Source organism: Schistocerca gregaria, chromosome 2 (assembly GCF_023897955.1).
Source record: "Schistocerca gregaria isolate iqSchGreg1 chromosome 2, iqSchGreg1.2, whole genome shotgun sequence".
NCBI classification, from domain to species: domain Eukaryota; kingdom Metazoa; phylum Arthropoda; class Insecta; order Orthoptera; family Acrididae; genus Schistocerca; species Schistocerca gregaria.
The window spans coordinates 638,036,365-638,180,543 of NC_064921.1; the positions used below are offsets into that span (position 1 = coordinate 638,036,365).

The 144,179-nt window shown below is 41.0% G+C and overlaps 1 protein-coding gene across 2 annotated transcripts; it reads left to right on the plus strand.

Moving 5' to 3' along the window:
• The first annotated feature begins 11,527 nt into the window (after window positions 1-11,527).
• On the plus strand, window positions 11,528-119,608 carry LOC126334677 (uncharacterized). Of its 2 annotated transcripts, XM_049997149.1 has the most exons (6): window positions 11,538-11,784; window positions 44,308-44,490; window positions 76,759-76,899; window positions 77,177-77,301; window positions 112,357-112,641; window positions 118,181-119,608. In XM_049997149.1, exons 1-6 carry the CDS (start codon window positions 11,653-11,655, stop codon window positions 118,404-118,406), a joined length of 1,092 nt encoding a protein of 363 aa, XP_049853106.1. In that variant the 5' UTR covers window positions 11,538-11,652; the 3' UTR covers window positions 118,407-119,608. The 2 variants fall into 2 exon arrangements, with proteins under 2 accessions (XP_049853107.1, XP_049853106.1); XM_049997150.1 differs by lacking the exon at window positions 44,308-44,490 and having other exon boundaries at window positions 11,528-11,784; window positions 118,181-119,563.
• Window positions 119,609-144,179: the final 24,571 nt, after the last annotated feature.

Consider the following 144,179-nt stretch of genomic DNA (forward strand, 5'->3'; position numbering starts at 1 on the left):
TTGGTAATTTTCACATCTGTCAACACCTGCTTTCTTTGGGATTGGAATTATTATATTCTTCTTGAAGTCTGAGGGTATTTCGCCTGTTTCATATATCTTGCTCACCAGATGGTAGAGTTTTGTCAGGACTGTCTCTCCCAAGGCCGTCAGTAGTTCCAATGGAATGTTGTCTACTCCCGTGGCCTTGTTTCGACTCAGATCTTCCAGTGGTCTGTCAAATTCTTCACGCAATATCATATCTCCCATTTCAGCTTCATCTACATCCTCTTCCATTTCCATAATATTGTCCTCAAGTACATCGCCCTTGTATAGACCCTCTATATACTCCTTCCACCTTTCTGCTTTCCCTTCTTTGCTTAGAACTGGGTTTCCATCTGAGATCTTGATGTTCATACAAGTGGTTCTCTTATCTCCAAAGGTCTCTTTAATTTTCCTGTAGGCAGTATCTATCTTACCCCTAGTGAGATAAGCCTCTACATCCTTACATTTGTCCTCTAGCCATCCCTGCTTAGCCATTTTGCACTTCCTGTCGATCTCATTTTTGAGACGTCTGTATTCCTTTTTGCCTGCTTCATTTACTGCATTTTTATATTTTCTCCTTTCATCAATTAAATTCAATATTTCTTCTGTTACCCAAGGATTTCTACTAGCCCTCGTCTTTTTACCTACTTGATCCTCTGCTGCCTTCACTACTTCATCCCTCAAAGCTACCCATTCTTCTTCTACTGTATTTCTTTCCCCCATTCCTGTCAATTGTTCCCTTATGCTCGCCCTGAAACTCTGTACAACCTCTGGTTCTTTCAGTTTATCCATGTCCCATCTCCTTAATTTCCCACATTTTTGTAGTTTCTTCAGTTTTAATCTACAGGTCATAACCAATAGATTGTGGTCAGAGTCCACATCTGCCCCTGGAAATGTCTTACAATTTAAAACCTGGTTTCTAAATCTCTGTTTTACCATTATATAATCTATCTGATACATTTTAGTATCTCCAGGGTTCTTCCATGTATACAATATTCTTTTATGATTCTTAAACCAAGTGTTAGCTATGATTAAGTTGTGCTCTGTGCAAAATTCTACCAAGCGGCTTCCTCTTTCATTTCTTAGCCCCAATCCATATCCACCTACTCCGTTTCCTTCTCTCCCTTTTCCTACACTCGAATTCCAGTCACCCATGGCTATTAAATTTTTATCTCCCTTCACTATCTGAATAATTTCTTTTATTTCACCATACATTTCTTCAATTTCTTCGTCATCTGCAGAGCCAGTTGGCATATAAACTTGTGCTACTGTAGTAGGTGTGGGATTCGTATCTGTCTTGGCCACAATAATGCGTTCACTATGCTGTTTGTGGTAGCTTACCCTCATTCCTATTTCCCTATTCATTATTAAACCTACTACTGCATTATCCCTATTTGATTTTGTGTTTATAACCCTGTAGTCACCTGACCAAAAGTCTTGTTCCTCCTGCCACCGAACTTCAGTAATTCCCACTATATCTAATTTTAACCTATCAATTTCCCTTTTTAAATTTTCTAACCCACCTGCCCGATTAAGGGATCTGACATTCCACGCTCCGATCCGTAGAACACCAGTTTTCTTTCTCCTGATAGCGACATCCTCTTGAGTAGTCTCCGCCCGGAGATCCGAAAGGGGGACTATTTTACCTCCTGAATATTTTACCCAAGAGGACACCATCATCATTTAATCATACAGCAAAGCTGCATGCCCTCGGGCAAAAATAGAGCTGTAGTTTCCCTTGCTTTCAGCCGTTCGCAGTACCAGCACAGCAAGGCCGTTTTGGTTATTGTTACAAGGCCAGATCAGTCAATCATCCAGACTGTTGCCCCTGCAACTACTGAAAAGGCTGCTGCCCCTCTTCAGGAACCACACATTTGTCTGGCCTCTCAACAGATACCCCTCCGTTGTGGTTGCACCTACGGTACGGCTATCTGTATCACAGAGACACGCAAGCCTCCCCACCAACAGCAAAGTCCATGGTTCATGGGGGGGGGCTTCTGTTCTATCTTCTTCATTTCTTCCCAGAGTCTTTCCCTGTCAACTGAGTCATATGCTTTTTCTATGTCTATAAAATCATTATCACCCTTTTGTTATACTCCCAACTTTTTTCCATCAGTTGACGGTTAGAAAATATCAGGTCGATCGTGCTTCTTCCTTTCCTAAACCCATGCTGTTCTTCACTCAGCTCCTTTCCTCTCTTTTCACTTATTCGATTCAGTAAAATTCTTTCAAAAATCTTGGCTCTATGACTCATAAGGGTTATTCCTCTGTAGTTTTTACAAAGTGTTTTATTGCCTTTCTTGAAGATGGGAACAATGTCTCCTGTTCTCCAGTCGTCAGGTATTGTACTATTTCTCCGCACGATTGATAGTACTCTACACAGCCACTGCATTCCCACTGGACCTGCTGCTCTTATCATGTCCACTGATACTTCAGCAGGTCCTGGGGCTTTCCCCCCATTCATCTTCTTCGCAGCTTTTTCCATTTCTTCCCGTGTAATTTGTCCTAATTCTACTTCCCAACTTCTCTCAATTTCTCCATTATTTGTTGTTTCTTCATGTACCTGCTCCTAAGCGTTTAACAGCTTCTTAAAATGTTATTTCCAGAGATGTTTTATATTTCCTGGATCTTCAACAATGGTACCGTCCTCTGTTTCCATCTTTACTGGTACTTCAGTCTTTCTTATAGCTCTTCACATCTTCTTCAAGTTTTTTTCTTTGCTGTTTCCACTATTTCTTTGCACTTCTTCTTTTCCTCTATATATCTTTTATGGTCTTCGTCATTTTTAGTTTTCCACCACTTTCTCCATGCTCCATTTTTTCTTCTAACTTCTTGGATTGTGGTATCATGCCACCAATTTCTCTGTCTTATTTTTTCCTTTCCAGGTTTTCTACCACATACTTTTAGCGCTGCTTCGACTAAAGTGTCTTTGAATAAACTCCATTCTTTTTCTACATCGCAGAAAACTTCTTTTGGAGATTTTTGTGTGATTAATTCTCTGTACTTCTCAGCACATTCACTCTCCTTCAGTGTCCAATCCCGTATCCTCATCACTTTCTTCTGTTTTCTATTTTTCACTCACTATTCATTTTCCATTGTCCCACCAGTAATCTATGGTCTCCATCTGCACTCACACTTGGAATTACCTTCACGTTTGCTACTTTCTCTCCCCATTCCCTATCTACTAGAATATAATGAATTACACTCTTGGTTCTTCCATCCCAACTGTATCTGGTGATAACATGACTTTCTCTCTTCATAAACCAGCTGTTTGCTATTTTCATTCCATTCCTCTGGCACAAATCCAGGAGTCTTTCACCTTCTTCATTTCTGCCTCCATATCTAAAACATCCCAATACTTGCTCAAATCCCTTTCTGTCTTTGCCTACCTGTGCATTAAAATCTCCCATCACTATATTAGCACTCTCTATACGGTTTTCTAACACATTTTCGAAGTCCATCTTCTCTTCTTCGCTACATACCACCTGAGGTGCATAAATCTGGATTACTTTTAGTGTTTCTTTTTGGAATCTCAGGTCAATTCTTTTAAAATTGCAAACAGAAATGAGAGCGAGTGCCTATCTGCAGATACCGTTGTCATTATTGTGTAACTTTGCGTCGTGTCACTGATGGATTCAAATGTCTCTAAGCACTATGGGACTTAACATCTGAGCTCATCAGTTCGCAAGACTTAGAACTACTTAAACCTAACTGACCTAAGGACATCACACACATCCATGCTCCAGGCAGGATTCGAACCTGCGACCGTAGCAGCATCGCAGTTTCGGACTGAAGCGCCTAGAACCGCTCGGCCACAGCGGCCGGCTCACTGATCGATTGCAGAACTGCGTCGACATCTTTTATTCATTTTCTGGCAAGTGATTGACAGGCCGTGATTTCTAAATTAAAAGCGCTCTAATCCGTTTGTACTCGTTCTCTCTGCCGTCTATTTCCATAATAGCTCTGATGTTAGCGACAAACTCTTCACATGCAGTAAGTATGGATGTCCCGTTACCAAGCTTATTAGTTGTAGCCGCGGCACAGTAACATACTTTTTCTTGACAGCGTGCACCCACCCAATAAATGCCTTAAACATTTTTAGTCCCACCTCCATTGCGGCTTGGCGTCTCGTTTCTGTATATTAACTTTATGGATTGTCACATTTTTTCCTAAATGCGTTATTAAATTTAATTAGGCAGATTGTGTTCACCTTGGAGAGCTACCGATCTAGGTGACGCAGTAGGTAGCACACCACTCGCATTCGGGAGGACGACGGTTCAAACCCGCGGTCCGGCCATGATGAATTAGGTTTTCTGTGATTTCCCTAAATAGCTTCACGTAAATACCGGGATGATTCCTCTGAAAGGGCACGGCCGACTTTCCCATCCTTCCGTAATCCGATGGGACCGATGACCTCGCTGTTTCGTCCCCTCTCCTGAATCAATCAACCAACCAACCAACCTTGGAGAGCTTTTATTGGTGCGTAGCCCTGTTTGCAAGATTTTTACTCCAAATGTACAGATCCCTTTTTTGTTTTAGTGATTTACAGTTCCTCTCGACGGTCCTGAAAAAGGCGCCAGCTCGTTTTTACGGACAAGAGCGAACTGGTATCCCACGACGGTACATGTCCAAAGCAGGCATCATTATACTTACGTCCTTGTTTTCACATCCCTTGCCATTGTACTAATAATGCTGTTCGGCGAATGTGGCTGTGGTGAAAGAGCAGCCTCTTTATCTTTATCGTTATCGTCGCCCTCTTGTAAATAAGCAGGTAACATGGTCCAATATTTTGCTCTATATCTAGCACGTCTTCCTTCGTGCAGTTGTGTACGATTTCCGCAATGAAATTGAAACGTATAAAAAATAACTCAAAATGAGCCCCGTAAGCTTTCTTTTGCCTTGTATAAAAATTTGTCGAACAGCCGCATATCAAGATGCTTACCAGTAAAGACTTTCAGCTCTCTTTCTTTGACGTTTAAACGTCGCAATTCCACCATTATTCCGTACCACTCCTGAGATGCCGCACTATCGCTTGTTGGTTCACTTACATTACGAATATAAACCTCTTACTCGCTCTGTGCAGTACAGCACTTCGTGCACGGGCATTAAGTGGGCTATCGAGCGACAAACATGCTATGCGTGCAAGTGCGTAAAAGCAGTACTATCAGTAAGTCATAACTACGTACTAACACAATAATGGCCCAAATTTTCGCGCGGGATCATTTCCTGGGGCTGACGTCTTACACGTATGTTTCTTTCTCCTTGAAATTTGAGGCCGTGTTGGGGATATATCCTTATAATGGGGGAAGGAGAGGGGAGGAGGCAGGAATTGGGATACGGGTGGGATGGGAAAGAAAGAGTCTATAAGTGACAACAATTATGTATGCCGGCACGTATTTTTGAATCACTATATTTGCTTTTTAAGTTACGTTGGGCGAGGTAAAGAAAATCACATGTTGCCCGTAGTGATCAGGAGAGCAGACCAGATACGTTGTGAAGTGGGCTCGCTAAGCAAGTTTTTTGAGAAAGTTTTAGGTATATCGAGGATTTCCGAAAGTGTTCGCTCAGTTTTAAGAGGCTGGGGACTTAATTAACTGGTTCTTGCAAAAGGAGTAGAGGAAAAGGCAGTATTTATGCGGAGTTTGAGGCGAAGTGGATGTGCGCAAAAGTATGATGGAGAAGGGTTTTTTGGGTTTGACGTCGCCATGGTAATTAGGAGTACCTTAAAGTGGTTAGAGATTTGAAATCAACTGCGAATTATGACGTCTGATTTAATCAGAAATTGTATTAAAATGTTGGTCTTTTGTCAGAACACCATTTATGCCTTGTATAAGAAGAAAAAGAAACTCCTACTAGCAGACGTCGGAACTCAACAAAGGTAGAATCGTGACCTATTGAGACGACAGTTTATCGTTCCGCGATATTTCTGTCGTGTCAGATGGAGTCCCATGAATACCACGCAGATATGGAATCTATGAACTCAGAAGGACAATACCAGCTCTCAGCGGCTCCATGTAACTAGCGCGCGAAGGACACGCATGATGTTTTCTTGGCAGGCCTGGATTGAACAACAGCATCACGTGTCTTCGATTACGAAATCGTTTTGCTTGGCGCAAGACAAGTATCAGTACGGAGAGCGCGACAAGGTCTGGATCGATGCGCACAATGCCAACATAGACAACACTACCAAGTCCTGGTCCTACGAACAGTACGTACCTACAATATCACGATAGACGTATCCGTGTGCGCATGAGGGCGGGGGGGGGGGGGGGGAGCCTCCAAGGAAATCGAATGTGGCCAGACTGAATTCGTTCTCCTCGTTTGGGTCCAGAATCTGGCGTTTATTCTCGTTTGGGCCCAGGACATGGAGTGACGGAATGGGGTTGCCAATGGTTACACAACACGACCATCTCTGACACGCATAGCCAGTATTTTGGACAGCAGGTGTTTCATTTCTGACGTTTTAAGGCCTGTGGCTGTTCCCCGTCTTCGACATCATAACGCAAGATCGCTTGTTGCCCGTGCAATACTGACCTACTTCGATACAAAGAATATTCCACTGTTGCATTCCAATACGTTCTTCAGATCTCTCACTCACTCGCCAGCCGTTACGTTTGATGAACTCGGGCATAGAGCTGAAGCAGCATGGAATGACGTAACCGCATCTCCATCCAAGCCCAGCTCGCCACAATGCCTAACCGGGCTGTAGCCATCTTTGCTGCCAGAGGCGGCAGCTTTGTGTACTAAATTCGCGTCATGTATCACCCAAATGATCTATAAATTTAATCGGGTAGTTTTCCTACTATACTTTGCACCCACTATAAGTGAGGTTATGACACCCACGCTAATGGTTTGATACTGATTTGGAATAGAACATCGAATCCGAAGTGAAAGTATTACATGGAAGTAGTCAGGTGCTGTCATAACTTGATCGTTATTGTGCGGTTTACTTCGCCCTGTAACGATCGGCAGAAGTAAAGAATTTACAAAATGATACTGAAACAAGCTAGTCAAATTTTGGCCCGAAATGATGACTTAATTTTGATTCTGTTGGGAAATTACTGTAAATGAACGGTCGCCAACTCACTTAGTGTGAGCAAACTCAACTAAACCTCTTGCCTTCGAAATTAAATTACGTTACTATTGTACCATGTTTGCAGGCGTGGACAGTCGCAATGGCACTGACTCGCGCTCATTATCAAAACACAAAGATCACTCAGAAAAATGTCAGTCATGGATAAAAGCAAACTTGCTACTACTTCATGAAATTAACTACTAGTTCTTTGCACTACCAGTTACGTAACAACTGAACTGCTTTTCTTCCTATAATGCCAGCTACTATTAAACTGTTTTGCAAAAGGAAAACTTTTCGAAAATAATAATTTTAGTATTTGAATTGACTATTCTACAATAAAAACATGTTTTTAAAATGATTACAGCGTTCACTACTTTGACATATTGTTACGTAATTTACGTCTCAGACAAAATTGTCTGAACATGAAATATTGTTAACTATACTGCTTTGTCAGACTATTTGTCAATAATCAGCACTGAATTAGCAAGTCCAAAAAAACTGTTTTGTTCGCTTTCATTTAAACTATTAATCAGTCCGATATACTTCACACTTCTTGTCGTTTACTTTCAGTTCATCACTGACACACTCGATTAATTATGGATACGGAGAGGATCTTGTCGGGTAGTTGTTACTGAGGATTACACACCTTAACACACATAATTTGCTAAAGTATTTGTTATTGGACGATTCGCAACTAACACTGGCAAGCCTTTTACAATTCTAAATGATAAACTGGTCGGGTCTTACTTCATAGCGGTTCAGTTGATGCTGCGAGGTCCATTGTACACTGAAGAACCAAAGAAAATGGTACACCTGTCTAATGTCGTATAGGCCCCCGCGAGCACGCAGAAGTGCCGCAACACGACGTGGCATGTACTCAACTAATGTCTGAAGTAGTGCTGGAGGGAATTGACACCACGAAACCTGCAGGGCTGTCAATAACCCGTAAGCACGTTGCAAGGCATTCCAGATATGCTCAGTAATGTTCATGTCTGTGGAATTTGGCGACCAGCGAAACTGTTTAAACTCAGAAGAGCGTTCTTGAAGCCACTCTGTGGCAATTCTGGACGTGTGGGGTGTCATGTTATCGTGCTGGAATTGTTCAAGTCCGTCTGAATGCACACAATGGACATGTATGGATGCAGGTGGTACGTCTCACATGTCAGAGTGGTATCTAGACGTATCAGGGGTCCCATATCACGCCAGCTGCATACGTCCCACAGAATTACAAAGCCTTTGCCTGCTTGAAAAATTCCCTGCTGATATGCAGGGTCCATGGATTCATGAGATCCTCTCCAAAACTGTACAAGTTAATCCTCTCGACTCAATTTGAAACGAAACTCGTCCGACCGGGCAACATGTTTCCAGTCGTCAACAGTCCAGTGTCGGTGTTGAAGGGCCCTGGCGAGGCGTAAAGTTTTGTGTTGTGCATTCATCAAGAGTGAGTGGGCCTTTGGCTCCGAAAGCCAATTTCGATGATGTTTCATCGAATGGTTCACACGCTGACACTTGTCGATGGCCCAGCATTGAAACCTGCTGCAATTTGCAGAAGGGTTGCGCTTATGTCACGTTGAACAATCCTCTTAAGTCGTCGTTGATCCTGTTCTTGCAGGATCTTTTTTCGGCCGCAGCGATGTCGGAGATTTGATGTTTTACCGGTTTCCTTATATTCACGGTACACTCGTGAAATAGTCGTACGGGAAAATCCCCCTTCATCGGTACCTGGGAGATGCTGTGCCCCTTCGCTTGTGCATCGACTATAACATCACGTTCAAACTCACTTAAATCTTGATAACCTGTCATTGTAGCAGCAGTAAACGATCTGACAACTGCGCCAGACACTTTTTGTCTTATATAGGCGTTGCCGACCGGAGCGCCGTCCGTATTATGCCTGTTTACGTTTATCTGTATTTTAATATTCATGCCTATACCAGTTTCTTTGGCGCTTCAGTGTACTACGACTATGTACGGCCACAGGCTCTTCACCCCCCCCCCCCCCCCCACCCTCTCTTCTTAAACACTGGTGAATGTTGTTGATGCTTTGCGCTGTGCCCAATTACTTCTCCACATTAAGCTTGGCCATACCGGTACGTGGGTACTTGCTGTGAAACAACTGTTGCATCCTCTAGCAGCAGAATTCCTCCTTTGCGTCCGAGCCGCTCGCTCCCTTCTAACCGACTCTCTTTACCATTTGACAGACACTGCCCGTTCGCGCCGCGCTCCTGCACCCAGCTACAGCACAACACAATTACCTTTTTTTGGTTTACATAACGATATTCCCTGACTATGCCAGTGCGTCTACTACAAAGTCTTTACATTTTCTTTCATTTGTTATTTTGCGCACAAGAAATAATTAAAACCTAATATACCTCATTTATATATGGGCACTGTGTCCTTGTGTTACAGATTGACGACAACTAATGATATTTTCAGCGTGGATGCACTCTTCGTTCGACCTCTTGCGGGCATCAGGTGTGGTTGCGAACAACGAGTATTATGGACAGGGGGCGCTACGTATGTAGAGTACGACATTTGCCAATTGGGTTGGACGGGAAGCGTGCTCGGATAGCCACAGTGGTTCAGGCGACCGCTCCCGATAAGCGGGAAATCCGGTTTCGAGACTCGGTGTAGCGTAAATTTTCACTGGATTTTTTTTAATTCGCGATTGCAGATGATGTTGGAAATTCTCTTTCGTCTGGTGAAATTTTGTTGTTTACTGTTCTTCCTGATGTTGCAGTTTTAATGGCCAGCAGTGTACATTCATTTCTAGTGAACATATTTTCGTAAGAGGAGTTAACGTCTACTTTCACGGCACTTTCTTCTACAGTTGATCGGTAGTGTAGTCGCCGAACAAATGAATTCTACCTCTAGACTACATCAAACAACTAAAAACGTTGAAAATGAACGAGATATTTATTTTTCTCTAGTATTGTTACCACATACCCTTATTCGCTACATCTGTAACTTTACACAAAATTACAAGGTTGGTAGACACTATACAAACGATTTTTGTGTACAGAAATGTTAGGTAAAGAAGCACATGCTTTGCGCCTCACCATAATTTGTGAATTAGTTTGGTTGAAGTCTACCGGAGGCTAGCACACAGCTGTATACGTGATTTATTTATATTCTTCAGTATTTGGATCCACTTTACGCTTATTCTCAGAAGAAAAGAGTCCAAATATTATGTATGCCTACTGTTTATATTCGTATATATGAAGCTTGCTGTAGATGTGGTGAGGTTAAATATACGTACTGAATGTGGTGTATTTGCTTTAAATCGTAGATGTAAACCTATTTTGTCTGTGTCGTTTGTGTCGCCAACAACCGAGAAAAATTTCCAGATTTAGTCCCGCTGGTGAGAGTTTCATTTTGAATACTACAGGGGTGGAGTTTGAAAACTGAGCAAAGCCAGTGTAGAAATGAAATAGAGTGGGTCCGGCTCTGAGCTTTGATAGAGAAGCTGGTAAGGGCGGAACAAACAAGGTACACTTGATGATTCTGCAAAAGAAAAAGCCAAGCAGTGTCAGTTCCATTGAACGTGAGGATGATGCAACTGGCGCATGTCGGTCCATTCACTGACGTGGAAAGCGGACATTTAGAAAATACCAGGCCTTTGACCAAACAGTCAAAACTTGATCTATTTTCCTTCAATATGATACCAAGGCTACATATGTAAGCCGTATAAATAAATTAGTACGAATTTTCAAAGTAGTCAAGTCCTTTTTAATACACCGTATACTTTGAGATCATCACAATTTAAGAATTTTCTTCCGGTGTAACACAATGCCAGCTAACAGAATAAAAATCTGTATTCATTTTACGCAAGAGTCATTCCGCCAAGCTCGCCGGTATGTATATGATGTATACCGCGTATTTTTGACTGTACTTGTTTTCACGGGACATGGGTTTTAAATGCTGCAGAAGCAAAATTCCTCGAAACTTCCAGGCAGAAAATAGGGAGGTCATAAAACTTATTGCATTCTAGTAACAGTAGGTTGCATGACGTTGCACCTTTCGTGTGGGTGTGTGTGTAGAACATTAAAAAATAGTCCTTTTTACGAAAAACTAGGAAGCACTGTGGAAAAGATGGGCATTGGTAGTGATGTTCCCTATCCTTGAGAAAGACCTTAAAGGTCTCTGTATCATCCTCTCTTCAAACAGCTTCAGACGCAAAATCCCTCGAAACCACCAGGCAGTAAGTAGCGAGTACATTCTAGTAACCATAGGTTGCATGACATTACACCTCTTGTATCGGTGTGTTCGTAGAACATAAAAAATAGTCATTTTTACGTAAAACAAGGGAGCACTGGGAAAAATATCAGCGTAGTGATGTTCCCCACCCTTAAAACAGACCTTAAAGGTCACTGTGTCTTCACGTATCATACTCCGATCAAAGAATACTCTCTAGACAACAATACATGTCAAGGTAAGGCGGAGTATCATCTTTGGATACTAAACTACAGCGCGTCGCATGCTTCATCTGTTATTAGATGCTCATTGAAAGTTTATTCAGTGTAATCTGAGTAACAACAGACGTTCCACATACTTTCGGCATGCCGGGATCGTCTAGCATAGATTTACTGAAAAGTATTACGAAAGATCAAACAGACATTGGCAGGCCAGTTCGACCCAGAAGTGTGTACACGGCGTACCCATATGTCGACGCAGGAGAAAACCGCACCCAGGTAAAGAATAATTTTATCTGCTCCTATTAAAATGAATACTCATAAGCAGAGACAAGAAAAAAACATTAACTTCTTTGATCCCCCGTTGTGTTATTTTGTCGCATATATATATTTATAACCTAATTACTACAGTCTCACGCAATCCATCTTTCCTGTTCGTATCTCTCGCGAATGAATTGGAAAGAAAGAGGGGAAAAAACACAAGACGGAAGAGGAAACCACGTTTATTCATTGCAGTAGATCAGTACTGGCATTTTACGGCCTTCCGTGGAATTTTAATGTAACAGACCTGCTATATGCTTTCTAAAGTAGTTTTACTTCTAGGTACAGTGATCGAATCAAGATTTCTCCATTTTCTTTATTAATTTTTGAACAAATGCTCTAGATAGTCCTCTCCCACAGATATACGGTACAGATTTTCGGTTGAAAAAAAAAAAAAAAAAAGAAACAGAAGTTTTTGAACTCCTACATCTGCTGATTCTTTCCTATTATTCCTCGTAAGGATAATAGGATAGAGTGTATTAAGAAATTATTTCTTTAATCGCTGTTATGATTAGTTATTTTACGATTGATCGATTTCTTGTGATAATAGCTACCATAATTAGTAAAACATCAGTGACAAAAATATTTAGTTCTACTGTACGTCTAATTTAACCATGGCACTTTAAGCAAATATCTACGGAGATGAAATATACTTTTCAAATTTTCTAATCGTTTGTCGAATAATTATTTTGATTAGCGTAGGCTATGCGTATCTGATGTACAAGTTCCGTTTGTGAACGTTCCTAAAGATGACCGCAAGAGTTCTGCATTATAATACTCTCTCAACGGAAAGGGTGATTTTCGAAAGATGAAACTTGTAGATATATTGATCCAATCAAGATTTCTTCATCTTCTTTATTTATATTCGAGAAAATATTATAGATAACCGCCTCTCACAGATATAGGTATGATTTTCGGTTGAGAAAAACAGTAGAAGTTTTTGAATTACTACATCTGCTGATTCTTTTACAATAATTCTCATTATGATAATGAGATGGAAATTATGTCTTTAATCGATGTCATAAAAATTTATTTCACGATTGCTCGAATCCGTCTCATAACAGCTACCATAAGTGGCTGAGCGCGCATTGGAACAAGCTAAAAGATGATCACAAGAGTTCTGCGTTGTAATGCTCGCTCAGCAGACAGCCTAATATCAAAAAGTGTTGTTTGATTGTATTTGCGGAATTCTGTCATGTATAATTGGTAATTTCAACGAACTAATTTTTAGTGCTTATTCTGCAGCTAAAGCAGGCTTCGTTGTCGCTGATATATCTCATGTTTCACCTAACAAGCATTAGCTAACCATAAACAAGTCCCGAAAGAAATGGAACGTATAATACGAATTAGTGAGAACAACAATTCAAAGAGACGCCAGATGTAACTATGATGTCAGATTGAAGTACGGCAAGTTGCTGAGCTTGTCCATTGGAACAGTTCGGTACGGGCTATGTTCTGCAGAGTCTATGTGCCTAAAAATTATCGATTCACTCTGTTTTTCCCTCGAAACCACCAGGCAGTAAGTAGCGAGTATATTCTAGTAACCATAGGTTGCATGACATTACACCTCTTGTATCGTTGTGTTCGTAGAACATAAAAAATAGTCATTTTTACGTAAAACATGGGAGCACTGGGAAAAATATCAGCGTAGTGATGTTCCCCACCCTTGAAACAGACCTTAAAGGTCAAAGAACGAAGAAGATCACGACCAGATTACTATGCAACAGCTGTAAATTAGAGCGTCCGGTTATGAAAGTAAGTAACTGTGCTAAGTAATCACGAGACGGTTTGAGGTTTTTAACTCACTAGTTTATTCTAGCTTTTTATGCAGTACAGGGATGTGTTGGTGGTAATAATAGTGGTAGTAGTAGTAGTAGCTTTGTTCAGCTTTCGGTCACTTGTGCAAACATGTCATATTATAATCAAAGAACAAAAAGACAACGTAATTCATTCCTACAGGCAATCACGTATTCACACTTCTAGTTCGTTTGACGAGGTTGGAACAGGTAGTGAGCAACGCTGACCATGTAGAAGGAACCATCTCGTGATTTGCCTGAAGTAGTTTAGGGAAACCACAGAAGATCTAAGTCAGAATGGTCGGATGAAGACTGGAACCTCCATCCTTCCAAATACAAAGCCAGTCTGTTTAAAACACCGCTACTTCATTCGTTTATCCCTAGTGTGCAGTATTGTTTTGGAAAAAAAATATTTTGGTAATGAGACACCTAGTGCTACACTGTTCATTCGTTTCTCACTGTCAATGACCGTGTGCACCATATAGACACGATTTCATAATTTAACACTGTGCATATTGCCAGTTGACAGCAGAATCATTGCGACAATGTTTGATTTCTGTTTTGTGTATCGCAGCTTCTCATTAGCTTGCTTGAAAAACTGAGTCACTGTCCCAACACAATGGCTGAGATGTAAGCTCGGAAAGACGATAAAGTGTTAGTATTATATATTACAGAGCTTTGAGAGTTAGGTTTTTTTTTGTAAAAAAATATAATTACAGTGCGAACGAGTAATCTGAAATGACAGAGGTTTTTTTATTATTACTGTTTAAGGTTGAAAAAGCAAACAAAACGTACTTTTTGATTGCCTTTTTATGTAAGTTTGTTTAGTAATCTCTTTATTTTCCTTGCGAAAAGTGTTGTATATATTAGTCCTTGATAGAAAATGCCGTTTTGTGATCTGTATTTGTTCCTTCTTGGTAAAAGTAAATTGCTTAAATTTTTGTATGCAAAACTTGCTGGTGAATTTATTCACATTGTGTGATTAAGATTCCTAACTTTTTAAACAGATTTTTATATAATGAGTTCGATTACTATTTTTTTAATTCTGTTTCTCTGTGACTTTAAAACTATGGTAATGTTTTGTACGTTTGTTCATCATAAAATAATTCTTTAGCTAATAACTGAGTATAGATATGAATAGTATCTAATTAAAAAACATAGGTTGTTACACACTATAACAGTCAACAGTCTCGTGTGCCCAATGGCCTGGTACAATTTTTTCAATTGGAAGCTACTTTGGCGACATGCGTGACCTTAATATACACCAGCAATCATATTGTGGCAGTGGGGACACTGGTTCCCACAAGTACACCGAAGTTATGCTGTCGTGCTTGGTTATAATTTGGATGGGTGGCCGTCTGGGTCTGCCTAGCGCTGTTGGCAAGTGGGGTGCATTAGCCTTTGTGAGACGAATTGAGGAGCTACTTGACTGAGAAATAGCCGCTCCGATCCCGAAAACTGACAACGGCCGTGAGAGGAGTGTGCTGGCCACATGCGGCTCTATATGCGCATCAAGTGAGGCCTGTCGCTGAGGACGACGCTGCCGTCGGTCGGTACCATTGGGCCTTCCGAGGCCTGTTCGGAAGGAGTAGTTTTTGATCGTACCGGGGAAAAGTTGAACGTCGAAACGGAAACACGTATCGTTCTTGGCAATCGTTAGGACGTGACGGCTAGGTTAAAGGCAGACTGAATCGGGTTTCGCGGCCTTTCGGTTTCCATGCGATTACTTTACAACCATACCAACAGGTCCAACAATGTTACCCGCTGATGACAGGACTCTTTAACTGTGTAGTAAATGCTGCTGATATTATGTTCGCACTTTATTGCGAATCAGTATTCATTCCTAGAAATTTAGTATTTGTTGCGTGGTTTTAGAAGTAACATCTATATTTAATAGCAGTGTTTCTCGAAAATACAATAAACTGGTCTACAAGAGAAAGAAGATACTGTAGTTGTATGATCGTCTTGGGTAGGACATATGAAATGAAACAAAATGGATAATCATCATCTCTCACTCATGCTGTTCTTTAAAAACTAGGAAGCATAAGAAGGCATACAGACATTTTACTGCCGACCCGCTTCAAAATGTTGTAGGACAAGCAGTGAAGAGAAAATTTCTAGTTACGTGCAAGAATAATTTGGCCAAAAATGACCAGTTAATAGGGATCGTGCTTAATGTAGCTGACAATTTTTCTTGAGATGTATAATGAGCACCAGTAATATATGCCGTAAATATTACAGAAAACAAAACCTGGAATTAACATGCTGCCGATTGCTTTGTCTCTGAAATGATGTAGATGGCAACGTAATGTCTCCTTACAGCAAGTTTTCAAAAATGTTATCATCCATATCAGGTATACTCCTGTGTCATATACGACGTATCGATCGACAGGACACGTTTCTTTCCGTTACATCACTAATTATGCGAGGGTCAGTTTACATGTATTTCAGACAAATAGTACTCTACAACTGTCCCACCAACAGAAATCAGAGGAAGTAATGTTAAAACTAAATTTCTTGCTTCCATTGCTGAAACTGAAGATAATTAAAAATGGATTATGGTAATAGTGCAGTTGAAGAATGACAGGAAACCAGTGTACCTCCATGTTCAGTAGAAAACTGACAAAATGGTACTGTAAGGAGAGAATAGGAGCCCTTAACAGATCATTTCTCTGCGTAAGGTCAGTGTAACTGACTGAAGTACAACCACGCCTTTTCTGGCATAGTTCTTCGTATATTCACTGTGATTTAGGACAACGAGAAGGGGTGGAAACTAACTGCCATCTTGACACCTCCAGAGACAACAAAGTGCTTTTAAGCTTGGCAGAGTGCAAGAAATGTACACCAGACTACTTTTTTTAAAGTTTATTTTCTTCAGCTTTAAGACCGTATCGGTATTTCATCATTGTATATGCGGATGAATCTAACCAGTAGAACAGACTCGGTTGTTCAGCCTTCTTCCTTGATAGAATCTTCAGAGTTTGCGTCCCGCAACAAATAAAAAATTTTGATTCCGCGATACAAGGCTTCCTGGGGGCACTAGCGCAGGTGAGGCGCCATCACAGCAGAAAGTTTGTCATCTAACTGCCCTGTGTCCTCTCAATATCTTGCAATCAGTACACTTTATCCAGTGGAAAAATGATTCAGACTGTCCAAAATGCATACAACAATCCAAAACCGGGGACATGTTGAGAGATGAGGAAATGATGCAACTGACAAAGAAGCCACGAAAGTATGTAATTGAACCGTTACGACTAAGTGTTCGATCCCTCAATACGCTATCATCTCATTTTCGGACAGAAAAACGAGTGCTTGGAAATGGTAAACAACAAACTGCGGTCAATAAAATCGATAACCCAAGCTTGGCGGGTCCAAGCCAGCCATACGGATGGAAGCAAGTTATGTTCATCGGGTTAAGGATAGGACAGCGTCTATTAACATAATTTTCTAAATATGAAGTGGCATACCACTTCCGATAAACATATTTTAACGAACGACATGTGTTTCGTATGCTGACATGACCACCTTAGGTGGAAAGCACCCTAGCTTGACAATGGAAACTGGTAATACGCACTCTATAATTTTGTGGAGTGTCAGGTGTCCTACCTAAAGTACTAAAAATAGAAAAAGCAATGAGTTCTGTGTGGATGGCTTGGCCAATGTTTTTTGTTTAAGAAGTCAGGCATCTGTACAACGGGCAGTTTTTCATTAGGATGTTTTTCCAAACGATTAAAGGATTTTAACACATATGAACCACATATTTGTATCAATATAGCTAGACTGTCTGAAGAAATCTGCTACTGTTAGATAGTTACTTGTTTCACAGATCATACTCAGGATGTGGAACATATCACCAGAATAAATACAGAAAAAAATATTACAGTGGCTTTTTTTTCTAAAATGACTAATTCTTTCTATTCAAGAATTCTTCTATTATATACGACGAGTTTTAAAAGGAGAAACATCTTTAATCTGCATCCGAAAACACTTCTGCTATCTGTCAGACATTTTATTCCATGAGTAGATAATGAAAGAGTTCTATAGCCGCACATTTTACCCCTTTTTGTGCCGTGGATTCATTAAAGAATAATGCAGATGTTATACTTGTGAATATCTCTGTTGCTCTCAAACGCAAACGAGTTGATGACAAATTTCAAAGTGAATAAATGTATTGTGAGGCTGTGATTAATATTCCCAGCTGCTAAAGAGATGCCTACCAAAATGTACATCTGTGAACTCAAAGCAGTTCTAATTACTTTCTTTCGTACAATGAATACTTTTCTGCTTAAGCGAGAAATTAGCCCAGCATTTTATTCCATAAGACGACACTAAATGAAAATATGCAAAATTGACTCATATCTATATCCTCAAAGTTGGTAAATATGTGTGATCTTGAGTAATCATCGCAGTAATTTCACTTGTGAGAAAAGACATTACACAAACAGTGAGATGTCTTAGTTTACATCCTATAAGACCGCTGATGACCATACTGATGAGTGTCCTTAAATCTAACATCATCAACATCATTTCATTATTCTTGCGAGTGTTCAGCGTACGACGGCTTATTGTCGTTGCTGTGGTCTTCAGTCCGAAAAACGGTTTGATGCTAATTTATTTTATGCAAGCCTCGTCTCCGAATAACTACTGCAACATACATCTATTTGAACCTTCTTACTGTATTCATACCTTTGCCTCCCTCTACTATTTTTATCCTCCACATTTCCCTCCAGTAACAAATTGACATTTCTTTGATGCTTCAGAATGTGTCCTATCCACCTGTCCCTTCTCTTAGTAAAATTGTGCCATAAATTTCTTTTCTCCCCTATTCAATTCAGCAATTCCTCAGTAGTTACGCGATCTACCCATCTAACCCTTAGCGTTCTTCTATAGCACCACATTTCAGCAGTGTATTCTCTTCTTGTCCGAAATGTTTATTCTCCACTTTTCACTTCCAGACAAATACCTTTAGAAAGATTTCCTTACACTTAAATTTATATTCTCTGTTAACAAATTCCTCGTGTTCAGAAATGCTTTTCCTTTCTGTAGCAACTCTATACTTTACATTCTGTCTGCTTCGGCCACCACCTTATTTTGCTGTTCATATATCAAAACTTACCTTCTGTCTTCAATGTCTCGTTTCCTAATACGATTTCATCAGAATTACCTGACTGGACTCGACTATATTCCATCATCCTTGTTTTATTTCTGTTGACGTCCATCTTTGATGTTGATTTTACATTTTCTTTTCAAGACACTACCCATTCCGTTCAGCTGCTTTTCCAAGATATTTTCTGTCTCTTACAGAATAACAGTACCATCGGCAAACCTCAAAGTTTCCATATCGTCTCCCTGAACTGTACGAAGCGAGCTGTATGACCAGTGGCCCTGTCATTTCGTAACACAGCTTCTCCAGTGGGGAACAAATATTTTACTTTGGGATGGACTTGATGACCAAAATGGTCAGATAATCCTTGGCATTAATTGGACCTTTCAGAGTAACTATTGGGTCCTGGGAATACCTCAATGTGGCTGTCCAAATCGTCACAGAACCCTCGCCATGTTTCACTCTTGGCAGCAAGTAGTCTGCTTCATAGGCTTGGGACGGCGCTCGCCAGACTTAAACTCAACTAAAAGCTGGTACCAAAGTGAAACAAAATTCACCCGACCAAATGACATTCTTCCGTTGCTCCACAGTCCAGATTTTATGTTTTCGGCACCCCGTTTTACTGCTACGAGCATTTGCATCATTGATGAGTGCATTTGGATGTCCAGCTCGCCCTGCAATTCAGTGCTTATGGAGCTCCCTTGGTGTTGTTCTGATGCTGACAGGGTTCGCAAGTGTGACATTCAGTTCTGCAGTGACTTCTGCAGCTTCGCCCTCTTATTTCTCAATGACCGTTTGCCACTGTCACTCAGAACACACTTTCGTCGGTGTTGTAACTCAGCTGACGATTTTATTGTATGCAGCACAAATCTTCGACACGCTGCCTCTTGACACAACAAACACTTACGGAAGCACCCACCATACAAGCATCAACAATTTACCCACTTTCGAATTCTCTTAGCTCCGACATAAAGCACCCTTTTGGCCACGACTGACACTTGCAACGTATCCATGACATTCCACAGGTGCCGTTCTTGGACAAATACAGGGCGTTTATAAATGAATCTCGGGGTTTTAACGCTTTATAATATTTATTACATTAAACTTACTGTTATAAATGATATGTCAAATGAAAGAGCAACTCAAACAGTTTTACCAAGAACCTTATAAATGTTCAATGTGAGCACCATTTGTCACAGGGCACACATCAAGTCTATAGCCGAGCGCTGGATAGGCCGCAAGGGGCCCAATGACAGGGCTTGCTTTGCATGGCCTCCACATACACCCGACCAAACGCCACGCGATTTTTTCCTTAGGAGCTTCATCAAGGATCGTGTGTACGTCCCTGCGCCACCAACAGACATCCCTGAATTAAGAAGCCGGATTGAAGCAGCTGTTGCTGCAATCACTGAAGACACTATTATCAACGTTTGGGAAGAACTCAGCTATAGACCTGATGTGTACCGTGCGACAAATGGTGCTCACTTTGAACATTTATAAGGTTCTTGGTAAAAATGTTTGCGTTGCTCTTTCATTTGACATACCATTTTCAACTATAATATAATAAATATTATAAAGCGTTAAAACTACGATATGCGTTCATAAACACCCTACACAACAGAGCGACCTGTAGACTTGGTCAGCATCTACGTTTATGTTCAAGCATTCATTTCTCGCGGTGTTTCCATATTTTTGCCCAACACTGTAAGTCGTAGAGTGAGTATTGTCACGCGTGTTTCCTACATTTCTATGGGAGCCAAACTAATCTTCACCGATATCAGCTTCTACCAGTTTTTCCATTCATCTGCAAATAATTCTCTCAGCAATTGGCAACCATAAACGGACAGACCGATAATATTCATATCTCTCAGCACCTGCTCTCTTTGAATAAGTAAATTCTTCCCGAAGTCTGAGGATATACTGCCTGTCTCATACAACTTGTACACCAGTTGTAATAGTTTGATCACGGCTGGCTCTCCAAAGTATATAATTAGTTTTGAGGAAATGTCATCTGCTCAACTGTTTTGACTTACATCTTTCAGTGCTCTGTAAAATGCTTCTTGTAGTATCAAATCTCGCACTCATATTCAACTAGTTCCTCTTCTCTTTCCACAATATTGTCATCAAGTTCATTTCCTTTTCAGAACCCTTCTATAGCAGGTGTAGAAGTATGAAACCGGAATTTCTTTGCAAAAATTACACGTCTGTATTTTAAAACTGAGAAACAATATTTTATTTAAAATAATCTCCATTGCTATATACACATTTCTCCCACACTTCCGGCAGGCTATGAAAACCATACCAAAAAAGCAATTCTTCTGTTGAAGCGAACCAGTCAGGGAGCCATTTTCGTACATTTTCATACGAATTGAAGCGTGTCCCAGTGATGCAAACAGATGATAACTGGACGGAGCCAAGTCTTGAGAGTAAGCCGCATGCCCTAGTATTTCCCAACCGAACGCCTCAATCGTTTCCCTGACCCGTTTTGCTGTGTGTGATGGGATGTTATCATGGAGTAATGTGACGTTGTGTTGCCTTTTTCCATATTCCGGTCGTTTTTCACTTGATGCTCGATTTAAATCGATCATTTTCTGTTTAGTAGCGATCAGTGTTAACTGTTTCACCAGGTTTTAGCAGCTTATAATAGATGACACCCTTCTGATCCCACGACACAAGGCGATTTGGTCTTGCAGTGGATGCGATAGTTTGCCTGGATTCACACATTCACTATTCGATGGAGAAACACTTTCTTTTGTATCTGGTGAGCAGCGTTTCACAAGTGGTCTTTTGATTTGCTTGCTATCTTTCATTCAGTTCATGCGGAACCCATTTTCCCACTTTCTGCGCCTTTCGCATAGCTTTCAACCGAAGAGAAACGGCTTTTTGCGACACATTCAATAGTTCCGCTAGTTTCTGTTGAGCTTGAGTATCATCTTCAACCAATAAGGCCTGCAATTCGTTGCCTTCGACCTTTTTCGATGATTTCCCGTACTCGTCGTTTCTCACGTCAAAGTCAACTCTTTCGAAGTTTTTGAGCCACTCGAAACACTGTGTTTTCCCAAGAGCATGTTCGCCGAAAGCTCCGACCAGCATTCGATGCTATCAAAACTGGTTCAAATGGCTCTGAGCACTATGGGACTCAACATCAGTCCCTAGAACTTAGAACTACTTAAACCTAACTAACCTAAGGACATGACACACATCCATGCCCGAGGCAGGATTCGAACCTGCGACCGCAGCAGTCGCGCGGTTCCGGACTGCGCGCCTAGAACCGCGAGACCACCGCGGCCGGCTCGATGCTATCCTGCAGCAGTTTTCTTAATGATAACAGAAAACCAATGCTGCCCGCAAATCGTAGTTCGAGGGCACAAAACTCGACATGTTAACAGGTTTGAAACAGATACCGATGTATGGAGCTTGGTTTACTGTGTGTTGACATTCGTCAACAGCCTTTACAGGAGGATGCCGGTTCAAACACGTGTCTGGCCACCCTGATTTAGGTTTCCCGTGATTTCCCTAAATCGCTTAAGGCAAATGCTGGGATGGTTCCTGCGACAGAGCATGGCCGATTTTCTTCCCTATCCTTCCCTAATCCGAGCTTGTACTCCATCTCTAATGACCTCGTTGTCGACGGGACGTTAAACACTAATCTCTTCCTCTGTTACAGGAGGCAGATGGCGCTGCAGACGTGGCCCTACAACTGACGGCTAGTACCAAGTATATGGAAATTCCGCTTTCATACATCTACATCTGATATATCCCTTCCATCTTCTAGTTTCCCCATCTTTGCTTATTACTGGCTTCCATCTGATTTCTTAATATCCATACAAATTGCGGCTCTTTTCTCTTAAAGAGTCTCTTTAATCTTGCTGTAGGCGGTACCTATCTTTCCCGTAGATAAGCATGCTTCCACAGCGTTGCATTTGTCTTCTACCCATTCCTGCGTAGGCATTTTGCATTTTCTGTCAATTTCATTTTATAGATGTCTGTATTCCCTTTGGCCTGCTTTATTTGCTGCATTTTCATATTTTCTCCTTTAGTCATTTAAATTCGATATATCCTGTGTTATGCAAGGATTTCAGCTAGGCTTTGTTTTGCTAATTTTATTCTTCGCTGCCTTCACTATCTCATCTCTTAAAACTACCAATTTGTCTTCCACTGTATTTCTTAGCCTGTTTCAATCAAATGTTGACTAATGCTTCCTCTGAAACTCTGAGTAATCTCCGGTTCTTTCAACTTACCCATGTCCTGTCTCCTTAATTTCCTACCTTTTTGTAGTTTCTTCAGATTTAACTTACAGTTCCTAACCAATAAATTATCGTCGTAGTCCACATCTGCCCGTGGAAACTTCTTACAGTTTAAGGTATGGTTTCAAAATCTCTGCTTTACATGATTAAAGCAGTCTGAAATCTTCCAGGGTCCCCAAGCCTTTTGGCGTACACAGCCATCGTCATGATTCTTAAATCAAATGTTAACAATGGCTAAATGATGCTCTGTGTAAAATTTTACCAGGCGGCGTCCTTTTTTTATTATTTCGCCCTAATCCTGCATTACGATTATTTGATTTTGTATTTATAACCCTGTACTCACTTGACCAGACATCTACGTTTATACCTTCCTCTACACGGCTACTCTGCACCCTCGCATTTGAGTGACAGGAAGAGTGTTCATCGAACCACCTTCACAATCATTCTCTGTTATTTCACTCTCGAACAGCGCGCGGAAAAAACTAACACCTCTATGTTTCCGTGTGAGCTCTGATTACCCTTATTTTGTTATGCTGGTTGTTTCTCCGTATTTAGGTCGACGTCGTCAAAACATTTTTGCATTCGGTGGAGAAAGTTGCTGACTGAAATTTTGTGAGAAGATCCCGTGGCAACGAGAAATGCTGCATCATATTTCTCAATAATACAAAACGCGCCGCCCTTCTTTGAACTTTCTCGGTGTACTGCGCTAATCCTATATGGTACGGATCCCACATCGTGCAGGCAGTCTCTTTAGTAGATCTGTTGCATCTGCTAAGTGTTCAGCCAATAACTTGCAGCCTTTGGTTCTCCGTCCCCACAATATTTTCTAAGTGATGACTTTCTCAGTTACTACCAACTGTGACCTCTCTGACAGGAAATCACGAATACAGTCGCGTAACTGAGAGGATATTCAGTAAGCACGCAATTTGATTACAATCCACTTGTGAGGTAAGGTGTCAAAAGCCTTCTGGAAATTTAGAAATACGGAACCAATTTTAAATCCTTTGTCGATGGAATCCGTGTTGACTGTGTGTCAATAGAACGTTTTCTTCGAGGAAATTCATAGCGTCCGAAGACAATATACACTCCTGGAAATTGAAATAAGAACACCGTGAATTCATTGACCCAGAAAGGGGAAACTTTATTGACACATTCCTGGGGTCAGATACATCACATGATCACACTGACAGAACCACAGGCACATAGACACAGGCAACAGAGCATGCACAATGTCGGCACTAGTACAGTGTATATCCACCTTTCGCAGCAATGCAGGCTGTAATTCTTCCATGGAGACGATCGTAGAGATGCTGGATGTAGTCCTGTGCAACGGCTTGTCATGCCATTTCCACCTGGCGCCTCAGTTGGACCAACGTTCATGCTGGACGTGCAGACCGCGTGAGACGACGCTTCATCCAGTCCCAAACATGCTCAATGGGGGACAGATCCGGAGATCTTGCTGGCCAGGGTAGTTGACTTACACCTTCTAGAGCACGTTGGGTGGCACGGGATACATGCGGACGTGCATTGTCCTGTTGGAACAGCAAGTTCCCTTGCCGGTCTAGGAATGGTAGAACGATGGGTTCGATGACGGTTTGGATGTACCGTGCATTATCCAGTGTCCCCTCGACGATCACCAGAGGTGTACGGCCAGTGTAGGAGATCGCTCCCCACACCATGATGCCGGGTGTTGGCCCTGTGTGCGTCGGTCGTATGCAGTCCAGATTGTGGCGCTCACCTGCACGGCGCCAAACACGCATACGACCATCATTGGCACCAAGGCAGAAGCGACTCTCATCGCTGAAGACGACACATCTCCATTCGTCCCTCCATTCACGCCTGTCGCGACACCACTGGAGGCGGGTTGCAAGATGTTGGGGCGTGAGCGGAAGACGGCCTAACGGTGTGCGGGACCGTAGCCCAGCTTCATGGAGACGGTTGCGAATGGTCCTCGCCGATACCCCAGGAGCAACAGTGTCCCTAATTTGCTGGGAAGTGGCGGTGCGGTCCCCTACGGCACTGCGTAGGATCCTACGGTCTTGGCGTGCATCCGTGCGTCGCTGCGGTCCGGTCCCAGGTCGACGGGCACGTGCACCTTCCGCCGACCACTGGCGGCAACATCGATGTACTGTGGAGACCTCACGCCCCACGTGTTGAGCAATTCGGCTGCACGTCCACCCGGCCTCCCGCATGCCCACTATACGCCCTCGCTCAAAGTCCGTCAACTGCACATACGGTTCACGTCCAAGCTGTCGCGGAATGCTACCAGTGTTAAAGACTGCAATGGAGCTCCGTATGCCACGGCAAACTGGCTGACACTGACGGCGGCGGCGCACAAATGCTGCGCAGCTAGCGCCATTCGACGGCCAACACTGCGGTTCCTGGTGTGTCCGCTGTGCCGCGCGTGTGATCATTGCTTGTACAGCCCTCTCGCAGTGTCCGGAGCAAGTATGGTGGGTCTGACACACCGGTGTCAATGTGTTCTTTTTTCCATTTCCAGGAGTGTATATTCCAAAATCCTACTGCATGTCGCCGTTAATAATATGGGCCTGTAATTTAGCGGGTTACTCGTATTGCCTTTCTTGAATATTGGTGTGACCTGTGCAGCTTTGCAGTCATTGGTTACGGATCTATAGTCGAGCGAGCGGTTGTATATGATCGTTAAAGACGGAACTATTGCTTCAACATACTCTGAAAGGAACCTAATTGGTATACAGTCTTGATTGGAAGACTATCTTTTCTTAAGTGATTTAAGTTACTTCAGTACTCCGAGGATATTTGCTTGTAAGTTATTCATGTTGGTAGCTGTTCTTGATTAGAATTCTGGAATATTTACTTCCTCTATATTGATGAAAGAATTTCGGAAGGCTGCGTTTACTAACTTTGCTTTAGCAGCACTATCGTCGATAGTATTTCCATTGCTATCGCCCAGAGAAGGCATCGATTGTGTCTTGCCGCTACCGTACTTTTACATGCGACCAGAATCTCTTTAGCTTTTTTCCAGGTTTCGAGACAAAGTTTCAGAAGCTTTCTTCTTGCTGCCACCGCACTTCATTAATTTCCCCTATATATAACTTCAACCTGCCCATTTACTTTTTAAATTCCCACTGCAGAATGTCAGTTTTGTTTCTCCTGTTGACGATATTTTCCTGAGTTGTCCGTGCCTGCGCATAAAAATGAGAGAGTAGTTTATCTCCGAAATATTTTAGCCAAGAGGACGTCATCATCATTTAACCTTACACAAGAACTGTATGTGCTTGATAAAGATAACTACATCTGTAATTTCCCCTTGCTTTCAGCCGTTTGCAGTAGCCTGCCAGCACAACAAGTGCATGTTGACCAACTTCACAGAGTCAGATCAGTCAGTCATGAAGGTTGTTTTTCCAGCTCCTAATGACAAGGCTGCTGCCCTTCTTCAGTTATGACATGTCTGTCTGACCTCTCATCAGATATGTCTGTCTGACCTCTCATCAGATACCACTCAGTTGCCGTAGCATATACCCCTAGCACAGCTATCTGTATCGTTGAGGCACTCTAGTAGACTTCTCCGGCAAGGTCCATGGTTCATGGGGTGAGAGGGAGGTAGGGCGGTTACGACGACTTATTGCTCAACTTGTACATTGTAAGACATTTGGAATTTTAAGATCTTTGAATCTTTAAAAGTAGTATTATGACACTGTCATAAGCCACCGATATAACTAAAAATAAAACAGTTTGGTATCCGTTTGTTAAGTCGTTCAGTCAGTGTCTGTAGACAGTATTGTCAAATTTCCAGTTATGCATTTGGACTTTGATCTTACAAGAGGCTGCTTATATTAGGCTTGTCTGCCTCTTTCTGGAATATTAGTGTGCGGTGTGGAATCCACACCAGGTAGAATTGATGGAGGACATCGAAAAGGTTCCAAGAATGGCATCTCAGTTTGAATCATCGCGAAATACGGGAGAGCGCAACTGATATGATACACGAATTGGGATGGCAATCATTAGAACAAAAGCGTTTTTCTTTGTTGCTGGGAGTTCTGATGAAATGTCATCACAAACTTTCTCCACGGAGTGTGGAAATATTTTGTTGGTGAACACCTACATAGGGAGAAATGATAGTCATAATAAAATAAGAGAAATCTGCTCTCACGGAAAGAGGTAAGTGTTCGTTTTTACCGCGCTCTGTGCGAGAATGGAACGGTGGAGAAATAGTTTGAAGGTGGTTCGACGAACCCTCTGACAGGCAATTAATTGTGAATTTCAGAACAATAACGTAGATGTACACGTAGTATTTGGCTGCGTTAGATGCAGCGTTCTAGGAGTCATGTTAACGTACTGTACATTAAAAAAGTTTTAGCCATGCAAGGCAAAAGTGTCATTGTCACCTGACTGGAATATTTTTTTAAATTTTATTTGGAAACTAGTACAGTTATTTGTATCGCAGTCTTCTGGCTCGCTTCCCTCTGTCCAGGCAGCGTTGGAAACCTCAACCAAAATACCCTCAGCATTAAATAACATACTAGCAAGCCGGTGCCGTGTCAGATGGCATCTTCATATTTTATTGAGACGCTTGTTAATAAATTCACGAGAAAGGCTGTAGATAGATACGTCTCTGATGGTTCGTGCCCTGTAGATACTCATTTTATGTGGAACTGCCGTCAAGGACATTATGTCAGCAATTTCTTCGATCCAGTTATGGAATGCCCTGGAAGACATGGTGTTTTTCTTCAGCGAGTTATCTGTAGACGAAACATGATTAAAATGGCAGTTGCTTTCTAGTAAAAGTTGTATAATTTCCCCTCTTGCTGTGCTTTTTTATGCAACCGGAACTTCATATTTCTCTTCATGATCATTACAAAACAGTCGTGGTTTTACTACGGCTTTAGATCCTGTCTGGTCCTTGTGAGAGTTTTCTGTGTGTGCTGAACCCGATTCAGTTATGCGATTTAAAAATATAGTTTTCTTTCGAAGGCTGCCCACTCAGTGTAAAATTTAGCTCGGAATCTGTCATTCTGTTATACATGTGCAAAAACCGTTTTCTTAACACTCCATTTATTGGCTGCATTGAGATCCGTAGCTGACTTTCGTGAAATTTATTCATTTATCGTATGGCATTACAAAACTACTACATGTCAACATTTAAACAAAGTTCTCCAATGTAAAATAACACAAATAACGATAGCTATACATGGATATCAAGGTATTTTGTGTATTCTATCACACCATTCCTTGCAGTCAGAAAATCTCCGAAAGGACGCCTGTAGCCACGTGCGGGACATGTTGATACGACATGAGCAATTGTCAGTCGTTCCACACCACGGTCACAAAATGATGATGATGATTTCCCCCACTATTAGTGTCTCCACATTTTCCATGGTCCGTTCGGATGCGATTCAGGGTAGACCAAATTGCCCGAGGTTGGCCAAATTCAGGGTGTTTCTTCTGGATGCACGCCTGGTTCAGGAATTGTGGAAGCCAATTTTGTTGCCAGCAGAGTTTCCATTCATCGGGGGTATTGATTTCGTTACCCATGAGAGCCCTGCATGTATTGAGAATGGGAGGTCTTGATCTTAACATTCCTCGCTCCACAGGAAATACATTGTTCAGTATTGGAAGGTCGGTGTTATAAGCAGTGGTTCAAGATAGGTAACCGGTATGTGGAAGTAGATCGTATTGACCCACTAACAATGTGCGTGGCTTCTTTAAGTTGTACGTCTATCATTTTTACGTGTGGACTATTAAGCTAGGGAAGGCGTGCAGTACTTTGCTGTTGAGTATACCACCCCGAGTGCTGACACTCTAATACTGTCTGCTGACGATCCGTAACGAGTGCCACAGACTTTATGGAGTATGCTGTTTTTGCTTTTTGAGCGTAGCAGATGTTCGTGTCAAGTGCTCCTTAAAAGAAAGTGCCCTTCCTGACGTGAACCCAAGTTATTTTCGATGCTTGTTACGATGAAGTTTGTCTCCCTCAAAATAAGACATCAAGGGCACTGTATGGGAATCTACTCGGCAGATGAAAATATGCAACTTCTGTTTTATTTGAATTTGGTTGTAAACTTTACTTACGGAAATATTGGGTTAACATGTCCAGATCAGAAGATAGGACTTCTTCAGTTGTTTCAACTGTGTTGGAGAAATGTCAGATAAACATATAAATCAAGAAAAGAGCAAGGACGGATCCCTGTGGTAAGGAATTATTCAGTACTTTTGGACAGTTAGCGTCTTTTCCTGTAGTTACTGTAAATGTCATTCTAACTAACGTGTTGTCAATTAATTTCCTTGTCTGCCTAGATGGAAGAAGCTGTAATAATTTATAAATGAGTCAGTGCCTCCAAACTGTATCATATGCTGCACTTAGATCAACGAAAGCAACGGCTGTATTCTTGCTTCGTTTGGTATCCTGCTTCAATAAATGTCGTTAAAGATAAGACTTGAACAGTGCATCTCCGTTCTGGTCGGAACTCCGCTTGGTTAACAGGAATGTTCTGAAAGATTACTGGACTAATCCGATTGTTTAGAATTCTTTCAAGGAACGTATAAATAGTCTCAGTAGTGCGATCAGGCGATAGTTCTTAGGCTGGCCTGATGTTTTGCTGGGCGTGAGTACTGCTATGATTTTTGATTGCTTCATTTTTTTTTGGGAATGAACTAGATGTCATAATGTCAGAGAAGATATCCGCCGTCCATCTTTTTGCATAGTACCCCCTTACGAAGAAAAAATTCTGGATGGATTCCATCCTTTCCCGTTGCTTTTCCGGGATTTAGATTTTTAAGAACAGCAGAAATTTCAGATACAGGAAAGTTCTTGAGAACTCAGAATGTCCATTAGTGTTCTTTTTGAGCAATGTAAATCTGCGTCGGATGAATCTTGTATGAATTTTTATACCTTGGTGCTCTAGATGTGGACAGGAAACGTTACGCAGTCCTATTAGCTGATATATGAGTGTTGTCCCTTACTTTAATTAAGTTTCCACTCAACTTGATAATGACAGTGCTTCTCTATTTGATGTTTGGAGACTGAGTGACTCAACAGTCTCTATCCAACTCGCATTTCTGGCTGTATCGAAGTTATGAAGTAGGTTATCCGCTATTTCCGGCCACCGCTTATTAGAAATTCATCATCTTCTCATTAATTTCATTCCAACCTTGATTATATTGCTTCTGATAGCCCATAAGGATTGCCTTCTTTGCTGCACTGATCATAGCTCCAACAAGTCTCTCGTAGTTTTTGGGAGAAGTTAATGAAGGCATTTGTGCAGATTTTTAGCAGATACATCCCACTTTGCTTTTACACAGTTCCATGTAGGTCGTGGAAAGGACGATACGCGTGGGATTCTTGTCCTTGTTTTAGTCAAGACTGGTTAGTAACAAATACGAAACGAAAGCATAGATCGTGGTTATACTCCTATCTCCAAGCTGCTGGTATAAACGTTCCTTTATCCTTTCATCTTTGCATCAGACACCAAATATAAGCTACTGTCTTCTGCCCAGTTTACAACAGTTTCACCACTATCGTCAGTTTCCTTATTCTTCCTTTGATTATGGCGACGTTTAATATCTGAGATATAAGGCGAGGTGTTGTCAATCGGAGACGCCCTGTGAAGGGACGTTTGTACATGTTAATTACTGTTAGTTCTCCAGTTTTTATTGTAGTTTCGTGGATGTCACTGAAATCAGATACGGACCATAGATATGCATTCTTGCCTGATCGTCGTACGTATGTTGTCACTCTATAAGTTCTCTCCTAGTAAGGCAAAGCCATGAATTTTTCCTCTCTGATTCATTTGATCGTCATTTCCAGTGTAAGCTTCTTGAACAGCAATAGCATCAATATTATATTTTGATAAACTCTTCTTTAAGACTTTACGTTTTGATTTACTTATGCCTTCAGTATTGATTTAACAGATCTCGATAACAGGTACAGAGTGTATACGTGGAGTTTCCTGAGAAGAACCGTGCGAGTCCATGTCTTGTGACAAATTCATTTTAACCAGAAGATCTTTGAAATTATCTGGCTGCCTCTGCTTCTTGGCTGCAGATATTTGCCTTGAAGTGTCTGTTCCTTAGCACCACCCAGAGGACGCCTGTGACTTACAGAATGTTACAAACACGAATAATCAGCGTCCCCCTCTTTTGTGAAAGGGAAATTTCACAGAAGCGAAAGTCCTATCATGATAATAACGAAGCGATCGCGTCCCATTGAGCAATGGTAGCTGGTGCCTAAAATGAATTAGGTGGTTCACTGCTTTTACTGCATTATGCAATTTACCTTCCCAAATAATTTAATTTTGTAAATTATTTAAAATATTTCTGTTGCTCTAAAATTACCTTAAAATGAGCCTGATATCTTTCATGGGATTGAATCTTCTTAGAGGTATATTTATAGAGGAAGTACATCTTCCTTTCCTTTTTGTGGAGTGTGTATCCATGACGCTCTCGTTGAAATCTGAAAACCTGTGGATCAATTGTTTTTCAGCAGATAGCTTGGCAAGAGCAGACAGCCTATCTTCATCCATGGTACTTCTAAGAAACGTTCTGGTCCTCGACAAAGTGGAGAAATATCTCCCTGCTTCACACGTTGTCACTGCGATAGGAGCTACTAACTCCAACAATTTCATAACGTGCGCAAAAGGTTCTTTCAGGTTATTTTCAGTTAAAAAGTTCAGAAGAGCTATTGCACTTTCAGTTCTTGAAAATCATTTCGACAATAGATGATTTGTAGTACTGTTTTTAATTTTGCTTTATTTAAAAATGGAAAGGATTGCATAATAGCGAAAAAAATTTCTTCAGGAAATTTATTTTTCAGTCAAGAGGGGGCCAAGAAAATTTGACGCTGATAAGTGGCTGGAGAATTCTTCTCTGTTTGCCCTGCTGAATTATTATGTCACACGCTTTCTTTGGTTTTACGTTCCTTGTTGTATTCATGTTCTCGCATCTTCTTTTTGCTACACTTGGTTCTTTCTCGATTATGATAGTATCAACCTATTTTTCAAAATTCATTTTCGAATGATGCTATTGCTTGCTTTACTGAGACAGCTGTAATTGGCTGTACAATATATCCAAGTGGGGCATTATTCTATAAAATACCTCTAGCCGAAAGGAAAAGTTTGGCTATTGCAGTTTCAGACTAAAACCAAATGCTTTACTCACAGTTGTCGCCTAGTTGCTGGTGTCTTCAGTGTGTAGAAGACATTGTGGAACGGCCGCTTTATTCTCATAAAGTGTAAGGCCTGTTCTCGAGTTAAAGTTTCATCTTGTGCCTGATCCATGAGGGACACTTCGTTTCACAATTGCATCTACTACTGCCCCTCTTTGAGGTGAATGCGAGAAGACCAGTGATACCTCTGCATTAGTATTGCAAAACAGTTTTACTTGTGTATTTTTACTTCTAGCTCGGACAAGACTTACGCTCAGTTAGTGTGTATAACAAGGCACATAAGACCGAAGTGATACAACTTCTCTTACAATTGTTTGGACCCCAGCATGTTGGTCGCGCATGACGCCAGCACCATCATAGCTTTGAGATGTTATTTTTCTCTTCCGTTCTCGGACAACGTCGGCGAGAACATTTTTAATGGAAGCTGCTAAGGAGGTAGCATCGTTACCAGATGGATATAAAAATGCCCAAAATATTTCAACAGGTTCTCCAGTAGATAACAGATAAGGAAATACTACAACCAACTGATATTTAAAAGATACATCAGAAGTTTCATTTTCTATCACAAACGTAAAATCTGCCTTAGCTATTTCAGCATTAAATTTCTAGTGACACACACGTAACATAACGTCCTAGTAAACTATTTTATATCCCTGAATGTACTCTTAAAGACTGTAGCATTGTTCATGTTGCACTTGTACAACCGTATATAAAGCTGAAGTGAATTTTTCAGCCGTCTGAATATTCCAAGATTGTTAGTTTCTGCTTTTTCATCATAGCCACTTACGGCAAGTTCAAACTCATTGCATTTAATACACTCAGTTACTTTGGAAAGAGCACAGCGATTTTTCCTCATATTGGCATTGTGTTTTCTATATTCTGCCTCAAAGCTGAGTTAAGCTGTCCCCTAATTTCTGTTTCTCCGAGGGCTGATAAATCTTAACAAGCATTCTTATGTGCAATAGATTCCTCGTGTTTCTTAACCGCCTGTGTTAGATGACTTGGGTCTGACACGCCAATGCGTGCTTAGCTAGTATCTTTACCCTTAACAAACAGGGAAAACAAAATAGTTTATTTGTAGAAATGCACCCACGAATCCAAGTATATCTTTTATATATATTTAAATCCAAAGCTACGTTTCCTCTTGCCCCTCCTTGACAAAGGGACACCCATAAGCTTACTCACAGAGGTTCAGAAGAGAAACTGAACCTCGACTGTGCGTAGGCAATTCAATGGCACGAATGCGACTTAAAAGTTTTTCATGCGACAAGAATACTTGGGAAATGCGGACAACAATCATCTAATACTACAGATAGCCGAAGAACGATTGATTAAATACACTCCTGGAAACTGAAATAAGAACACCGTGAATTCATTGTCCCAGGAAGGGGAAACTTTATTGACACATTCCTGGGGTCAGATACATCACATGATCACACTGACAGAACCACAGGCACGTAGACACAGGCAACAGAGCATGCACAATGTCGGCACTAGTACAGTGTATATCCACCTTTCGCAGCAATGCAGGCTGTAATTCTCCCATGGAGACGATCGTAGAGATGCTGGATGTAGTCCTGTGGAACGGCTTGCCATGCCATTTCCACCTGGCGCCTCAGTTGGACCAGCGTTCGTGCTGGACGTGCAGACCGCGTGAGATGACGCTTCATCCAGTCCCAAACATGCTCAATGGGGGACAGATCCGGAGATCTTGCTGGCCAGGGTAGTTGACATACACCTTCTAGAGCACGTTGGGTGGCACGGGATTCATGCGGACGTGCATTGTCCTGTTGGAACAGCAAGTTCCCTTGCCGGTCTAGGAATGGTAGAACGATGGGTTCGATGACGATTTGGATGTACCGTGCATTATTCAGTGTCCCCTCGACGATCACCAGAGGTGTACGGCCAGTGTAGGAGATCGCTCCCCACACCATGATGCCGGGTGTTGGCCCTGTGTGCCTCGGTCGTATGCAGTCCTGATTGTGGCGCTCACCTGCACGACGCCAAACACGCATACGACCATCATTGGCACCAAGGCAGAAGCGACTCTCATCGCTGAAGACGACACGTCTCCATTCGTCCCTCCATTCACGCCTGTCGCGACACCACTGGAGGCGGGCTGCACGATGTTGGGGCGTGAGCGGAAGACGCCCTAACGGTGTGCGGGACCGTAGCCCAGCTTCATGGAGACGGTTGCGAATGGTCCTCGCCGATACCCCAGGAGCAACAGTGTCCCTAATTTGCTGGGAAGTGGCGGTGCGGTCCCCTACGGCACTGCGTAGGATCCTACGGTCTTGGCGTGCATCCGTGCGTCGCTGCGGTCCGGTCCCAGGTCGACGGGCACGTGCACCTTCCGCCGACCACTGGCGACAACATCGATGTACTGTGGAGACCTCACGCCCCACGTGTTGAGCAATTCGGCGGTACGTCCACCCGGCCTCCCGCATGCCCACTATACGCCCTCGCTCAAAGCCCGTCAACTGCACATACGGTTCACGTCCACGCTGTCGCGGCATGCTACCAGTGTTAAAGACTGCGATGGAGCTCCGTATGCCACGGCAAACTGGCTGACACTGACGGCGACGGTGCACAAATGCTGCGCAGCTAGCGCCATTCGACGGCCAACACCGCGGTTCCTGGTGTGTCCGCTGTGCCGTGCGTGTGATAATTGCTTGTACAGCCCTCTCGCAGTGTCCGGAGCAAGTATGGTGGGTCTGACACACCGGTGTCAATGTGTTCTTTTTTCCATTTCCAGGAGTGTAGATACATTTATAATTTGCACAATCAACTATTTTCTGGAGGTTCACTGAACACACAAGGACGCGCCTCCACTGAGTATGGAAGTGTTTTCTCAGAGTAGAGTATCGAATCCTATAGAATATTTTCTCTGATGATAAGTGTAATTTTGTAGATGCATAATTTAAAACCAAACAATGAATTAACTCATTCTAATATCTACTCCCAAAACCTTTCACCATAGACTATCTGATCAAAAGCTTCTAGGCACCCCTAATGCCGAACTGACCACAAGAAAGCCTTGAGAACTTTACCTGCTATCATGTGTAGAACCAGTAGTGAAGTACGGAGGAGATGGTATTAGTATGAGGGTGTTCCTCGCGGTTAGGATGTGATCCCCCGATCGCACTTAAGAAAACGCAAAATGCGGAAAGATATGAACACATTTTACAGCTTTGTGCGCTGCATACAATAGAGGAACAGTTCAGAGATGATGACGATTGTACGAGCATATGACGATGCATCCTATCATAACGCAGCCTATGTGAGGCAGTTTATGGACAATAACATATCTGAAAATGACTGGAATGTCCAGAGTCCTGACCTAACCTAACGGAACACCTTTGGGATGGGTTAAAATGTCGTCTTTACTCCAGACTTCAGCATCCAACATCACATCCTTCTCTGGCTTCTGCTCCTGAGGAGAAATGTGCTTCCATTCGTCCACAGAAATTCAGACACCTCAATGAAAGTGTCCCCAGCAGAGTTCAAGCTGTCATAAAGGCGAAGGGTAGAAACACCCCAAATTAGTGTCCACTAATAGATGTCCAAATACTTTTAATCAGTTACATAAAATCTATTACACACATTAAAATTTCCGCAAAACATATATGATGCTACCAGTTGCTGTATGAATGTATTCTTGTACATAAATAGCAGTTTTTGGTGACCGATTGGGAGACTATGTATTGACCTGGAGCTTTTATTCTGTTACCGCCTGATCATCCCAAATATACTACTACCTGTATACGTTGCTTTACATTACTGACCGGTAGAGCGGCTCAACCTTTCCTAATATCCCTGTCCTTACAATAAACATAATATTATTCCTATAAAATTAGTAAAGTTCTGAGTTTGTACCAAATTTCAGTTTGCGACGAATGCTACTTTGCTCAGCCATTGTTCACGATGTGGAACCTACTCGTCTGCAGCAACAGATTTGACATTCTGTGGCAGCTAAGGTCCATTACTGAAATATAGCGCGTTTGGTACCTTTTGATTATGAGGCCTCTAGTTAATATTTTCTTAGGATGGTTATCCGAGCCTGTCTTAAGTGTTGCCACAATTCAGGGAATATACAGATTCTTAAATTTCCTCCTGAAGGATCCTGTTTGAAGCTTCCGTGCGCCAGCGAACTGAGCGGGTGTGAAATTGGTGCTAATTGCTGACTGGCATCTGAGAGGGACAAAAATTAGCCTAGAAGCTTGGATGTTATTGTTAGTCGATTCATACTCGTTGGTAAAGGGTAGTCCATGGTCACTTGGTTCAAATGGCTCTGAGCACTATGGGTCTTAACACCTGAGGCCTTCAGTCCCCTAGAACTTAGAACTACTTAAACCTAACTAACCTAAGGACATCACACACATCCATGCCCGAGGCAGGATTCGAACCTGCGACCGTAGCGGTCGCGCAGTTCCAGACTGAAGCTGCTAGAACCGCTCGGCCACAGCGGCCGGCCATTCTGTGGGAGCTAAGGTCCATTGCTGAAATACAGCGCATTTGTTACCTTTTGATTATGAGGCCTCTAGTTAATATTTTCTTTTGATGGTTATCTGAGCCTGTCTCAGTATTGCCACAGATCAGGGAATATAAAGATTCTTAAAAATCCTCCTGAAGGATTCTGTTTGAAGCTTTCGCGCCAGCGAACTGAGCGAGTATGAAATTGGTGCTAATTGCTGACTGACATCTGAGAGGGACAAAAATTGGCCTAGAAGTTTAGATTTTGTTGGTCGATTCGTACTTATTGGTAAAGGATAGTTTATGGTCACTGCGGTGCTCTCTGATTAGCTGTAGGAGCCTACTGATGGACAGTGGGCTGTTATGTGTAGTGAATATCATGGGTAAGAATTCACGCACATTGTGAAATTCAGGCGAAATTTGTTGGTAATAAGACCCGGTACCATGTCCATCGTAATGGGGTCACTGTCGGGGTATAGACAGGGATGAGTGATCACGATTTCATGATAGCCACGACGGTTACAGAGTCCATAAATTTATGTTTGAATGAGCAAATAGGCAACTGTTAGCATTTGATGTAGACAGTGAATTTACGTCATTTAGTTCCTACGTGATGGGCGTAGAGAAATTATGGTTAAAGTTTAAACTGACTGTGGATGCTGGAGGACTGTGTGTTGAGTAATTGGATTAAGGATAGAAAAGCCCAAAAATAACAATAAAATCGGAAAATGCAGAGGCAACAGATATTGTTGTTTTCTTGATTCTAAAACGAATGCAGAAAGGTCTACTTGCAGAAGATAATGGAAATTAGTGCTCCTATAAAAAGATCGCTGCGCGATGCATACAACTCCCATCCACATACTTTCGCAAAAGATCTTACTGAGAGTTGTAGAAAATTCGGGCCCTATGTAAAATCACAAAGCGGATCGAAGGCTTCTTTTCAGTCACTCGTAAACTATTCTGGTGTCACAGGAAAAGGAGAGCTGAGGTTTTAAATCCCCTGCTTGAAAATCATTCACGCAGGAGGATCGCACAGACGTATCATCCTTTGACCACCACATTAACTCCCGTATGGAGAACGTAGAAAAAGGCATCACAAGCTTTGAAAAGTAGCTGAAACAGGTGAAGAAAAAACAAGTCGCCAGGTCCAGATGAAATGCCAATTTGGTTTTACAGAGATAACTCTCCGGCATTGGCTGCATACTTGGCTTTGGCTTATTGTCGATCAGTCACCCAGCGGGAAAAAAGAAAAGGCGCAAGTGACTCACATATACAAGAAAAGTACAAGAACTGACCTGCAAAATTACAGACTAATATCTTTAAAATCGGTTTGCTAGAGAATGATTGAGCATACTCGAATATAATAAATTTCCTTGAGGGAGAGGAGTGTTAGTCCACAAAGCATCACGGTTTTATAAAGCATCGCAGTTGCGAAACTTAGTCTGCCCTTTTCTCATACTGTATCCTGCGAACCGTAGATGAAGGGCAACAGGTGAATTCTATATTTCCACATTTTTGAAAGGCGTTTGACCCAGTGTCATAATACAGATTGTTAACGAAGGTGTGAACATGCGGAAATAGGTTCTCAGATATGCGAGCGGCTCGAAGAATTGTTAAGTAATAGAAGCCAGTACGTTGTCCTGGACGGCGAGCTTTCATTAGAGACAAGGGTATCATCAGGAGTGTCCCAGAGAAATGTAATAGAACCGCTCTTGTTCTCTGCATATATAAACTATCTGATGGTAGGATGAGCAGCAAATGCGACTGCTTGCCGATGATGCTGTAGTGTACAGGAAAGCGTTGTCTTTCAGTGACTATGGGAGAATACAAGACGACCAGGATAGAATTTCATTTGGTATGGCGACTGGCAGCTTACTCTAAATGCTGGAAAATGTGAAATAATGAAACTGAGTAGTTAGAACCATTCTGTAGTGTTTGAATACAGTGTTAGTAGAGTGCTGCTTGACACATATATAAAATATCTAGGCATAACGTTGCAAAGCGACATAGGATGGAAAGTTCATGTAAGGTCAGTTGGATGGAAGGCGACTAGTCGAGTTCGGTTTATTAGGGGGAATTCTAGGAAGCTGTAGCTGAGCTATAAAGGAGACCACATACAGAAGCAACCCATTCTTGAGTGTTGCTTGTGTTTGTGTTCCTCAGCAGGTAACAATTCAGAGACGCTTTGCTAGATTTGTCATCGGCAGGCCGCGCAAATGCTCCGTGAGTTCAAATGAGAATCCCTGGAGGGGAGATGTTCTTTTCGCGAAACACTGTTGAAGAAGCTTAGACGAACCAGCATTGACGACAGAGTGCAAAACGATTCTATATCACTAACATACATTTTGCATTGGGAGCGCCAAGACAAGAGATACTAGAACTCGTACAGAAGCATACAGACACCTGTTTATCCATCGCTGCATTTGCCAATTGAACAGAAGAAGGAATGATAGCAGTGGAACAGAGTACTTCTGCCATGGTGGTTTGTGGAATATGTACGAGGGTCATTTAATAATTAGAGACAAATTGCTCTGGAGAAAAAGTCGTTTATTTTTACAAAACAATACTTTTTCTGCTATTCAACATAATCCCCTTGAACATTTATGCACTTGTTCCATGGGCTACAAGCTTTTTTATTCTGTCTGCAAAGAATTCTTTATCTTGATGTTTCAACGAATTTCCCACAAACTTTTTCACGTCCTCGTTGTCGTGGAACCTCTTCCCATGTAAAGCCTCCATCAGTGCACCAAACAAATGGAAGTCACTAGGTGCTAAATCAGAACTGTAAGGGGGATGAGGCAGCACTTCCCAGCCCATTTTTTCGATGGTTTCACAGGTTTGTTGAGCAATATAAGGATTTGCGTTGTCTTGCTGGAGAATGACACCTCTCCTCTGGGATCCACAACATCTCTCTCTCATGGCTGGCTTCACCTTGTTTAAAAGGAAATCTGAGTAGTATTTGATGTTCATTCAACGCTGCTCTTCGAGATAATCACAAAAAGCTGCACCTTTAGCATTCCAAAACATGGTCAACATGACTTTTACTGCTGATGCGAGGTTATAATTTTTTCTTGACTGGTAAGTTGGTGTCCTTCCGCTCCATGCTTTGTCTTTTTGATTCTGTCTCATAATAGTGAACCCAAGTTTCACCACGCGTTAAAATTTTGTTGCGGAAGTGCTCACCTTCTCTTTCATAACTTTCCCTTAGCTCTGTGCACACTCTCAACCTTGTTCCCTTGTGTAGCCGTGTAAACTCCTTTGGGAGCCATCTTGCACATGTTTTGTGGTACTTCAGCTTGTCACAGATAATGTTATGAACTGTACCCCTGTAATAACTTGTACCTTTCAACTGTCATTTCCACAGTCACATGGCAGTCGTCACGAATGATGTCATCAGTTCGACTTTCAAGTAAGTGAGTTGAAACTGCAACTGGTCGGCCAAAATGGCGTTTTATTCAGTCAGTGAGTCGCGACTATTTTTGAACTCCTCTGCCCACTTGTAAAAATTTGCGCGATTCATAAAACCTTCACCATAAGCTTCAGACATTCTACAGTATATATTCACTGGTTTCTGGCCTTCGGCAAGTGAAAAACGAAAACAGGACGTTGTCCAACTAATGTGGATGTTTCAAGTGGACTCGCCATCTTGAAATGTATTTTTGACGTTATAAGCATAACAATGTTGATACATCAACTGATCAGGGTTCATCCCAGTGATGCCAACTTAAATCAATGAAACTACCAAACTTGCCCTAGTAACTGTTTTTTCTCTGGACCAATTAGTCTCTTTAATTATTGAATGACACTCGTATGTAGATGAAGATGTAAATGTTTAAATTTTAGGCGGCGATGTCCGCGTACGGTGTGACACTTCAATTGTGTCCCATATTCAGTGCTGAGCTAGAGCATGAAAGGTGACTAGTCGATCAGCGACAACCGTAGCTTTCTCATGTTCAGCTCTATAAACGAAATCACCAAACGTAGAAGCCACTGCTCGCCTGCCGAATTCTCACGCCCCGTACTGTCCTGTTGTCGCTGAAAATCGTTCAGACCAAACATTTAAGCAAACTTGGTGTGCATATCTATGCCATCGTACCAAGTGCCTCTTCACAGTCTGCAAAAACCGTAACTCCTTGTTTGATTCAAGTCTGCAACACCCGTCTGTCAACTACACTGCTGGAAATGGAAAAAAAAGAACACATTGACACTGGTGTGCCAGACCCATCATACTTGCTCCGGACACTGCGAGAGGGCTGTACAAGCAATGATCACACGCGCGGCACAGCGGACACACCAGGAACCGCGGTGTTGGCCGTCGAATGGCGCTAGCTGCGCAGCATTTGTGCACCGCCGCCGTCAGTGTCAGCCAGTTTGCCGTGGCATACGGAGCTCCATCACAGTCTTTAACACTGGTAGCATGCCGCGACAGCGTGGACGTGAACCGTATGTGCAGTTGACGGACTTTGAGCGAGGGCGTATAGTGGGCATGCGGGAGGCCGGGTGGACGTACCGCCGAATTGCTCAAGACGTGGGGCGTGAGGTCTCCACAGTACATCGATGTTCTTCCCAGTGGTCGGCGGAAGGTGCACGTGCCCGTCGACCTGGGACCGAACGGCAGCGACGCACGGATGCACGCCAAGACCGTAGGGTCCTACGCAGTGCCGTAGGGGGCCGCGCCGCCACTTCCCAGCAAATTAGGGACACTGTTGCTCCTGGGGTATCGGCGAGGACCATTCGCAACCGTCTCCATGAAGCTGGGCTACGGTCCCGCACACCGTTAGGGCGTCTTCCGCTCACGCCCCAACATCGTGCAGCCCGCCTCCAGTGGTGTCGCGACAGGCGTGAATGGAGGGACGAATGGAGATGTGTCGTCTTCAGCGATGAGAGTCGCTTCTGCCTTGGTGCCAATGATGGTCGTATGCGTGTTTGGCGCCGTGCGCCACAATCAGGACTGCATATGACCGAGGTACACAGGGCCAACACCCGGCATCATGGTGTGGGGAGCGATCTCCTACACTGGCCGTACACCTCTGGTGATCGTCGAGGGGACACTGAATAATGCACGGTACATCCAAACCGTCATCGAACCCATCGTTCTACCATTCCTAGACCGGCAAGGGAACTTGCTGTTCCAACAGGACAATGCCGGTCCGCATGTATCACGTGCCACCCAACATTCTCTAGAAGGTGTAAGTCAACTACCCTGGCCAGCAAGATCTCCGGATCTGTCCCCCATTGAGCATGTTTGGGACTGGATGAAGCGTCGTCTCACGCGGTCTGCACGTCCAGCACGAACGCTGGTCCAACTGAGGCGCCAGGTGGAAATGGCATGGCAAGCCGTTCCACAGGACTACATCCAGCATCTCTACGATCGTCTCCATGGGAGAATAGCAGCCTGCATTGCTGCGAAAGGTGGATATACACTGTACTAGTGCCGACATTGTGCATGCTCTGTTGCCTGTGTCTATGTGCCTGTGGTTCTGTCAGTGTGATCATGTGATGTATCTGACCCCAGGAATGTGTCAATAAAGTTTCCCCTTCCTGGGACAATGAATTCACGGTGTTCTTATTTCAATTTCCAGGAGTGTATAATGGTGCGAAATCAGCATACTCCAACGCATAGTAATAAAGTGCACAAAATAACTGCACAGTAGCGGAGGGGACAATAGTAGTGATGGGGGGTCCTTTGCGAACGGCCACCGTGTGACAGTGGAGACGCAGTTCAACAGCTGAAGTATAAGCACACATGTATCTTGCATAAATTGTAAGCTTCATCTAGCGCGTCTACAAATGATCGTATTAAAATGCTATGAAGACCAATGCTTCGACGAATATAGATGTTCAAAGTCGATAGTTATTGATAGTGCACAGAAAAAAAATAGTTGCATAAACAAAGGATTGACCGAAGCAAAGCAATTCTAAGGACTGCCTGGAGAAAATCTTATAAAACGAAAAGGGGGTGAAAATGTAGTGTATCTGCCAATGTTGCTTATAGCTGCCGATCTTGCTTTCTACGATACTGACAGCGTAAAATGAAGAAAATGTGCCATGTGAAAGCTATATGCCAGTTCCCTGGCAACATGTTCATCAATATTACATATACAGTGTGATTCAGCTGTCCCTGCTGATGGGTTTTATGCAACCCGCAACACTTTCAAATCCACGTGACAGATTTCCACATTCTCTCGCTCGTTATGTGCAAGCTATTAGTCCTACAGAAAAATGAATATGCCTTTTTTTGTATGAGATTTAATGTAGCTAAAGTCTGTACACTAGAGTCATAGTTTTTGAATTATTAAAGAAAAACATGAAAGTGACCTTAAACGCGTTTTTCTTGAATAACTCGACAATCATGGCCTCCAGGTAAAATCTGTCTCAGAACAAAATTTTACCACAATACATTTCTTACAGAAACGTCCTCCTCATTTTTTCTGTAGGAGTAATAGTTTGTGCATAGTGAGTAAGAGAATACAAGAACACTGCGATCGTTTTTGAAGTCGTTGCATGTTATGTAAAACAGCGGTAGCGGCAGCTGAAACACTCCAGATACAAAATTTTCTTCGCCTTCTTCCACAATTTCACAAGTACTTGTAGCTATATTTGTTCCCCTGCCCCCTTTCCTTTTTTTCTTTTCTTTGTTGTGTGACTGGAGTAAATTAAAAGTACCGTACTATGCTTGTAAAATTTTAAAGATGTATAAATATTTGCAACCATCGCCATCACAGTTTTTAATGAAGTTTTTGCTTCTTCATTTGCCCTTTCCGATATACTGTAGTTTCCACTGTTTATTGAAAATTGATATGAGTTTTCACTATCTTGACTTGTGTGAAGCTGTTAAAAATGTTCTAAAGCTTTAAGCAGACGAATAAGGGATGTGCATGTGTGTCGCCCCTGGGTAATTTGGTTGCATTCCTCTGTATCGTAATACAGGTGATTCAAAAAGAAAGAACAGATATCAGTTGTTTCTTACCGACAAACCATAAAAGTTAGAAATACAGTGCACATGTCACTGAACAGAAGAAGGTTCCAAGTTTTATGTTTGCATAGACTCTATACCATACACTCAAAGTCAGCACCATGCGTTGCTCGAGAAACATTGAAACGATAGTCCATTTAATCCACACATGAATCAACAGGTATCTGGTGATTGAATCGACAGCTTCAACAAATCAATTGAGGCTCTTGAAGAGTAGCTGCCTAGGCGGAACAAAGATTCTGTCTTTTTATGTCCTGTACCTAGTGATATGCGTAATGTGTTTTTATCTTTTGTAGTTTGTAATAAACGATTGAAATCTGTTCTTTCTTTTTGAAACACCTAGTACCTAAAAGCCGATCTCCTTACACATAAAATTACGGCAAGCATGTTAATGAACAAAGGTATCCCCAATATGCCAACTTTTGACCTTTCAACTTCCTAAGACTACGTATTACGTTTATAAGAAATGATGTATGTTTTGATTATTACCTGCCAATCCATGTTTAAGGTATACATACTAGTAAAGTTATTTTACTTGAACACACTGACGACCCTTATAGTTAGGAGATATTCCGTGTTATGGTAGTTAGACATGTGAATTAATCACGAATACCACGTGAAAAACTTCTGGCAATGTAAATAAGGCAGCAAGATGTTATAAAAGAGTAGTTCACTATACTGTTGTAGTCTGCCAAAACTGAATGCACATACTGGATGTGCTTTAAAATTATGCTTGAACACAGCGGTTTGCAGATCAACACAAGGTGTACGACATCCTACCGCCATCTGAGCAATGGATGCCATCGCCAAGCACAAGTCCGCCTATCACGATCAGCCATTTAGCTTTGGCTCAGCTATGGCGCCAACAAGCCAGGAATGCGAAACGTCTGCAGCCGTCATGTTATCTCAGCGACCAAGGATATATGGTGAGACATTTGCACCGGGTGCTAGGACCTATCCCTGTAGCATACTTCACGTAATTTTATCTTTTTGCTAGAATATTCATTGAGTAATTTCAGACATTCACCTTATGTCCAGAATGAAATTTTCACTCTCCAGGAGAGTATGCACTAATATTAATCTTTCTAACTGATTAAAGCTGTGTGCCAGACCGAGACTCGAACTTGAGACCATTTTTTTTTTTCAGAATTCTTGGTAAATATGCGATATTTCTTGACTTCTCTGTGCAAAATTTTAATAGTTCTGTAGAATTTCGTGAAAAATATTATGATCACAACTTTGAATAGCGAATGGCTGTTATACATTAGAAAGCAGATCATTTTAAGCTTTTGCAGATGCTCGTAGGTCTTAAAGTATACACAAATTAATCAGTTTTTGTAAGACAGGATGAATCGAAAAGCTGAGATTGCCTCTATCATCGATCACTTTATATTCTTCCAACCTGAGAAGATGTTTCAGTTCCAGTAGAGCGTAGATGGTTGTTATGGTTCATAAAAAGACTAAACAAATATAATCACACTGTTCAAATGAGCGTGAGTAGTGTTGTTGCAAATACTCCTCACATCCTTTTAATAACACTATTTGTCCTGACCATGGCTTTTTTATTGATTTTACTATCCGACTGCCGTGAGCTGCCTGGGTATGTATTTATTCTAGTTCTATTAATCCATCCCCTCATCACTCCCTCTGTCCACATCCTTCTGTCCCCTCTCTCTGACCACCCCCTCAAAAATTTGGTTCAAATGGCTCTGAGCACTATGGGACGTAACTTCTGAGGTCATCAGTCCTCTAGAACTTATAACTACTTAAATATGACTAACCTAAGGACATCACACACATCCATGCCTGAGGCAGGATTCGAACCTCCGACTGTAGCGGTCACGCGGTTCCAGACTGTAGCGCTTAGAACCGCTTGGCCACCCCGGCCGGCTGACCGCCCCCTCATCCCATCAATATCTATCCCCCTTCTCCTCTCACTGCTCTCTGTCCACCTCCTCCTGCCTCTCTCTCTGTCCATCTGCTACTCCCCACCTCTCTCTGTCCATCTCCTCATCTTCCTTTGTCCATCTGTTCCTTCCCTTTCTGTCCATCTGCCGCCCTCCAAGTCTATTTTCTCCTGCCCCCTCGTCACTCCTTCTAAGGCTATCTTCTCATGTCCCTCAGTCTCCTCTTCACACTAAGTACATCACCAAACTCCTGAGTCCTTCCTCTTTCTATACATCTCCTCCCCCTCTCTGTTTATCCTTTCCTTCCCCCATCCCTCTGTCAATCTCCTCTTCCCCCCCTATCCCTCTGTCAATCTCCTCTTCCTCTCCCCTCTCTCTCTGTCAATCTCCTCTTCCTCTTCCTCTCTCTGTCTATCTCCTCCCTCCTCCTCCTGTCAATCTCCTCCTCCCTCTCTCTCAGTCCATCTCCTCTCCTGTCTCTGTCCACCTCCTCCTCTTGCCTTTCGCTATCCATTTTCCCCTTCCCCTCTGTCTGTCTGTCCATCTCCTTCTCTCCATAATTATGTCCAGCACCTTCTCCCCCCTCCCCTCTCTCTCTCTCTCTCTCTCTGTCCCTCTCTTCCTCACCCCTTCTCTCTCCACATTATCATCACCCCCATCCAGTTGCTGGTTCTTACCCCACAATATTTCTTTCTGCAGAGTAAGTAGTATGATCACTGAGTTTGGTTGAAATCAGTCCAGGGATTTACTAGGAGTTTTTTACCTGCAGCTTTCCCCATGTACACATGTCGCATACTTTTTTAACAAATAAACTGCCATTTGGCTGTGTATTACTGTATTTGTCTCCTGCACTATCAAGATTTCCAAGGCAGCTGCTTTGGATTACTTAAACAGATATGACATGTTAATGGTCTAAGAACTTTTAGCATTGTACTCGATAATGGCATAAAAGCTGAAATCTAGACAAAAGTTAATCAAGAGCTGAAAATCCCTTTATGAGCCAGGCTATAACTTTTGTGCTCAGTGGACTGGATACCACAAATAATTTACAACCATAGCTATGTATCCTAAAGTGTAGAATTACAAAGGGATAAATGTGGTATGAATGGAACATGTTAACAAAAACAAGCTTTGGACGAACACATTGCTTTATTCAATTAAAACACTGACTGTGATGATCTGAATATGAAAGAATATTGACTTTACAAATGTCCCTTATGACAATTCTACCAAGTAAAGTTATTAGTGTTCAGTGTTATTGGAACAAACAAGAAACTATGGCCGTTAGATGCAGCTGACTTCTTAAAAATTACTCAAGAACTTTTGTCTAAACAAAAGTAGTGATATAGTTGGCCTGATAGCTATTTAGACACTCATGCAGCATTATTGGACCTGAGACTAATGATCACAGTGACTTGAGAAAATGCAAACCAAGAGTTCTCCTATGATGCCAGTGCTGCTAATTGTGCCCATCATAATTAATCAGTATGAGACGTGAAGAACACCATCATCGTGGATGTGATTCTGCGGGTACAGGATGAGGGTTGAACTTCTGTTGAGACGAAGTCTGGAGCCCACTCGTCTGCTAAGATGCATGCCAAAGGCACACGATTCTCAATCTCTAAATGAAAACTAATGATGTGTACAAGATGTACACACTTTCTTGTTCCCCAGCAAAGTCCTAGATTTTTAGCTGAAATGTGCAGCCTGCCATTCCTTTGTGCTAAACAGGACATGCCTGCCAATCACAGAATGTGAACACATAGCTTGCCAATGATGGGGATCCTTCATACACAAAAAAACCTCCAAAAAAAAGAGTGCCATGAGAAAAATGCCAATGACTTTTTCATTCGCCCATCTTCTTCCAGAAAGCTGCTGCTTCTGCTTCGTCCCTGTGACATCACAAATATTTTTGTGAACGACACATTTTTGCACCCAGTAACTAGCCTCGCATGAGAGATCATCTCAGAATACAAAAGTGCACTCGAGGATAGACTCTTACCCTTCTGTAAGCTGTGTTTCCTTAGGAAAATCTGTCTGCCCCAGATACAGCATGCTGTCCATTCCCACACACTCACATAAAGCGTAGAGAAAAACAAGGAAGACCAGCACCATGTTAAATATCCTTGGCCTACCTTTTACAGGGAAGTGGTTCTCACCCTCACAGTATTTCTTTCCAGACAGTATGTGATATATGTACCAAGTTTGGTGGAAATCAAACCAGAGGGTTTAGGAGTAAGCGTGGAACATTCATACATACATACATGTATATATGCACACACTTTTATAATATGTATGGATATGGATTACACCTTATGCATTTCATTATTTTGCCATTTTCAAAAGCTCTATAATAAATTGGGTATCCGTGAGAAACACACGATAAAATCCAAAAACCATGTGATAATATCCAAAGTAGTAAGAACACCATGATAAGTGAATGAAACTTAACACTTACCCAAATAGAAACGTATTGTTTTATGGATTATAAACAGCAGAATGTATCTGTACGGAAATCTCAGTGTTTGGGTCTTTCTGGCACTTGACCAACTCTATCACATCAAAAAATCAAGCTATGACCAGGCGAACTTGATGATGATGGTGTTAATTGTTTGCTACAAATTCACCCTTTAATGTGTCATATTTTTCCCAGAGATGAATTACATACTAGAACCATTATTGTAAAATTCTGCATTTTGGAAAGCTTGTTCAGGAAATACTCCACCTCAAAAACCACCTTGTTGTTCTTGTGGGAATGCCATTTGCACCACAGTTTCATCAATCAAGGAAAGAGGAAGAATTCATTGTGTGACAACCCAATAGAATAAAGATGTGAAGCAAAATTACACAGTACAAAAAAGCAGCATGTGTGACTGCCCTGTGTAGAATAAGCTGGCATGTGTTTTGGAGCAGAAACACCATCTGAGACAGCTTCCACGACACTCAAATTGACAGCATCTCGTAAGCTCATCAAGAGACTTCCATTGTGTGTTCCTGTGATGGTTTGCTCCTTATTACTGTAATCTGTTAGCACCACAGCATGGTAGTTCCAAAACACATGCAGCCTCACCTTGCCTTTTTTGTCAGTGATGAACGTACATATCCACTGCTTGCTACTAACCAAGTGAAATGAAGGCTGTGTAGTGCTGGAATGGGAACAGGGATGGGGCTGGATGGGTGAGGACAGTGACTAACAAAGAGGTTAGTCACTGTCCTCACCCATCCAGCCCCTACCCTGTTCCCATTCCAGCACTACACAGCTGTCATTTCACCACCACACCCAGTCTTTTAATTTATTTTTATTTTTATTTCCTTTCCGCTACTTACCCCCTCCCCCTCCGCACCTTCTCTCCTACTCTCCGTCTAAATTGCAACACTTCACTGTCCGCCACTCCCACCATACTATCCCTCCCCCTCCCCGCCCCAGCCTCTTCCTTACCCCCACCCAGTCACCACTCCCATCATGCACTGGTGCTGCTGCTCGCAGTGTAGTTTCAGCTCTCTGAGACTGCAGACGTGTGTGCAAGTTGCGCTTGCGTGAGTATGATTTTGTGAACCTTTTTATTGTGTCTATCATGACTCAACATCTCTGCTATATGGTGAGTAGCAACTTTCCTTCTCTCATATTGAAAGTCTTTTTCTGTATCTGTTCATGAAATTTTTATGCAGTGATTGTCTATAAGAGGGAAAGTCACTATGTGACAGAACATTTTAAATCCATGGTATTTTACACAAGATATTTTTGAATGTAGCAAGTTTGCCTCAAGATTTAACTGAACTCTGGGAAAACCAAAAGGTGTATGTTGGAGAGTTGCAGTTTTCTGTGGAAGCAGAATCATATTGTAGTAACCTGCCAATTACTGCATCTATCACTGATCTAAGTCAGGCCACTATAGCAATCCTAGTATCCACCAGGATTCGAACAGTGTACTCCACAATGACTGAGGTGGTCACCAGCGGCAGCCTAATCCTGCAGCCACATGGTCTGAGGTGCTCACACAAGGTGATAACAGTGGCACCTGCTGGGAGTTGTATCTTTTTAGTTGCATATTTGGGCCTCTGACCCCTCAGTTGTTAAATGTATTTTAGTTGTGTGATTACTATCTGTGTCCTCACATTCTTGTTGTCACTCCGTGACTCAATAAAACGTGGTTATCTGAGATGGTTTACTTCCTTGTGTTCCTAGTTAGAACACAAGTGGCAACAACTGAATGTAGAGTTTTCATCAGTTTTGGATTCTGTGATTTCTTTGCCAATCAGTTCATCCATGGATGCTGTCCTGCAGGTGCTTCTGCAACAGCAGCAGATGAACATGGCTGTTTTTGGACCGTTGTTGGCTACATTGACATAGGCTCAGCCAGCAGTTGTTTATCCACCAATGTTTCACCCTCACCCACATGTTCCACCTACTGCCAAAGATGGGGTTGCTTACAAGAAGTGGCTCTGCTGACATTTCAGTTTTTTGTGGAAGGTTGACAAGAAGGTCTGTAAGGCTCTTTTCTTATCGTGGATACGCCTCATGTGCCAGTTAGCTCCCCAACGGGAACCAGTGTCACTTTCTTTTGACAATATGTGGAGTTTGCTGTTCTCAAGTCACTGCAAGTGTACACACGTGGTCACTGTGCATATTGTTTTCTACCAGAGTTGCAAACAACCTCAACAGTCTTCCTCAGATTTGGCAGCTGAACTCCACAGCCTCAGTTGTAAATGTCACTTTGTCTCAGGAATTTTATGCAGACACCATGTTCACCCACACAATAATTTGTTCAGCCCCTGATAAGGAAGTGTGTCAATGTGCCCTTCAGTTTGAGGACTGAAGTTTTGAATATTGCAATCGTTCAAGGTCTCCTGTACTGAAGGCTGGCAGTTAGAGACTTGGACTGATGTCAGCATTGTTGAGAGCACATACTCTAAGTAAATGAAACCTAGTGTGTTAGAGAAGGAGAGGTGGCTGTGGTACAAACACATTCACTAGGCTGTGTGGAAAAACACATCATTGGCAGCAGGAACAGTGATTGCTATTTCCTTCATTTCCCATTTGTTTTGAACAGCATAAGTGATCAGTCTGCCCCAGGTGGTGGGGCCACTTGGCATAAATATAAAAAGAAAGGTCACAAATTAGCTGTATGCCAATCTGTAGCCCCTCAGGAGGCCTTGCTGAAATCAATGGACATGATATTCATGCCATTTTGGCATGGTGTCTGCCATTGCCAGAAAGTCAGAACTTTTCATTGAAGTTCAGGTGATAAGTCAACCATTGTACATACAAACTGACAGTGGCGCCACTGTGTCCTTTCTTAGCTTACAGATACATGCCAGGCTTGGGTCCCCAGCATTGGCACACATCAAGTGTCAGTTAGTAAGCTATAACAAACAGCAGATTCCTATTCTTTGCCGATACAGTTTACAAATCAGTTGTCTGTTCTCTTATGTACTTCATGGCTAATGATGTGACTGTTGAAAATTTGTTTGGGTTGGATGCCTCTCCTAATTTTGGTTTTTCTATCACAGATGCAGTGCATCTGGAAGTGCTTTATCATGAATTCGATCCCTTGTCTTCTGAGTTATCAGATCTATTTGTCCTGGGGTTGGATTGTGAAAACTGTCTCATGCCACACATCACCCTATAACTTCCACCTGTCGACTCTTTTTTGGATGTGGCTGGCACCAGTAGCATTATGTGACCAGGTTAAGGAGGAGCTGGATTGCTTTAATGCGATTGGGAAAGATTCATCTTATTTCCTCAAGTGAATGGGCTATGCCCTTACTGATAGTAAAGAAACTGTACAGTCAGCTTTGGCTCTGTGGCAACTTCAAGGTCACTGTTAAAATGCAGGCAGTCACAGACACTTACCCCTACCCTACCTGGAGGAATTGCTTACAAAGACAGCTGGGGGTCACATCTTTTTGAAAATTGACATGGCACGACTCCTCACAGTGTCTTGCAGCATTTCAACCCAAGAACTATCTGGTCTGGCCATGTATGTGTCTGAGTAAGGGATGGGGCAGTCCTGGCCCATCGCCACTGTTATGGCTCTAAACAGCGCATTGCCTCTGCATCAAAAACACTCAGTTTGGCTTGGCAACATTATTCTCAGGTGGAAAAGGGAGCTCTTGCTATTGTCTAGGCCATAAAAAAAAATCATGTATTTTTGTATGGTGCACAATTTCATTTAATTACTCACCATGAACCTTTGGTTTCCCTGTTTAGCCTGTCGGCATCCTTACCAGACAAAACTGTCCACCATTTTCAGCACTAGGCCCTAGTTTCGTCCTGCTACAATTATGAGATCCATTTTCTTTCCATATTGCAACATGCAAACACGAATGCTCTGTCCAGACTCCCCATGGACACTGACACATCATTCAGTCAGGAATAACTGCTTTGGTTTCAAATGGATATTGAGGTGCGGCACGTGGTGGATTGTTTTCCCATCACCAGTTCAGTATTGCCTCTACTGTGGCAGTGGGTCTGGTGTCCAGCAGGTCATGCAGATGATACAACCTGGGTGGCTTGACCATCCACCTAGCTGGGCATTGGACCCACTTGGAATTATTACACATTGCGCTATCATCTCTCTCTCTTAGGTTGTATTATTCTTCTGACATTGGAAGAGTTTACTCCACCCCCGTTGTGGTTCCAGTGGCTCTGTGGTGGAGGGTCCTCCGTTTGTTACATCAGGGTCAGGTGGGGGATATCTCATACAAATTGTTTGGTGTGCTGCCATGTGTTTTGGCCAAATATCAGTCAGGAGGTGGAACACTTTGTTGTGGCCTGCAGGAAGTGTTCGGATCAGTAGGTGGGCCTGCACACTGTTTTTTCACCATGGATTGCTCCTTCACAGGCTTCAAAAAGAGTCCACATTGGTCCCTTTTCAGACACTTTCTGGTTGTTCGCAACTGATACTTTTCCTTGTTGTCTTTATGTCATTCATTGTTCATTTGTAATGGCAGACACAACTGTCTGGATCCTGTCGAAGATATTCTCCATTGGAGGCTTGCCTTGCACTTTGATTTAGGACACTGGTCAACTGTTCATGACACAGTTTTTCAAGGACTTTTTACCCACAATGGCATTCACCATGTCGAGGCATCTCCTTTCCATGTGTAGTTGAATGGAGAGGCAGAATGCCTTGTCTGGACATTTATGACACAGATGCACAATGACTTGGACAATTTAAGCTTGTAGTCTGTGTAGAATATTCTAGGACTAGCACCAAATATAATTATTCTAATCCACTTCTGTATTCCAAAAATTTTCTCTCTATACTCTACAAGTTGCAAGATAACAACCATGCCACTGATACCAACTTTTGCCTTCACCTAGAGATTTGTAAGGCTAACTACCTGAAGCATATATTGATCATGACCAACGTAGCATCCAACTATTTCTAGAGAGTGGCCAATTTCTCCTACATTAGTACACAACAAATGCAATCCATCTTTTTTCCATGTTCATCTAGGTTGCAAAGGAAAGTAATATAACAATGATCCAAGCAGTCACCAAATGCTATCTAACTACTGCTGCTGTGCTGCTGTTAGTTCACCTCACACTTAATGCTAAAAAAATGTAAACATGGAAATTATGTTAGTTAACAGTATCCAACACAGTTAAATACACAAATAGTACTCACTTATTCACAAAAGTGCACGAGAATGAAGATTAAGGTATGTGCTGTGTAGAAACAGAAACTGCTGGCATGTGCAGTCTACTTCATGGTTGTGATTTTACACTTGTCCCAAATGTGCAACTATCACACAGTTTGGCCAGACACCTTCTCACCATGACCGACTCTAAGCCGGTCATATGAGTGCATCCACATAGATTTCCCTGGGTGGTTCCTGAATTCCATATGTTTGGTGGTAACACACTAAGATCACAGCCAAGCAAATTGAGGAATCCTATACAAAACCAATATTGAGTATGTGACATGTTCACCATTGTATCCTCAAAGGGACATTCAGGCAATGTGGATGATGCAATAATTTAAACAGCAAATGATCAAAATAGTGGTGGACTCCCAATAGAGACATCACAGAATCTACTCCTCAGACAAACTGCACCACACCAATGGAAGATGAAGAGTCATGCTGAGACATTCTGTGGAAAGCACATCTGAACCTTAATGCACCTCTAACATTACAATCCATCCACCACAATCCCATGCATGCATGTTCTCTGATTCTAGTCTGGTGCTTTTGTCTGGGCATATACATTTGGATCATCCTGGTGATCCTCTTAGCACTCCCCCCCCCCCCCCCACTCCCCCCTAGGTAGGTGAGTGTGAACACAATCAGCAATTGCAGATGAACCAATGTGGCTCTCAGAGATAAGAGATAATAGGCCTCAGTGCCATGATACAGCATGATACAGTGTGCTGCAAGCTGCAAGGGTAAGTCAATTATTACCCACAATTTAGTTATATTTTTGTTTAGTTCGGCAGTACTGTCATTTTACGTTGATAACACATGCTTTGTTTATTTGTTGTTAAATCTTTGCAATTTTCAAGATGCTAGGTTAGTTTCTTTATCGCTGCCGTGCTGTTAATCATGGCTGCTCCACTATCTATTTGCACCAAAGAAGAGCAACGTTCAGTGATCCATTTTTTGTGGTCGGAAGGCATATCAGGGGCCAAAATTCATTGAAGACTTTCACTACAGTGCGGGAACAGTGTTTTGCCACAATGGAGTGTCTGCAAAAGGATTGAAAAATTCCGAAATGGTCGCACAAGTGTTACACATAATGAAGGAGCCAGACAACTGTTTACTGCCACAAATGAAGAAACCATTGTTCACGTGAAATGATTCTCTTAGACAGATTGACAAAGGGGCACATTGTCTGCAAATTAGTCATGGTTCTGCCTATGAAATCATCCACTACAGACTTGGGTTTCAGAAAGTTTGTGCAAGATGGGTCCCAAAACAACTCACACAGTTGTATAAACCAATGCACTTGGACATCTTCAAGAAAACATTTGGATCATTATGGTAATGAAGGGAACAATGTCTTAGACAGGATCATAACCGGTAACGTAACCTGAATCCATCATTATGAGCCAGAGAGTAAATGGCAGAGTATGGAATGGAAACATCCAATTTCGCCATGCAAGGAAAATTTCAAGACCTAACTGTTTGCAGGAAAACTGATGCTTACGGTTTTGTGGGAGGAATGGAAACATCCAAATTCTCCATGCAAGGAAAATTTCAAGACCCAACCGTTTGCAGGAAAACTAATGCTTACGGTTTTTTGGGATGCACAAGGTCCATACTGGAACATTATGGGGAAAGGGGCACAACAGTAAACAGTGTACTGTACAGTGAGATGCTTACTGCCAGGCTAAAGCCTGCAATTTGAAGCACACACTGAGGATTGCTGTCAAATTGTGTTGTGTTGTTGCACGACAATGCCCGTCTGCATACTGCTGCCCACACTGCTGAAATGTTCCAGAAACTCAAATTTGAAGTACTGGACCAACCTCCATATAATCCCAATCTTGCCCCTTCTATCACTTGTTTGTTCCACTCAAATGAGCATTAAGGGGCCGTCATTTTACCTCAGACAAAGCAGTGAAAGAAGCGATGCATTCCTGGCTTGCAGCCCAACTGAGAAACTTCTTTACGAGGGCATCAGGAAGCTTGTACAGTGAGGACCAAGTGCATTGAAATGCAAGGAGACTATAACAAAAAATGATGTTCTTGTAAGTTTCCTATTTGATTACAATAAAATTTTTCAACTACTTTGTGGATGATAATTGACTTACCCTCGTATCTCACTTCATCTGGGGCCAACACCCATCACATGTCATTTGGGTCACCTTATCAGTGATCTGACAACCTATATGATATGTCTTTTCACACAGATGCTTCCATCCAGGACAACAGACCAGAGGAAGAGCAGCATTCACTTCACCAGAAACACCTTGTCACTTTCTCCTGGCACTTCAGTGGAGTCCTGCTGGGATTCTTCTGGTCCCGTGTGAGTCTTAGGGATTTGATGTCTGGAATCAATAGCAAAACCCAGTGGCAAGTGTCACATATGCTGGGCTGAACTATTTGTCTACTCTGACATTTAAAACCACCAGTTGTGATGTCTGCTGGTTGTGGCTGAATAGCAATTGATTAATTACCTCAGCTTGGCTCATGGGTGTGATGTATCACCATACGAACTCATCTCATCACTATAAAAGAATGACTGTGCACTGGTTATGAGGGGGTTTATCATCAGTAGAAATGAATTTCTCCTGACCTTCTTCTTCGTCTTCTTCTTATTCTTCTCCTTCTCCTCCTTCTTCCTCTTTTTAAGCTGTTTTCAACTGCACGTTTTCTAAGCAGAAAGCAAGATTTCACACCTGTTTGTTGTTCATTTGAATCTGCTTCTTAAAAGAAGGAGAGAACAAAACAGCTGTGGCAAAAAGGTTCAGTTTCAGCAGGCATAACTTCTCTGGGCAACACTACTGGCAGAACAGCACTTTAAAGGAGTTGTGTACTACATCCCTAGTGAGAGAAATGGGTACTATAGAAATCCCACCGAGGCAATGCTGCTCAAGATAGTCCTAACAGAAAAATTACAATTAGAGATTTTGTGTTCTATAATTACCTAACTGTGTGTACTGAATATTGACAACATTTAATGATAGTCCTTATATCCTACTGTGTTTTATTAAGTGTCATTTCAGTATGAGGGCCAGTAATATTTTTTTGTTCCTATACTCATATAACCTGCAAAGATTTTCAAAGCAGTGTTGTTAACAAGAATAACGTATAGCAGAGGACTCAAAAATAGATCTCTGTGGTACATGTCACCTGATTTCTTAAAATTCAGGCTGTTTATTATGCTCTGTTGCACAAACAGTTGATACATGCTGCTTTCTATGCTGAACATATTTCAACTTTTGCTGAAGGAAATTATATTTGTTCAAAATCCTTAACTAGGTAACAGAATACTCCCAGTGCTAAAAATTAATGAGTTATTGATTCCAACATATAATCTGCCAAGATGGATATAGCCTATTAAGTTGACACTGCATTTCAGTCCCAACTGTTAGACACTGAAAATTATGTTTTCATTAAATTTTTATAAATTCTACTCCACTTTGTGGAAAAATGAGACACCCGAACTGAGAGGTGTGATCACAATGAAATTTATCAACTGATTAGGGACAGGACACTACACAAATGATAAGTATTACAGACCGGTACATGCGTTGCGACTGTGGAAATTAAGTATGGAATAGTGCCATCACATGTTGCAATCAAAGCTGCTAGATGTTGTAACATGGAATCAAAGAGCACCTGAATATGCTGCTGGGGAATACTCTGCCATGTGGTTTGTAAGTGCATGCACCAAACATCAACAGTGGCTGCGGGAGGACCTGAAGAAATAAGTTGCCAACTGACCATATCCCAGACATGTTTGATGGGTGACATCTCAGGCAAGTCAGCAGGCCAGGTAAGCAGTGGTGCCCCTCATTGTTTGAAGAAGGCTCATACTTTCCTTGCCATGTATGGCTGGGAGATGTCCTGCTGAAATATGACATGTTGAACACAAGGGGCAGTAGACTGTAAAACCTCTCTGATGTAACAATAGATGTTCAGATTGGAGATGTAGGAGACGGGATTGTGAGTTACAGGCAATGGTGCCCCAAACCATCACATTTGACATTTGCCCACTATGCACCTCAACAATACAGTCTGCCTGATTGTGTTCACCACAGCGGCATCAAACAGATGTGGAGCCATCACTATGGGACAAGTTGAAGTGGGACTCATCCAAAGACACTACATTTTGGCATTCAACATGCCAGTGTCGACGTTCATGTGCCCATTTCAGTTGTTGGTGTTGGTGGGTTCTGGTCAGTGGAAGCTGACACAATGGCATACACATCACCAGCCAGCCTGCAGGCACTGAACCATCCAAACAGACATGTCCGCATCTGTTGCAATGCTCCAACACTGTGTTACTGTTCTGTCTCTTATGGCCAAGCAGACAAGATGGCAGTCTTCTTGCACTGTGGTCACAGTGTTTCATCCAGTACCCTTCCAGAACTTGTGGATGGCTCTCTTCTCTCAAGTGGTTCCACACACACCTCACAGTTGAAGCAGTGTGCCCTGTACGAGCCAGAATGTCGCAGAATGACAGACCCACCTCCTGGAGATCAATCATTTTGCCCTGTTTTAATGCACTCACATGCTGATATTCCACTCTGTGATGTCGGCGAGGCATAGTGACACTTGGTTACACATTTATACTTCGTATGATGGCTCTGCATTGATTGAGCATTGTGTAACACTGACATGTCCAATCATACGGAAGAGGGTGCTGTTGGGCCTATGTGCATACCACTTCTCTGCCATTTAAATGACTTGTTTTGGTTCTGCTGTTCTACACATCCTCTTATCATGGCTTGTTGCAGTCCAATGCTATGAGTGTTTTATGTTTTACTAAAGTTATGAAAACGTTGGTTGGACTGAAATGGGTGAGTGCTATTATTTTGTTTCTTTTTTCTGATTTTTGACAGCAGCAGTTTTAAGCCTGTTAGGAATTCTCCCACCTGCATCTACATCTACATCATGCTCCACAAACCACCTAATGATGTGTGGTGGAGGGTATTTCTGGTACCACTAACTGATCTCCCATTCCCTGTTCCACTCACAAATGGCATGTGGGAAGAATGATTGTCAGTAAGCGTCTGCATTAGCTCTAATTTCTTGAATTTTCTATCACTCTTTTCTCATGAGATGCGAATAGGAGGAAGTAATATGTTGCCTGATTCTTCCCAGAAAGTGCTCTTTTGAAATTTCAATATTAAACCACACAATGCGTAATGTCTGCTACTGGAGTCTGCTAAGCTTCTGTGTAATGCTCTTGTGCCGACTAAAACATTCCATGGTGAAACATGTTGGACCTTCTCTATCTCCTTTATCAGTTCTACCTGGTAAAGATTCGAGACAAATGAATAACACTCATGAATCAGTGAAACAAGTGCCTTGTAAGCCACTTCCTTTGTGGATGAGTTACATTTCTTTAAGACTCTTCCTAGGAATCTCAGTCTGACCTCGCTTTTCATACTGTTTACTTTATGTAATCATTCAACTTATGGTTTGCTCTGGATATTTACTCTTTGGTATCTTACATTAGATACTGGTTTCCAGCAATTTGTCATCAATAGTGTTGTTGTACAGCAGTGTTTTTTTTCTATGTGTGCACCATTCACAATCTTCTGTAGTTCATTATGCAAACTCATAATGTCTTCTGGTGTCGCTACTTTCTTACAGACAACCACATCATCTACGAGCAATCTTAAATGGATTCTGATGCTTTCTACTAGATCATTTATATACATTTTAAACAGTGACAGTCCTATCACACTTCTTTTGGGTACTCTGGAAATTACATTTAAATCAGTCAGTTTTGTTCTGTTAAGAGTCTTAAATGCAGACAAATCAGGTCCGTACTCAGTAAATTCATATTTTTTTCACTAAATGGCAAAGTGGGATGGTTTCAAATGCCTTGGTGATGTCAAGAAATATGGCATTGTTTACAGTGATATGGATCTCATAAAGAAACAGAGCAAGTTGAGTTTCCCTGTTTGCAGAATACATTTTGATTTTTATAGAGGAGATTTTCATTTTCCAAAAACATTAAAATTCTTGAGTTTAAAACATGTTCCATAATTCTACAATTATGTGCATCTATACTATGACCCTTCTTGAAAATGGGAACAATCTATGATAAACTGGTGCTAGAAGGGGAGTGGGTTCTTTCACATGATCTTTTTAGAATCTCTTCTGGTCTGATGCCTTTTCAATTTTGGAAGACCAAATTCAATATTTTGGGCATCTTTTTGTTATCTTCCATTCTGGCACTAGTGTGATTATGGAGTGAATGTACGGCAATACCTGAAGGGTGTGAACCTTGAATTTCTAATGTGCTATTATAGAGCAAACCTTACAGTCACCTCATAGACAGGCAAGCATGCAACATAGAATTTATGTAACTTGCACTCTGTAGAGGTTTGGTTGCACACTGTTGATTTTCAGCACAATTAAAACAAGATAGCTAGCAGAATATCAAATTATGAATCTTGATTATAGAGCAGTTGATGAAGCTATACAGTTAAAGAATTAATAAAGTAATGACAGGAGCATTTATCTGAAAGAATAAATAATGATGGTGAATGCACTACACTGGATGTTGGATTGCAATATTTTTATTGCAAGTGAAATAACCCAAGAATCATGTACATACTATGGTGTACATCTCTAAAACAGTTATAAGTTTTTGAATCACTGATAAAATAAATAAACCTGTACATAGCAAACAGAGTATTTGGCAATGTTTGTTGAACTATTTATCATAAAGTTTGCACCACAAGTAACTCACTTTACAAAGGAGCTGTGTGTGAAAACTGTTAACCACATTTACCAATAATATTGTCACTGTTACTCAACAGACTGTTGGTATCTGAGACCACATGTGCTTTATGTATCAATGAATGTAAAAGACTAACACATTGTGCAGCCTGATGACAGCTTATGGACTGCAAGTGTAACTTTGTTTGAGTCAGTTTGTGGTAATTGCTATGTCCTAGTGTACTGTCAATTTCCTTCTAACCATTACGTCCAGGAATGGTAATACATGCTTTTTTCCACTTCTGTGGTTAACTGTGTAGTCACAAGGAGGGAGTTCAAATGCTGGAGAAACATGGGTAAAGTGTCTATTCCATGAGGCTACACCACAAATGTATCATTTACGTACTGCCCATTGCAATACCATCTATTTATTCAAAATACTGTTTACTGAATAGCAAAAGTTGAGGTAAGCACATGTTTGAACCGTGTCATATGTTTTACACTAACTTGCTGCTGATAAGCTCTGACGAGTCCTGCAAAGGTACTTTCATGGATAAAGATATAACTTCAAAGCTAACCAGTGGATCCAATGGTTGCAGCTTAAGCATCTTTAGGCATCTTATGAAGTCCTCTGAATTCTGGGTATGATAGTCACATTTGCCTACGAGAGATCCTAACAGTAAAGTAAGACATTTAATGAGGAAATAGGCAGGGGTTCCAATAGTGCTCACTGTTGGGAGAAGAGGGGACTCATCCTTACGTATCTTCAGTAGGCTTGGGGGAACTGCAGCCTATTAGTGCAGGCCCTTCATGACTCTAGCCAGAATCTTCGGGTCATATCCTCTCTTATCTTACGATAAGTAGGATCATCAACCAGTGTCTCTATCTTGTTGTTGTATTTAGCTCAGTTGAGCAGCAAGGAAGGCTCTACAAGACTTGAGAGCAGAAAAAGACCTTGTTATTTTACCTCCTGCCAAGAGGAATACTACCGTCCTTCTCTCATGAGTGAATACAATGCCAAGATAGAGCTGCTGCTCGGTGATCCTGCTTAACACAATCTAAGAGAGGATCTGACTGAAAAGAATCAGAGATAAACATTAGATCTACTCGAGAAGAGTTCTCTTCCAGCTAAAAGTTATCGAGGGACTATGCCAACAGGCTGCAGTTCCCCCAATACTGCATAGCCTATCAAAGATGGGTCCCCTCTTCCACCAATAGTGAGTGATATTGCATCTCCTACCTATTCCTTGCTAAATGTCTTACTTCTCTGTTGGGACCTATTGTAGGCTACTGTGACCATCATATCCAGAATTCAGAGAACTTGATAAAACACCTAAAGAAGCTTCAGCCTCAACCATCAAATCTTTCGGTTAGCTTCGACATTGTACCTTTATTTATGAAAGAAAGTATCCCTGGATGACTCATTAGAGTGCATCAGCAGCAAGAACAAGAAAGACATTGTGGCATTGTTCAAATGTGTTCACCTCAACTTATTTCTCATTCAATAACCAGTATTCTGAACAAGTGGATGATGTAACCATGTGAAGTCCTCTGTTTTTCATGGTGGCTAACTACTTTATGACAGACTTTGAAGAAAAATCAATGCAGTTGACAAATGTCCAACCTTCCTGCTTCTGGCGGTATGTAGATAATACATTTGGGGTGTTCCCCCATGGAATGGACACATCACCCATGTTTCTCCAGCAGCTGAACTCAGTCCATCTGAATATACAGTTCACTATGGAAGTGGAGAAATATGGCATATTACCATACCTGGAAATGTCAACGATATAATGGGACATAGTGTATACTGCAAACAAACTCACACAGACTTATATTTGCAGGCTTATAAGCTGTCATCGTCCTTCACAACACAGTAGTGTCTTACACTCTTCGGTTACATAGAGCACATTTTATCTGAGATGCCAATGGTCTGCTGATGAGCTACAGTGTCTAAGGACAGTTTTCAAACAGAAACACTATTCTGATAAGACAGATATGCCATGCATTCCATTCTAAGACAGTCATTTTACTGTTGGCGTAGATGGGCTCCTTGAATCTCAAGCCAAGGGAACAGCCTGTATGGTCAATGTAGCCTTTTTCACAGTCACAGAATGACGTTTTATGGAATTGAATTATCTGATGTCTTGAATGCAATTTTTACATTACATTACATTTATTGTTTTCCATGGATCCCTTGGAGAGGAGTCTCTGGGATGTGGAAAGAGCCAAAGGGTTTTCTTTTCTTTTTTTACTCACATACATGGATATTGTACAATTCTAATGCAGACAGAGTTATGTGCTGTAATCCTTGTGAAGATATTCATCGATGGAGTAGAAAGAGTTGGCCAACAGGAAGTTCTTTAATTCACTCTGAAACTGATTTTTATCACTTACAAGACCTTTGATATGGTCTGGGAAGTTATTGAATATATGAGTACCCATGTATTTGACTCTCTTTTGTACTAATGTTAAGCTTTTATAGTACTTATACAGATTGTTCTTGGTGCTGGTATTATAATCATGTTTTGCACTATTTTGTGTAAAAAAAGAGACACGTTGGAAATGGCAAAGACATCAATGAGTATATGTACTGAGAAGTAGAAGTTAGAATACCAAGTTTCTTAAAGAGGTCTCTGCATGATGATCTAGATCTGACACCAGACATAATTCTAATGATAATGACTCGTTTCTGAATTTTGAAAATGTTCTCTTTGTTAGAGGAATTTCCCCAAAAGATAATTCTATAACTCATTATTGAATGGAAGTAGGCCTAATAAACTAATTTCTTGATTTTTAAATCACCTATTTCTGCTATCAAGCATACTGCAAATGTAGCTAACCTAAGGCATTTCATTAAGTCTAGAGTGTGAGTTTTCCAATTTAGGTTGTAGCCCTAAAAATTTGACACTGTCTTCAGCTTTAATTTCATTGTTTGAACACATTATACTTATAGGGTCAGGTATTCTTTGTGAGGTACTAAACTGTATGTACTGGGTCTTTTCAAAATTCAGTGACAATCTATTTGCTGTGAACTTAACAAATATTTCATTAGCTGATTGCTCAGTGAGATCACAGGTACTGTTTTTTAAACCAATACTTGAATTATCTGCAAATAGGACAAAATTTGCATTTTGTGACATTGGATATGGAAGGTCATTAGTATACACTCCTGGAAATGGAAAAAAGAACACATTGACACCGGTGTGTCAGACCCACCATACTTGCTCCGGACACTGCAAGAGGGCTGTACAAGCAATGATCACACGCACGGCACAGCGGACACACCAGGAACCGCAGTGTTGGCCGTCGAATGGCGCTAGCTGCGCAGCATTTGTGCACCGCCGCCGTCAGTGTCAGCCAGTTTTCCGTGGCATACGGGGCTCCATCGCAGTCTTTAACACTGGTAGCATGCCGCGACAGCGTGGACGTGAACCGTATGTGCAGTTGACGGACTTTGAGCGAGGGCGTATAGTGGGCATGCGGGAGGCCGGGTGGATGTACCGCCGAATTGCTCAACACGTGGGGCGTGAGGTCTCCACAGTACATCGATGTTGTCGCCAGTGGTCGGCGGAAGGTGCACGTGCCCGTCGACCCGGGACCGGACCGCAGTGACGCACAGATGCACGCCAAGACCGTAGGATCCTACGCAGTGCCGAAGGGGACCGCACCGCCACTTCCCAGCAAATTGGGGACACTGTTCCTCCTGGGGTATCGGCGAGGACCATTTGCAACCGTCTCCATGAAGCTGGGCTACGGTCCCGCACACCGTTAGGCCATCTTCCGCTCACGTCCCAACATCGTGCAGCCCGCGTGGTGTCGCGACAGGCGTGAATGGAGGGACGAATGGAGACGTGTCGTCTTCAGTGATGAGAGTCGCTTCTGCCTTGGTGCCAATGATGGTCGTATGTGTGTTTGGCGTCGTGCAGGTGAGCGCCACAATCAGGACTGCATACGACCGAGGCACACAGGGCCAACACCCGGCATTATGGTGTGGGGAGCGATCTCCTACACTGGCCGTACACCTCTGGTGATCATCGAGGGGACACTGAATAGTGCACGGTACATCCAAACCGTCATCGAACCCATCATTCTACCATTCCTAGACCAGCAAGGGAGCTTGCTGTTCCAACAGGACAATGCACGTCCGCATGTATCCCGTGCCACCCAACGTGCTCTGGAAGGTGTAAGTCAACTACCCTGGCCAGCAAGATCTCCGGATCTGTCCCCCATTGAGCATGTTTGGGACTGGATGAAGCGTCGTCTCACGCGGTCTGCACGTCCAGCACGAATGCTGGTCCAACTGAGGCGCCAGGTGGAAATGGCATGGCAAGCCGTTCCACAGGACTACATCCAGCATCTCTACGATCGTCTCCATGGGAGAATAGCAGCCTGCATTGCTGCGAAAGGTGGATATACACTGTACTAGTGCCGACATTGTGCATGCTCTGTTGCCTGCGTCTATGTGCCTGCGGTTCTGTCAGTGTGATCATGTGATGTATCTGACCCCAGGAATGTGTCAATAAAGTTTCCCCTTCCTGGGACAATGAATTCACGGTGTTCTTATTTCAATTTCCAGGAGTGTATAATAGGAACAACAAGGAACCTAAAATAGAGCCCTGGGGCACCCCTTGTCTGACGGTTTCATATTTTCAATGACCTTTTTTATGTGGTAAGCCTGATACACACACTGTTTTCTATTAAAAAGATAGGATGAGAACCATGAGCCTGCTGCTCCTGTTATCCCATTATATTTTAACTTTTGTATAAGGATATCATGCTTAACACAATCAAAAGCTTTAGCCAGATCACAGAATATTCCAATTGGTAATAACTTTTGATTTATTGATTATAATATATAATCTGTAAAAGTGATTATAGCTTGATCAGTTGACAATCCTTTCCGAAATCCAAACTGATTGCGAATGAGAATATTTTTCTGTACTAAGTGTTTATAATGCCTATTGTACATAACCCTTTCAAACACTTTTGAAAATATCGCCAATAATGAAATGGGATGCAAGTTTTCCACTGATGATTTGTCTCCTTTTCTGCATAATGGTTTGACAATAGCATATTTAAGCCTATCTGGAAAATTACCACTGTGGAGGGATTCATTACATAAGTAACTCAGTATGTCACAAAGTTCTGAGGAGCAACATTCAATTATGGTAGTGCTGATTTCATCATAACCACTGGAACATTTGTTTTTAAGAGAACTAATAATATTAGAAATCTCTTTCAGTGAGGTGGGATATAGTTGAATTTTCTGAAACTTCTGCAGAAATGCATTTTTTAAATATTTTAAGCTGTCTTATATACAGTGTACACTATGTCTGGGTCATATTCATTTGCCAGGATGACCTGTCTTAATATGCTTACTTTTTTCTTCAGTTCTGCTTGGCATAATGGAAGCAGTATTGTTCTCTGTATCATAGAGTAGAAGTATGCTTGTTTCAGATGTTCTGGATGGTTGGAATGGGCATTGATAATCATGTCTGTACCTCTCAGTTTCCTATGTATCTGGAAACATGTTTGCCAGTTTTGTTAAAATAGTCAAATCTAAAAATCTCTGTTTCTCCCTATGTCATGTTCTATCATTAACGCATAATGAGTTTACAACAGGTTCATGCTTTTAATATTGATGATGATCTATTGAGCTGAGGTAGTCACTGCATCCTGCATACATTTTGTAGCTGCTGATGGGGCCACCTTGCAACGGAGTGCCACATTGTGCCATGTGTGCCGCATCTTCAATTCCTAACATCTACCCAGCTAACCTAAACACCTTACACTCAGAAGAAGAGCACTAGCAAGTTGCAGTAGAGATCTGCCTGGGTTGTCCATTTTGTGATGTCTCTTCTAAGCTTATGGGCAGTGGCACGAACAGTTAACAGCCCAAAGTGCAGCACCATCAACCATCAGGAATATGTACCATAAGGATTTCCCCCGTCTCTTTCGTTGTACAGACATTACTCTGTTTTAAATTTGGGTTTTGCTGCTTAAACAGTATATATTTTGATTTTATTTTTTATGAATATCCAAGTGAAATATCTGTCATATTTTATGGTTTTCAGAAGTAAAGATTGTCTTATACTGTCTTTGCACTTCTAGCACAAAGAGTAGTGAAAGAAAAGTACCCTTATTTGTATATATATATAATTCCCTGATTTCTGGTATTATGTTTAGTCTGACAACACATGAACGTATGTTCACCAAATGCCACACATTGTTATGATTCACGTGTATATGAAGAGCTCTTTGATTAGCTCACAAGAAGACCTGGTGAAAATGTGTGTAGTTATTCAACTCTTAATGTAAGGTTTTTCGTTTTTACAAGGGCAGCTTGAAAAGTTGTCAGAATCACCACAAGAGGTCAGTGCTTGCATAACAAGTTTTTTTATGTGATATTCATTGGTGTGTTGTCTGTAAACACATGCCACATCATCACTCTTGGAAGAGAGCTGCGGCAGTGACGTGGCTGTGTTGTGCCCTCATAGTGATTTTTGAAGACGGAAAAAATTGAGATTCGAGCAGTGATTAAGTGCTTCGTAAAGAAAGGTATGAAACCAAGGGACATTCATGCCGATATCCAGAAGATGCTGGGGGACTCTGCTCCTTCACATTCAACTATTGCCAAGTGGACAAATGATCACACTTGCCAGATGTCATCTGAAAGGGTATATCACACTTTAACTGAAGCATTGGAAATGAAAAAATTATCTGCTAGATGGGTGCTTCGACTCTTGATACTGGATCAAAAACACATGAGAATGAACATATCAGAATAATTTTAGCCCATTTTAGGAGAAATGAGCAAGATTTTTTTATGCCAGTTTGTGACCACAGATGAAACTTGGGTGCACTACTATACCCCAGAGACAGTCAGAGCAGTGGGAACATGCTGATTCTCTGCCACCAAAGAAAGCAAAGACAATTCCTTCAGCGGGGAAGGTCATGGCATCAGTGTTCTGGGATGCGAAGGGGATTCTGTTTGTAGATTATCTCCCCACTGGGCAAAAAATTACTAGAGAATACTATGCTAATCTTCTAGATAAATTGCAAAAAAAGATAGGCGAAAAAAGCCAGATAAGCAAGGAAGAAAGTCATCTTCTATGAAGACAAATGTGCGTCCGCACATGTGCCGTCACTATGGCTAAATTACACGAACTAAGATATGAATTGTCACCACACCACCTGTGGCTCCATCAGACTTCCATCTCTTCCCAAAATGAAAATTTTTCTTGGTGGACAAATATTCACTTCAAACGAAGAATTGATAGCTGGAGTTGACAACTATTTTTAGGCCTTGAGGAAACTCATTTTTGAGATGGGATTGATGCACTGGAACACTGTTGGACCAAGTGCATTAATCTACGAGGGGACTAAATTGGAAAACAAAAAAGTTACAGTGATGTCAGTACTTTTTTTCTATTCTGTTTCGAGAACTTATCAAACCACCCTTGTATATAGTAGATCTGTAGATGGCCATTGGGGATCAAAACTAGTTATGATTGTGTTGTAAAGAAAGTGATTGTGCCTCTGATATTTAGCTCACAGGATATTGTTTGAGAAAAGGGCAAGCTGTGTTTCCCACAAGTGATGCTGCCTAAAGCTATCTGATTTGTGTACAGAATCTCTCCTGTCTCCAGGAGATTAATTGTATTTGAATTTAGAATGTGCTCAAAAATTCTATAGAAAACCTATGTTAAGGGTATTGGCCTGCAAGTTTGCAGGTCTCTTTTTTACCCTTCGTCACACAGGAGTTAACTATGTTTTTGTCCATTTGCTTGGGACTATGCAGTGGGTGACTGGTTATGATAAATGTAAGATAAGTAAGGGGCCAACACTGAAAAATACTGTCTGTAAAATGTATGTGGTATTCCATCTGGACCTGGTGACTTATTTTTTTTCAACTTCTTCAGTTGCTTTTCAGGGCCAAATATCTGTTTCTGTGTCCTCCATCTGGAAGTCTGTGAAATGGTTAAATGTCTGTACTATAATTCTGTGTCAATGATTTTTAACCATGGGATTTAAAACTTCAGCTTTCTTTTGCTGTCATCTATTGCCATACTGGACTAGACTGTGAGTGACTGAATGGAAGTCTTCTACCCACTTAGTGATATTACATAGCACCAGAATTTTCTATAATGCTTGACAAGATCTTTCACAAGTATATGAAATTGGAAGTCGTATGTTTCACACATTGATCGTTTTATAGACTCACAAATTTCTATAACTTTTGCCTGTCAAGATTTCTGCATTCTTTTTTGAACCTAAAGTGCAACAATCTCTGCTTCCCCAGCATTTTTGTTATTAATCTGCAGAGTGTCTTTTCTGCCCTTAAATACACTTATTTGGCACATACTTCTTCAGGGCCCAATTTACAATTAGGTTTAAAGTTTGCCCATAATTCCTCTATCCATCATATTTAAACTAAATGATGTCAATTTTTTGTGTGAGTGGGAATGTAACTGCTCTTTTCAACATAAAAACTCTCGTAGTCCTTGTGATGGCTTTATGAACTTCGCTAACCACTGCCATTATGATGCTATCATGATCACTAATCCCTGTATTTATACTGTCATAAGGTTAGGTCTGTTTGTAGCTACAGTGTCTGGAAGATTGAGTTATTGAACTAGCCACCCATGACAGTTTTTGAAAAATGTGTTCAGAAATACACCACAAGATTGTCTTCCCATATCATCTGCAATGAATCTATAGACAATCCAGTCTATACTGTGTAAGGTAATCTTGTGTCCAACTAACATTGCATGATTGGAGTAGTTCTGCACTACAGAGCATAGAATTTCTTTGAAAGATGCTAAAACTGTTACAGCGTAATCAGGTGGTGAGTAAAAACATCCTTTACTTGTATCCAGATTGCTTTGCAGATAGACTCAATTTTAACCTAAGTAGACACAATATTTTTGTTTACTGCAATGAACATTCCCCTTCCCATGATGTCCAGCCTGTATTTAGGTATACATTTCATGACTTGTTAAATTTTTTGGTGTTTTCTCCTTCAAGTGTCATTGTGCTCTTGACTCTGAGGACATTTTGAGTGTGACAGCTTTCCTGGAGGGTGGTAAATTCAGGAACATAATTATGAATGCTTTGGCAGTTTGCTTTTAAAATTATTACATTTAAAGTGTGTCTACTTTATATGTAATTTGATTTCGCTCTCTGTTGGTACTGTGCCAGAATGATCAATTGGCATTAACACAATAAAATACCACGGTGCTGACTCACGATGATGAGCAGTGCCACTAGAAAAGTATTGGCACAACATTCCTCCCCTCTTTAGAAGATTTTGGTCATTCATCCTGTACCTAGTCACATTTTCCAAACTAACTGTCTTTCTGCTAGTCCAGTCCAACTCACAATGCACAATGACTGCTGTACTTACGACTAATTAAAACTCTTAGAGTTGACCCATTCAGATGGTGTATAGTGGATGGCGATTCTGTAAGGGTGGGAGGTTCTCTGCCACAAATAGACACAAGTTGCACTAGTGAGAACCAGAATGGAGATAGTACTCAAAGGTGAGATCCCAGTCACCACAATTTTGTGGTAGTACCTACACCAATACTGTTGAATATGTTTGCCCAGAGAACTGAGTAGTCTGAGATCCAGTGTACATGTACATAGGTCAGGTTCATAGCTGGTAATATTTTCAAAGGTTTACTGAGGAAGTGAAATACTGGATACATAAGGTTCAGAACTGTGGCGGGTGGAAATCAAAAATTTGTCCCAACTATTACAATTCATTCCATACAGTAGTATTCTACTGCCACACAGCTCTGAGCATTCTATACCCTTAGATTGTCTTTGCTCAGAGTAATTTGCAATAACTACCACTGGATCATATTCAGCGTTTGCTTAATGTGGACCTGTCTTCTGGAAATAAGGATGTGGTGCCTTTGGGTACCTTTGCACTTCTATTCCTCCAAGAAACAACTCTTATTTCACAAGTCGCTGTGGCAGTCTGGATCATCCTGGATGGACATAATGTAACCTGCTTTCTTTGGTAATGCTTGTTTGTCAACAAACATCAATGCATGACTTTTTCTCATCTAACATAAATAGTAGATTTCCTTCACTCTGACTTTTGCAAACTTCCCCTAGGTTCCCAATATTACAGGATGTGAGTGAATGACATATCACTTGTGTCAGGCATTGGTAACTGCTACCAGGAAATGAATTAGTGCATGTAGATGGGACAATTTGTTTTGACTCTCATTGATGTGGGATGGTACAATACTGATAAGGTTATCTCTTCTCGAGGTGCAAAATTAATTACAGAATGGCTGATAAGTCCTTCCATGCCTAGTGTAAGCCAACCAGAAATTGACTTGATGGTAACAAGACATGAGTTAACTGTTCATGCATCACATGGTGTATAGATTTCTGTAACTCTGCTAGTGCAATGCAGAAAACCGCAAACTATCAGCAAGAATGCACAAGAGTTGTGTCACAGCCAGCTGGGTATCCAGTAGGGGTAGCTGGGCCTACATTATATACAAATGTTTTTTACAGAACTGTTGTTCCACACATAACTGTTCAGTTCTTGCTGTGAACCTCCACACAAATTCTGGTATTATGTAACACTCTTTTAACCAGTTTGGTCACCTGAGTAACATGCCATTGCCAGGGTTCTGATATGGTCCATCTCAGTCTGTGCCTGAACCAGTGTGTTGTTTATCTGACTATGTCATGGGCATCTGTTGTTCCAAGTACAGTTTTCAGCAATATGCTTCCTGCATCTACCCAGTGCCACTTCCATTGCTTCATTGCATGTGGCACCAAGTCCATAACTTACTGCAGCTGTTCTCAGAGGTATGTGTATGAAACATGCTGAACTTGGTACTCTCCTATTTTCTTAATAATCCATTCCTTCTAGCTTCTTGGTGTAACTCTGAGAAAGCTTTGTCCAGTCTCTGCATGTCATTCCTTATTCCTCATGTCTTGTACTTTAATTTCAACATTCACTGGTAATTTGTCATGGATGTGTTGTCTTGTAGGATGAAAAGTGCTTCACCTTCCATGGTCATCCATGCAAGGCACCTACCCCTCCACAGTTGTATAGAGAGAGCAGTGCCATTAATGAAGTATCTGTGCTAGCAGAATAGAAATGCCAAAAACACAACTCCAAAAACAATTTATTGGACTCACCAAAACCAAACAATAATACAATATCCAAAAGAACAACCAACTCAATCCCAACTTCGGATCTAAGTCCTATAGTGCTTAGAGCCCAATTGTGGATCAACACAAATACAAAATAACAAATAATAATAATAATAATAATAATAAAGACCTGACTCTTCATAGGGAATGTACACAAACAGTTGTACAATGTCAAGAGGTTTGTCGACTATACCAAGAGATCGGCCAGCTGGAAGAGGCGTCTGGCTGTGGCTGCCAGGGTAGCAGATCTGCATCCTTCTGGGCGGTGCATTTGAACTGCCTTTTGCCAGCAGTGTGCCACCTTATAAAGCCCATTGGTGTATGGATCTGCCAGAACTATTTGTGATCACATGCCTGGCGTAGCAAAGTAGTTCCTAGGCTAGCTGCGACCTCTGGTAAAGTTGTTCTGCAGGCTCCGCCAATGGGTAGTAGTCCTGGCATCCTTTCATGGAGACCTGGTGGTGTGTTGTGTTGTGGCCGCCGTAAGTCTTTGTTTTGACAACACAGACAACATAGGTTTTGCTGGTGAATATACACCCTGTGATGCAGGCATTCCATTATGATTGGAAGTAAAGTGGGATGCCAATACAGTACGAACTACGATGTCAAAAGTGTGCGGACACAGCAAACCTCTCCCTCCCACCTCCCACCCCCACCCCCAGGAGGGTGTGGAAGGCCCATCTCAATGTCGGGTCCTGGGGCCATGGGTGATAGGAGTCCGGGGGCGGTTGCAGGCACAGGATCCATCTCCATGGGCATCATCCAGGGAGTGCTGGAGATGCAATTTGGACTTTGAATGTCCAGACAAACCATTCAGATAATCCGTTAGATGCAGGATGAAAGGGGGCAGTGTGAATCAACTGGATGCACTGGGAGGTGCAGGAGGAGGTAAATTCAGCAGATAAATTGAGGACTGTTGTCGGTCAGCAACATCTCCGGAAGGTCCTCAACAGCAAATAAGCAGGAAAGAGCTTGGATGGTATGGGCAGAGGTTGTGGAGGACACGCTGGAGACATACAGAAACCCACTGCTGGTGTACACAAGGATAAGCCAGGAGGAGCTGAGAAATGCGCCTGCGAAATCCAAGTGCAAATGGGACCAAGGAGAAGTAACAGGAGGCCACGGGAACAGGTGGCAAGGGGCTACTGACTGGTGCTGTTGACATGACAACATGCAGTTGATGGCGCCGTCCACTCCCCTCCAGTAGACTTGCTGGTGGGCAAGGTGTTCCATCAGGACAATCCCCCAATGACCAACGTCAAAGAGCTCCAAGGCCCGCTGGTGGAGGGAGGGCTGCAGCATCACCCGCCAGCGATCATTATCACCCAAGATGAGGAGGACCCCATCTCTGACAGACAGGTTCTGGCGGCAATGCGAGTACACCCTGACCTCCAGATGCAGCAGCTGACGATGGTCTGATGGCCACCCATGTTGAACGTGGTGCATCAGCACCTGGAGGGTTGGGTCATCTGCTGTGTGATGTGTGACAAACTTGGCTTCCAGTGGCAAATCAGCGACTGCCTCAGCAGCAGTGTCATCCAAGTGGAAACATGCAACTGGGTGAGCATTGAACTCCAGGTCAGCACCCACTGGGAGATGAGAGAGAAGATCTACATTGGCATGGAGAGCTGTGGCGTGACAACGGATGTCGTAGGAATATTCCGTGAGGAACAATGCCCTGCGCTGGAGGCAGCAAGCAGTTCTCATGGGGATGGCAGCCATAGCACTAAAGAACGAGACCGGAGGCTTGTGATCGGTGTATAACGCCATGCGATGGCCATAGATCAAACTGTGGAATTTCTTAAACCCAAAGATGATGGCCAAGCCCTTCTTCTCAATTTGGCTGTAGTTATGCTGAGCCGGGGATAGCGTTTTGGAGGCGAAGGCCATTGGGCATTCGACTCTGTCGATGATGTGAGACAAGACGGCCCCGACACTGTAGTCTGACGTGTTGACAGCCAAAGTGAGAGGCTTGGTGGAGTCATAAGGGACAAGGCAAGTTGGCGTCAGGAGAGAAAACTTCAGACAGTGGAATGCCCTATCACAAGCTGGCGACCAATCCCAGGGAACGTTCTTACGGAGCAGGTGGTGAGGTGGTTCTGCCAGAGCCACGGCATTTGGGATGAAACGGCGGTAGTAATTGAGTTGACCCAGGACTGAAATGAGCTGGGAGATGACCTTTGGGACCAGCAACTGCTGAATAGCCTCGACATACAGGGGCGTCGGTCGAATGCCATTAACACTCAAAACATCGATGAAGTAGGTCACCTGAGGAACAAATAAAAAGACATTTCTCCTTCTTGCAACGGAAGTCGGCAACCTGAAGAACCTGGAAGAGGCACCAGAGGTTCCAGGCCAAGTCTGAGGTGGAGACACCAGCGAATAAGATGTCATCGAAGTAGTTAGCCGTCCCCAGAATATCCCTCATCAGTGTTTCCAAATATCGCTGGAAGATGACCAGGGTCACTGGTGACCCCAAACGGGAAATGGTTGTAATGGAAGAGCCCAAAAGGGAGATCGTTTTCAACGCGACTCATCCAAAGGCAACTGGAGGTAGGCATCCCGCAAGTCAATTTTGGCAAACACCTTGCCGCCAGCTAACCAGGACAGGATGTCATCAACCTTGGGTGGGGGATATGAGTCAATAACAGACTGAGCATTGACAGTGGCCTTAAAATTCCCAAAAAATGTGAAGAGATCTGTTCAGCTTCTCAAGGGCCACAATGGGCGTAACCTAACGACTATGATGGATGGAGGTCAGGATGCCAAGTGACGAAGCTCCTCCTGTAGTTGATCGTTGAGGGGAGGAGTTCGATATGGGCTTCGAACCTGACCCCCAGAGATGTGGCAGAGAACATGTCTAGGATATCATCCAGAAGCTGCTACAAGTGATTGTCTGCCGACAACGACTGGATGGCTGGGTCCGAGTCATGTATCTTGAGGCCCAGTCAGGGAAAAAGATCCATTCCCAATAAACTGTTGGCCTTGGGGGCGGTGAGAACCAAAACCTGGGCTGTGACATCATGAGTGAGATACTGGACCTGAGCCAAGAACTACCGCTGTAGTCTGATGATGTCGTTACTGTAGCTCTTCAGAGAAGAATGGAACAAACAAAGAGACGGTGACCCCAACTGATAGTGGGAATCCCCATTCATGATGGTCACAGAGGACCCCATATCCACTTGAAAATGGAGAGTAGTGCCCTTCAATCGCATAGTCTGAGCGATCGCCGCTGTCATGTGAGGAAAAACCGACTGCATGAAGGAAATTGGTGACAGTGGGTCCGCCTCATTCATGATGGAGTCAGAGGCATCGACAGCAGTGTGATCCACAGCCATCAGCGAAGACGAATGATAGACCTCGGCTCTGTGACCCTTCTTTCCGCAGACCCAAGAGGTCACCCTCCGGAAGCGGCTATCTTCCCTCTGATGTGTAACTAAGCATTGACTACAGGAGGTGAACCATTGTCACTGCTGCTGCTGCTGCTGCTGCCACTGCAGACACCATTGGCACAGGTGGGGACCGGTGCCCTGGTCCTGCAGGGTGGGCATGGCCTCAGGAGGGGCCCCCGGCGCCGCTGCGGTGATGATGGGAACCAGTGATGCAGGGGCCGGGCGGCAAAGACCTGTGCCAGGGACTGCAGTGTGGAAGCAAAGCAAAAGGACTGCTCATGAGTGCAGATAATGGATAAACAGGTGTCTAAAGAGGGATCTTTCAGCATCAGAAGATCAGTCCGTAAGGTATCATTGGGGGCTTAGACAAGAATCATATCACAAATGAGTGCCGAGCCATAAAACTGCTTGCAGTGGAGGTTGCCACAGAAAAAAACAACAGTCACGGGAGAGACCTTGCAGCATAGCAGTCCATTCCCTGTATGACTGTACGGGAAGCTTCTGACAGCAGAAGAACTTGTGACGTGCCGCCGCCATGTGAACCTGAGAGTCAAAGTAATCCAATAGGCTAGAAGTCAACGCCTTGTAGGAGAGAGCATGAGTTTCTGTATTGGGATGCAACTGTTGCAGAAGGTGATAAACTTCCGGGCCCACATAGGTGAGGAAAAATGCACGATGCTGAACATTGCCAGTGACATAATGAGCAATACAGTGTCACTCCAACAAGCCACATAGTTGCCCCAAGGCTCAACGGATTTATCAAACTTGGGAAACACAGGGGGCAGGGCACAGAGGCCCAGAAGTGGGGAAACTGGGTGGGACCCCTGCGTAGGCACCTCAGCAGGGAAGGTGAACATCGCCTGTAAGCATACATTCCAACAGTGCTATGACTAATGCTGAGGGTTCATCAGTACCAGGAATACCTTCTGCAATAGCGGATAACAACCAAGTAAACGTGGGAGACCCATAAACCAACTCATCTCCACTGAAGTATCTGCGCCAGCAGAATAGAAATGAGGAAAACACAAGTCCAAAAACAATTTATTGGACTCACCAAAATGAAACAATAATACAATATCCAAAAGAACAACTGACTCAATCCCAACTGCAGAGTGACAGAAATACAAAATAGCAAATAATAATAATAATAATAATAATAATTAAAAAGACATGACTCTTCATGGGGAGTGAACACAAACAGTTGTATGATGTCAAGAGGCTTGTCAACTATACCAAGAGATTAGCCAGCTAGAAGAGGTGTCTGTCCATGGCTGCAGCTCTGCGTCAAACTGCCTTTTGCCGACAGTGCACTGCCTTATAAAGCCCGTTGGTGGATGTATCTGCGGAACTATTTGCGATCACTTGCCTGGCATAGCAAAGTTGATCATAGGCTAGCTGCAATCTCTGGTGAAGCTGTTCTGCAGGCTCTGTGAACAAGTGGCAGTCCCTGATGGCCATTGGGTGAGACCTGGTGGTGTGTCGTGTTGTGGCTGCCTATGGGTATTTGTTTTGACAACACAGATGACATAGGTTTTCCTGGTGAATATACACCCTGTGATGCAGGCATCCCATGATGGTTGGATGTAAATTGGGATGCCTATGCAGTAGGTGCTATGATGTCTGAAGTGTGCAGCCACAGCAATTAACATGATGTATCTCATGGCCATCCTTACTGCCAGTGTCACCTAATACAGGAGAGCCTTAATCACTGTGTTCTCCTCAGTCTAAGGCAGTGCATATGTAGCTTGTGTGGGTGTAGCCTCATTTTCCTTTCTCTTACTATCTCGTACCCCCTTTTTTGGGACTGGTTCCAGTAATTACTTGAGCGTGTCCTGAAAAGGAAGGATACATCTGAGATGTACAACTGTTGTACAACTGGAAACTGTGGTCATTTTGATTTTTTATATGGACCTTGATATCAGGTGACTTAATTATTTAGCTTTTCCGTTTGGAGTGTACAGACTTGTTCATGTTATCCAAAGCTCTGCACGGAACTGAAGTAGTACTGCACTGCCCCACTCATTTCCAATGTCTGAGGGTCTTTGTATTGGCTTTCTGTACCTGCTTCCAACTCTCATAATGTCCTCATGAAATTTCACACTGTCTTTCTTTTCTTCCCCACTACAAGTCTGATTAGCTCAAATGATGACAGCATCTTCCAGCCATACATTAATTTGTATGGAAAACTGAATCTGTTCTGCAACACAAACTAACTACATGAACCAATAACCAATAATTAGCTATCTAAAACAGATATTATTAACATTTTGATATTATATAAAATTTTTGGTACCTCATTTATCTCCCTATGAAATGTTGGGAACCATATATACAATGAAGTCACTAATTGCAGGAAAACTGGCGTGAACCTGATGCAGATGTGGGCATAGGAGCAGCTGTAGCAACATCACATGGCACAATATCACTTTGGCTTCGAGAACGAGTCAGGATTGACATGACAGTTGATCAGGCAATAAGGATTATTAATCGAAAGGTACCTTATATTTCATATAGGTTGTAAGAAAATCAACAATGTGAAAGTTTGTACAACTGGTTCCTTTGTAGGCATGATGTATTGTTCATTGTACAGACATAGAAAATGAGGATTAGCTCATTGTGAAACAAAAGATGAACACACTATCTTTCAAACAAAAATCATAAGTACCACTATATTTATTTTAGTGTCCTGTTTCAGAAAGCTGGAATGTCATTTAAAAACACGTTAATTTACTTTTACAACACAAATTCTTTATCTAAGTTTTCTTTTCCAGAACAATATTGTCTTGACACTCAGCAGCAGTGGCTCTACATCTTCATTAATTCATCCAAATGGACGTGTTTACCAGTATGGTAGTCGTGTTGAAATTATGGCTAATGACCCTCATGGAAACAACAAGTAATACTTTTGTCCACTTTTCTTCACTTTAGTATATAGTATATTCATGTCCAATGTGTTTTGTTGTAATGCTGGGTCTGCAAGTGAAATGTTTAAGAACTTAGTGATTTCTATATTCAGATTGCAAAAACAAAAGTTGTGCATAACAATATGGTAAGAAAGTCATTTGTTTAAAGTGAACTTACTAAAAGTAAGCTGGGAAGAGATTCACAAAGATGGTATTGCTACTAAAACAAACAATGGAAAATCCAGAATAGAATAATGCTAATATTTACTTACCTTATAGAGGAGTTGTTGAGTCACAGACAGAGAAAACAAAAAGACTGCTATACATCAGCTTCAGCCAAAAGGACTTCTTCTAAAGCAGAAAACACACACGTTCACATAAGCACAAGTCACACACATGACAACTGTCTCTGGCCACTGAGACTTACCTGAGTGGCCAGAGACAGTGGCCTTTTGGTTGAATGCTCAAGTGTACAGCAATGTTTGTGTTATGTCTGCCTGCAACTCACCACCTCCACTACATGGTGAGTAGCTGTCTATCCCTTTAATATTATTGTTAATAAAAATTATGTCAAAAAGTTATGGTGCTTTAACAATTAGCAATTTTTTTTATCATTATGATGGTGCAGGGTGTATACAACCTGGGACAACTGGGAGATCCGGGTAAAACTCGGGAATTTTTTCATCCGGGAGAAAACCAGAAAAAACCCGGGAATTTTTCACTGTTTTAGTTTTCAGTTAAATTTTTGTAACATTGACTGCTAAGAACCAATACTCTAACAAAGGATATTACTGTATCTCGCTACTGCAGAATAATACTGCAGCAATAAAACATGAAAGAGAGAAAAAAAACGAAAATAAAACCAAGTTGCCAAGGAAATGTGCTATATACAGCAACAAAACAAAGTGCTCGCATACGTCTGCCAACAGAAAAATGTGTCAATGGCTTTAGGAAGACTATGCAATGCTTCAGAGCAACAAATTGCCCCGATGAGCGTGACCTCACAATTGTTTACATTAGATTCGTTTTTGCAGTTGCAATCGAGCACGTGCGCAGTTGAGTCGCTTGTGAGTAGTACTTTTTCCTGCTTCTAGCTACAGAAGTGTGGCAGTTAGCTGTATAAGCAACAGCGGCAAGCAGCCAGATAGATGCTACCTGGAAAAAATTTTACTGGCGCGCCCAAGCTATCAGATTCACGCAAGTGCAACAAGCCTGATGTAAGGGTCGGGTACACACTGGGATATCTGCCCCAGGCAGAAATTTCTGTTGTGGGGGTGGGTAGACCTTGTTTCACAAAGCGCCTAGCATCCAGCACACGTTGATCTATTGATTATTCACATAATTTTGAAACGCAAAATGAAATTTTGGCAGAAAATTTTTTGCGAGAACGCTTCACTTGTAAGGACCAGTTGTACAGTCCCTGGGTAACAGCTGCTAAAGTTCTATTCTGGGAGTAGTACGGAAAACACTTTGTACGAATACATAATAACGCCTAACCGCAGAACAAACACAGGGTAACTAAACCGGTAATTGTGGTAGGGTTAGTCAAGTTAACTGGAGAATAAGTTACACAATTAGTGATAAGATTGTTTGTTAGAATGAGGAAGGATAAGAAACGGGGACATCACACAGATTATGGAAGAATATGATGATTCCAAATTTATATAAAAATTTGTAATACTACTTTTCAATTTCATGCTTCAGAAGCTAGAACGTATGAATGAAATGTGAAACTACTTCCTAACATGAAACTTAAGCATTTGATATTGGTACTTCGTGATCATATTCTGTCGTGTTATAAAAATGACCATTTGTGCCAAAACAGTGGCAGAGTGTGTAACAATTGCTGCAATATAAGGCAGACCTATTGCGTGTAATCTATCAGACAGTGACAAAATACACGTAATCAAATCAAGAATGCACACCAGTCTTGGGTACTATTTATAAGTAATAAAAGCTCTTTCAGTATTAGACAATGGCATTTGGTTTTTTCATGTAGCAAAACCTTTAACGATCTTTAATGAGCTAGTGGATTATTTCCCAAAAGGAAAGCATGCTATGTAAAGCTGTACTAAAGTTAGTGAGGAAAGCAATGATAGGACTTAAAGATTGAAGAAATGTGTAGTCTTTCTGGTCTATTGTCTTTACTGGTTTTGTGTATTGTATATTTAATTTTATGTCACACAAAACATAAAGTTATTAGCTAATAGGCAATGAAGAGTGCAAATTTTGTGCAGAGTTCCTGTTCTCCCGGTTACAAATAATCCCATCCATTATTTATTGTATGTATTAAAAACAAAGATTCCAAGACTTACTAAGCAGGAAAGCACTGGTAGACAGGCACAATAAAAAAACACACAAACACACAAAATTTTGAGGTTTCGCAAGCGGCGGTTGCTTTGTCAAGAAAGAGGGAAGGAGAAGGAAAGATGACAGGATGTGGGTTTTAAGGGAGAGGGTAAGGAGTCATTCCAATCCTGGGAGCAGAAAGACTTACCTTAGGGGGAAAAAAAGGATAGGTATATACTCGCACACACACACACACACACACACACACATATCCATCCATACATATAGACACAAGCAGACATATTTAAAAAAAAATAATAATAATAATAAAATAAAAAATAAATAAAAAAAACTGCACTTTGTCAAACCAGCTGATTGGGAGCAGGAGAGGCACCACAGGACATTTCCACTGTCCTGAATACAAATTGATGGCACCCATTACAAAATGTTACACGTTTGAGTACCACAGAGCGAAATACGATGTGGTACGACAGAATAATGCTGTGTGAAGAGGTGTAGCACTGCACTTTGGCACATTTAAGATCAAAAATTTCCTTAAACACCTACGTTTTACATATCAGACTCTTCAGAAAGATGTGCACTACAAAATGGACATATTTTTGAAAAGTCGATTTTTAAAATTTTTGGCGCCCTATCTCAATCGCTCGAGGGAGGAGGGGACCCACTATCTACTATTGCCCTGGTTCGGAAATATTGTGGATCCTGGGCTTATCCACAGAGCAGTATTAAATTGTAATGGGGAGATGGGTAGTCTCATGTTACCCGTGTTTACTTTTAGTGAGTTTGCTATTTCCTTTTCATTTATTGCTCTCGCGTTAAATGAAAACAACACGGATTTCTGTGGCCGGGAGTTATCAAGTCAATTAAATTACATTTACATAATTGTGGAAGGCTAAAATACATTATTAGTTTCAGATTTTATATTATGTCCCCTTTGTGACAGTCGAGCATTAATCGCCTTGCAGAACAATGAAATTATTTTTGTTGATTTGTTAAAGAAATTTAGCTTTAATTAATGTTTTGCACCTGAGCCAGCCAATTTATTTGAAACAGAGCATTTAACTCCACACTATTGTCTAGTTTCAACTGTTCGCTGGATTTCAAGTGCATGTTTTCATCTTCTAGCACATATGCCATTATGCCATAATAAAGAACCAAACATGAGGTAATACAGTACTGGTACTCCAAGAAAATTTACATCCAAATCTGGACATACAAATGTGCACTTCCAGCCGAATTATGCATTTTCGTATGGGGCACGAAATTCCCGTGCTCTTGGAGTATCCTGTAATGTCTTATTTCTTTTGTGGCATTATGTAAGACCTTTTAAAGTTTTACACGTACAAACATACAGGCTTCCTGCGTAGCTGCGCAAGTGCGGTGACGCTTGGTATCTGGCACACTCTGGCAACTGCTGGAATGAACCTATTTCTAACAGGTCGAGGGAAAATGTTGCGAATGGTAGTTTGAAAACCATTACTTTCAAAGTAAATTTCCTTTTATGCAAGATGAACTGTGTGTGAGAACCGAGCGTTTGACTCTCATTTAAAAATCAGCTCTTTGAGTACGATGATTTAGAATAATTTCAAGCCCTGAAGATGTGACATTTATGTTGTTCTTAAAAATTTCACTGGGACATTTGTGTGATGTATATTAAAGTGTAATACATGCAAAAAGTAACAACATTATATGTGAAAGCTTTTCTTTTCTTGTGGCAACACTATGTATATTAATTTAAACCATTAACTTTTCCTATTTGTGTGTTCGTGCTACTTAACAGTGATGTTGCTATTGGCTGACAACATCATATGTCCTATGTACTGAATATCCGCTGTTATCGGCTGGCGAGATCACGTGGCGTGAGCTATGACTGGCTTACAAAAGGTCATCGCAACTTGATTTCAATGCTTCGGAAAGTAACATGTGGTGTTTGGTGGAATTCGAATTAATACTTTCGTAATACAAAAATACAGTGTACATGTTTGCTGCATGTCAATCAACTTCCCAAAACGTGTTTCTTTTGCTAAATTGCTGGGAAATTCTATGCTGGTGTATAAAACCATAAGCATTCAAAAGACTGATAACTTTTACAGTTCCGAGGAAAAGTATAGTCTCCCTTAACATGGAAAAAGTTTATTTTTACCCAGGAGGAAGTGTACTTTTAACCTGGAACTCCGGAAAAAATCCAGGAATTTTTGTTTCCTCGTCCACCTATACACCCTGATGGTGTTTCTATCACATAATTGAAATATTGTGCTGAACTGTTAGGGACTATCTTAGAGATTTTTAAGTGAGTAGTTTAAATGGAATACTGACTCATTTACAGAGCATAACTTGCCAACTACCTTTCCACCTCACTTCCATAAAAGATTCTTTTCAGAGAAACCCATATGTGATCTCAGACTTTAAATCCTGGCAAAGCTAAACAACAAAAGCTATCTTGTCAGTACATTTTGCAACCTTATCAAGATCTTTGATTGTACGGAACACAAGTTATAGCACTGATGGGATCCCTCTTGCATAGATGGAGTCTTACCTTCATACCAGACGTCAGACATTACAGTGAGAAACTGTACCTCTTCCACTTCTAGTGCAACTAACAGTCCTAATATACAACTCACCAAATAGTTTGGGTGGCTAGTAACCCTGATGGAATTAATAATAATGTTGCACATCAGCATCTTCAACAACACAGTTTTCACTGAACACCAGTTACGTTCAAATATCAGATTGGTGTGTAAGTTGGTAGTATTTTTCCATAAATTTCATAAAAACAACAGATACACATAAGAGACTTATTCATCAGTAACATATTCTCCTCCACTGTTTTCAACCGTCTGCCAAAACTGGATTAACTTTTTGATTACAAAACAGTGGATATCGCTTGGCTTTGAGGTGAAGAACTTGTTGAACAATGTTCAGAGGGCATTTTTATGCAGAAATAAAGTTCCTTGAAGGTTTTGCAATAGAGAGCAGAAAAGGTGAAAGTCTAAGGTTGTAGCATCGAGTGAAGAAGATGGATGCAGAGTAACTTACCATCCCAACTCCTGTAAAGTGCAAATCTAGCTGAATGCAGGTAGGCGCTATCATGGTGTAGCATCGCTTCATGCTGTCTTCCTGGTCATTGTTCTTGGATTGTGCCTGCAAGACATCTCAGTGTTGACAATAATTGTCAGCAGTGATCATTACACCTTGGGGAAGCAATTCATAATACATCACACCAATGCTGTTCCATCAGATGTATAACATTATCTTTTGTGGATGTGCGCAGGTCTTTGTACAGATTGCTGCTTTGTTCAGACTCAACGATTTCTTTCTTTCCCATACATTAGCATACAGACACCATTTCTCATCATGAATAATGATGCAGGAAGGGATGGTTGGCGCCATTCACAAGATAATTAATGACAAGCAAGCAGAAACACACTTATGGCCACAGGCTGATTTTTGGTAACTTTGGCTTAGAGCATGCATTAGCCATACTCCTGATTTTTTAACCCCCCCACTGCATACAAATACCACATGATGGTGGAATGATCACAACTCATCACATTTGCCAGTTCTCAAATATACTGATGTGGGTCATTGTAGATTAAGCGATTCTTCAGTTTCTCTGGTGTATTTGTTGATTGAACAGGTCACAGGTGTACTCCCAGTTCATAGTGTCCAACGGTCACAATATTTCAGTCATCAAACATGTTGCCATTGTCAAGAAGTCCACTGACGAACTGAGTTCCTGAGGGTGCACGGCCGACTAATCCCCTGCCTCCATGAGCTGTTCTGTATACACCTGTGGCCACATGACAGTGGTCACGGAGACACTAGCATCAGCATCTGTGGTATTGTTGATGTTAAGTTCTCTGTCTCGGTCACCGGATCGTTTTGTTTGCTGAGTCTTCTTAATTAAACTCAGTGCTGGTTCCCAGGCCTTGTTAAGATTAGGGCCACAATCTTGATGGTGAGATTGGTCTTGGTACGAACTTCTATGGCCTCTCTAATGACTCTGTCCCATTACTTGGAAGTCTGTGCCAAGATCCTGGTACATTTGTACTCTATGGGATGATTCTCGGACAAACAGTGTTCTGCAACCGCTGACTTACTGGGATAAATCACTCAATGCTTCTTCAATATGCCTCTGATTTTTTCCAATAATATGTCAGTGTGCCTTATAAAGACAGTGGCTGCATCTTCCTACATGGCTTCTTCTATTTCCACAGAGTGAACTGTTGTGTTGGGTGGAGAGCATGTCTAATCTGCCATTCTGGGTACTCATTTTTTTGGTATACAGTTCTGAGATATTCTAGCACCTGGGGAAGACACTCTGCATCTAAGGGGTGCACGCCCTGTGTACTAGTGTCTTAAGTACCCCATTTCTCTGTGAAGGGTGGTGGCAGCTCTCTGCATGCAAATACAGGTCAGTGTCTGTTTTCTTCCAATACACACTGTGGCCCAGGGTGCCATCAGCTCTTCTCCTGACCATGACATCCAGGAACGGTAATTTTCCTTCCACTTCAGACTCAAAAGTGAATTTGATATTGGGATGCATGGAGTTCAAATGTGTAAGGGAGTTGAGGATTTCGTCCATTCCATGGAGCCAGATGACAAATATGTCATCCACATAACAGAAAAAACATGTGGGTTTCCACTTGGTTGGCACCAGGGCTTCCTCTTCAACTTACTCCATATACAGATTCATGACTACAGGTGATAGTGGACTGTACTTTGCGACTCCTTTCATGTGTTCATAGTATTCTCCATTAAACAGAAAATGGTGGAAGTCAGGACATGGCTATAAAGGTCAGTGGTTTTCTCATCAAACTTCTGACCAATGAGCTCTAGTGACTTGTAGAGGTACCCTGGTGAGTAATGAAATGATATCAAAACTCACCCGGATATCTGAGTCTTTCACACTGAGATTGTCGAGATGTTTTACAAAATCCACAACATTGTGGGTATGATGAGTGCATTTACCCACATAACGGCTTAGTATTTCAGGCATTTTGTCAGCAAATGTTAGGTGCCCTAATAATGCTGCTGAGAATGGAACATAATGGCACCCCATCTCTGTGAACTTTAGGCAGTCCATAAGTTTTGGTGGTATAGGTCCTTGCATAACAGTTTCACCATCTGGTAAATCAGCATTCTAAGAAGAGCCCTAGTTTTTTTCTCTGCCTTCTTTGTGGAGTCAGCATTGGTCTTCCTGTAGGAGTCATCATCCAGCAGGCTCTGCATCTTCTTAATGTAGTCTTTGTGGGAAAGAACAACAGTAACATTGCCTTTGTCAGCAGTTAAGATGACGACCTCAGGGTACTCTCTCTGGTCCTGAATCGCCCTCTCTCTCTGCTGGTAATGTTTGACTTTATTGGCTTGGTTCTTATCAGAGCATGGCATGTTTCATGACGTACTTCTTCCACTGCTTCAGGCAGTAGTAATGCTACAAATTGTTCAACTAACCATGTCTGCAACTGGTGTTTACTTAGAGGTGGGAGCAAAGTTAAGTTCCTTCTCCAGAACTGAAACTGCATCATCATTCAGCTCCACGTCAGTCAGATTGATGACTGTCTTGCACGGGGCCTCCACTGATGATTTGTCAGAGAGACTGAGAATTTTGATATTTGACACACCCTGTGGCCTTTCTATGGGGAGAATAGGCTGCCACCCAAGCAACACCATCAATACAATTGCAGGTCCAGAAATTAAAGTCATTGGTCAGTTGTAAACATAGTCTATATAATTCTTGGGGATTGAATTCAGTGCTTCGGTGGGTAAAGTGCACTGTCTAACATACCAAAGCAAGGCTAGCAGCCCACGACTTAATTCTCCTGGCTGCTGCAGAATTGATGTGATGCGAGACCTTTGCAAAGTTCAGCACAACACAACTCAGTAATACATCTCTTCAGAAAGGCAAGAGCACTCAGAAAGGCAAGAGCACTCAGCAAACGACATCTTTGGTGGTGCAGCTTGTCAAATTTCTTTGTGCTTTGATACATCTCTTCCCCATAAAGGTATATTATGTGATTCTTCAGTGTCTCGCAGTGTATTTGTTGATCAAATAGTCTGCCAGTATACTGTCAGTTCGTAATGTCTAACGGGTACAATGTTTTGGCAGTCAAACGTCATCAATGTCAGGTACACTGAAGAAATGAGCTCTGAGGGCACATGGCTGACTAATATCCACTGCCCCCACAAGCCGCTCTGTCCGTGGTTTGCACCTGTGGCCATACGTTGTTGGTTGCGTAGACACTAGCATCAGTGTCTATGACGGCGTTGATGCAAGTTCTCTGTTCACTCAGGTAGACAGATTGTTTACCCACTGAAGCCTTGAATACAGTTCCCAGGAATTGTTTAGACTACACCCAACTGGCCAATCATTTTAACTCCTGGACTTGGGAATGGAATGATGGTGTTACCTAGATGGCAGATGATTCCAACCATAGAAAGGCCACAGGACATCAAATATCAAAATTCTCACATCTCTCTGGACAAACATGCAAGATGATCATCAGTATGACTGACTTGGAACTGAGTGACGATGTGGTTTCAGTTATGGAGAAGGGATTTAAATTTGCTCCCACCCTTAAGTACACTTCGGTTGCAGACATTGTCAGTGCAGTCAAATAAATTGTGGCACAACTACTGCATGAAGCAGCAGAAGAAGTACATCGTGAAACCTGCGATGCTCTGATGAGAACTAAGCCTACAAAGTCAGACATTACCAGCAGAGAGAGAGAGAGAGAGAGAGAGAGAGAGGAGGGGGGGGGGGTGATCTGGGACCTGAGAAGTGACCTGAGATTGTTGTCCTATCTGCTGACAAAGGCAATACTACTATTGTTCTTTCCCACAAGGACTACGTTAAGAAAATGCAGAGCCTGCTGGACGATGACTCCTACAGGAAGATCAATGCTGACTCCACAAAGGAGGAGGAGAATGAGGCTTGGGCTCTTCTTAAGAAGCAGAATTACGAGAGGGTGTTGCCAAGAAACTGTTTCCATAAGAACCTGTATTGCCAAGACTTTATTGACTGCCTAAAGTTCATAAAGATGGGGCCCATACACCCCATTGTCAGCAACATTAGGGCACCTACATATTTGCTGACAAAATATCTGACAGAAATACTAAGCCCTTATGTTGGTAAATGCACTCATTGTGTCCGCAATTCTGTGGATTTTGTAAAATGCTTCAACAACTTGAGGATGAAAGATTCAGATATCCTGGTGAGTTCTGATGTCATTTTATTTACCATGGTACCCTTATGGGAGTCACTAGAGCCTATTGGTTAGAAATGTGATAAGAAGACCACTGATCTTTTCAGGTACATCCTGACCTCCGCATATTTTCTGTTTAATGGAGAATGCTATGAACAAATGGGAGGAGGTGCAATGGGGAGCCCATTCTTGCCTGTGGCCACGAATTTGTCTATGGAGTGCTTCGAGAAGGAAGCCCTGCTGTCATCCAAATGGAAAACCACACGTTTTTTGTGTTATGTGGATGACACATTTGTCATCTGGCCTCATGGAATGGACAAACTCCTTAACGCCCTTATGTATTTGAACTCCATCCAAACATCAAATTCACTATGGAGACTGAAGCAGAAGGAAGATTACGATTCCTGGACATCATGGTCAAGAGAAGAGCTGATGGTGCCCTGGGCTACATTGTGTATCGGAAGAAAACACACACTGACCTGTATTTGCATGCAGAGAAGGTCACCACCCTTCACAGAGAAATTGGTCACTAGAAACAATAGTACACAGGATGCATACAATTTCAGATGCAGAGACACTGCCCCCAGGGGCAGAATGGTAGTTTAGGCATGTTCTCTGCCACACCAAAACAGTACAATCTGTGGAGATGGAAGAAGCCATGGAGGAAGAGGCAGCCACTGCCTTTATACTGTCCACTAGCAAACTATCAGGAAAAATCAGACACATATACGAGGGCTATCCACAAAGTACATTACATTTTGGAATTAAAAATAAATAAAGTATTGGAATTTTTTTTTATTATATACAGATGAAAGCCACACTTGAATACTACTTTTCTACATAGTTGCCATTTAAATTAAGGCACTTATCGTAGCGATAGACGAGCTTGGAAATTCCTTCGTCGTAAAATTCGGCCGCCTGCACCTTCAACCACGTGGTTACCTCTTCTTGAAGCTGTGCATCATCATCAAAACGCTGCATAGCCAACCACATCTTCATTGCTGGGAATAAGTGGAAGTCGCTCGGTGTCAGGTCGGGACTGTATGGCGGATGAGGAAACAAATCCCACTTAAAAGATTTGAGAACTTCATGAGTGGCATTTGCCATGTGGGCCCGGGCGTTGTCGTGAATCAGCAAGATCTTTGAGCCCAACTTTCCCCTGCAGCTTGTTTTGTATTGCTCTTCTGTGGTTGTGCAGAGTTTGGCAATACCTTTGAGAGTTTATTGTAGTGCCTCTTTCCAGGAAATCCACAAAAATCACACCTTTTCTGTCCCAAAAGACAGTTGCCGTCACCTACCTTGCCGACATTGTCTGCATGCATTTCTTGGGTTTTTGGGGGGAATTTGTGTGCCCCCGCTGCATTGACTGCAATTTTGTCTCGCAGTTCACATGCTTAACCCATGTTTCATCACCAGTAATGAGGCGATCGAGTAATGAGTCGCCATCTTTCTCGTAAGGTGATTCACGACAACGCCCGGGCCCACACAGTAAATGCCACTCGTGAAGTTCTCGAATCTTTTAAGTGGCAGTTGTTTCCTCATCTGCCGTACAGTCCCAACCTGGCACCGAGCGACTTCCACTTATTCCCAGCAATGAAGAAGTGGTTGGCTATGCAGCGTTTTGATGACGACACACAGCTTCAAGAAGAGGTAACCACGTGGTTGAAGGCACAGGCGGCCGAATTTTATGACGAAGGAATTTCCAAGCTCGTCCATCGCTATGATAAGTGCCTTAATTTAAATGGCAACTATGTAGAAAAGTAGTATTTAAGAGTGGCTTTGATCTGTATATAATAAAAAAATTCCAATACTTTATTTATTTTTAATTTCAAAACGTAATGTACTTTGTGGATAGCCCTCGTAGAAGAAGCACCAAGTATAAACTGTCTTTTGCCCACCAAATAAAACACAAGCATTATTGGGAAGTGTCAAAGATGATCTCAAATTGTGGAAGGTCAGCATATACCAGATTCCACGTCAGTTTGGGAGGAGATATGTTTGACAGACAATGCACACCATCAAAGATCATTACCAAGTACACCAAAGGCACACTCGACTGATTTATCGCAACAAGTCAGCGGTCGAGAATCATGCGATGGAGTACGACTGTACCAGAATCTTGGCACAGACTTTCAAATTCTAGGACAGTGTTATTAGGGAGGCCATAGAAATTCATACCAGGGACAATATCATCAACCAAGCCTGCAACTGTAATCTTACAAGGGGAGGCCACGACATTGGGATCACAGATTTACCTCAAACTTTTTTAAACCTTCAATAGACCACTAAAACAACTTAATATGCAAGTAGGTTCACTTCTCTGGCAGATCCAAGAAAATTGCAATTGAAGTTTTAAGCGTCTGTTATGTAACTGATGAAACTGTGCACAGGTATGGGTGCCGCATGTTTAGAGTTCATGGTTTTCAAGTGGTTAGCATTCAAGTGTTGATAGATGAACATGTATGGTTAGTGGATCGCTCAACTTAATTTTTTAATCTACTTTTTTCATCATTGATCATATCATTTAATTTATATGAGATTTGAGAGGTAATATAATTTAAAAAACCGCTTGTATTTGCGCAAATTTTTAATGAATTTCATTATTTGACTACTTACTAGTTTTAGTTGAATTTAACACACATATTTATAACTATTGACAAGCAAATGAAGAAACACTAAGAGTTTTCCTGAGAATGTATGCCTGTTGTGATTTGCAAAAACCTTTGCACTTGCAATCTAGTAAGGTACCCGGAACTACTTTGCACCTCGATGCTTCAAGCTGCAGACATAGATGTAGGCTCTATTTGGCAGTTATCCTGCATACTGGTGAGAAATTGCTAATGGCTAATGTAGTGAGAATGAATATTGTAGGTGCAAATTTTTTGAATAATATCATAAATTACACTTGCACTACAAAAATGAAAGTTTGAGCAGGATTTGAACCACTGCCTCATATATGTTCATCTTACAGAGTTCGAACGCTAACCATGTGACCGCCATGAAATCTAGCATGCAGCACCTATACGTGGATACATTAGTTACATAATAAATGCCAAAAACTTCTCTTGCAGTTTTCTCGGAATTGCCATAGTAGTGCACCTTACTACTTCCACATTATTTTGTTCAATGGTCTACTAAAGGTATACAAAGTTTGAAGTATATCTGTGATCCCAACATCATGGCCTCCTCTTGTTAGCAAGTCTTGGGAAAAGAACTGGATTTAATTAAGAAGTAAACAAAATGATCTGGGGGCGCACAGAGAACTTACATCAATGCCATAATAGATGCCAATGCTAGTGTCTCTATGACCGCTGACATAGGGCTGTGGCCACCGACCACGACAGGCAGAGCAGCTTGTGTGGGCAGAGGATATTAGTCGGCTGCGTGTCCTCAGGAGTTCAGTTCATCAGTGCGCCTGATGATATCATATTTGATTGCCGAAATATTGTGCCCGTTGGACACTATGAATTGGAAGTACACCCCTGGACTGTTTGATGATTATAGAACCCCAAAGGTCTTCATGAATGTGGAGAGTCATTAATGTCAAAATGATCATCTCTAAAACCAGAAAACTATTTGCTTGCTGTGTTGTGTCCAGTAGCATTATCCCCATACATAGCACAACGGTTTCTTGCTGTATCTGTAGCTGTCACTCCTCCATTTAACTTAAACAGAAGAAGAAGTTGGAAATGTTCCACTTTCTCCACTTGACACTCCATTTTCTAGTGACCACAGCTCTACTCATGATCTCCAAATGAGAAAATGACAATATGTCAACTCAGATAGCAACAGTGAACTACAAATAAAAAATGACAGACAATAAATAAACCATAGCACCCAGAATAGCAACATGCAAAACCAAAACTCTGCAAACTTATGCACCAGCCTAATGCATTACAGGAAGTAATAGATCCTGAATCTTTTTGAATCAAACAGAAACAAAGATTTTTAGAGGTGGCCTCTTGGCGATTAAAGTACTCTGGAGATTTATTGAATAACTCTAACATTAATGCTGAGGAACACTATAGCTCTGTTGGGATGAAAAACAATCCAATAAAACTGCTCTCAAGGTGCATGCACATGACGTCGATGCATCATGGTTGACACAACATGAGGTTGAATGGATTACAGGAACCCCACTGCATTAGGAGACTAGACATCTCCATGTGCAAGTCAAAAGTCAATGACCAGTAATAAGAAGAGTCTGAATCAATGTCCAGTAAATAGCCAAGTATCACACGGTTGTTGTAAATAAGTCAGCTGGAAAGCATGTAGTACACCTCAGCAAGCTGAGACAAGTGTGGCCAAGACAGTCCACAGCAATCTCAGCTCTGTTGGTCCATGTGGTTGGGGCTGGCAGACGTATCACACCTTGCTTGCACATAGTGAGCTCAGTAGACTTAAGCATAATTATAAAGATTGAATCATTGATACAGCCAGAGGGTTAACAAAAAATAATATAGTGTTAAGAAACAACATCTACAATTGTCAACATGTTTTTATTGTAATGGAAAGACAAAACACGATCTTTGAAAATGTATCTCAAATTTGTGAAGGTGCCCACTTTCTGGAACAGGTTATGTCCAGTAACTAAGTCCACAACCTGGTGTAGAATAAATGTCTTATAGTTCCTCTTAACAAGTCCATATGTACCAAGCCATCTTCTGAGTGACTTCCAGTAGGTCCACTTTACTGGTGGTGATACCAACCACTAATGACTGTCATAGGCAGTAGTTTGTTGACTTCTCAGTGTAGACTCCAGCTGTGGACTGATCATGCCATGAACTCACTGTGAACTTGCTGTGAACTGACTGTAGAGGCCCAAGTACATTCAATCTATGTGGTTGGCTGCCATTGGCCTGGATGATGAGTTGCTTGCTCGTTGGCTCTCCATGTAACAGATGTCATTCAACAGGTGACTGGTGTTTGCAGAAATCATGGCAAAGGAGTTCCACGTTATTTTGTTTAATGGTCTACTAAAGGTATACAAAGTTTGAAGTATATCTGTGATCCCAACATCATGGCCTCCCCTTGTTAGCAAGGCTTGGCGTTACCTCTTGAGGCAGCTGTCACTGTCAGATTTGCCAAACAGCCCCCCTGCTGATTATGCAACCAGTGACACCATATCGTACAAAAGGATATCTGGAGGACAAAATAACTGTAATAGTCAATATTTGTGCATATAATGCTCCAGCAAAAGTGCCATATCACATAAGTCCTTTCCCTCCAACTCTGTACATGCTCCTGTAGCATTGAGTACAGCCCCACTAATTTAATGGTCTCATCACATAACTGCACAAAAACTGGCCGGCTAGATGGAGCACTGGTGGAGCACTGCTGTACCTCAAGAGGGGAGTCAGGGGCGCCAGGAGCATCGTCACAGTGGAGCAAAGGCCCAAATGAAGCTGGTAATTGAAACAGAGTGTGTAGTAATTCATCATTACCAAAAGTCCTGCATCAGTAACAAAAATCTCACTCCCTTAGTCTAAAATAATGGGAGCTGATATATTGTTTAGTTAACCATGAACTACTCTTTCAGTATATATTCTTTCTCCTCTGTTGAGAACTGCTTCTTATTTTCATTAAATCTACTGAATATACTAATGCTTATTTGTGGCTCATCTATATATGCTTCTGGAGACTGAACCCCTCCCCAGAAACCTAAGGGTTTTCCTCTCTGTAATTACCTCTATTGTAAAGTGTGTTATCTGGGTTGTCTCTTACGTATGGTATTCCTCCATCATGTCCTTAATTGAAGTATTCATTCCTACTTTTCATTCCTCTGTCAGTTTGTTGGTTGTTAGAATTCCTATTTCATTTAGTGACATTGTTATTTTGCCACCTGAAAGATAACTGTTCTACTATATCTATTTGCTATAAGTACTGTAATAACAATGACAGTTTTGCCCAGTCATTTCCTACAAGCTTATCCTTGACCCTCCAAGATAATCTACTAATGAATATCTCTACTAAATGTTCCTCCCTAATTGGGTTATTTAAATATGTTGCTTTAGTTAGATGTCATTCTACAAATTCTCTGTATCCTTTCCAATTACCATGTTTGTATGGTTTGAACCAAATAATTGCAATTGAAACTTCTTTAGAGCAATCTCACTCCAATATCTGGACTTAAACATTATCTCAAAATTGTGATGTGTTGTGAAACCCTGTAGCTGTAACATTCCCCAATGAGCTGTGTCACCATGCATATGACTTAACACAAATCTTATTTTATCATAATTGTGCATGTGTCACGTAACATGCCTTTGAATGACTTTAGAGATAATACTGGGTGTATGAATTTGGGAAATTTGTGGCTGATCCTTTGTTTATTGTGGTAGCAAAATTGTCACTGCTAGTAGGTTGCATTCTGTTTCCATCTAATAGGTGTACAAGTTCTTGTTTTTAATTTCATTTTTGGCATATTCTATGTGTAAATTATTAGTAAGTGTGGCTTCTTTTAGAGTTCACTTATGAGTTTTATTACTATGTAATATGGACTCTGCATCTAAGGGTATTGTGTTGATTGATGATGATGATTTATCTTCAAATGAGTTCTTTGACTTATTACTTTGTAGTCCTCTCTCAGACTCTACTTTCTCTAATCATGGTTCCATTTTGGTAATAATTACCAAAAGAACATCTGTATTTTTATTCATGTTGTTGTTGTTGCGGTCTTCAGTCCTGAGACTGGTTTGATGCAGCTCTCCATGCTACTCTATCCTGTGCGAGCTTCTTCATCTCCCAGTACCTACTGCAACCTACATCCTTCTGAATCTGCTTAGTGTAGTCATCTCTTGGTCTCCCTCTAAGATTTTTTCCCTCAATGCTACCCTCCAATACTAAATTGGTGATCCCTTGATGCCTCAGAATATGTCCTACCAACCGATCCCTTCTTCTGGTGAAGTTGTGCCACGAACTTCTCTTCACCCTAATCCTATTCAATACCTCCTCATTAGTTATGTGATCTACCCATCTAATCTTCAGCATTCTTCCGTAGCACCACATTTCGAAAGCTTCTATTCTCTTCTTATCCAAACTATTTATCATCCATGTTTCACTTCCATACATGGCTACACTCCATACAAATACTTTCAGAAATGACTTCCTGACACTTAAATCTATACTCGATGTTAACAAATTTCTCTTCTTCAGAAACGCTTTCCTTGCCAGTGCCAGTCTACATTTTATATCCTCTCTACTTCGACCATCATCAGTTATTTTGCTCCCCAAATAGCAGAACTCCTTTGCTACTTTAAATGTCTCATTTCCTAATCTAAGCCGGCCTCGGTGGTCTCGCGGTTCTAGGCATGCAGTCCGGAGTCGTGCGACTGCTACGGTCGCAGGTTCGAATCCTGCCTTGGGCATGGATGTGTGTGATGTCGTTAGGTTTAAGTAGTTCAAAGTTCTAGGGGACTAATGACCACAGCAGTTGAGTCCCATAGTGCTCAGAGCCATTTTTCCTAATCTAATTCCCTCAGCATCGCCAGATTTAATTCGAGTACATTCCATTATCGTCGTTTTGCTTTTGTTGATGTTCATCTTATATGCTCCTTTCAAGACACTATCAGTTCTGTTCAACTGCTCTTCCAAGTCCTTTGCTGTCTCTGACAGAATTACGATGTCATCGGTGAACCTCAAAGTTTCTATTTCTTCTCCATGGATTTTAATACCTACTCCGAATTTTTCTTTTGTTTCCTTCACTGCTTGCTCAATATACAGATTGAATAACATCGGGGAGAGACTACAACCCTGTCTCACTCCCTTCCCAACCACTGCTTCCCTTTCATGTCCCTCTACTCTTATAACTGCCATCTGGTTTCTGTACAAATTATAAATAGCTTTTCACTCCCTGTATTTTACCCCTGCCACCTTCAGAATTTCAAAGAGAATATTCCAGTCAACATTGTCAAAAGCTTTCTCTAAGTCTACAAATGCTAGAAACGTAGGTTTGCCTTTCCTTAATCTAGTTGTAGGGTCAGTATTGACTCACGTGTTCCAATATTTCTACGGAATCCAAACTGATCTTCCCCCACATCGGCTTCTACCACTTTTTCCATTCATCTGTAAATAATTCACGTTAGAATTTTGCAGCTGTGACTTATTAAACTGATTGTTTGCTAATTTTCACATCTGTCAACACCTGCTTTCTTTGGGATTGGAATTGTTATATTCTTCTTGAAGTCTGAGGGTATTTCGCCTGTCTCATACATCTTGCTCGCCAGATGGTAGAGTTTTGTCAGGACTGGCTCTCCCAAGGCCTTCAGTAGTTCCAATGGAATGTTATCTACTTCGGGGGCCTTGTTTCAACTCAGGTCTTTCAGTGCTTTGTCAAACTCTTCACACAGTATCGTATCTCCCATTTCATCTCCCTCTTCCATTTCCATAATATTGTCCTCAAGTACATCGCCCTTGTATAGACCCTCTATATACTCCTTCCACCTTTCTGCTTTCCCTTCTTTGCTTAGAACTGGGTTTCCATCTGAGCTCTTGATGTTCATACAAGTGGTTCTCTTATCTCCAAAGGTCTCTTTAATTTTCCTGTAGGCAGTATCTATCTTAGCTCCAGTGAGATAAGCCTCTACATCCTTACATTTGTCCTCTAGCCATCCCTGCTTAGCCATTTTGCACTTCCTGTCAATCTCATTTTTGAGACGTCTGTATTCCTTTTCGCCTGCTTCATTTACTGCATTTTTATATTTTCTTTTTATTCATACACTTTTGTAAAATATTCTTGTTTTGTAATGACTATTTCTTTAAAGCTTCAGTTCTTGTTTTTCATTTACCCTGTTCGGATTTAACAATGTGTACATGTTCCACTACTACTATTTCAATATGTTTATCCATTTCTTACATGTGACTAAGACCTACATGTAATTATATAAAAATGGTATCTGGTCTTTTGGACATCTCCGAAAGAACAGATACCATCTTCCTATAGTTAAGGCTAACCAATCATTGACCTTCTTCTGTGGGGATGCACACACATTGCCTAAACTTTTGTGAGGTTAGATTGTCTAATGCGAATTATGAGTGTAATGGGCAGGGGCACTTCAAATGTAGTGTGTGGACATTAAGTTGGGAATGTTTGTCTCATGGGGAGCATTCAAGGGATGAATCCCTGCAATCACACTATCCTCTGTGCCCTTCATGGCTCAGATGGATAGAGCATCTGCCATGTAAGCAGGAGATCCTGGGTTCGAGTCCTGGTTGGGGCACACATTTTCTACTGTCCTTGTTGATGTACATCAACACCTGTCTTGATTTAATTATCATTTCATTCTGTATATAATTGTTTCTCTGACCTGTGCATCTAACCATTTAGTTGAGAGGTGAAAATACTTATTGCCATTATTTCAATAAAAACAGTCTTGATCACATTTAAGATGTTTATTTTGTTTGATGATCAGCTTTGATGTCTTATAGGGTTATCATCAGGCCACATTTACTTCTTGGTGACAGCAGGAGATTGTGACCTGGATCAGGCTGTTCTAGAAAGGTGTAAAGAATGCTGATGATGATCCTATAAAATATCGAAACTGGTCAGGAAATTAAATTAGTAGCTTACATGTGAGCAAGACTGTTTTTATTGAAATAATTTTATTATAGTTTCATAGATCATTGCTTTTCCACGGACAATGATCCAAAAAATGCTTACTGACATGTCTACTTGACCATACTGGGTTCCAAGTACCTAACATAGTTTCAATTTGTGAAAGGTTTTTACTCATAACACCAAAGTTGTGTTTTATTCGAACAAATCTATTATTAGTGTTGGCAAAGGAATTTAATACTGTCTGAAAAAATTCTTCCATTGACATACTGTCAAAGCTATTTTTGCAGGCTATTAAATTCTTCATTAAAATAGTGAAAAATAAATAAATATACTGAAATATGTGCACATTGTTGTTACTCCAGTTTGTATTATTCATGACATAGCACTGACTCTTCTGTAATGGGCTTGGTTATTTCTCCATGTATTTTTGTTTGATCCGTTCAGAGTAGAATTTGTCTTGATGATAAGTAACTGCAAATGACTTCATTATAATAACTGCCTTAAAATTTCTGTCTCGTGCACAAAGGTCAATAGTTCTGTTACCACATCGTCACAACACTTCACTTTGTAAATTAAATTTTGTTTGCACCCAGCAGGTAGTACTGCTATTGGCAAGTGTTTGCTGTGTAGTCGTGTCATCAGCAGTAGCTCTTGTCAATGTGTGTATTCTAGCGGCAGCTCACTGTGTCGTATCAATTGTAGTTCTCACAGCATTCACTGCTACATGTGGGTTGAACTACTACTGTAATGTGTTGGCCATAGTTCTCTTAGCTGTCATCATTGCGTGTTGGTATTGCCTCATAGCAAGTCGTTAAACTGCAACTGTGTTGCTTGTTGTCAACTTGTGCTTGCTTGTTCATAATGCAAACTGTGTTGCCTCATAGTGATGTTGATTTATGTTACGCTAGTGTGTACTACTAATTACAAGCTCCAGCTCTTCTATAATGTGCTTGGATATTTCTTCAAATATATTTGTTTGAGACACTTGGATTACTATCAAATGATCCCAGTTCTATTTCATGCTCAACTTTCTTCAGTAAACTGCACTTGCCATGACATGATAACATCAGCTGCTCTGCCCCAGTGCTCCCTGTAGCCCAGTGAGTAAACAGAATACGCACAAAACCAAACTGAGAAAAATGTCATATTCAATACACAACTAAAACATGAGTTTACAAAACGACAGTAAACAATACAAGAGCAGTGCCGTAGCTCGATAATGTTTACTCATTCATATCTGATTTTGATGAGGCAGAAATTTTATCGTAGTAATGTTCGCACATATTTTAAAGTTTCTGTAGTCTCAAAATTTCTGAACCCTTTCAAAGTGTTCAACAAATTCGAATGCAAGAAAGAGGCCCAAGAAATTTAAGTCTTGTGTAAAGTTAGGAAGTAGTCTGAAGTCATCTATCCATTTGCTCTCAGTATCTGTACTGATCTGTACTGGTATCAGAACTGAAGAATGCAGAAAGATGGTTGAAGTACTGAATTTGGTCTCCTGAGATTGTTTCACCATGGAAGATTGTTATGATTCCTGCTTTGAATCATCACACAGATGCTGAAATGGAAGATATTGAGATAGGTAATTGTTAATTAGAAGACCATTAAAACTGCTAAATAGTGGAAGGGAAAGTAGACTGCAGAATGTATGTGAGAAATTCTACAAAAATTATGTGAAAGAACTTGCTCGCCTTTGACCACTGGTTTACTTAGATCTTTGGAGCAACAAATAATAGTTAACAAATTGAAAAAGTGCTGGCTACACTCGTTTTCAAGGTGAGTTATGTGACAGAGGCATATAATCATAGGCTAATTTTGCTGATGTCAATCTGTTTTAGAATTGTGGAATATGCTTTATGTTCACCCATTAAAACGTTTATGGAGAGCAAAAATTTTCCCTGTAAAAATCAAGATGGATTCCACAAACAGATATCTTGTGAAAACTCAGCTCACTCTGCACATTAATGAGAGCCACAGCACTGTAGATGATGGAGCTCATGCTGATATCATGTTCTTTGACTTCAGGAAGGCATTCCAACAAAGTTCCACACAGTTGTTTAGTGAACAAAATGCAAGTATTGGATGGCATTGTTATTGGATTCAGGACTGCCTTGCAGAAAGACTCACCACTTCACTATTAATGGAACAAAGTGGGCAGATTTCAAGGAGTACCATGGCTGCTGTTATTGTTGTGACCTTCAGTCTGAAGACTGGTTTGATGCCACTCTCCGTGATGGTCTATACTGTGCAGGCCCCTTTCATTTCTGAATAACTACTGCTAACAACCTACATTCATTTGAACCTGCTTACTATATTCAGCCCTTAGTCTCAAACTACAATTTTACTCCCCAACCCCCTGCTCCAACCCCTTCATTACCAATTAGGCTATTCTGTGAAGCCTCAGGATGTGGCCTATCAACTGATCCTTTCTTATAGTTCAATTATGTCATAATTTTTTTTCCTCAAACTGTTTCAGGGCCTCTTTGGGTATTCAATCTACCCCTCTAATTTTCAGCATTTTTTATAGCACCATATTTCAAAAGCATCTGTCTTCTTCTTGTCTGAATTGCTATCATACAAATATTACTTCCATACAAGGCTACACTTCAGACAAAAACCACTGGAAAAGACTTCCTCACATTTAAATTTATATTAAATGTTAACAAATTCCTCTTTTCCATAACAGCTTGTGGTGACCATCGTCTGTCAGCAATTGCTGCCTGCCTGGTGCAGAGTAAATTATCTTTGGACTCGGGATTCTTTGGAAGGGGTGCACTATTGACTCTAGCGGAAATGTTTGAGTTGTTATGGTCTATAATGTTTTTCCTGTGTCTGGTGTAATTATACGAGCGATAATAAAAGTTCCTGATCATAATAAGTTGGAGTTTTCTGTGTACAGTTAGTCGCTGCAGCTAGAAAACCCACAAACTTTTTTTGAGAGTGCCAGTCAGCATTTTACACCCTCCCTACTTCAGCCATATTCAGTTATTGCGTTGCAAAAATAAGAAACTCATCTGCCTTTAGTGTCTTATTCCCTAAGTCCCACTGCTTTGCCTGATTTACTTCAATTTCACTCCATTACACTGTTTTACTTTTGTTGGTGTTTATCTCATAAACTCTTTTCAAAATACTTTCCATCCCATTCAACTGCTCTTCCAAGTCCACATTTGCTGTTTCTGACAGAATTTCAGTGCCATTGGCAAACCTAAAAGTTTTTCTTTTTTCTCCCTGAATTTTAAATTCCCTTACCAAATATCTACCTGCTTTCCTTTGCTGCTTGATCAATGTACAAATTGAATAACATTGGGAATAGACTACTCACTCTGCCTTCCTTTCATGTCCTTTGACTCTTGTAACTGCAGTCAGGCTACTGTACAAGTTGTAGATAACTTTTCACTCTATCAATTTTGTTCCTGCTTCTTTCAGAATTTTAAAGAATGTAACCTAGACAACACTGTCAAAATCTTTTTTCTAAATCTACAAATGCTATGAATTTAGTTTTGTCTTTTTTCAACCTATCTTCTGAGATCAATCATAGGATTGGGTCAATATTGCTTTGCAAGTTCATGTGTTTCGCCAGAACCCATACTGATCTTCCTCAAGTTTTGCTTCTACCAGTCTTTTTCTGTTCTTCTGTAAATAATTTGTGTCAATATTTTGTTACCATGACTTGTTAAACTTCAGTAGAATTCACACTTGTCAGTGCTTGTACTCTTCGAAAATGGCACTATTACATTCTTCTTGAAGTCTGATGGTACTTTTCCTGTCCCATAAATTTTGTACCATACGTGGAATAATTTTGTCATGGCCGTCTCTTCCAAGGATCTCAATATTTCTGCAGCTGTGTCATTTACTCAAGGGGTCTTGCTTCAGTTTAGGTCTTTTATTGGTCTCTCAAATTCTTCTTGTAAGTTTCATGTTTTCCACCTTATCTTCATTTACTTTCTTTTTTTCTGTTCCTGTAATATTGTTTTCAACTTCATTTTTATTGCGTAATCTTTCTATATATTCCTTTCACTTTTCAACTTTTCCTTCTGTACATCATACTTGCTTGTTATCTGAGAACTTGATATTCATACAACTGCTTCACTTTTCTACAGTGTCTCTTTAATTTTCCTATAGATGTCATCTATCTTTCCCATAGTTATTCTTGCTTCTACAGCCTTGGTTATGTCTTTTTAACTATTCCTGCTAACCTATTTTGCAGATTCTGTCAGTCTGTATTCCCTTTCACCTACTTCATTTGCTGCAGTCTTGTACTTTTTCCTTTTGTCAATTAAATGCTGTGTTTCTTATATTATCTACAGATGAACACAAGGCCTTGTTCTTTTCGCTATTTGATCCTTTGCTGCCTACACTATTTGATCCTTTAAAGCTACCTATTCACCATCTATTGTGTTTGTTTTCTTTGTTTCAGCCAGTTGTTGTTAATGCTCCCTCTGAAACTCTTGACAACCATCACCTCCTTCAATTTAGCCAGGTCCCATATCTTTTAATTTACTACATTTTTGCAGTCTCATAGTTAAAGTCTCGAATCTGCCTATCCAATTAAGGGTTCTAACATTCCACATTGCAACACATAGAATGACTGTTTGTTTTTCCTTAAAATGCTATCTTCCTTAGTATACCTGGCCATTTGTCTAAATTGGGGGAGGGGGAACTATTTTACTTCCAGGATGTTTTACCCAAAACAATGCCATCACCATGTAATGATACAGTAAAGTGGAAGGCCCTCAGGGATAAAAAATTCTTTTGCTTTCAGGCATTCACAATACCAGCACAGCAAGGCCATGTTGGCTAATGTTACAAAGACAAATCAGTCACAAGCACCCTTCGTACATGGTTGTACCTACTGTATGGCTATGTATATAGAGCAACCCCTCCTTGGCATGGTTGAAGGGGGCTATTGTCCGTGAGGGGCTGTTACTGTTAATGGTGTATGTTAATGATCTAATGGATAATGGAAAATGTTGTTGTTGAGATACAAGATGACTTAGACAAAATTGGTAGTTGGTGTAATAAATGGCAGTTTGCTCTAAATGTACAAAAATGTAAGTTAATGCAGATGAGTAGGAAACGCAGTCCCATAATGTTCAAATAAAGCATCTGTAGTGTGTTGCTTGACACAGCCACATTGATTAAATGTGTGTGTTTAATGTTACAAAATGTCATGAGATGGAATGTGTACATAAGGACAGTAGTAGGGAAGCCAAATAGTTGACTTCATTTTATTGAGATGATTTTAGGGAAGTGGAGATAGTCACCAGGTTGGATTACAGAAAGACACTGAAGCAATTCAGAGGTGCGCTGTAGATTTGTTACTGGTTGGTTCGATCAGCATACTACGAGCATTAAGCAGATACTTCATGGACTCAAATCCTGGAGGGAAGACAACATTTTCATGAAACTCTGTTGAGAAAATTTATAGAATCAGCATTTGAAGATGACTGCAGAACTATTCTGCTGCATCAAACATTCATTTTTGCATAAGTACCACAAAGATAAGAGAAACTAAGGCTTATATGGAGGCATTTAGATAGTTATTGGAACAGGAGAAGAAATGACTAGTAGTGGTACAAGCTACCCTCAGACATGCACCATGGGGTGGCTTGTAGATGTAGATGTAAACGGTTTCCCCTGAAAAAGACTGCTGCTCCCTTCCCCTCTTCCAAAACCACATGTTTGTGTGGCCTCTCCACAGACATCTTTCCGATGTGGTTGCACCCATGGTATAGCTTTCTGTATACCGGCATACAGGTCACTCCACCTTGACATGGTTCAAGGGAGCTATTGCTTATGGAGAGCTGTTACTGTTAATGCTATTAATGATATATATTAATGATCTAATGGATAATGGAAGCTCTTTGAAATTATTCACAGATATTGCTATTGTTTGTGGGTAGGTTGCAATGCCAGAAGACTGTAGCAAACTGCAGGAAGGCAAAGCAGATGATCAAAATCTGATGAGGGGACTGAGAGTTGAAACTGAGTGTAAATAAATCTAACATTTGCACTAAATTGACTATTGTTTGATTACAGTATTGATGACAGTTCACTGGAAATAGTAACTACTGTAAAATACCTAGGAGTCACCATCCAACATGACCTAAACTGGACTGACTGTATAAAACAAACTATAGGAAAAGCATATGTCAAACTGAGATTCATCAAGAGACATGTAGGTAACTCTTCAAGGAGTTAGGAATTTTAACTGTGCCATCACAATACATATATTCACCAATGAAATTTGTCAATCTTTCATAATTTGAGAAGAACAGTGAAGTCCATATTTATAAAACTAGAAGGAAAAATGACTTTTAGTACACATTAATAGAGCTATCAGTGGTCCGCCAGAAAGAAGTTCAATATGCAGCAACAAAAATCTTTAATCATTTACCAAATAACATAAAATATCTGACAGGTAGCAAAGCAGATTTAGATCTAACCTAAAATCATTTCTCCTGGACAATTCCTTCTATTCTGTGGATGAATTTCGGTTTAAAAACTGGTTGCCTGTAAAAAGTGTGTGTTCATTAATGTTAACACTAATCATGTACATACATTCTGTAAACTGACTCATTCCACATCATTCCAATAAAAGATTCATTCAAATTATATATGGAACTTCCTTGAGTAGCACTAAAACAAACAAACAAACAAACACTGTCCTAACAGTCCTTGAAGGCCCAAGATATGTGGCACATCAGCTGGAAGAGTATCTCCAATATAGTTTCATTGATACTGTTGCAGTCAGATATCTTATCTATGGGATCTGGAGGAAGTTCAACAGTGTCAGTGGTCTCATTCACTTCACACTCAATATCAGAAGACTTTAAATGAGAGAAAGTGCTTCATAGTGACCCTTTGTGCCTGGGGAGTTCTAAAACATAGTGTTATATTAGGTGGAACCAGCCAGGAGCCCCAAACGGGGATCAAAATTCAGAGACCTCATGAGAAAATAAAATAAACCTTGGAAATAAACAATCAATAAGCATTTTCTAAAACAATTACAGAAAATGACGGTACACAGGTACTGACAGTTAAGTACAAAACAATATAATTTATGCACTTTTTAAAATGTTCAACACTTGTAATGCTGAGAAACTTTACTTATTCACGCAAATACACCTGTACTGTTCGCTTATTTAACATCATCTGCCTAACAATCAGTGCACAAGCTTCACAGAGGTCTAGACAACAATTCAAGGTAGTAATAATTGCTACCAACATAATTACAGATATAAAAATTTCTGTTAAAATGACAAATCCCCAAATGTAGATCATGGCAGTTAATGGTTAACTGCCACCTAAACAATTTGTTCAATATGAGCAACAGAGACATCAAAGAGATGCTGTACAGTGCCCGATTTACACCTGGTGGTCAAAATTCAAATTTATTTTCTTTCCCAGCATAAAATGGTTCCACCTTAACATATCTACCAAGTTTCCCTGCCATATGATAATTACAGCACACACTGTACCACCAAGAGTAGCTACACTTCAATTATAACTGCCTCTGTTTGTGTACATGTTCTTTTCTCCAGTTCACTAAAGGATTTTTCCAACAGTTAGCAAATTTTCATTCTTATTTCTCAATGCTTCTTCTCTTCAGTGAGTGAGCTCTTTTACTCCTAAATTATTTACAGTCTGCCAGAACTTTTCTTGCCATATTAATGTGAATTTAGGTGGTGGTCACAAATGTTAGCACCATTCTTGTTAGTAAATATTTTCTGCCAGTGTAATTTTGATTTTTGTAGTATATATAGGTATCAGATAGATTATATAATGGTAAGACAGAGATTTAGGAACCAGGTTTTAAATTGTAAGACATTTACAGGGGCAGATGTGGACTCTGACCACAATCTATAGGTTATGAACTGTGGATTAAAACTGAAGAAACTACAAAAAGGTGGGAATTTAAGGAGATGGGATCTGGATAAACTGACTAAACCAGAGGTTGTAGAGAGTTTCAGGGAGAGCATAAGGGAACAATTGACAGGAATGGAGGAAAAAAATACAGTAGAAGAAGAATGGGTAGCTCTGAGGGATGAAGTAGTGAAGGCAGCAGAAGATCTAGTAGGTAAAAAGACGAGGGCTAATAGAAATCCTTGGGTAACAGAAGAAATATTGAATTTAATTGCTGATGGAGAAAGTATAAAAATGCAGTAAATGAAGCAGGCAAAAAGGAATACAAACGTCTCAAAAATGAGATCGACAGGAAGTGCAAAATGGCTAAGCAGGGACGGCTAGAGGACAAATGTAAGGATGTAGAGGCTTATCTCACTAGGGGTAAGATAGATACTGCCTACAGGAAGTTTAAAGAGACCTTTGGAGAAAAGAGGACCACTTGTATGAATATTAAGAGCTCAGATGGAAACCCAGTTCTAACCAAAGAAGGGAAAGCAGAAAGGTGGAAGGAGTATATAGAGGGTCTATACAAGGGCGATGTACTTGAGGACAATATTATGGAAATGGAAGAGGATGTAGATGAAGATAAAATGGGAGATACGATACTGCGTGAAGAGTTTGACAGAGCACTGAAAGACCTGAGTTGAAACAAGGCCCCTGGAGTAGACAACATTCCATTGGAACTACTGACAGCCTTGGGAGAGCCAGTCATGACAAAACTCTACCATCTGGTGAGCAAGATGTATGAGACAGGCGAAATACCCTCAGACTTCAAGAGGAATATAATAATTCCAATCCCAAAGAAAGCAGGTGTTGTCAGCTGTGAAAATTACCGAACTATCAGTTTAATAAGTCACAGCTGCAAAATTCTAACGCAAATTATTTACAGACGAATGGAAAAACTGGTAGAAGCGTACCTTGGGGAAGATCAGTTTGGATTCCGCAGAAATGTTGGAACACGTGAGGCAATACTAACCTTACGACTTATCTTAGAAGAAAGATTAAGAAAAGGCAAACCTATGTTTCTAGCATTTGTAGACTTAGAGAAAGCTTTTGACAATGTTGACTGGAATACTCTCTTTCAAATTCTGAAGGTGGCAGGGGTAAAATACAGGGAGCGAAAAGCTATTTATAATTTGTACAGAAACCAGATGGCAGTTACAAGAGTCGAGGGGCATGAAAGGGAAGCAGTGGTTGGGAAGGGAGTGAGGCAGGGTTGTAGTCTCTCCCCAATATTATTCAATCTGTATATTGAGCAAGCAGTAAAGGTAACAAAAGAAAAATTCGGAGTAGGTATTAAAATTCATGGAGAAGAAATAAAAACTTTGAGGTTCGCTGGTGACATTGTAATTCTGTCAGAGACAGCAAAGGACTTGGAAGAGCAGCTGAACGGAATGAACAGTGTCTTGAAAGGAGGATATAAGAGGAACATCAACAAAAGCAAAACGAGGATAATGGAATGTAGTCAAATTAAATCTGGTGATGCTGAGGGAATTAGATTAGGAAATGAAACACTTAAAGTAGTAAAGGAGTTTTGCTATTTAGGGAGTAAAATAACTGATGATGGTCGAAGTAGAGAGGATATAAAATGTAGACTGGCACTGGCAAGGAAAGCGTTTCTGAAGAAGAGGAATTTGTTAACATCGAGTATAGATTTAAGTGTCAGGAAGTCGTTTCTGAAAGTATTTGTATGGAGTGTAGCCATGTATGGAAGTGAAACATGGATGATAAATAGTTTGGACAAGAAGAGAATGGAAGCTTTCGAAATTTGGTGCTAGAGAAGAATGCTGAAGATTAGATGGGTACATCACATAACTAATGAGGAGGTATTGAATAGAATTGGGGAGAAGAGGAGTTTGTGGCACAACTTGACAAAAAGAAGGGACCAGTTGCTAGGACATGTTTTGAGGCATCAAGGGATCACAAATTTAGCAATGGAGGGCAGCGTGGAGGGTAAAAATCGTAGAGGGAGACCAAGAGATGACTACACTAAGCAGATTCGGAAGGATGTAGGTTGCAGTAAGTACTGGGAGATGATGAAGCTTGCACAGGACAGAGTAGCATGGAGAGCTGCATCAAACCAGTCTCAGGACTGAAGACCACAACAACAACAACATATAGTTCATAAATTCTACATTTCGTGAAATGCACAAGTAACAATGACTGGAAGAGCAAATGCTTACGATGAATTATAAAATAAATGAGGTCTTTTGTAAATAATATGTTTACATGGGGAATAAAAACTTGATCCTTTGGGCTATCTCCAATTTGCTTCAATTTTTAAGATGTTTGGTTCAATGGAGATATGTCAGAAAACTTTATCAAAGTGACCATCACTGCAAACCAGAATTCAAGCTGCTGAAATCCAGAGGTGACCACAGAGATAAATGTGTGGTGTGTTATCGTGATGCAAGAGTCATGAATTGTCTTGCTACATTTCAGGCCATTTCCTTCTCACATTTTCTCACAGGTGTTGCCACACTTCCCGATAGTACCATTCATTAACAGTTTGTCTCTGTGGCACAAATTCATCATGAACTAATCCTTTAAAGTCAAAGAAAACTATGAGCATGGTTTTGACATTTAACTTGACCTGACGAGCCTTTTATGGTCTTAGAGGACCTTTCCCAACCCATTGTCAAGATTGAACCTTGGTCTTATCACCAGCTGAGATTCTGTAAAGGAACAACTTTTTCTCATTTGTGCAATCTAAAAACTCTTTGCAGACTATGAGGCGAAGGTCTTCCTGGTCTTGACTCATGAGCCACGGTGGCAATACAATGCACTCCAAGATGCTGTGTCAGGGTTTCATGAGATGATACAACTGAAATGTTACATTTTATGCAATCTCTTGGTCTGTCAGTCTTCAATTGGCATGCACAATTTCTTTGACATTCTTGACATAAGCGCCATCGATAGATGTGAAAGGTGCAAAATTACTTATGTTCCAGAATTTTTTGAAGAGACCACATACTGCTCACCAAGGCACGCATGTCTTATGCTGTCAGTCATGAAGCGATCAAGCTGGCCACAGGTGCTCACAAGATTAGGATCATTACCAGTCTCCATAGGGTGGCTGGCAAGCTGCTATTCTTGAACCTAGTTCTGTTTGGTCCAAAATCATCAGTATTTCATCCGGTTAGTCACTAACACATGCCAATGGTATTTACAAATTGCTCTTGTGAGAGAAAGACATTTGAGATAGTTATGAAGAAACATCATCTGGTATTTCATGTGAATCAAGTTCATCTTTATCCAGGGCTAGAACTGATTACCAGTATGAATGTTTATGAGACCCAGAATTATTCTAGAGACTGGATTACAGTAGAGAAATTATTCTAGATTACAATTTTACAGCATCTTATGCCAAAAATGTGATTATATTTTGATGTACAGAGATGTACATCCACTCTGATTTACCAAGTGCATTGCTGGCCATCCATTGCATACCCAACAGAAAAACGATTTCAATACAACTATGACACTCTCTGTTGGTTCTTTGGTGTATTACAAAACTGACAGTGCTATCTATTGGTTCTTTGGTGTTCTACACTGTGATAAATATCCTTGCTTCTAAGCTGGACACACAATTTTGGATAGAACTATAAATTATGAAATCTTTTTTTTGTTATATCTTTTGATGATATAAAGCCTATGTGTTGCCACAAGCTACACTCCAGTAGCCTGTGAAAATCCCAAGAAAATTAGACCAGTAATTTTGGAGAGTGATGTGTTCAAAGAGATAGACATGGCAGTTTTACAGCTTTTTATTAGTATAGGAGTAAATAGAGTGCACTCTCATTTGCAGACCGATTGCATTTCCATAGTATTCTGTCAATGAACCAAAGTGTGCCACCGGCTTTGCCTTTGACTGAATCTACACTCCTGGAAATGGAAAAAAGAACGCATTGACACCGGTGTGTCAGACCCACCATAATTGCTCCGGACACTGTGAGAGGGCTGTACAAGCAATGATCACACGCACGGCACAGAGGACACACCAGGAACCGCCGTGGTGGCCGTCGTATGGCGTTAGCTGCGCAGCATTTGTGCACCGCCGCCGTCAGTGTCAGCCAGTTTGCCGTGGCATACGGAGCTCCATCGCAGTCTTTAACACTGGTAGCATGCCGCGACAGCGTGGACGTGAACCGTATGTGCAGTTGATGGACTTTGAGCGAGGGCGTATAGTGGGCATGCGGGAGGCCGGGTGGACGTACCGCCGAATTGCTCAACACGTGGGGCGTGAGGTCTCCACAGTACATCGATGTTGTCGCCAGTGGTCGGCGGAAGGTGCACGTGCCCGTCGACCTGGGACCGGACCGAAGCGACGCACGGATGCACGCCAGGACCGTAGGATCCTACGCAGTGCCGCAGGGGACCGCACCGCCACTTCCCAGCAAATTAGGGACACTGTTGCTCCTGGGGTATCGGCAAGGACCATTCGCAACCGTCTCCATGAAGCTAGGCTACGGTCCCGCACACCGTTAGGCCGTCTTCCGCTCACGCCCCAACATCGTGTAGCCCGCCTCCAGTGGTGTCGCGACAGGCGTGAATGGAGGGACGAATGGAGATGTGTCGTCTTCAGCGATGAGAGTCGCTTCTGCCTTGGTGCCAATGATGGTCGTATGCGTGTTTGGCACCGTGCAGGTGAGCGCCACAATCAGGACTGCATACGACCGAGGCACACAGGGCCAACACCCGGCATCATGGTGTGGGGAGCGATCTCCTGCGCTGGCCGTACACCTCTGGTGGTTGTCGAGGGGACACTGAATAGTGCACGGTACATCCAAACCGTCATCGAACCCATCGTTCTACCATTCCTAGACCGGCAAGGGAACTTGCTGTTCCAACAGGACAATGCACGTCCGCATGTATCCCGTGCCACCCAACGTGCTCTAGAAGGTGTAAGTCAACTACCCTGGCCAGCAAGATCTCCGGATCTGTCCCCCATTGAGCATGTTTGGGACTGGATGAAGCGTCGTCTCATGCGGTCTGAACGTTCAGCACGAACGCTGGTCCAACTGAGGCGCCAGGTGGAAATGGCATGGCAAGCCGTTCCACAGGACTACATCCAGCATCTTTATGATCGTCTCCATGGGAGAATAGCAACCTGCATTGCTGCGAAAGGTGGATATACACTGTACTAGTGCCGACATTGTGCATGCTCTGTTGCCTGTGTCTATGTGCCTGTGGTTCTGTCAGTGTGATCATGTGATGTATCTGACCCCAGGAATGTGTCAATAAAGTTTCCCCTTCCTGGGACAATGAATTCACGGTGTTCTTATTTCAATTTCCAGGAGTGTGTGTTCTTATTTCAATTTCCAGGAGTGTATGTTACCATTTCATTTCATATCTCTACAAATTGTTACATCCAAGTATTTGAATAAGTTGATGATTTGAACTGTGACTTATTAATATTGTAGTCATAGGATACTATTGCCCAATAATAGTGTAAAGTTCCTGTATATGTAATGGACCTGACTCAGATAGGAAGGACAAATTCATGAAATTCTCTGTGATTCTATCAAAAAGTAAATAAAATCTTCTGCACTGCTGTTAAAATACGTTTTATTAAAAAGTCACAACCAGTTTCTCATCAACGCCATATATCAATGACAGCTGAGTTCTCACAAGTTTCTTAATTTTTTTAGTCATGGCACAGAAAAGTAAATGCTACAAAGCAGTTTCCACCATTTATCATCACGAGTAAACCAAAGTGTGCTAAAAGGAGTTGTCTACTATGAAACAACTGGGAACACACCGCACCTGTAAGTGAGAGCTAACTGGATAAAGATTAGATTAGATTAATACTTGTTCCATAGATCATGAATACGACACTTCGTAATGATGTGGAACGTGTCAGGTTAATAAAAGATGTCTGTACAAGAAATTACATTACACAAAATATTGCATGACACAAATGATTAAGTTTTTATTTATTTATTTATTTTTTTTTTTTACTTAGTTTATATCTAAAAATTCAGCCAATGAGTAGAAGGAGTTGTCATCTAGAAATTCTTTTAATTTATTTTTAAATGTTGGTTGGCTATCTGTCAGGCTTTTGATGCTGTTTGGTAGGTGCCCAAAGACTTTTGTGGCAGCAAAATTTAGCCCTTTCTGTGCCAAAATCAGATTTAACCCTGCATAGTGAAGATCATCCTTTCTCCTGGTGTTATAGGTATGCACACTGCTATTACTTTTGAATTGGGTTGGATTATTATCAACAAATTTCATAAGGGAATATATATACTGTGAGGTTACTGTGAGGATCCCTAGATCCTTAAATAGATGTCTGCAGGATGACTGGCTCTATCATAAACAGTTCTGATGGGTGGGTATCACAAATTGTGCGTGCTAGGTGGAACTAGTGCTAATCTTGGACCAGACTTATGCTATTTATGACAAAAAAGTGGGATTAGCTTTACATATTAGAGTCATTATGAATTTCTTTTTTAAAAACATTTATAGTTAGAAACAGTTAAAAACATTAAAATACAGGTTACTACACCCCTGGAAAAACCTAACCACATAATACCATGAACTTTTTTGAATGCTACAGTGCACTATTTTTTAGAACCTGCAAGCAGGTAACATATCCCTAATATTTATTTTTTATTTTAAGGAAGCCAATTTTCTTAATTGAGAATGAAACTAAATAAAACCAAGTCTTATGAAAACAGAAGTCACAACAAAGACTAAAGATGTCCTGAATAGATGCAACAGTTAGGTGGGCTAATTATTATTTACCTAGACAATCAAAAGTAGATATCATTCCATAGACACTCTCAAGAAGATAAGCACTCCCCCCATATAACAAGTATATGTTACCACTGGCGTTGACTTCTTGCCCCACAAGACCATAGCATGAATGAGAAAATAAGATTTTGCCTTCTGTTTCCAAAGAGTATGACATAAGCAAACTGTTAGGTGTGCAGTGTCATACAATGCACATTGAAGAAATTTATATGTGGTTTTTTTTCTTTTCTTTCTTTCTATATATATATATATATATATATATATATATATATATATAAGCCTGATCATGTGGCTTACTTGAATAGAAAATCTGTGTATATTAATGAATGGATTCATAGAAATAAAAAGCTCTTGAGGAAAATAAGTGGCAAAACTGACAACCTGCTGAAGACAGCAGGTGCCCGATCACATCAAATCCAAGGCAGGGAGTCATTTATTACTGAATACAGTACTTCACTTCATATTGATGGCTACCTAGAGGACATGATGGGGCTTTGAATAGTGTTATTATTATTTCTTATCTCAGACGTTATGTCTGGTCAAAAGTGGAAAGTGACGCGGACCTTGATCAAGCGTGACTTCCTTGTAACTGTACAGTATATGTTATATTGCATTTAGGAACTTTTGGGTAATTGAACATGTATCAATAATTATGGATTTCTGTAGTTTTATATATAAGTTTGGATGTTGCTGTATTGCATTGATGTACTGGTGGATATTGTGTGGTATGACTCCTGTAGTTGATAGTATAATTGGTATAATGTCAACTTTATCCTGATGCCACATATCCTTGACTTCCTCAGCCAGTTGGATGTATTTTTCAATTTTTTTCTCCTGTTTTCTTTTGTATATTTGTTGTATTGTCATAAAATATTGTCTCCAGCAATAGAAAAACAACTTAAGAAACCAACAAAAATGTTCTAGCAATGAACAGAGCTAGACACCTGCCCTTTATGCACTCTTACTGGTTGAGAACAACTTAAGCAAAAGCTTGTGGATTTTAAGCTGTCTTTCATATCTGAGGGTACAAGAGCAGTTTATTTATCAAAAGGAGTTCTCAGTACCATCCCATGTCTCCATGTATTTGTGGTGTGATATCATGTACCCCCTCCCTCATCTTGACTTTCTTAGTAGAGAAGCAGAAAGTACAAGACACTTGTGCATTCTGTTGGTTGGTGTGGTACTGATAGTTTATGAACAGTTCAGCATAAAGCATAATCTTACATGTTGTTCTCACAGATATCATGGCCTGTTGACTGTTCAAGCATTTGAGAGGAATATCGCTGATAATGAACATTCCCCTTTCTTTGCAGGTACGCTAAGATGTGGTACAAGGGAGTCAGCTTCACATCAGAAAAATGTGCTCTAGTTTATCTAGTGGATTCTGGTGGTACAAGAAGTACAGCTGATAACTTCTTGCAAATGACTCAGGACTTTTCTGTGTCAGTATTTTATACAGGATCACGTTATGGGCCAAGCTGTTCACAAGAAGTAATTTCAGTTTTGCAAAATGGTCAATATTGGATGACAGATGATCTCACACAAAACTGGATTATTAATGGAATTCGAATATCTCAGACACGAGATGGTCTGGTCAGGTAAATATCATCATTACATGTAAAAGTTAATCAAAATGACATTTTTGTTGTCACTACTTAAAAAAGAAAATGATACTTCCTGGACTCAATATTTATTTTGAAATAATGGTTCTCTACAATCAGGGCTCAGCTTTCCATAACTATGTATTTTTGAATAAGTTGCTTCTGTGTATGTTGTATAGGAGAGGGATAATTCCAAATTGAAATCCAGAATTGGCACTTCCATTAAGTGCAAGTATAGTCCAACTGGAAATGAGTGGCAATTGCCTGCAGCCAACCTGACTCCGCACATCATGTATTTTTCCTTCTGTGGAACCAGTCAGCTAGGCTGAGGGGGTGGCACAAGTAGTGGGCAAACTCACCATCACCTAAAAACTGTGACCAACAACATGGATAGTGGCAGTTCTTGATCATAAGCTTGCTCTAATTGGCATAGGAGTGGGCGCCAGGGGTTGCTATTGACAGTGGGAGGGCCCATCATAGGTCCACTGGTCAATCACCACCAACTTCAAGCTGGGCAGCCCTCAGTCAGTTAGGTACTGGCCCGTCCTATTGCTGATTATTCCATTGGGTATATAGAACACTAGCACTGCTAGAAGTCATCACCATACTATTGACACCCACTGCTACAAAAATAAAAAATAAAAATAAAATAAAATGTAGATATTTCATTAAGCATTGGTACATGGAACATCCACACTATGCTGCAAGGCCTCCCGGACAGCACTGGAGGCTCACAAGAGCTACGTAAAATGGCTGCTATCAACTTAGAGCTAGTCAGACTCAATATTGCTATAGCAGCACTGCAGGAAACCAGGCTCCCAGGAGAAGGCTCAATATGGGAAAAAACTACTTTTTTCTGGAAGGGCAAAGATGTTGCTAGCCCCAGACAGCATGGAATCGGTTTTGCTGTCTGCAGTGACTTGCTGTGTTGTACCAAAAATCCAGTTGGGATCTCAGAATGCATTATGACTCTGTGTTTCACAACAAATAGTGGACCACTGATGCTGACATCTGTATATGCACCAACACTTATCTCAGCTGCAGATGCCAAGGATCAATTTTATGAACAACTCAGCTATGTGGTACAGAGAGTGCACTCTGGGGACTGTCTTAGCATTCTTGGTGATTTCAATGCTTGTATTGGTACTGATTTTGACACTTGGTCTGACTTCCTAGGCAAACATGGAGTGAGCAAGATGAATGAAAATGGTCTATGGTTGCTTGAATTCTGTGCAAAGTATCAGATGTGAGTCACCAATACATATGTTGAAGGCAAATTGAACCACAAGGTTTCCTGGATGCACCCCCACCCAAAACGTTAGCACCAATTAGGTCTTATTTTAACTAAAAGGAAAGCTCTGCATTACTTTCTTCATACACGTTCTTTCCTTAGCGCAGACTAACACACATCATGCACTAGCAGTGACAAAAGTGCGCTTCATGACTAAAAAGTTTCACTGTGCCAGAACACCTTGCAAAACAAAAATCAATCCTTGCCAAACAAGATACACTGCCACAGTAGAAGTATTTGGTGATGAAATATGAAAAGAGGTGGATCCCTGGGACCCAGCCATTCCTATTTCTGAAAACTGGCAGAAGATAAAATTGCTTCTTACTGTTACATCTGGAACTGCGTTCAGTAATCTGGAAGCAAAATCCCAGGATTGTTTCATCAAGAACTTAGATGTCCTGAAATCTCTCCTCGAGGCTAAGCGTCAGGCTGCTGGCATCTGGCAAAAAAAAAAAAAAAAAAAAAAAAAAAAAAAACAACAACAATTCTACACGCAGGGATCTAAGGAAAGCAGGGAAATAGCGGAAAGGTTGGGGAAGAAGGTCAGTGTTCACTCTGTCTGCTTGTTGGAGGCACCAATGACTCCTGCCGTCTGGGTTCGGAGGTCATCCTCTGTTCATACAGGCGGTTGGTGGAGTTGGTGAAGGTAGAAAGCCTCACTCGCGGGATGGAATCTGAGCTAACTGTTTGTAGTATTGCTCCCAGGACCGATCGCGGTCCCCTGGTTTGGAGCCCAGTGGAAGTTTTAAACCAGAGTCTCAGATGATTCTGTGGAGATCTGGGGTGCAAATTTCTTGAAAGAAAAAAAAAAACACCAAATATTCTATAAAGGGAAGAACAGTAAGTCATAAGTTAATGCAAAATGTAAGACTAGAGTAGGGAGAATCAATGGAATGTAATAGCCAACATTTGTGTTCTGAAGACTACTGGGTGAAGGTTAATTCTTGTTCACAAGAATGTATACTGAGAAGCAAATATTAATATGTGTAATGAAGGAAAGTATGTGACATTATTGGTAATGGGCCATACTTCTGTGTCTGTAGAGGCATCTTTAACCTCCAGCCTTCTATGATGCCAAGATAGTGACTATTCCAACCTTGTCGCATCCATTCCTGTAACAAATTTTCCTGTACAAATTGCTAGGAGCCAGTGAGCTCTTGTTAAGTGGCTACTAGACAGCCACAACATTGAACCAGATAAGCTAGTATACACATACGCCATGCTTGCACTAAAGGTAACAGTTCAGAGAATGAGCAACATTGATGCTTTATCATTAATTCACAAAGGAACCATAACAAAATAAAGCAAGGGATTAACTCAAAATAAGTGGGAAACTGGAATTGCACTGAAGATTTGGTTTTTCTATACAGAGTTCTGGAGGTCTAGTAATGGAAATGTGTCACAGTGTGATCCTACAGTAAAACAGATAAGTCCCTGCTATTCTGCTGAGTGCATGGTTGATGATGCTGTATTTTTTCTTTTCTTTTAACCACATATTATTGGGCAACCAGAAGAGATAAAAAATTGAATTTAACTTTCCTGGAAAAACATCAGTTTTCTTTTCAATTGTTCACATATTGTTTTTAATTCTAAGAATGAGAGACGAGGATGGTAGGCCAAATTAAACATTTAGCAAACTCAACAGGTTTTTTAAAAAAATTAACTTTAAACATAGCAGGCTAGGCCACTGTTTTGTCTGTGTCACAATACTATTTATATATTTACAGTTCAAAGAAGCATAAGACAACAGCCCCCCCCCCCCCTGCCCAAAAAAACCACCACACATTCAGACAATAAAGAACACTGTTGACATAGTTGAATTCATGAGAAACATATTAATTTGAAAACTTAAGTCCAACTGAGGTCTGAGAAAACTGCAAATCTTTGTATAAACCACTGGAGGCGGCTCAAGTATGATAACTGTAACTCAGCAACAAGTCAAGTACTAATGGGCAATAAATTAAGCAGCTGTTGTACAGGAAGAGAGTTTACAACAGGCAACCATGGCGTATTTAAGCTTCAGTGATTAGCTGACTTAACTTTCATGGATGTAACTGTGCAGGTGGTAACTCCAGCAGGAAATTCATCATCATGTATTCCAGTGGGATATCCAGGTCTCTTTCAGGCCAGAAAATATATCGTTTGTGATATACAGCACTTTTCCCAGCTAATTTTTACTTTGATGACTTTGTGTGAGGGATGTCTTGTTATAAATCTTAACATCTACATCCACCTTCTTTGCTGCTTTTCTGGCTAGTTTGGCTCTGTGTCATGTTTCAAGCAGTCCTCCTACAAGTCATATCTGTTGCTTTGATCTTAATATGTGAAACTAGTTTGTTTAGTAATATTTTAAACACAAGTAGTATCTACTTATTTTCCAATGTAATATAAACAAACAGAACAATATAGACACAAAATAAACGTTAAAAAGAAGCAACTAATTGAATCTCTATCTTTTATAATTTCTAACAAAATTAAATTTCCAATACTGCCAATGACAATTTAAAAATAGAAGGAAAAAAACTATGCAAAAACTTTCAGCTTTCTGTAATGAAACTGTTTTACAATAATGATGTATGAACACAATAACCATAATTAGTAAATCTGTTGAGCTCTTGTTGTGGTCTTTAGTTCCAAGACTAGTTTGATGCAGCTCTTCATGCTTCTCTATTCTGTGCAAGCCTCTTCAATTCTGAACAACTGCTCACTGTAGTCCTCTCTTGGTTCCTTTCAGTATTAAATTGATGATTTCTTGACATCTCAGAATATGTTCTGTTAACCAATCCAAAGTTTTAGTGGAGTTATGCTACAAATCTCATTTTTGCCCCATTACATTCAGTACCTTCTTATTAGTTATGTGATTTACCCATCTAATCATTAGCATTCTTCTGTGGGACATTTCAAAAGCTTCTACTGTCTCCTGGCCTTAACTACTTATTGTCTACATTTCATATCCATACAAGACTACAATCCAGACAAATAGCTTCAGAAAAGACTTCCTAACACTTAATTTTATATCCAATGTCAACACAACACTCTTCTTCAGAAATACGTTTCTTGCCATTACCATTCTACATTTTATATCCCATCTACTTCAGCCATCATAAGTTATTTTACTGTCAAATTATCAAAACTCATCTACTACTATTACGGCCTTATTTCTAAGTTAATTCCCTCATCATTATATGGTTTAATTTGGCTACATTCCTTTACTCTTATTTTGTTTTTGTTAATGTTCATCTAATATCCTCCATACAGGACACTGTCCCTTCCATTCAACTGCACTTCCAAGTCCTTTGCTTCCTCTGACAGAATTACAATGTCATTGGCAAACCACAAAGATTTATTTCTTCTCCCTGAACTTTAATTCTCATTCCAAATTACTACTTACTTTCCTTCACAGCTTGCTTAGTTTACAGACTGAACACACATGTAAATAAATGTAATCATAATCTTAGCAAGTTCTACATCAAGGGTTAGCTCTCACAACTGTATTTCTTTCCTGAGGAAGTGCAGGTGGACCAGTTGATAAATATTGGGAAAGGGGACAGGGTGCAGGTCATGCAAACCTCTGGTTGAGAGGAACTCATCTGTTGAGCTTTAGCCTTCTCTCATCCTCACAACAGGTAGCCTCCCCTCAACCTGGGGTCTGAGTGAACTGCACCTGTCCCCTTTCTCAGTCTTCACCAGCTGAACCTTCTTTCCTCCCTAAGAAAGGACCTCCAGTCATGAAAGCTAGGCCAGACTGAAGTTTTTTCTACTTTTAAATGTTTATATGACAGGACTTGGAATTTAACCTCCAGAAAGTAAGTACTGCCCAGCCTTCATTCTCCTTGTCAATTTAGTTTTCGTAAGTCCTTTATCATGATAATGGAAGAGGAACAACACAGAAGAGGAACAGGTGCTAGAGGGATGTAGCAATCAGTATAAACACTTATTCAGAAACAGATAAGGTGAAGGACTGAGTAGTGAGACATTTATTTCCACTTTGATTAAAATTATTTGGACACGTAAAACTTTTATTTTTATGGCAAAAAAAGGATCTTGTAGTAATTCAAAATTCTAGAGAATAAATTAAGTTTTAACTTTGCAGTTTTGTGTTTGTATTCTCTAATCCAGTTGTTTCTGTTGCCATAGATTGTTAATGCTCATATACCTCTTCTGTCTCAAACATTGCTGCTTCTTTAATACATTGTGATAATTTACTTAAATGACTTAATGTGACAAATTAACTATTTCTTCCAGAGTTGCATGTAATAACAATAAATATCAACTTCGTACTTCACCTTCTAATGGCAACGCATCATTATCAACACCTTTTGTACACTGCACTGCTTCTATGGGACAGACATCACACCTTTTTGTAAGACGTGGTGAAAGGCGCATGCATTATGATGGTTCCAGCTTTATTGTGCGCAATGCAGGACATTCAGCTGGATTTGATGAGAAGAATCAATTGAAAGTATACTGACTGATACACTGTAACAGATAGAATAGTTATATTTTTTGATGAACATATGATATTGTTGGCTGTTGAGTCAGAAGAGTAATTTTTCTGGCTTCTTTTTTGATAGAATTTAATAATCTAGTACAGGGTATCCTGGTATACAACATATAGCGTTAGAGTCAATGAAACTGCAATAATGTGTATGTTATTGTATGGCACTACAAAAATGCAACAATAAACAGTAGTGAGACACTAAGAGTATAACATATGATGAAGTGTGCATGAAGTGAAATATGTTTGCTGAGTAAAGTACATGTGGAACTATAAGCTACAGATTTACTTTACAGATGTATGTACGGAAAACTCAAATGATTGTGTTGTCATATGAAACTAAAATTAAAATATTTCAACTTTTGTTAGGTGACTTGATAGTTACCAAAAATCACATTACTGTATAAGGCAACTGTTGTTGATGTACTCTCATTAAGCAAGCAAAGTAGTAAAACCAATGTTGGGAAAAGTAATCACAGTATTCTTCATTGTAGTAAACCACAAATTCATTTTTAGCTTTTACTTATTTCTTCCAATTTATATAAATTATCAAAATGATAATTTTATTTCATTTAAAACAGTGATTTCATATGAATTGTAATTTTCAATATGTAAGCTTGCATTAATTATGTTTTGTTCCATATTATATTAGTTAAGCTGAAAATTGACATAATACTTTATTTCAAGGATTTAATTCATACTGTTATGGAAAATTACATTTTGTTTTGTATTTATGTTTCATTTGCATTTATGACTGACAAATTTAATTGAAAGCCTTGTAATCAGTAACAACTTATTTGTGAATTTACAGACTTATACTGGGAATCACAAAAATAGCTCTTAGAAATGGCTGAAAGCTTTAATTGTATTTTGTTCATTAAATTCATTATTAATGTGCTACAGCGGTGACTTCATTTTATTTGTTGTTCCTTGTTTTTGCTTTATGCACTGTCATTTAAGCAAGCCTGTAAAACCCTCATTTATATATGGTACATTCATGTTTGTACATTATGCCAAGAATTTTACATTACTTCCAGTTCCTTGTCATTCATTAGCCATGGCTGAACAGACATTGTCAGTTTTACATTAATTTTACCACATTAAAATTAATAAAAAAAGGGCAATTTAAACTGTGATACTAAAGTGAGAACAATAAAACATATATTTAAGAACTAGATTAGATTATACATTACAATAATAAGACAATCATGTAGTAAAGCAGAAGAGTTGCCGCTATTTCGGCAGCAGAGTTGCTGATGTTTTCATTGGCACCAAGTTGCAGCTTAGGTAGACACTGTTCTATCACCAGAGAAGTATTCTTCTGTACTGTACATGGGTTGCTATTTTAGTACACACAAAATTTTAGACGTAAATTGTTTTAGTGGTAATGACTTGAGTATTCTTAGGTAGAGCATTAAATAATTTTAGGGCCACCATCAGGAAGGGGTTCTGCATCTTAGTTAATCAACATCCTGGCCTGTCTATACTGTCCTTGAGTGCTGTATTGGTGAATTTCATTTCTCTTTCTGCAGGTCTCATGATATGACTTTGTGTGAACAAGGCAGCTGCAAATATATTGGTTGATAACAGTCAGAACTCCTAATCTGGAAAATATTTTCTTCCAATGGTCAGTCTTTCTGCTTGAGGTAGTGAACCTTATTGCTTTCTTTTCTAATGAAAGCGAATTCTTGCAGCCTACAGAATGGCCCCATGGTAACAGCCCATAGCTGACTGGACTGTGGAACATTACATAGTATACTGTTAACAGGTACCGGAGTGGTTAACATTTCTTAGTTTAATGTTGTTCTGCCAAGAACCAAAAGATGATTCAGTTAACTTTTTAGTTTCCTAAAGAGGTGTAGGGCCCGTGACAGTTTGGAACATACATGTTCAGAGTATCAATTAGGCTGCGTGTCAACCTCTGGGGTTTGGCATTAATTTCCATTTTTTTCATGGTAGATCAGTCCTTGGCCTCACTGAATAAGACTTCTACTAGTTGAACAGCTTGAAGTGCATTCTCCCCCTTTTGAGAACAAACATGTATCATTTGCAAACTGCAAGGTGTGCTCATAGTAACCTGTGTCATTAACAAAAATTAAAAACAACAGGGGTCGTAGACTCCTTGTCTTCAAAACCCTGAAAAGGTCAAGTACTGGTGTTGTGGTTGACTTGCCCTTCCGAATGTGGATTACCTTTATTGTAAACTGGTACGGTGTGTGCTGCTTTCAGGAAGTCTGGAAATTTTCCAGCATGGAGGCATTATTATTTATTACAACTGACAGTGATTCACCAATTTTGCAGACAGTAGTGTTTAATATATTACAGGAAATACCATAAATATCAGAGCTCCCTGAGGGTCTGTAGTGTTTTGCTATTATTATTATGTCTTTTGGATACACACTCTTCCACATTAGCATACTGCATTTATTTCCAAATTTCACAGAAACTGCAGTATCTGTTCTGAAGCCAGTAATTTCACATACTGTGTGTTGTACTATATTTATACAATATTCATTACATTCATCTGAACTGCAAGAGTTAGAACCACAGGTGGGTTTATTAATCAGATCCCATGCTGCCTTGCAAGGATTGTTAGCTGCTTCAATAAAATTGGCATTGCTTTCCTTCTTTGTTTTATCTACTTTCTTTCTCTACATCCTTTTTGTAGATAACTGCAGTATAGTCTGTTGTTGATGCCAATATATCGGTGGCTTTGACTTTATCATTTAGTAGTTGTACAATGCCTTTTATTTTAGCTAATCTAGAGGTGTACCAGCTCTTTACTTTGACAGTTTTCTGTGCGTATTTTGTTTTGGCAATTGGATATCTCTTGGGTTTTAGTTGAAAATTTTCATCCAGTATGGCTTTAAGAATCTGGAACATGGAATTGACTGCATTATTTGGTGAAAATTCTTCACACATTTGATGCCAGTCTGCAGAAAAAACTTTTGAAAGTATCTAAATTTTTCTTTGTAATAACCCTACTTCTGAAGACATAATTGGAATGCCAGCTGGGAATTTGGTAAGTAGTTATTGAGTTTGCCCATAGCTTCATGATTACTGTGATCTGCAAGTATAAGGTCAACCATACTTGCTTTGTAGTCCCAACTATTTAGGTTTGTAACAACTGTATCACGACAGACATCTCCTTTTATAGATATCTTGCCACAAATAGCGCACAGCTGCTTACTAAGTTCATAAAAGCTCCCTCTCTGTCACTACCTTCCTGATATGGATGCTGAAGTCACCACATACGGCAGTTTCTGCTCTGTGGTGCACTAGATGACAGAGACAGCTTTCCAATTTGTTCATGAAATTTTCAAAACTCTCATTTGGGGAATGGTACACAGAAGCAACAATTAAGTTAAAATCTGGCAGTCGCAAAGCAGTCAATTCTGGATCCAAGGCCACACTAAAACTTCTTACGTTAATTTTCTTGACCCAGAGCTTTTGCATATACAGACATACCACCATGTGTAGCATTAAGGATACTAAAAGTCACTAACACACTAGTCTACACCGGAGCTTGAATTCAGGGTAGCCAGTTAATGTTGGAGGAAGACCTTCTCAGTGCCAGTATTTAATCAGAATGGGGAGGAAAAGTTCGTGAACACAAGACTGTGTGATGATACATAACAATGTTGATGCTGATCCTTCAAAATGGGTTAGTGAGATGTACAACTAGTGGCATTCCAGAAGAGAAGGCTACATGCCTGCCTTCTATCTTCTCTGAGTTACACTTATTATAATGGACTAAAGAAACAAATGCATGTCATACCGTAAGAAAATTATGTGCTTAGGAATGATTCCTCTTTCAAAATTTAAAATGGAACACGAATTTGATACATATTTTAAAAGCTGTTCAGCAATACAAACAAAAGTTGTAAAAATTGCAACACTGTTAGAAAATGACATTTTGTAGAAATAAATGTAATGAAATGAAAGCTGGCTTTCGCAGCCAGTATTTATGTTTTTGGTGATTTTCATTTTATAGGTACTGCTTTGTCCCAGGTATATTCTTCTGCATAACATTTTGTTTCCCAATTTGCTAGAGCACTTACAGTCCCAATCAAGCTCAGCTAGCCAAACTTTTATACATATCCATTCCATGCTCCATTTGTGACATCATTCAGACCACTGCCTAAGATTGAGGAGTTACGCTAACATGTGTTATTGAGCTTGTAGTGGAGCACACTTGGCACTATTTGTTTTATTTAGCACTAAGGTCCACAAATTGTCTATTTTAAATCCTCCCCCCCCCCCCCCCCCCCACTTCTCTCTCTCTCTCTGTGTTTTTTTCTCTTTGTTTACACTTCCATGGTAAGTTTGTCCTGGCAGAGAAATCATTAGATCTTGATAAAACCGAAGTATCAGCAAAATGAATTTGGTGATTCCCTGGTCCCATGGCCTGATCTGCTACTGCCAATTTATCCATGTTGCTCAGCCAACAAAAGACTGGTGTTAATGCATATTCTTCTAGTTCCTATGCATGCTGGACTGCAAGTGAAAGAGAATTTATGTGCACCTACTGTGGCAAGCAGCTATGGCAACCCACTTAGTGCAGTTGCAGCAAAGAAGAAACTGCCCATTCATAAGGGTAGATGCCTTCACTTAAGATCCCATAACCATCACAAACAGTAAAGCGCAGTGATAAAAACACTGGTAGAATATGCTAAAAGAATCTGTGAACCACATTACCTGGAGGGCAATCTTGATCATTTAAGAATTGTTTTCAGAACATACAGATATTTTGACAAAGAGATAAATTGGGCACTACACCCTAAAATTTCTGGAACTTCTACTGAAAAAGAACCAATTAGATGGCAAGTTTTTCTTCTATTCATAAAAAACTGTCACAGATTGCATCAACAAATTACTTAGAAGACACAGTATTGACACAGTGTTTAAACAAGCTTAAACAATAAAGGTGCACAATATTTTAACACTGCAAAGAACTTATGTTTACAGCTTTCCACAGCAGGAGTATATAAAATTCCTCTGCAAATGCTGTCAAGCATATATAGGTTGTTCAAAAAGAAGCATTAATGCCTGCCTTACGAAACACATGAGCAATTGTCATCTGTGAAACATGGATAAATTGGCAGTAGCAGATATAGACTTGGGACCAGGAAACTACCAAATTCATTTCTTTGATACTACGGTTTTATCAGGATCTCATTTTTACCATGCTCATTTGTACAGAAGGACCATGGGGATTCAGAACAACTCCACAATCTTAGACAGTGGTATGACGATGTCACAAACTGACCATTGTACGAACAAATTTAAACAGTTCTACTTGCTGACCATGTTTCAGATTATAACTGTTTTCTGAGCCATTGCAACCTCTGGTGATATCTCCAGATTGGAAGATGAAATGTTAGAGACAGAAATATTCCATGGACACAGCCTAATGCCCACAAAATGAGAGTCACCAAAAATGAAAGCTGTCTGGAAAGTGAACACAAAACAAATATGTGGCACAATATTTTCCAATTCACCAAACATAAAGGAGTCTTGCAATTAAGCTAATAAAAACAAAATACTCTGTGGCAGAAAATAATATACCAGGTTTGGTTATAAAAAATGAGCATACATTATTTTGTAAATTTGCCTTTCTCTACTGGCATCTTTTCAGATTAAAAACTGCAACAGTGAAACCACTTAAAAAGAAGAAAAGTAACCCATGAAAAGGTGACAAACTGCAAACACATTTCAAGAATGAATTTTCACTCTGTAGTAGAGTGTGTGCTCATTTGAAACTTCCTGGCAGATAAAACTGTGTACAGAATCAGGACTTTACTCATGGACCTCTGCTTTCAATGTCCAAGTCCTCTACCAAATGAGCTATACAAGCATGACTTAAAACAAGCCATCCTAGTAGCTTCACTTCTATGAGTAGCGCATCTCCTAGACCACTAATTTCACTGAAGTATTCCTGCAGACCTTGCAGGACTATCTTTATTGGAGGAAATGATATTGCACAGACATGGCTTATCCACAACATGGGTGATAGTTTTCAGAATCAATTTTAGCTCTACTTCAAAGTGTACACCATATGAGCCCAGGTTCTGCACACTGTTTTAATCTTCCAGCAAGTTTCAAATGAGCACATACAGCATTGCAGATTGAGTATTCATTCTGGAAACAAACTCCATACTGTGGCTGTGCCGTGTCTCTGCATTATCCCTTTTTTCCAGGAGCGATAGTCCTGCAAGGTATGCAGGAAAACTTCCGTGAAGTTTCGGAGATAGGAGGTCAGGTACTGGTGGCAGTAAGAATGTGAGAGCAGGTTGTTACTCGTGCTTGGGTAGCTCAGTTTGTACAGCACTTGCCCACAAAAGGTATAGTCCTGGTCTGGCATACTGTTTTAATCTGCCAGGAAGCTACAGATCTGTTTATTTACATTAGTTCCAAAAATACTTGAAATTTCTAAAAAATTACACTAAGATTTCTTAAATAAGTGTGATATACAAACAGAATCTCAGTATGGCTGTAGAAAGAGTTACTTAACTTAAACAGCTTCATGTTTTCTGGATGAAATACTGAAGGCATTAAGAATATGAATTAGGTTAGACTGCTATTCTCCACATAGAGGGATAATTTAGAAAATAGACTGTAGGATGCTGTAGTGTGTCCTCTGAATGTGTGAAATAACTTAATATCAAACAGTCTACTTTTAAATGTGCCTCTCTGCTGCTCAATGTCTCCTCTATGTGGCAAGTAGCAATCCATTTTAATACAGTGACATTCCACATATTTTATTGTTCGACCAGAGGCTTTTTCGTACCATTAATCATTTAAGCTACTTAGAAATATTTAGCATTGTGTGTCGTGTCATATTCCATAAACCTCATCAAGGAGAGTGATAAAAGATGTAAAATGAGCAAGTTCGCAAATCAACACTTACAGCACGGTGCCTGTACGCCATACGGGCACGGTTGCCCAGACGTTGGCGACGGCGCCCGTATACCGTACGGTCGAGCCTTTATTTGGCTCCGTAAGCGCGCTTAGTGGGTCTCCGAAGCACTTTCATCAACTATATGTGGAGGTAGTTAATTCTTCTTCCATAAGAGGCCAGCATTTATCGGCTGTCTCATCACAGGAGCAGTTGTGAACACTGCAAAGACGAAGTTATCTGCAGTTCATTCACAGGTGTTTACAATCGTGAAAATGGCCCGCAGCAAGTTGACGGAGGCCAAGATCTTAGCTATTCTTTATGGAGATGCAGGATCTGAAATTGACGATTCTGACAAAGAGAATTCATACTCTCCAGACGAAAATACAAGTGATGATTCAGGTATGTATGTGTCTCCATTGTTTATAAAGTGAAAAGTTCATTACCGCATTTTGCATTGTGAGTTGTGTTTATTACTTCACTTGAATTTAGTACCTCTTAGAACCATTCTTAGCATTATTTTTTTTTCTATGCAGGCAGTGGTACAGACCATCAGTCACCATCTGTGCTACCTGGTCGTATGTGCCTCACTGAGCACAAACAGCAAGATTGATCGGAACTAGGCAATCAGCCAGTACCGCCGGATTTCCAGGAAGTAGTTGGCGTAGCATCGCATTTTTCAGATGCCACTGAGAAGCTTCAATATTTTAGTTATGTCTTTGAGACAACATCTTTCGGCTCATCAAAAGTGAAACGAATCGGTACACTGGTAACGTTATTACGGCAATGAAACGCAAAGGTAGCCTGAAAATAAACTGTATTTGGCATAAGTGGTCTGCAGTAAAACTTCAAGAGATTTACTGGTTTTTCAGTGTTATTTTGCATATGTGTGTCGTCAAATTGCTGAAAATCAGTGATTATTGGTCAACAGACCCGTTTTTGCAGACAGAATTTGTGAGTAAATTGTTGAGTTGTGATCGATTTTGCGCTATATTGTCGATGTTACACTTGAATGACCAGAGGCGAAGAAACGCATGACCCACTTCACAAAGTGAGGTCTTTTTTCAATTTCTTTGTGAAAAAAGCGAAATGAGTTTCCATCAAGGCATGAATCTGACAATAGATGAGGCAATGTGTCCCTTTCAAGGTAGAATAGGCTTCAGAGTATACATGAAAAACAAACCCAAAAATATGGGATGAAACTGTATACTCTCTGCGATTCATCAACTGGTTATATGCTAAACTGTAATGTAGGTACAGGTTCTGCAGGGAATGTTGACAATACTATCCAGAGCCTTGTAAAAAGGTTGTGTTCACAGTACTCTGGCAAAGGACATTGCATTTATACTGATAGGTACTACACCAGTCCATCTCTTTTGGACATGTTCTGGGAAAATAAAACTCTTGGAGTAGGAACTGTAATGAAAAACAGGAAAGGTTTGCCACGAATATTCAAAACACTAAAACTAAAAACAGGTCAGATAGTTTTTCAAAGGAAACACCATCTCTTCGCAGTGAAGTGGAAGTCAAAACGAGATGTTTTTTGTCTTTCCACAAAGTATAATTCTACCAGTGAGGGCCAGAGGTGGAATAGCAGAAATTCTAAAGCCAGACGTTATTATTGATTACAATAAGAATAAAGCTGGGATTGACAGAGCAGATCAGTTCTCCAGCTATTATCCGTTTGCCAGAAACACTTTGAAGTGGCGGAAAAAGCTGTTTTTCCATTTGTTTATCATATCAACTGTCAACAGTTTTATTTTATATAAAGAGAAGACTAGGAAGAATGTATGCCTAGTACACTACATTCACAAAGTGGGGAAGAAATTGGCTGAGAAGGGTGGAAATATTTTTCAGCAGCAAGCCGCTTCATCCTCACAAATTGAGAGGAGATTCGCAAGGCACTTTCCACTCTTTCCAGAGAAGGTCCCACCCACTGCAAACAAGGTGAATACTACTAAGGTATTGCAAAGTATGTTCAGACAGGGGAAAGTAAGGGACAGGTACCAGTAAGCGCATCAGGAAGGAAAGTAGATGGCGGTGCAAGGACTGTGGCGTTGGCCTTTGCGTCCCACAATGTTTCTAGGATTTTCTCACAAAGACTAACTACATCTGAACTATTAAAATACTCTAGTTTACGGGTACCTGCAGTTAGACATTTCAGTGATATTAAAATTTAGATACAGTGCTGTTGTTGTTGTGGTCTTCAGTCCTGAAACTGGTTTGATGCAGCTCTCCATGCTACTCTATCCTGTGCAAGCTTCTTCATCTCCCAGTACATACTGCAACCTACATCCTTCTGAATCTGCTTAGTGTAGTCATCTCTTGGTCTCCCTCTACGATTTTTACCCTCCACGCTGCCCTCCAATACTAAATTGGTGATCCCTTGATGCCTCAGAACATGTCCAACCAACCGATCCCTTCTTCTGGTCAAGTTGTGTCACAAACTCCTCTTCTGCCCAATTCTATTCAATACCTCCTCATTAGTTATGTGATCTACCCATCTAATCTTCAGCATTCTTCTCTAGCACCAAATTTTGAAAGCTTCCATTCTCTTCTTGTCCAAACTATTTATCATCCATGTTTCACTTCCATACATGGCTACACGCCATACAAATACTTTCAGAAACGACTTCCTGACACTTAAATCTATACTCGATGTTAACAAATTTCTCTTCTTCAGAAACGCTTTCCTTGCCAGTGGCAGTCTACATTTTATATCCTCTCTACTTCGACCATCATCAGTTATTTTTCTCCCTAAATAGCAAAACTCCTTTACTACTTTAAGTGTCTCATTTCCTAATCTAATTCCCTCAGCATCACCAGATTTAATTTGACTGCATTCTATTATCCTCGTTTTGCTTATGTTGATGTTCCTCTTATATCCTCCTTTCAAGACACTGTCCATTCCGTTCAGCTGCTCTTCCAAGTCCTTTGCTGTCTCTGACAGAATTACAATGTCACCAGCGAACCTCAAAGTTTTTATTTCTTCTCCATGGACTTTAATACCTACTCCAAATTTTTCTTTTGTTTCTTTCACTGCTTGCTCAATATACAGATTGAATAACATCGGGGATAGACTACAGCCCTGTCTCACTCCCTTCCCAACCACTGCTTCCCTTTCATGTCCCTTGACTCTTATAACTGCCATTTGGTTTCTGTACAAATTGTAAATAGCCTTTCGCTCCCTGTATTTTACCCCTGCCACCTTCAGAATTTGAAAGAGAGTATTCCAGTCAACATTGTCAAAAGCTTTCTCTAAGTCTACAAATGCTAGAAACATAGGTTTGCCTTTCCTTAATCTAGCTTCTAAGATAAGTCATAGGGTCAGTATTGCCTCACGTGTTCCAACATTTCTACGGAATCCAAGCTGATCTTCCCCGAGGTCAGCTTCTACTAGTTTTTCCATTCATCTGTAAAGAACTCGCGTTAGTATTTTGCAGCTGTGACTTATTAAACTGATAGTTCGGTAATTTTCACATCTGTCAACACCGGCTTTCTTTGGGATTGGAATTATTATATTCTTCTTGAAGTCTGAGGGTATTTCGCCTGTCTCGTACATCTTGCTCACCAGATGGTAGAGTTTCGTCATGACTGGCTCTCCCAAGGTCGTCAGTAGTTCCAATGGAATGTTGTCTACTTCGGGGGCCTTGTTTCGACTCAGGTCTTCCAGTGCTCTGTCAAACTGTTCACACAGTATCGTATCTCCCATTTTATCTTCATCTACATCCTCTTCCATTTCCATAATATTGTCCTCAAGTACATCGCCCTTGTATAGACCCTCTATATACTCCTTCCACCTTTCTGCTTTCCCTTCTTTGGTTAGAACTGGGTTTCCATCTGAGCTCTTAATATTCATACAAGTGGTCCTCTTTTCTCCAAAGATCTCTTTAATTTTCCTGTAGGCAGTATCTATCTTACCCCTAGTGAGATAAGCCTCTACATCCTTACATTTGTCCTCTAGCCATCCCGGCTTAGCCATTTTGCACTTCCTGTCGATCTCATTTTTGAGACGTTTGTATTCCTTTTTGCCTGCTTCATTTACTGCATTTTTATACTTTCTCCTTTCATCAATTAAATTCAATATTTCTTCTGTTACCCAAGGATTTCTACTAGCCCTCGTCTTTTTACCTACTTGATCCTCTGCTGCCTTCACTACTTCATGCCTCAAAGCTACCCATTCTTCTTCTATTGTATTTCTTTCCCCCATTCCTGTCAATTGCTCCCTTATGCTCTCCTTGAAACTCCGTACAACCTCTGGTTCTTTTAGTTTATCCAGGTCCCATCTCTTTAAATTCCCACCTTTTTGCAGTTTCTTCAGTTTTAAGCTACAGGTCATAACCAACAGATTGTGGTCAGAGTCCACATCTGCACCTGGAAATGTCTTACAATTTAAGACCTGGTTCCTAAATCTCTGTCGTAATATTATATAATCTATCTGAAACCTGTCAGTATCTCCAGGCTTCTTCCATGTATAGAGTCTTCTTTTATGATTCTTGAACCAAGTGTTACCTATGATTTAGTTGTGCTCTATGCAAAATTCTACCAGGTGGCTTCCTCTTTCATTTCTTTGCCTCATTCCATATTCACCTACTACGTTTCCTTCTCTCCCTTTTCCTACTACCAAATTCCAGTCACCCATGACTATTAAATTTTCGCCGCCCTTCACTATCTGAATAATTTCTTTTATTTGATCATACATTTCTTCAATTTCTTCTTCACAGTATAATGGCATTACTCAAGAGAGAGAGCATGTAAAACTTTTTTGTCCACGACATTTTGTGTTTTCTTTTTTAAATTGTAACATCCATTTGTATTTTATATTGTAAAGCTCTTACTATTTCCTTTTAAATAATGCAAGAACCATGTTCCTATCATTATTCTGTTCTTTGCAATCTAATTTCAAACATCCATTAAATATGCCAGTCCACAGCCGAGTGCCGAGTGTAACGAGGGCAGTGTTGAAAGTGTTAAATAGCGAAAGTTGCCACTATAGGTAATTTGTGAAAGTTATACAGTAGCAAATTATGACTTACAAATTACTTGTAGGTTATATTTCTACACTGTTAGCTATTTTCACTTAATACTTCACAATGATCTTTTCACAAAATGGCATTACCAGCGAATAAATTTGAAGAGTCACCACCTATTTAATACTATACAAAAGTATCTAACTCTTAGAATACGGTGACTGTATGCCATACAGGTGCATACTCTCTGCTGTTTCAGACACCATCCTTATTCCACAGAGGCAAGAATCTATGTATTGCATGAAAGATGTTTAGCATATCATCACAGTCATTTTGTCTTGTGTTACTAGAGGGCTGCATTTATCTGGTAACTTGCTCTAGTGGCCATGGCCATTTAGATAGCTACAAAGAAAAGATTTTTTTAGTTTTTTTTCTTTCAGTTTATTCACATGTATGTACACAGGAAAAATGGCGAGCAGAACGCTCAAGAAGAAGAAGAAGAAAGTGTGAGCAGTAATTCACATAGGTCTGTGTTTCAGTTGTTTACCGGCAAGTAGTTTATTCATATCTTTTGTACCTAGTTTCTGTTTGTCTCTTCAGAGTACTGATGCAATCGTTCTGTCATAGCTCTAAGCAGTTCTGTTATCCTAGAATGCCTGTGGAATGCTGCTCCCTGTGCATAAATAATCTTCATAATTTTTGGTCTCAGTTAAATGAGTCAGCATTGCATTATTTTCCTGGATTTATATAAATTCCACACTGTATCTCCTGCTATACTTCTACTAAAAGTTTTCCGCGACATTGCAAAAGATTCTTGGTAGTTGTGGATTGCTTAGCTATGATATCCAGGAACACTCAATGGTGGCTGCACTGTGGCTTGAAATTATCTTGTGTCTAAAATGATTATTTTAAAAAAATGCCAATAGCCTTTTAACTATCATTCTTCTCTGATCAATAACTGATGGTTAATGGTTCACTTTCCATAAATGGTAACGTACAGGCCCTTTTTCTGTCGTGACACATTATTATTTGTAAATTCTAAAAACCAGAGAGCACTATAATGTTGTAGTTTTCTGTCGTATTTGAACTTAAATTCTAATTACAGTTTATCAAGACTTCAAAAAATATTCATTCCAATGTCAAAATCAATAATTTTGCTAAAGGTTTTCAAATAAATTAATTATATGAACACTTAGTTATAACACTTTCAGTTATTTATTGCCACTCAGAATATACATTCTACTGAAACTTAAATAAAATGTTACATTAATCCACAAAGGTGTGCAAACAAATGTGGCTGTTCATGAACTGATACAAGTTTGTTCAACATGGAAAAAATTACAAAGCATGCAGAAAAGTGTGAAATCTCTTAAAGCTTTTTAAATAAAGCAAATGTCATTAACACTTTACATCTTCATTCTCTATGTCCATATATTTACAGAGGTCTCCAAATTATTGCGTGTAACATGTTGGTGTGCGACACACAGCATGCAGTAATGGAGTTTCAAATTTGAAGAGTTTGTCCACACACGATACTTTCTCCTTCAGTGTTACAACACCAGACCACACAAGTGCTGAGACATCAGCTGTGGTGCAACATCTTGGGTTCACTGTCACTGATCATCTCCAAATAGTCCCAACTTGGTCCCATTTGATTTTCATCTGTTTACAAGACTTAAAGAACACCTCCGAGGACTTTACTTTTTATAGTAATGAAGCAGTGTACATACAGGAGAGGTTGTGGCTCCACCAACAAAGACAATCATCCTGTAGTGATGGTAACAACAAACTGGTCTCCCTTTGGGAGAAATGTCTTCATTGCTAGGATCAGTGTTGAGGAATAAATATGTAGACATGAAGAATAAAGCTGTAGAATTTTAACATCATTTGTTTTATTTAAAAAGCTTTAAGACTTGCTGAGAAAGTCTTCTTGGGTTATTAGACAAGTCAAGGCATCAGTCTACGGCAACGTTTCAAAAAGTTTCCTACTTGTCATCTTCAGGTGAAATGTTGGGTTTGTGTCCTGTCCAGCTCTTTATAGCTGCTGCACCGCAGGCTCCTCTCTGTCTCATCTGTATCAGCAGCACGCAGTATGTGGTGGTGGTGGTGGTGTTGGTGTGTGGGGGAGGGGGGAAGAGGAGGGGGAGTCGCTGCCAATGGATGTGGGGGCTCCCTGTGTGCTGGCGGGTACAGACGTTGCATAATGGTGAGGCCTGCCCATTCCGTCTACTGCCTCCACCAGTTTCACATCATAGCATTCTTGTTATACTTTTGTTAACACTGCATCCCGTGCAGTGCTAAGTTGGAAACCGCTATCTTAGTTGACAAGATTATCGTGGACTCATATCTCCACAGCCTCTTTAAAGATTGAACCCCAGAACCCATTTGCCCTTCACAGTATCTTTGTTTGTTAAAAGTCAAACATATGATTATCCTTGACACTGTGTTCCACCACTGCAGATTTCTCCATTTGGCCTAGGCAAATGCCCTTTGTGTGTTCTGAGCAATGGTGCAATACACATCGCTGCGTCTGGTCAATGTAATGTTTGCCACCTCACGGCTGATGCTGTAGATTCCAGATGTCTGTATTCCTAGTTTATCATTCAATGAGCCTAGCATATTCTTGATTTTAGCCGATGAGCAGAAGATGGTTTAAATGTTGCTCTTTTCTAATATCCTGGCAATCTTTGCCATGGACGGGCCAGCATACAGAAGGAACACTGATTGCTTAAAATTTAATATTGTCATGGAAGCCACTGAGGAGGTTAAGAAATTCTTGTAAATTTTCTTCATCATGTGGCCAAATCGCAAATGTATTGTCCCCTTAGTGGTAGAACACCTTTGGTTTCAGGCACGCCATTTCTTCAAAGTGTTCATTGTTTGTGTTTGCGATCCATGATGCCAAGAGGGAAGCAATGGCCACTCCATCTGTCTGTTGGTACAATTTACCACCACATTGGAAGTATGTGGTAGTGAGTGAATGGTGAAACAGCTCCACTGTGTCTTCGTCAAAGAGCTCCCTTAGTAAAATGGCAGAAGGGAGAGGTAAGGTGAGACAGTATGATACAGGTTAGTGGAGGTTTAGGCCAAAGAGACTGTGAGAGTGCAGGATTTGCTGGAGAGAATTCCCACCTGCATAATTCAAATGGCTGATGTAGTGAAGCAACTGTTAGAGCCACTTGTGTTGTGAAGCACATTTGTTCGATGACAGGATTGTCAAATTTGTAGTTTGCTATGGTCTGGTGGTAGCCATTCATGTGAGTAGACAGTTGGTTACCTGTCACACCCACATAGAATGCTGTATAGTATTTGCAGCATAACTGATGCATACAGATGCTTTCATACATGTTCCTGCCTTCCTCTGGGTAGGAAGTGCCTGTGGCTGTACTGCAGTAGGAGACATTGATTGGATGTATGAGGTAAGTCTTGTACATGGATCATCCAGAAGGAAATGAACCATAGGGTGCAGATTTGGGAACAGGGCTGGACAGGGATGCTCTGTAAGTTTGGTGGGCAGATGAACACTACTTTGGTGTGTATGGGTAGGATTTTGGTTTAGATATCCTTGATCTCAGGGCATGATGAGAGATTGTTGAAGCCCTGGTGAAAGATGTGTGTGAGCCATTTAAAGCCAGTTAGGGAACAGCATATCCTGCCATCTCATAATTCTCTGGCCTAAGCCTCCACTAACGTGTTTCCCACTGCCTCACTTTACCTTCCTTCTTCTCTCCTCTGTCACTGTACACACCCCACACCTTCCCCAGTGCCGTCTCCCACAACTACCCCCTCCCCCTCAGATCCCATCTGGAGTTGTTCAGCCATCTGTCTTTCTGTCTGACACTCCTTCAGTGATGAAATGATTAAGACAACAGAAACGTACTATCTTAGTGAATAAAATTTCCTACCCGGTTAGGAATGAAACCCAGGACTCTGCAATTTAGAGGCACCAATGCTAGCTAACCACTAGGCCATGAGCTGAAGACATGGTGTGATCTGCAATGAAGTAACATGATATTTACTGGTTGTTTTAGTATTATTTTACATATGTGTGAGCTATGAGGGAGTACCCAAAAAAACTGGAATTATTTTTTAAAAGAAATATATTTTCAAATTGTTTACAAAACAAACTTATCCCCTTCAAAATACTCTCCATTACTACTAATACATACATCCCACCAGGGCTTCCACTGTCCAAAATATTTTACTGTAGTAATTTATAAAGAAATGGCTGCCAGATCCTTCCTTGTTTTCTTCTTTACTTCAATGTCGTCAAATTGATGTCCTTTCATGCCTCTTTACATGCTTGGAACTAAGAAAACGTTGCACAGAGGCATGTCAGGTGAGTGAAGTGTGTGTGGCAGCAGAACCACACCATTTTAGCCAAAAACTAACAGAGATGGCTGGCTGTATGGGCAGGTGCATTGCCGTGGTGGAAGAACTAGTCTCCTGTCAGACACAAATTGGGTCTTTTCTGACGAACACTGTTGAACAATCTTCTTAAAACTTCCAAATAAAATGTTTAATTGATGGTTTGACCTGGGGAACAATGCTGAACGAACTATGTCCTTGGCATCAAAAAAGCAACTCAGCATTGTTTTGATGTTTGATTTAACTTGGTGGCTTTTCTTGAATGGGGTGACAATACTGTCTTCCATTGGTTTGACTGCTGCTTTGTTTCTGGGCTGAACCCATAGCACTATGACTCATCACCAGTAATGAACTTTGACAGTAAATCTGGATCAGTATGGAGCTGTTGTTTCAAAGCATGACATGTTTCAACTTTACATCTCTTTTGATTGTCAGTCAGAATCCAAGGAACAAACTTGGCAACAACCGTTTTCATTCCCAAATCTTCCATTAAAATTCGTTGAACCGAACTCCAAGATAACCCACTAATCTCTGTCAGTTGATCAATTGTTTGTTGACGGTCTATAAACAAAAGCTCTTGATTTTTTTTTTTTTCAATTTTTTCATCGATTCAGGCAGTTGACGGATGTCCAGAGCAAGCTTTGTCATCAGTCGACATTTTTAAATAAATCAAACTCCTCAGACACTTGAGTTTTTCCCATAGTGTGGTCATGATAAGCTGTTTTCAACATTAAAACAGTTTCAGCAGCATTTTTACCATGTATAAAACAAAAATTCACAACTGCACATTGTTCACTTCAACTTGCCATCATAAAAAATGAAACAAAATAGCTCTAGCAAAGACAATCACTGCAGATGAACAGGACCAACCAGACAGACAACACAGGCTGCACTGAACAGGCAATGAGTTGTGCTATACATGCCTAGTGACAGAAATTCCAGGGTTGCCACAAGTTTCCCGAAGTGAATTTCCCTGATTTCCAGACAAGTTCTGGAGTGGTATGGGGTCCCAGACTGAGAAAACATGAAGAGACACCCCAACCACAGCCACCCTGCTCCTGCTCCAGGAGTAAAGCAAAACCTTACATCAGGAAATAACCATTTTTACAGAGGAAACTGGGGCCAGTTCAACCATTCGTGAATTGTCTGCCATTATTAAGATTAAGGAAGACTATACTTGCATAGACAGCATAAGCAGTGGGCTCCTTCCAAGAGGAGCAGAAGGAAGAGCACCAAAGGGCAGTAGTCTCCTGGATTGTGCAGTGTGTATTACTGAGAGCAGTGGCACACCAGATGTCATCCCACTTTTGGGCAAAGAGAGATTTGACATAGATCCACATATCCGCAGCTGGAGTTATGAAAGGGAATGGAGGGTGAGTATCAGTTGCTCTAGCCAAACGGTCAACCAGTTCATTCCCTGGGATACCCACATGACTTGGAACCCAGAGAAAGAAAACTGAGCAGGCACCACAGCCAAGGGAGGAGACAATGTCATGGATAGCACAGACCAAAGCATGATGAGAGTAGCAGGCTGATCGTTGCATCAGTTCATATTAAAACATTGTGGAGGAAGGGTGAATAACAAAATGGACGGTCCTGGAAATGGCTAGCAGCCCGGCTGTGAACACATTACATCATTCCAACAATAAATTGTGTTCTAAGCCAGTAGAAGATGTGAAAGCACATCCCACTTTATTTATCGTCTTAGAACAATGAGTGTAGAAGATGATAGCTAGGATAGAATGTACAAGACACTAGAAGACCACAGGGGGGACAGAGACCTTACGACCCTGGAATAGGCCGGTCCTAATCTGTGGTATGGGGTGGGGGTGGGGTGGGGGGGGGAATACATGGGGTGCATTTCAGTGAGTAGAGATGGAGATCCCAACAAGGGGAAGTGAGACACATTTCAACCAGCAATCTCACCTGTGGGCAGTGATCAGGAGGGAGACGTCCCTCGTTTGTAAAGAGGACAGGGTAGATGGAATGGTCAGGGAATCTGCGAATGTCAACTGCAAAAGAAACAGGGTGTTGGCTTCATTTGTAGAGCAGGATGCCCACTTCTGTGAGGAGTCTGTCAACGGGACTAGTGTTAAAGGCACCAATAATCAGGCGTACCCTACAATGGTGAATGGGATCATGTATTTTCAGAGCGGAAGGAGCCACTGAACCATAAACCTGACTTCCATATTCTAGTCTGTACAAGACCAGTAGCATGGTCTGCACCCAAAGATGTGTGGGCCAGGAGGTGGAGAGCATTAAGCTTCTGCATGCATGTAGTCTTCAGGTGGTGAATGTGTGGCAAACCATGTCAGCTTTTTATAAAAAATAAGACCCATGAAACGGGACTGTGCTGCAACACTGAGCAGCTGGTCGCTTAAATACAGCTCTGGATAGGAGTGCACTGTGGGTCAATGACAAAATTGGAAGGAGAAAATTGGAAGCAATGGGAGACAGCCCATACAGAGGTACATCGGAGGGCGCCTTGGAGCCGGCACTCAGCAAACACTGCTGAGTGGGAGCTGTACCAAATGCAAAAATCGTTCACATACAACATCGGGGTAACCTGAAGGCCAACAGAGGTTACAAGTCCATTGAGGGCTAAGAGGAAGAATGTGACACTTAATACATAACCCTGTGGGATACTGTCTTCCTGAATCCAAAGGGTGCTGAGTGAAGTGATAACTGAAACCCGACAGAGCCAGTGGGATAAAAACTTGCGAATAAAAATTGGAAGGGGGCTGTGAAAGCACCAGTCATGGAGTGTAACTAAAATGTGATGTTGCCAAGCCATGTTGTATGGCTTGTGTAGGTCAAAGAAGACCACAACAAGGTGCTGACGGTTAGTAGAAGCCTGTCGAATTGCAGTTTCCAATCAAGTAAATGGTCAGTTGGAGACTGTCCTTCCCGGTAGCCACACTGATACAGGGGCAAAAGACCCTGAGATTCGAGTACCCAACATAATTTTAAGCTAACCATCGACTCAAGAAATTTTCAAAGTACAGTCATCAGGCTAATTGGGTGGTAGCTTTTGAGAGATGTTAGGTTCTTCCCAGGCTTAAGGATGGGGTATCTATACTGTCTCACCATTGTGAGAGGAAGGCACCCTTGAGCCAAATGCAATTGAAGACTCTGAGTAGATAGTTCCCCTGTGTAATGTCCAAGTGTAGGATCATCTGGTTTAGGATGGAATCTGGGCCTTGGATCGTGTCATGTGAAAGGTAAGAGCCTGCAAGAATTCCCACTCAATGAAGGGTTCATTAGAGGGTTCAGCTTGGTGAGGGTTGAAACAAAGAGAAGTCTGTTCAATTCTGTGTTTGTGGTGGAGAAAGATAGCAGGATTGGAAGGGGACGCTGATGCTATCACAAAGTGTATCGCGATGTGTTCGGCGAGGACCAGTGGATCAGTAGACAGAGCATCTTGGAGGACAAGCCCTTGGACAGCTGACTGTCGCTGGTGGCCCAGAAGGTTACAGAGCTTAGACCAAACCTGCAATGAAGAGCCATACATCTCCAGGGAGGAGACATAGCGGTCTCAACATTCCTTTTTACTCTGCTTAATAAGGTAACGAGCCTTAGCATGGAGATACTTTAAAAGCAAAAAGAATGTCATTTAAATTGCTGCAGCACCCGTCAGCTGTACAGCAACTTCTACATCCTTGGTCCATCATGGTACCGGTCAATGAAGAGGGTGACCTGTGGATGGTGGACAGCAGTGCCAGCAGCATGAAGAATAGTGACAGAGATTCCATGCACAACTGCATCAATGAATTCAAGAGAGAGGTGTCAGAGTGCTGAGCAGATGTATATGTTTTCCAGCTGGCCCTGTGGGAGGCCCAACGTAAGGGCCTGTCTGCCTGGTGGCAGCAGGGGAATACCCAACGTCAGGGCCTGTCTGCCTGGTGGCAGCAGGGGAATGACAGAATCACCCGTAGGGGTCACTGTCACAGAGATGACAATGGGGTGCACAATGTAGGCAAGCCACAAGAGCAGGGGAGGAAACTGTGAGTTCGATAGCAGTAAAGGCTCCACGAGTGGCACTAATGTGTTCAGGAGAACAGTCATTGAGTATGTAGTAAGTTGGTCAAGTAAAAGACCCCTACCCGATGAAGTGCACTCCCCCACAGAGGGTGATGTGCATTGCAGTTCCCAAGGAGAAGATAGAGGGCCGGAGTTGCTGGATTAAGGGAGACAGTTCAAAATAAGGAAATAGCCTACCTGGAGGGAGGTATACATTGCAAACGGTGATTGCCAGAGTTGTCTGCACTCTAACTGCTATTGCTTCCTGGTTGGTATGAAGGGGGATCCAGTCACTAATGACATTGGTGCAAACCAAAGTGCAGACCCCTCCAGATGGTATCCTGGTGCTGGCATGGTTCCAACAGAACACCCAATAACATGAAACATTGTAGAGTGGTCATCAAGAAAGTGTGTTTCTTAAAGAGCAAGACAGAACGAAGAATAGGAGGAAACAAGCCGTTGTATTTCTGGGAGGTGATGATAATATCCATTGCAATTCCATTGGATTATGGTGTGGTGAGAGTCCAGGTGAGACATGAAGCCAAGGGGAGGTCATGTCACTTGGTCGGTGGTCGTCACCAACAAGGATGGGGTGACCTCCATAAAGACTGGATATTGATTCGGGATGAGGAGAGGGGGTGAAGCCCTCCAGGAAGCTGAGGAAGCCTCATCCTTTGACTTGTGCTGCTTCTTTTTCTCCCTTGGAGGGAGGGAGGAGGCGTTATCAATAAGGGAATAGGTGGCAATGATGTTGGGATTGGAAAGAGAGCAATTGGCTTTCGGGCCCTCAGAGTGCGGGTCTCTCCTCTGGCCTGAGGGTGCAAGCATCCTGTCCTGAGAATGCCAGGGAGGGGTATTCTGAGAAGAAGCCCCATTTATAGCAGGAGCCAGAGAAGAGGATGTCTTACCTGAGGAGGAGGAGGAGGAGGAGGAGGAGAGGGAGGAGGGGGAGGAGCAGTTCCTTGAGGTGAATGGATGGGAGCCATTGAGGGTGAGGAAAGGGAAGTGGGAAGGACGGGTGTAAGCAGGAGGGGTGAGGAGGGACAGATGTAACCGAGGCAGAGGTAGAAGGGAGATTCACGGTGTGAAGTCTGTCAGACTTCTTCCGGGCCTCAAAGTAGTTGAGACGCTCAAGGAACTTTATTTCCTGAATTCTATTTTCCTTCACGTGCGCTGGACATACTGGTGAGTGGGTAGAATGGAGGCCAGGGCAGTTTACACAGTTACGCGGTCGGGTGCAAAGGCTCCCCTCTGAAGGGGGCAGCCACAGTCACCACAGATGGAAGTGGTATCACATCTCAAGGACATGTGGTCAAACTTGAGGCAATGGAAGCAACACATGGGAGGTGGAATGTATGGTTTCATGTCGCATCTGTAGACCATTACCTTGACCTTCTCGGGCAAGGTACCCCCTCAAATGCCTCCCTGGTCACGGGAAGGGGCCTTGTGATGGTGTAGGTGGCCTGCTGAAGCACCATGCTACAAAACATAATCTTTCCACACCAAATACAGCTGCAGTTCAGAATGCTTAGGATTTTATGTTAGTTGTGAAATCTTACGCATCCATAGCCATCATTCTTTTGCCCAAAGAGGAAATCGTAGAATTATTTGAGCAGAAAAAAGAAGAATGGTCTAAAAAACCTACTCCTGAAAGGAACTCAGAAGACACATTTTTGGACTCAAAGTAATGGGCGAACTCATATTGCCCACACTTTATAGAGTAAGAAAGGAAAAATTTCATTCGTTCGGCCAACACCTCAGGAACAGCAGGATATTATTCAGATCAACCTGAGAAGGGGGATGTTTGTGGCATGTTTGTATGACTGACTGGTGGATAGCAGAGATTACAGACACCAGTTACTAGTTAAGGACAGCAACGACGACATCAGAGCTCACTTCCTGTTTGCAATGTTTTGAAGATTGTAAGTGCTCCAGTTCCTATTGCTACAACAGGAAGGCAACACTCTATAACAAAGGAAGATACTGAAGTAGTGGAACACAATTTTAGTTCACTGACTGGCTAATTTCAGTGGTGCACTGAAGTTGTTTAAATTGAAACATTTAAGTCTTTCGACCTTTCACATACATTTTGGAACAATTTAAAATGTTTTTGAAAAATGAGTCTCTTAGTCTTCTTTCAAAACTGAAATTATGCTAAATAAGGCTAGGTTTTGATTTTTATGAGCCTGTTATGTGATAATGTGGTAATAAAACAGGTTTTATGTATAGCAAAAAATTCACTTGTTTATAAAACCTGTTCAACCTAAAAGTGGAAGCTCTCATTTTCAGGGATTGTAGAACTATATGGTATTAAGCTACAGAAAAAATTTATGGCTTGGCATTTTTGAAAGAAAAGTTTTTTCCCCTAAACTTTAAAAAAAAGTTCAGAATGCTATAATAAAAGAACTTTGACAGATAAGTCCAAATGGAGGCTTTCTTTGTAATCATAAAGCAATTGTCTTTCAAATTAAAAAAAGCCAACAAAATATTTGAAACTGTTCCAGAGATACAGCATTTCAATTTTTTTTTCCAAAATTCGCATCTTCAAAATGGTATGCGCAGTGCCATCTTTGGAGGGATATATCTTGGAGAAGAAATTTTTTGGAGGAAACAAAAAAAATATAAGTCCCTTACTTAGTGCTTCATTTTAATGTATGCTAAATTCAATAACATCTGAGACTATGAAGGTAAGATTTTTTCGTGGCCTGCCTGAATTGATATGGACTATGCCAACAACTATTTGGGAGAAAATGAAATCTTCCTCTTCTATGTAAGTACATACTAGAAAATGCAATTACTACAAACGAAAACTTGAGTCGTAAGGATACTTGTGTCTCCTAAAAAGAATGTGTACACAGCTATGTACATGTACAGCAGACAGACACACAGCACTAATGCAGAAAACTTTATTTTGCATGAACACCATACTTTATAAACTACTAAAGCTCACACAAAAATAATAATGTACATGGAAAAATTCAAATCACTGGTGAATGATTATTTGAGTACTGTTTTCACTTTCTAGAACAACAAAATTATGCTATCGTCAAATGTTATAAAATGTTCTTAATAATACAATGCTAAATAATTTTATTTCTTGTTGAAGAAAGTTGTACTTAGTATAAGAAATGTTTACAGTAGGCCTACTTAGAAATGGTTTAATGTCTATCATACGCAGGACCAGTAAAATAATAAATCACAACCTACTTAAATTGTGGTAGGGTGTTTTATGATCGAATAACAACAGTTGCCATGAAGTGCCTACTGAACCAGAGATTCTCAATGGTTGCACGTTAAACATCTGAGAGGATGGCTCCTTAAACTGCCCAGGTAACCTTTTTTACTTGTTTCGTTGCATCAATGATGCATTTTTGGCATGGAGCGTGGCATACACCTGCACCTACATCTGTATTCTACAAATCACTGTGAAGTGGTTGGTTTGGGGGATTAAAGGGACCAGGCTGCTATGGTCATTGGTCCCTTCACTGTGAAGTGGGTGGCAGAGGATACTTCCCATTATATGAGTTATTAGTTTCTTCTTGTTCCATTAATGTACAGAGTGAGAGAAGAATGATTGCCTGAACACTTCTGTGTATGCTGTAATTAGTCTGATCTTGTATTCTCTATGTGCATAATACTTGGAGTATAGTCTTAGATTTTGTGGGGCGGTGGGTAAATAATCAAAATGGTTGATAACTTACATTATGTCATTATGAATAGCCAAATTATCGCTGCATGCTTTACACCTACCTTCACCATTTACAAGAGCCTGAAAACTATTCTTGCACTCAGCCAGAATGCAATAGAGAAAATAATTTCCAGTCTGCAAGTCCACATTACTCTTTGTGCTCACTGAAAGAAAATGTTCCTACTTTCTCAGCGATCAGGAACTATGACCATAAATAACAGTTTTCAATTTTAACTGACCGATACATTTTGTAAAAGTTCACACACACACACACACACACACACACACACACACACACACACACACACACACACAATATAATAATATCCCTAGTAATCTGTCTTTTCTTACATTGTTGATTTGCTATTTGGAATTTCCATTGTTTGATTTGACATACTATTACGGCACTTGAGGGAGATGGGAATGTGCCAGTGGCCATTGTGTTACATCAAGCATGTTAGGCAGTTACTATGATTTTCCACGGTGTTGAACATTTATTTACAGCTCCCACAAACTTCTGTAAGATCTTAACGCTTTGTAGTTTCTGCTGTAACGGCTAGATAGCAGCAGTGGTACAGTATTGTTGGAAAAATTCTTGTTTTAAAACCTGTCTTATTGTGTCTTGCTTCGTGACACTGAATTTGTCTATGTTTAGAGTGTTTTTTCGTTGATTTTGTTTCAAAATGCACAGTGAGGAGAAAAGTTTGGAGCAAATGATTTATTACTCGCGCAAACAAAGTTGGCACTCGGTGTGGTGGCTGATGGGAGTGACTGTAAATAGGAAATGCCTTTACAGTCACTCCCATCAGCCTCTGTGCCAAGTGTCAACTTTGTTTGCGCGTGTAATACAAAGTGCTTGATGAGTCCGCAGATGATGATTCAGATGACATGTCACCTGAAAACATTAATAATTCTAGGCGTTTTGAAAATGAGTTGCTGCACGAGTTAATCATATTATTTTCATGTCTTGTGTTGCTCCAAAAGATTCTCGGCAGGTCATCTGGAACTGAAAGAGAGCACGAGTCCAGTGGAAGTAAAGTTGGGCTGTGTGTCTCTGGATTTTGCTTTACATCGTGTGTTTCCGTAGACATAAATTTGCTGTGAAGGAAATTAAACACGAAGATCGCCTGTTTGCATACGTATCTCAATATTAGAACTTCTTTTCAGTTTTTTTTCTGCAATAATTACTGTGTAGGGGGTAGCAGGGAGCAGGCGTGGTGATTGAGACATAGATAATAACTCACACTCCTGTCACTTACTGTGACTACTTTTATTCTCGTAGTGTATACATAATGCATGTGTCATAGAGCACATACTACAGAGGACTGATCTGGTAAAGTTGCAATTGTTCTTGTTGCAATAGAGCAGCCGTTATTTTTGGCGGGTAGAGCCAGTGGTTCTACGTCTCCACAACTGTGTAATCAGATTTAACACTAGCAATACCAAAACATGTACATTTAATGCAGGAAGTCCAATACAGCTAAAAATGTTGTCAAAAGCCAACAACATATTTGTAGACACAAGTTGCAACTTCTGAAAAGACATGTATTTTGGACTGTCTACTGGTAATGGCAGCTACCTATGAGACCAGCACCATATGGATTAGGAGTGGAGGTCATTATTAATGCGAGCTCATGAGCCAAACTTTTAAATCGTAAAAAAAGAATACAGAGTATGCTCTCTTTGGAGTGGCAGACTAATCAGCGGAAAGTTTTATACACTTCTAGACTCGACAACATCCAAAGAAATTTTTTTCAATATTCTCGAATGAGTGTCGAAAGTTTTGATGAATTACTTAGCAT

What these genes read in the sequence shown, in the direction of transcription:
- LOC126334677 (XM_049997149.1), top strand. Translation starts at nt 11,653, where the DNA reads ATGCCGGGATCGTCTAGCATAGATTTACTGAAAAGTATTACGAAAGAT. An exon ending in CAGGAGAAAACCGCACCCAG is followed by an intron (nt 11,785 to 44,307) that starts GTAAAGAATAAT and finishes GCTTGAACACAG; the next exon opens with CGGTTTGCAGATCAACACAA. An exon ending in TCAGCGACCAAGGATATATG is followed by an intron (nt 44,491 to 76,758) that starts GTGAGACATTTG and finishes CACTAATTGCAG; the next exon opens with GAAAACTGGCGTGAACCTGA.